This window comes from Cryptomeria japonica, chromosome 10, assembly GCF_030272615.1.
Source record: "Cryptomeria japonica chromosome 10, Sugi_1.0, whole genome shotgun sequence".
Classification (NCBI taxonomy): domain Eukaryota; kingdom Viridiplantae; phylum Streptophyta; class Pinopsida; order Cupressales; family Cupressaceae; genus Cryptomeria; species Cryptomeria japonica.
Window position 1 is genome coordinate 549,988,810 of NC_081414.1, and position 144,179 is coordinate 550,132,988.

General features: G+C 37.0%; 1 protein-coding gene and 1 long non-coding RNA gene across 9 annotated transcripts; both read left to right on the top strand.

Annotated features, from left to right (window-relative positions):
* The first annotated feature begins 14,874 nt into the window (after positions 1-14,874).
* Positions 14,875-75,442, top strand: LOC131060754 (uncharacterized). 2 transcript variants are annotated; one of them, XR_009110432.2, is made up of 4 exons: positions 14,875-15,354; positions 17,983-18,137; positions 18,268-18,418; positions 75,306-75,442. It is a non-coding gene; the product is annotated as an uncharacterized LOC131060754 (long non-coding RNA). The 2 variants fall into 2 exon arrangements; XR_009110433.2 differs by having other exon boundaries at positions 14,881-15,354; positions 18,272-18,418.
* A 551-nt stretch (positions 75,443-75,993) lies between these two features.
* Positions 75,994-99,171, top strand: LOC131060753 (uncharacterized). 7 transcript variants are annotated; one of them, XR_009110428.2, is made up of 6 exons: positions 75,994-76,351; positions 77,083-78,953; positions 79,278-79,357; positions 97,912-98,092; positions 98,176-98,309; positions 98,465-99,171. XR_009110428.2 is itself a non-coding variant. In XM_057994128.2 (5 exons), exons 3-5 carry the CDS (start codon positions 97,931-97,933, stop codon positions 98,745-98,747), a joined length of 579 nt encoding a protein of 192 aa, XP_057850111.1. In that variant the 5' UTR covers positions 75,994-78,953; positions 79,278-79,357; positions 97,912-97,930; the 3' UTR covers positions 98,748-99,171. The 7 variants fall into 7 exon arrangements, 4 of the variants coding, with proteins under 4 accessions (XP_057850111.1, XP_057850112.1, XP_057850110.1 ...); XR_009110431.2 differs by having other exon boundaries at positions 75,994-76,340; positions 77,074-78,953; XR_009110429.2 differs by having other exon boundaries at positions 75,994-76,340.
* Positions 99,172-144,179: the final 45,008 nt, after the last annotated feature.

The following is a 144,179-nucleotide window of genomic DNA, read 5'->3' on the forward strand; positions in this document are numbered from 1 at the left end:
CTTCAATCTCAATGTCACCTCTATCAATGAGATCTTGTATGATGTTCTTCAGTCGATGGCAATTTCCCATCTTATGACCCTTGCTCTTGTGAAATTCGCAATACTCATCATCATTCCACCAATTTGGTTTGACCTTTGGTTCATATGGAGGAAAATCTGGAATAGTGATTACTTTGTTTGCCACTAGCTTCTTGAAAACTAACTCTAGTGGTTCTCCCAATGGAGTGTACTTCCTTCGTGACTTGGAAGTTGTTTGAGTATTCACCTGATTGTTTGTAGAGCTTGATCCAAAAAAAATGATTTTGGGTCATACTGTATTGGCATCCACAACGCCATCATTGATTGTGTTCTTGTTTTTATTCCAAAATCTTGGCATATCTTTTCCTTTAAAGTCATCTTTGTTTTCTTTGAATATCTTAATGACTCCTTGTTCAATTAGGACCTTCTCTGTTGCTAAGCCTTTTTCAATGACGTCCTTGAAGGCGGACAAACAAGCTTTTCTTAGGTCATAACCAATGTCTTTGTTAACATTTTGGGTGAACATCTCTACCATTTTTTTTTGTGGAATTTCACAAGAGCATCTGCTGGCTAGATTCCTCCATCTTTGTAAAAATGATGAAAAAGATTCTCCATCCTTTTGCTTGGTGTTGTACAAAGTAGTGACTGATATGTCTGTCTCTATGGTGTATGAGAAATGTTGGATAAATGCCTCTGCTAAGTCACCCCATGACTTAATTCCAGGTGGAAGTTGGGAGAACCATTCCATAGCTTGATCACCTAAGCTTTGTGGGAATAATCTCATCAAATATGTCTCTTCTGCTGCTACCTCAATGCAAGCTGTGAAAAATTGTCTTATGTGTGCCTTAGGATCTCCTTTGCCTCTATACTTATCAAACTTAGGCGTCACAAAGTGTTTAGGAAATGGAGGCATTGTAATTCTTTTATCAAATGGATAAGGACATATGTCTCTCATTGTGTAAGTTGGCTTTGGTGTATTTATGTCCTCCATTTTCTTTTGTAAATCCTTGATTTGTTGTTCCAAATTGTTCTTAGGTGGAGATCGACTTCTTGGACCATGCCCCATGCCTGAAGCACCAATTGGAGGAGGAGCATGTTGCATATATGGATGATATTGATCATACACATGTTCATATGGAGGAGGTCTATAATGATGATGCGTATAAGGACCACTTGGTATAGAGTCATTATGAGGAACAAAATATATGTTTTGTCCATGTATACCATACTCTATAGGAATGTCATGAGTTTGTTCTAGTGTGTTGCCCCCAAATTTGACGCGGGGTTTCCTTGTGTCCAAATTTTGAGCATGCCTTTGAATATCCAATTGCTTTGGTGGTTGATCCTTAGCATTGGTATGTGATTGAGTATATTTTTCTGCATAAGACTTCCATAATGGTCTGCGAAGGTGAGTATCATATGCTTGATCATGTGTGTAAGGGACCTCTAGTTTTTGAAACAAAGATGATGGTGATTCAAGCACTATATGTGGTCCTCTATAGCCTCCACTATTAGGCCTCCTTTGATCCATGTTGAGGTGAGGTTGTTGCAAAGGTTGATTTTCCATTATTTGAGACATGTCAAAATCATGAGGAATCTTGGCTCCACTTTGTGCCATCACTTGTAGAAAGTATTGTCTATCTCTCCTCATTATTTCCTCGACCAATCGATTGAAATGGGGATTCATAATGGTGTCTTCCACTTCTGGTGAATGTACGGAAAAGTTGTCCATATTGTCTTGTGTATATCATTGTTGTTTGTAGTGTCCATGTTCTCAACATTTGGAATGTTTCTATAGGCATCCATGTCAGGTAATGTAGTATGATCAGAATTGAAAAAGATATCATTGCCATACTCATAGGAACTCATGTTTGCGGACTCTTGAGCCTCTTTAGCTTCTCTCCTAGATTTTTGGGAATGGGTTTCAACCATGAACTAGGTATTGACCAAGATGTGTGAGACTAGATGAAAATGGAAAAGAGTATGGAAGACCAAGAGTTGGATGGAATGTAAATGATACTGAGGTTTACTTGCAATGTCCAAAGTGTAAGACCAAGTATGTATGTAGTAGAGTAGGTGTGACTTCCAAAGAGATGATAGTTTCTCTTGATGAGGTAAGTTGACCTTGACTCTAAGTAAGACCAAATGAGACCCAAAGGTGATATACCTTGATGAGGGACCACTCAGCAAAATGTTGTTGTATGTAGTGTGTTGACAAAGTATGATGAGGACAAGCAAGTGACCTTTTGACTCAAGTTTAGACAAATGTGAATGTAATGCAAGATGTAAAGCAATGATGGACTTTGTAAGACCCAAAGACAGGTTGAATGCTAGATGAAAACTCCAAAGAGATAACCTAGGAAGCTCAATAAGTCTGAAACTGATTGTTCTTGTTTGCTGAATTATGAAAGTTTTCAATCTTGAACACAAACGTGCCTATATACTTCACAGATGTGCTTAAAGGACACAAATGCTATTCTGTCAGACATAGATGCATTTATGAGATGCTGCAATGTTGCTTAAAAGACACAGATGCGTTTCTGCCCTTCACAGACGCATTTTGATGACACAGACGCAGGTCTGTCAGACAAAGACACATTTCTACAAACTTTGTGTAATTTTTCCAATCTGTAAAGTTGCTTGTTGTGACCAAATCTGAATGTTTGACTATTTTTTGTGACAAGAGGACATAGTGTTGATGAGGACTCAATGTTTGCAAGTGTTTAGACTCCAAAATGACTCAAAGACAAGTGTGTTGTTTGATGTAAAATTGTTTTGCATACACTTGAAGACACAAAAGACACAATGTTTTGATGTTTGGTCTTGAATGTTTGATTGTTCAAAATAAGTCAAGCACAATTCTTATGGCTGGCCAAGACAATAGTTGTTGATCCCACATGGAGTTTCCCCCAAGGCTACGCTATTCAGAGCGGATACTTAGATGCTTGACCCCACTGGCTCCACCATCGACACTCACTTCTTGGGGTAGCCAAGCATCAGTCCCCATGAAAACTCCTCGTGGTGAACTTTGTATCTCTACTAAGAACTGTATGTGTGTGGGCCACTACCAGAGGTTCGACCTCTTGCCCCAACAACTAGAAGGATTTTGGCTTCTAAAACAAAAAGGTGCTAGTAAGGGCATCCGCTCATGTGGCCATACATGCGACACTTTTAGCTCTGTAAATACAGAAGGCTCCCAACCGATAGGGGTTACGCCCTACAACTGATCAAATAAATTTGATCAAACGAGTTTATGGGGAGACATAGTGTCGGTATGAACTAATCAACACACGTTATCCATAGTTTTCACCATGGATACAGTTATTTATAGTGGTTTGGAAGAAGATGGCTTTTCTTTTGCTACCACTTGGGTCGTTCTCTCCTCACTAGTAGTCCTAATGACCACACAGAGAGACAGGCCCTCTAAAGATTAAATAAAAAGAGCCTATTGCTCAAGACACAAAAGACAATGGTTTAATTTTAGTGCACCAATTAAAGTGTTTGCTAATCTATGAAAACAAGGCACACAATAAATATCAAAAACCCTTGCCAAGGTCCTGCAACAAAGATCTATTAGTAGTTTGGATTGTTTGAAACAATGACCCCTTCCTGCAAGCACACAAGTTAGGTAAATTTTAAATCCAAAAGACTTTGTGAAATAGGGGCCTTCAAAAAAATGATTTTGCTTTCAAGACAAGCTGCACCAATTTCGTTAGCTAGATCTGAAAATGTTAGCTCAAAATAAACCAGACCTGAAATCCGAATGACGAAAAACTGAATCAATGAAACAAAAAATGCAACAACCGAACACAAACGCAGTTGTCACAGACACAGACGCTGCGAGAACACACAGACGTGCCTAGATCTGACACAAACGCGGCTCCTGAATGCAGATGCATTTCCCTAACGCAGACGCGCCTGAAGACTTCACAGACGCGATTACGGAACACAAACGCATTTCCCGAAATCTACAAAAAATAAAATATTGTCGAAGACGCAGACACGGTTCCAGATGTCAAAGACGTGGCAGAAAATCAAAAACGTGATCCGAAAGTGCGCAAACGCGAAAATATCAAAATGTTGTCGGAAATGTCAGATCTGCAACTTCAAAACAAAATCTGCAACAAAAGATGTTAAATGCAAAAGGGACAAGGGTCCCACCGGGCGTGCCAAAATGCATACAGTGAAAATGGATAACAACAATGATGAAAGACTAAATGAATTCAACCACAAAACTCTAGCCTAACAACAACAAAGATCCACCATAACATATGAAGATTACCTAAGACAATGCAAATCAAATGAAATCACAAAGATTATACTATCACATGTCCAATAGGGTTTGGATCTTCATTCTTCCTATCTCCATTGATCTTGCTTGATATATTTTCTCTTAGATTTTATATGTGCACAAGAGCTCAACAAATAACGAAAATGTGGTTGCAAGTAGGATCGCATATGAAAGTGCAAAAGCGTAGTGTAGTCGAGTTGTAAGCGAGGGCATATTTAGGGTTTGATAATGAAGGAAGCATCTCCTTATATAGAAGACACCATAATAAATGGACGAATAAGATTGAGAGGTGTAAAAGATAAATGGTCGGCTATGATTAAAGGGTAGGTAAAAGAAATAATAAAATAATGAGAGGGTAGGTAGTGTAGGAATTAAGAGATGAATGACATGTGTCATAAGTAGAAAATGTTAATGAATTAATTAAATAAATAAAGATTTATTTAATTAATAGAGGAAGTGGGATCAATTAAATAAATAAGATGTTTATTTAATTTAGGAAAAGGACAATTTAAATCAATAAAGGTATTTATTTAAATAAGAAATAAGGCTAGAAGAGGATAAATGAACTAATTAAATAAATAAAGATTTATTCAATTAATAGAAGAGTTAGGCTAAAATAATTAAATAAATAAAAATATTTATTTAATTAAACTGGACAATTTTAGGTGTCTACACATAGTTATAGGATGCTTTGGTATAGTTGGTTTGGTCATCTGTGGCTTTAGCTTTTCCCTTCTCATGTTTTGGAAATGGTTCTTTAATCATTTCATGTTCTTGATTGGATGAGTGTCCTTCGATCTCAATGTCACCTCTATCAGTAATATCTTGTATGATGTTCTTCAGTCGATGACAATTTCCTATTTTATGACCTTTGCTCTTATGAAATTCACAATACTCATCATCATTCCACCAATTTGGTTTAACCTTTGGCTCATATGGAGGAAAATTTGGAATTGTTATTATTTTGTTTGCCACTAGCTTCTTGAAAACTGATTCTAGTGGTTCTCCCAATGGGGTGTACTTCCTTCGTGACTTTGAAGTTGTTTGAGTATTCACCTGATTGTTTGTAGAGCTTGATCTGGAAAAAACGATTTTAGGCTGCACTGTATTGGCATCCACGACACCATCATTGACTGTGTTCTTGTTTTTATTCCAAAATCTTGGCTTGTCTTTTCCTTTATAGTCCTCTTTGTTTTCTTTCAATATTTTGATGACTCCTTGTTCAATTAGGACCTTCTCTATTGCTAAGCCTTTTTCAATGATGTCTTTGAAGGTGGACAAACAAGCTTTTCTTAAGTCATAACCAATGTCTTTGTTAATATTTTGGGTGAACATCTCTACCATTTGTTTTTGTGGAATTTCACAAGAGCATTTGTTGGCTACATTTCTCCATCTTTGTAAAAATGATGAAAAAGATTCTCCATCCTTTTGTTTGGTGTTACACAGAGTAGTGACTGATATGTCTGTCTCTATGTTTTATGAGAAATGTCGGATAAATGCCTTTGCTAGATCACCCCAAGAATTAATTCCAAGTGGGAGTTGGGAGAACCACTCCATAGCTTGATCACCTAAGCTCTGTGGGAATAATCTCATCAAATATGTCTCTTCTGCTACTACCTCAATGCAAGCTGTGAAAAACTATCTTATATGTGCCTTAGGATCCCTTTTCCTCTGTACTTATCAAACTTAGGTGTCACGAAATGTGTAGGAAAAGGAGGCATTGGAATGCTTTTGTCAAATGGATAGGGACATATGTCTCTCATTGTGTAAGCTGGCTTCAGTGTATTTATGTCCTCCATTTTCTTTTGTAAGTCCTTAATTTGTTGTTCCAAATTGTTCTTAGGTGGAGATCGACTTCTTGGACCATACCCCATGCTTAAACCACCGGGTGGAGGAGGAGCATATTGCATATATGGATGGTATTGATCATACACATGTTCATATGGAGGAGGTCTATAATGATGATGTGTATAAGGACCACTTGGTATAGAGTCATGATGAGGAATAAAATATCTGTTTTGTCCATTTATACCATACTCTATAGGCATGTCGTGAGTTTGTTCTAATGTGTTGCCCCCAAATTTGACACGGGGTTTCCTTGTGTCCAAATTTTGATCATGCCTTTGGATATCCAGTTGCTTTGGTGGTTGGTCCTTAGCATTGGTATGTGATTGAGTATATTTTTCTGCATAAGACTTCCATAAAGGTCTACGTAGATGAGTATCATATGCTTGACTGTGTGTGTATGGGACCTCTGGTTTTTGAAACAAAGATGATGGTGATTCAGGCACTATATGTGGTCCTCTATTGCATCCACTATTAGGCCTCCTTTGATCCATGTTGAGGTGAGGTTGTTGCAAAGGTTGAATTTCCATTAGTCGAGACATATCAAAATCATGAGGAATCTTGGCTCCACTTTGTGCCATCACTTGTAAGAAGTATTGTCTATCTCTCCTCATTATTTCCTCAACCAGTTGTTTGAAACGAGGATCCATAATGGAGTCTTCCACTTCTACTAAATGTACATAAAAGTTGTCCATATTGTCATTGTGTGTATCATTGTTGTTTGTAGTGTCCATGTTCTCAACATTTGGAATGTTTCTATAGGCATCCATGCCAGGTAATGTGGTATGATCAGAATTGAAAAAGACATCATTGTCATACTCATAGGCACTCATGTTTGCGGACTCTTGAGCCTCTTTATCTTCTCTCCTAGATTTTTGGGAACGGGTTTCACCCATGAACTAGGTCTTGACCAAGATGTGTGAGACTAGATGAAAATGAAAAGAGTATGGAAGACCAAGAGTTGGATGGAATGTAAATGAATCCGAGGTGTACTTGCAATGTCCAAAGTGTAAGACCAAGTATGTATGTAGTAGAGTAGGTGTGGCTTACAAAGAGATGGTAGTTTCTCTTTATGAGGTAAGTTGACCTTGACTCTAAGTAAGACCAAATGAGACCCAAAGGTGATAGACCTTGACAAGGGACCACTTAGCAAAATTTTGTTGTATGTAGTGTGTTGACAAAGTAAGATGAGGACAAGCAAGTGACCTTTTGACTCAAGTTTAGACACATGTGAATGTAATGCAAGGTGTAAAGAAATGATAGACTTTGTGAGACCCAAAGATAGGTTGAATGCTAGATGAAAACCCAGAGATAACCTAGGAAGCTCAATAAGTTTGAAACTGATTGTTCTTGTTTGTTGGACTGTAAATTTTTCCAATTTGTGAAGTTGCTTGTTGTGACCAAATCTAAATTTTTGACTATTTTTCGTGACAAGAGGACACAATGTTGATGAGGACTCAATGTTTGCAAGTGTTTAGACTCAAAAGTGACTCAAAAAGAAGTATGTTGTTTGATGTAAAATTGTTTTGCATACACTTAAAGACATAAAACACACAATGTTTTGATGTTTGATCTTGAATGTTTGATTGTTCAAAAGAAGACAAACACAATTCTTATGGCTGGCCAGGACAATAGTTGTTGATCCCATATGGGGTTTCCCCCGAGGCTACGCTATTCAGAGCGGATACTTAGATTCTTGACCCCACTGGCTCCACCCTCGACACTTACTTCTCCGGGGCAGCCAAGCATCAGTCTCCACGAAAACTTCCCGTGGCGAACTTTGTATCTTTACTAAGAATCGTATGTGTGTGGGCTGCTCCAAAGGTCTGACCTCCTGCCCCAACAACTAGAAGGATTTTGACTTTCTAAAACAAAAAGGTGCTAGTAAGGGCATCCGCTCGTGTGGCCATACATGCGGCACTTTCAGCTCTATGAATACAGAAGGCTCCCAGCCAGTAGGGGTTACACCCTACAAATGATCAAATAAATTTGATCAAACGGGTTTACGGGGAGACATAGTGTCAGTATGAACTAATCAACACACATTATCCATGGTTTTCACCATGAATACAATTGTTTATAGTGGTTCGGAAGAGGATGGCTTTTCCTCACTACCACTTGGGTCGTTCTCTCCTCACTAGTAGTCCTAATGACCACACGGGGAGACAAACCCTCTAAAGATGAAACAAAAAGAGCCTATTGCCCAAAACACAAAAGACATTGGTTCAATTTTAGTGCACCAATTGAAGTGTTTGATAATCTATGAAAAAAAAAGGCACACAATAAAGATCAAAAACCCTTTCCAAAATTTTGCAACAAAGATTTGTTAGTAGTTTTGCAATAATACCCCTCCTGCAAGCACACAAGTTAGGTAAATTTTAGATCCAAAAGACTTTGTGAAATAGGGGCCTTCAACAATGCATTTTTTTGACCAATTCAAAGATCTGATTCATCATAAAAAAAAGACCACCTGTTAAATTTCAAGAAATTTCTAGAAATGTAAGAAAATCCAAAAAAATTGCTAATTTGCTCCAAAAATTATTTTTTTATGAAAAATCATAAAAAATCATATAAAATGCAAAATTGATCCAAAAAATATGAAATTTTTACTGGACACTCCTAATGGTCTTCCAAACTTGGATAAAAAATGTCTGCAAAAAATCCAAGCAGTTTGTGAGATATGAGCAAAATAATGCAAAACCCTAATTTTCAAAGATCTGATTTTTTAGGAATTATTTTGCATCAAATTTAAAATCACAAAGAAAAGATCCTATTTATAATTTTGAAAGATTTCAAAAAATGTAAGAAAATTCGAAAAATTCGCTAATTTTCTCTCAAAATTAATTTTTTATGAAAATACATAACAAATTCATAAAATCTTCAAATATGCTCCAAAAAATCTGAAATTTTTACTGAGCATCTCTGATAATGTTCTTGACCTGCAAAAAAAATTTGATGCCACAATTCAAAGCCGTTTGTGAGATCTGATCAAAATAATGAAAAACCCTAATTTTTAAAGATCTGATGTTTTAGGATATATTTTGCATCAAAATTAAAATCACAAAGAACAGATCCTGTGTATAATTATGAGAGATTTCTAAAAATGTAAGAAAATTCAAAAAATTCGCTCATTTGCTCTCAAAATTATTTTTTTAAGAAAAATCATAAAAAATGAAAATGTGCTTCAAAAATTCTGAATTTTGGATTGAGAGCTCTTGATACTATCTTCAACCTGCCAACAAAATTCTATGCAAAAATTCCAATCCGTTTGTGAGATCGGATCAAATCTCTTCAAGATCTTGATTTTGTGTCCAAAACCCTAGCTGCACAAGGCTATTCTCCAAATTGTTTTACGAAAAAACAATATAGGGTTAGAAAAACCTGCAAAAAAACACAGATCTAACAAAAATCCATGTTCCACCGAGCGTGCCAAAATGTATATGGTGAAAATGGATAAACAATATTAAAAGACTAAATGAATTCAACCACAAAACCCTAGCCTAATAACAACAAAGATCCACCATAACATATGAAGATTACCTAAGACAATCCAAATCAAATGAAACCACAAAGATTATACCATCACATGTCTAATAGGGTTTGAATCTCCATTTTTCCTATCTCCATTGATCTTGCTTGATATATTTGCTCTCAGATTTTATATGTGTACAAGAGCTCAACAAAGAACAAAAATGTGGTTGCAAGTAGGCTTGATCGCATATGAAAGTTCGAATGCTAATGTAGTCGGGTAGTCAACTGATCAGAGTTGATAATGAAGGAAGCATCTCCTTATATAGAAACCACTATAAGAAATGGAAGGATAAGATTGAGAGGTGTAAAAGATAAATGGTCGGCTATGATTAGAGGGTAGGTAGAGAAAATAATAAAATAATGAGAGGGTAGGTAGTGAATGAATTAAGAGATGAATGACATGTGTCATGGGTAGTAAAGGATAATGAATTAATTAAATAAATAAAGATTCATTTAATTAATAGAAGAAGTGGGATCAATTAAATAAATTAAATATTTATTTATTTAGGAAAATGATAATTTAAATAAATAAATGTATTTATTTAAATGAGAAATAAGGCTAGAAGAAGATAAACGAATTAATTAAATAAATAAAGATTTATTTAATTAATAGAAGAGTTAGGCTAAAATAATTAAATAAATAAAATATTTATTTAATTAGACATGACAATTTTAGGTGTCTACAACTATTATCAAAGAGAGGCTAAAAATGCTTGATGAAATGAGACTATAAATTAGATGCATGAAGACTTGGATTAATTAATAATGAAGGAATGAAACCTATTTATAGAAATGGGGAAATGAAGGGTTAAGATTGAGTAATCTTAACAAGGGTTAGGATTGAATGATCTTCAATCCTTGTGATATTTTCAACCCAATCTGAGGCTGATAAGTGTCACCATGAGGAGGCTTGAGAGGAGACGTAAGAGGCATTAAATGCCTGAGAAGACATGGTGGTTACCTTAGGAGGTAAGGTTAGGGTTGAGTTATTGGATAATTCTTTTACCCAAAGGATAAACTCTTGTGCAAGAGTTAGTGGATAGCCATGGTCAAAGCAATGAATACTTGAAGAGACCCATGGGTTAAATGATGGTTAAGTTAGAAGGAAATTCTCTAACCAAGGGTTGAGGTTGAGTTAACCATTAATAGTTATTGAATACTTTGGAGGTTAACTTGTTGGAGACACAAAGCCTTTAATGGCTTATGAAGACTTTGAGGGTTTGAGAAGTGACTTGTTTTTGCTTAGGAATGTGACAATATTTAAGATAGGATTAGATTTAATTAAGTGGGATTTAGGAGGTTCTAGAAGAATGATTAGGATGCAAGTGGATCTTGTAGGAGGATGCAAGTGGGAGAAAATAGGATTTTAATTAAAATAAAATATTTTATTTCAACTAAAATGGATACAACTTGCATTTGTAGGAAAATGCAAATGGGGGGGGGGTTATAAATAAATATTGATTTATTTATATTAGAAGATGAATTTAATTAAATGTAGAAAGAAGATTTAATCAAATAAATTGATTTTATTCAATTAATAGAAGAAAGGGGAATTAATAAAATGTTGAATTTGATTAATGGCTGGATAGAAGGAAAGGGGATATTAATTAAACTTTAATTTAATTAAATAGGTGGATAAATGATAATTAAACAAATAAAATTCATTTAATTAAGTGTGTAGATTAGGTGTCTACAAAAGTGATTTGAAATTTTCCCGTAGGATTTTGAGAAGTGCGAAGTTAGGATGCTCAACTATTGGGTCCTATCCCCTAGTGTTGCAATAGTTGTTAGAATGGGCCATTAATCAATGTGAGTGCACTTTTAGAGCAATAATAAAGAGTTGCTTGTATTCATACAATTGAAGAGTTGATTATCAAGGCTAATTCGTGTAATTATATCCTTCACAAAATTGCAATGTAGTGGATAGAAGTTGTGGACATGTATTTAGAAGAAGTAAAACCTTCACCAAACATGGCAGGAAAAAAATGTTAAATATGGTGTCATTAACAATGAATCCAATGTAGTCTTCTATCATTTGATGTAAATGAATTCAAAAGTTAATTGAGTATCAAGATTATGTAAAATTTGAGTGAATAATAACATAAAAGGATAAAGAAGGTAGCTTCAAATGTTTGAATTTTTTTAGAAGGTTATAATATTTGATTTTATTTACTTAGTCTAGCTATGATGGTGTAGGTAATTTAGATATCAAATCATCAAGAATTAGAAATATATTAACTAGATTATATAATGAAATTAATACTTAAAAAATCACACATCACTAATAATCAAATAGTTGACAATCAAAATCTTATGCTTTGTGAATATTCTAGAGAAAAAAACATGAAAAATTATGAAAGATATTGTGCTATGCTCAAATTCATCATTGCTAAATAGGAAATAAGGAAAATCACGAATCCCTTAGCTATCTAAGCAATCCAAACATAAAACCAATGAAATAGACGCAAAACAGAATGAAATTAAACAATATAAAACTCCCTATTGTGCATCATGGCTTCCATTGCTCTTCTCCTCTTTGTGGTATGGTGGCTCTCAGATATCACGCTGACAACCTGCAATTGACACAAAGATTCAAAGTTCGTGATTGTTAAAAATGGAGATTGAATGCTCAATTTATATATTTTTGGAGAAGATTGATTGAAAGGTGGAATAGATTAATCAAGAGGTGGAACTTAGGTGAGCTCACATGAAAATTGATAGTTGAACTGCTGATTTAGAGGTGAAACTGAATAGATTGAATAGATTAATTGAGTCAACTGATTGAGAAAAAGCTAACTAAAGGAAGAAAAAGAATGATTGGAGGAAATTAAGAAGATGACAAAGCTAACTAGAAGATGTAAATAGAGATTGGAGAGATAAATGATTTAATTAATTAATTTATCATGTGCTTGCACTTTAACTTAGATTTTCAATTTAATCTTTGCATGAGATTTATTCAAATAATTGAATTTATTTTAAACTCAATTTAGTTTTTGAATATATTTAGAACTTGACTTTGAATTTCAATTTGATTTTTGAAATCATGCACATGTATTTGAATTTAGAAGAAATTGAAATTGAATCAAATTAGAATTTGGGGATTTATTATTTAATTAAACAATTTAAATAAACTATTTAATTATTTTGAAATGGACTTTAATTAAATAATAAAGAATATTTAAATTAAAGGATTAAATCACAATTAATTAAATAATAAATATTTAATTAATATTTAGAAAAGGGTTGAATGATTAGAGATAGAAATAGAAAATAGAAGTAATTTATTTAAATAATAAAGATGATTTAAATTGGGGAATTAATTAGAATTAATTAAATAATAAATATTTATCTAATATTAGAGAATGGTTAAAATGATTAAACAATGATAGAATAGGAAATATAATAATTAGTAAGATTATGAGGAAATATGAAATTAGAAGAATAAGATTAATTAACTTAATCAAATAATTAATTAATTATTTAATCAATTAGACGAATAATTAGCACATGATCAATGAGACATTTTTAGGTGTCTATAGATATCACCATATATATTGCACAAATGATCTTTCACATGTGTTGATAGAGCATGGAGAAGTTTCCATCAAGTTCAAAATGTCTTCTAGAATAGCCTATATAATAATGATTAGTGTGACCTAACTTGCTTTGATACCATGTTAGAAATTAGGATCTTAGGATACTACTCATTATACACAACATATACGATAAATAAGATGAGAATCATACAACCATAAATTTACACATTTACACAAGATATACATGAGGAATATCCTTTTAGGTTAAAACCTCATAAAACATCATTTTATTAAAACACTTACAAAATATAGTCTATCATAAATAGACTAAACTTGGGGATACTTCTCCTTATTCCACATGACCCATAACACCTTCTGTGCAAAGTGATATAACTCACTATAAAACTCCAAATTCACACTCTCTCAAATGAGGGAGAACCTCCTTAAATATAGGAGTAAGGATGACAACATTAGTCACACCTTTTCAATAATCCCCATTCATAAATAATTAATAATTTAATAGTTATATTAGATTATAATTATTTCAAATGGGATATGCTTAATAAATCTTATACTATATGAGGTTTTATAACCTTATATTACAACAATATATAAATTTTATAAAGGTATATGACCCCTAATAACATTATGTTCTAAGAAAAATGACAAGGAAAAATAGTTAAAAAATGATGAACATATAAGATCCATTCAATCGTCTCGCCTTAATACAAATGCCAAGATAGTTGTATATATGTTTTGATAGCTTGTCCACTTCAAATAAAGAAACACCTTTGAAGTAATTAACATTATTTATCCAACATGAAATACATTTGTAAAATTAGATTTTAATATTTTTGGACCATGTTAATCCTACAAGATCATCATTTATTGATTTTTTAAAAACAATCAATTAAAAATTAATAATAAAATATATAACGATCTTAACATAATTAAAAAATTAGGTGTAACACTTTATTGTATCCTCTACATATACATTAAAAAGTATGACAAAACACCTTCTTTTGATTTTTATAAGTTTCAATGAGTAAACTCTCTTTTTCTTTATAAATTTCAAAATATTGTTACAATACTTGACACTATTTAGAAACAAAAATGACACTCCCACACAAATATTAGATAAGATTATTGAACACTTTTAATGAATTGTATAACTAAGTTATACTTTGACAATACCTAATACTTAAAACTTAAAAATATTATAGTCAAATATTAGATAAGATGATTGAATACTATTGATAAATGCACAAATAAATTATTAATAACATTGTACATATTAATTTTCATTCATGTACACTTATTTGATACAAATGCTATAATAAACAACATAATTTTTAAACTATAAATTTTTCAATTGATTGAACATAATAGAAAATGCTCATAAAAAAATGATATTACTTCTTATGATTATATACTTTGAACAAAACTTTCAATTGCATGAACATAATAGAAAATGCTTAAAAAAAAAATGATATCACTTCTTATGATTATCTACTTTGAAGAGAAATTTCTCTAATATATAGGTCAACGAGTTATTTAAGAACAACTTCTCCATAGAAAGAGAACAAATATTACTCTAATATATAGGTCAATGAGTTATTTAAGAACAACTTCTCAATCGAAAGAGAACAAATATTACTCTTATAATCCTTGTGTTTAAAATACTGAAAATGGATTTCTAATTAATAGGGCGCTTTTAATAGGTCAGTCATATGGAGGCTGGTTAAATTACTGAATATGCCATTTGGGCAGCCTACAATTCTTGGCTCATGCTTTCTTTACAAGCGAAAAAACATGCAACCCTGGAAGAATTCAAACACAAACACTGAAAAACCAAACCTGAAAAGATGTAAATGAAGCATCCTCCCTCTCTACAGAATTCCTGCCCAATTAATTAGAAATCCTTGTGTTTAAAATACTGAAAATGGAAGGAGTTAATAGTTATAGAGAAATGGTACAAGAGTTTAAGCCAATATTTAACAGGGCCAAAGGCGTGCTGGAGGCATCCTCGCCTCATGCTCGCAATGCTGCTCTGCTTCCGTTCCTTGTTCACATTCATCCTTCCGACTCAGGTCATCTGCATGTGCTTACGTCGGATTTCCATTTCAATACATGGTATGCCCTCTTCAACTGCGATCAGCTTAATCAACTGGTCAACTTCCATTTTCCTTTGTTTTTTTCTAAGTTTCCAATTTTTTTCCAAAAGGTAATTCACTACTATCATGTTTTTCTTTTAAACTTATCCATCGATTGCACAAAACACATTTATCCTGCTTTTTTAATTTAGAATGTTGGGAACTAAAAATTCGTAGCAACGATTGTGTAGTAACTGTTAAAATTGGATTTCTACCATGCTGTTATTTTCCTTGGACAGCTAGAAAAGACTCAGGGCTTCTCACTAGCTTGCTAGGGTGTTCTACCACTTGGCTACTGAACTCTTCGTGGTCCGGAGTGTGGATTGTTCTGATAGGGGTAGTTATGCAGTTTACTGCTCAGTGACATACAAATAGTCCCCTTTTGGAAGCTCCGAAGAGATTGTTGTTCCATTTAGTTTTTTGATTATTTAATTTTGTACTCCTCGTCTTTGACCCAAAGATATGGTTCAGAAGTAAACTCAAACTTACCAATCAATATCCAGTCAAATAAAAAACTGAAAAAACCACTAATAAAGGATTGAACCCATTTCTTGTCCATTTGAAAATGAAAGACAAACACCAAACATTCATTCTGAGATGTTTTATAGTATGTCAATGTCAGCTAGGGCTTATATGAAAGCTAGTGCAGAAACATCTCAGATGGTGAAATAATTCCATATGTGAAGCGAAGAAACTAAATAATTCCATATGCTGAAGCGAAGAAACTAACTTTAGGGACATACATTTTACAATATATCAATTCAGCTAGGGCTTATATGAAAGCAAGTTTAGAAGCACCTCATTTGGTGAAATAATTCCGTATGCCAAAGCGAAGAAACTAACTTTAGGGACATATGTTTTGCAAGATCTAGGGCTTATATGAGAGCTAGAGTAGAAACATCTCACATGGTGAAATAATTCCATATGCCGAAGCAAAGAAACTATCTTTAGGGACATTTTAACTGTCATTTGTGAGGAATAAATCTCTGATTTGAGCCAATATGTACATGGGTAACATAGACCCTTTAGAGGCTATAGGGCTTTTACCATTTGAAGGGCGGGTTTGATTCCTCTTGCATTCAGATGTAATCTTTAAAACACTGAGATTACACAGCCTCGGGCTGTTGGTGCAGAAACACTCTTGGATAATTTGATTTTCTCTGAAGCAGAGCTTTGAAATCAACATCTAGATAAGTGTGGGTTTTAAGCCCTGAGCCAATAGTCTCTGGGAAACTCAGGTTTAGTGATGTGATTCTTCTTCCTGCACCTGTATCGATAGTTTTAAGTTTTCACTCTAATATTGGTATACACTTATTCATATAGTTAATTTTTCAATTCCAGAATTACATCTTAAATTCTTCATACCTGTATCTCACATCTCCTGATGACTATGCCTGAGCCTTAGAGCTCAAAATAAGAAATTCAGAATGCACAAAACTTGGTAGATGCTATTTAAATAAGTTCAATACCAAGATATCTCATATTTAACCTAACAATCTTGATCTCAAATTTGAGAGAAAACATTTCTTAATAAATGATCATTGGTAACAATCAACTATTTGAAGACAGGAGATGGAGTGAAGATTGTGCTCTTCTTTAGGTATGCTATCTGGTGCCTCTCAATAAGGAAGAAGGGTGCTGTTGGCTATTTGAAAATAACCCATAGAAGCTTAACAGAGAGGTTCTGTGTATGAAGCTTTAGACCATGGGCTTCAATCCATTCGTGGAATTGTCTTCAACTGCTATGGTATGGGTACACCTTCCAGCCTGACCACTAGAGTTTTGGCATGTTGATTTAAGCTCAAATCAACATGGGAGTCATTAGGCACCCATTCCACGATCCTCGAGAGACATCCAGTTATGTATAACTTCTAGTTAATTGGTTTCATACACAAGTATATGGAATCATGAAATATCACAATCTGGTATGATATTTGGCAACAACCATTGAGAATGGTGAACAAAATTTAAATATAGCAAAAAAAATGTTTCTCTTTATGATGCTCTCATTTTAGTTCTCTTTTTAAATATCACTGCGTATGATGCCAAGTTGATTATATCTATTTTCTTAGACATAGTTCCCATGTAGACATGTCGGCAGATTGCCAGCTTTATGTCCAGGGACATTGATACCTCTTTTTACTAGTTACTTTGTATGAAGATCTCGGGTCTTGTGTGTAGGCGAGTCCCATAATTTGTTCATTTATTCCACCAACGGTCATAAGCAGTTTCATTTGTTTCTATTTTTCTTAAGTTTGTGTTTATTCCGTTCTGGTAAAGGATCAAAATTACATCCTGCTTGTATATGCTAGTTTTATTAAACTATTGACGGTTTTTTGAAAGACAGCTTATTACTCCTCTATTAACTTTTCTTGGGAATTGTATACCTTGTAGCTTTACAATTCTTTCCTCCGTTTGATTAAAATTCAAAACTAAAGGCTCAGTTTTTTTCACAAAGAAATTCATTTCAAGGTCTTGGAAGTTTGATGTTATCTAGCTTTCGTTAATTGAGGTTCTCAGCATGGACTCTCCTTATGCTTCAACTTTTCAATTCATTTCCTTCAATGCAATATTGAGATATCGTTTGTCTTTCTCATGAATTATGAAGAGGCTTACATCCAGCAGCCTGTTGAAATGGGCAGAAAGAAACACTGGGGTTCAATGAAAACTTATCCACATTCCTCCAAGTCTTGTATAAGGCCTTTACGTCAGACAATGTAAAGACTGAACTCGGGGGTCCTGCAAGTGCAATCGGTGGAAAAGGTTTGGTTTTAATCATCTTCAGTGTTGGTATTCATATTCGTTTCAATTTGTATATGATGAGAATTTTTTTTTTCGGTTTGATTTTCAATATTTGTTCACCTGATGTTTGAAGTCTTGCCTGGTCTGCAAGGCAGGTGCAACATCTGCTAAGATTAAAGGAAATGCTACTTTTCTAGGAGCTTCAAGAAATGTATGCCTTCATCTGGAGTAGTTCAAAGGTCGAAGTGCAAATGATGCAGTAGGTGCCTTGGCATTGGATCTTTATGAGGCCTTTTACACAGGTAAGCTGCCTGATTATCTCTTAGTTCCTTGAGAATCAAATGCGATGCAAGGACTACCCATTGTGCTTGAATAGTTTAATATTTATTCAGTAAAATATGGAATCTTGTACCAGTCAGTTGAGAAATACTTTCTTTTCTCTACATATCTGAGGCTATTGTTCTGATGCAAACTTGTTGTTGGTCTTAAGAAATTCAATGTTCTTGACAATCATCTTGTGCTAATTGTTGTTTCTGCAGCACATCAATATGTCATGCATGTTTTTGACAATCATCTTATGTTAATAAGAATCAATCTTCATGACCCATCTCTTCATGAGTAGTGGTTCACAAGAATCCATTCTCATGAGACTGTCCTCTCTATTTGCACCCAGGTGATGCTTGTAGAGGTGAAGTACAAGAATTTAGCTTAAACACACTTAAACTACAGAGTTTCCCCCACTACAAGGTTTGCTTGGTGTGCTACACCATTCACAAAAGGTCCTGCAAGTGTTGTGCCTTATGAACCATTTCATGTGGGCCTTCCAAGCTCTTTAATTTTGATATAATTGATAGTTCTACACAATGTGTAAATTATGTAATAGCATTTTTTGGGAGTCATCTGCATGTTAATATCGAATCAATCTTCTTTACTCATCTTAAATCTTTGATAAGTTCAAAATATTTTTGTACCGCTTTAATCTTCAAAATTTCAAAGTGCTTTTCTGTGGTTTTAATCTAGGGATTCTTGTGGACTGATATGCTTTAACAACTTTTGAAAGAGTTTGTATGCAATTTGATCCCAGACAAAGGTTAATGATTTTATAATCATGAGACAATCTCAAAAGCTGTTTGTGATCTTATTAGAAGCAGACAAGGCTATACTAAAATCCTCATATATGAGTCTTATTTTGTATGCCCTTAATTGTAACTACTAATTAGTAAATCCTGCTGCTGAGAACACAATATTGGACTGCCAAAAAATATATCTGATATGCTGGTGTTGGTGTTGGAAATAAGCCACACCCGGACCGACGATGGACTGGTCCAAGAGGGGCCAGTAGCTCAGTGGTAGAGCACTCCAGCAGCGTATGGAAGGTCCTAGGTTCGAGTCCTAGCTGGTCCATGTCTCAACGTGGTATCAGAGCCAGGTCCAGGCTAGGAGCCCCAAGCACACGAGAGGTGTGGCTTAAGGGGGGGTGTTGGTGTTGGAAATAAGCCACACCCGGACTGACGATGAACTGGTCCAAGAGGGGCCAGTAGCTCAGTGGTAGAGCACTCCAGCAGCGTATGGAAGGTCCTAGGTTCGAGTCCTAGCTGGTCCATGTCTCAACAGCTGGAAAAGAATGAATGCTAAAAATAAATTAAAGGGTCCATGCAAGGTAAATTTTCTGAGAGGATATGGATGCCGACTCGAAATGAACCCAGGATGATATGGATACTTCCTTGAACAAAACGTACTCTCAAACCTGTGCATAAAGCGCTTCTTTCCCAAAAAATATTTCCTTCTCGTTACTACAGCCAACTTGTAACTAATTTCCCACACTAGCACTCTTTTTTGTTTGCATTGGATAAGTTTCTAGATTTCTTACACAAATTACATCTAATGAACCAAAAGCCAAGTGGACCAACAATATGAGAACCTATGGACCAACAAAAACAAATTGAAAAAATACTTAAGAAACCCATACAATTGGTCCTGTTGGACCCACGAGGTGCTAATGACTAGTGCCCAAGCTTATCATTATTAAGCACTATACCACACAGTCAAATTCACGCAGAGGGACTGATATGCTTTAACAACTTCATCAACGGAGAGTTGGCTGCTTGTCTAAACTGTTTTATTCATTTATATTCAGTTTCAGATCATGATTGGTGATGGAGGAACAATCAGTTGTTCAAGGAACTGCCATAGTATTAAACTTGCCATGGAAGAATATTGGATCAACTGCCCTATGTTTGTTATTCCCATGGGCGGACCAGCCATTGTTTTGGGAGTCCAATGGATTACTACCTTGGGAACGATTGAGATAAACTTCCAAGACTTTTTTTTGCATTTTCATTTAGAGGGTAGGACATGTGAACTAAGAGGGTTGTGTGCAAAGTCTCCACAAATGATTAGTTCCGACTGTTGATGTGTTTTTCAGGCACCTCTAACACAAAATAAAATATCAAAGTATTTTACCCTCTCTTGAACAAAATCATCTCAGATGCTAAATATCTGATCAACTAAGATGATTCCAAGGTTTCTAATATCAGTTCTTGATGTGTGGGTAACTCAATGGCGAATGTGATTTTGCTGTATGCACAAAGGGACTTACATAATTGTTCTTGAAGACTTGAACTTATCATGAATGGAGCAGGTTTGCTGTCATGTCCCCTCCTTGATCGTTATATATATCTTAAATGAAGTAATTATTATTAATTAATATAATAATTACCAATGAATGATTATTTGAAATTTATTTATTTATTAAATATTGTTATTTAATTAATATTTATTACTAATAATATTCTTGAAATATTCAACTAAAAATAAATTAATATTATATTATAAACATAATTTATATATATTATAAATTATAAACATAATTTACATATTCTTGATTGTAAACACAATTTATATATTTAAAATAATAAATATATAATTTATATATTTAAATATTGCTAACTGATGTTATACTACCTTATCGGGAGTTTTTATTACTCTTTGCCCTCTATTTTAAAAGAAGATCAATTAAGATTACTAAGCTAGTGAATCGCCTACAAAGGACACCGATGAATATGAGGATTATCTACCGTTCATAACAACAGTAATTCATAAGTAGCAGCGATTATATAAATATGAAGGCAGTGATCATTTGTATGAAGCAATAGCAGTTAAGAGGATTTGTTGGCAACAATGCAACAAACTGAGGGGGGGTGGTGAATCAGTTTGCTCACAAACTCTACACATCTTAACCTTAAATACAGATCTGATAATAAACAATGAAAGCATAAATCAACACCACATCAATGACACACAGAACACCAAGATTTTTGATGTGGAAAACCCGGTTAAGGGAAAAATCATGGTGGGAACCTACCCTCAATGAGATAATACCCTGTTTGGAGTAAGTGTAAATATTACAATGGGGAATGCACATGCATTCAGGCACATTGCCTAGAGCTCACTGCGGAAATCACAAGAAGGGCAACAACCCTGAGGAAGACTCATTGTCTTACAAGATTCAGACAACAATCCGGATTACATGAACTGATGAAATAGCATTTCTCAATGCCTGATTACAGTTCCAGTTAAGCATTGATACTCAAACTCTGCTCTTTCCACTTCTTCACACTCTTTCTCACTTTTTCACACTTCTCCTCTGCTACTGAAAGATCAATTCAATGTTCGCACATTTAGATACATCTCACAAATGAATATTACATATATTTATACAAATCATCAACCTATATTTCAAGGTTGGCTAAACCCTCAACAAAGATTACAAAATAATAACCTTACATGCTACAACAACACATGCAGACCAAAGCAATGTCTGCTAAGACATAGTCTAGACCCAAATCAATACTGCAACCAAGAAATGTTGAGACATGGACCAGCTAGGACTCGAACCTAGGACCTTCCAACGCTGCTGGAGTGCTCTACCACTGAGCTACTGGCCCCTCTTAGACCAGTCCATCGTCGGTCCGGGTGTGGCTTATTTCCAACACCCCCCCTTAAGCCACAGCTCTTGTGTGCTTGGGGCTCCTAGCCTGGACCTGGCTCTGATACCATGTTGAGACATGGACCAGCTAGGACTCGAACCTAGGACCTTCCAACGCTGCTGGAGTGCTCTACCACTGAGCTACTGGCCCCTCTTGGACTAGTCCATCGTCGGTCTGGGTGTGGCTTATTTCCAACACCCCCCCTTAAGCCACACCTCTCGTGTGCTTGGGGCTCCTAGCCTGGACCTGGCTCTGATACCATGTTGAGACATGGACCAGCTAGGACTCGAACCTAGGACCTTCCAACGCTGCTGGAGTGCTCTACCACTGAGCTACTGGCCCCTCTTGGACCAGTCCATCGTCGGTCCGGGTGTGGCTTATTTCCAACAAGAAACACCTCCCACAATTATACTTCGAACATCCGCAACATGCTATAATCACCAAGGATGTCGCATAACATGAAGAACACCACCGGATCAAGAAAATGATCAATAACGCACACAATGATCAATGCGGACCATCAACACGGATAGGACCCAATCTAGAAACATCCACAAGCAACGTGAATCACACCAGAAACAACTGCAACATCACCACTTACTAGAATTTGTTAATGTTTGCGTATGCTTTCGGAGATCTTATTTATTTATCCGATGGTTGTCTTTCCGTTTTGCTGTTCCTTATTTCTTGTTTGGCGATTAGCTGGAAGTATTACCATCTCTGTCTCGTGTATGTGTTGGCAGCAGTTATTACATCGCAGATTTCATCCGTTGAAGTTCTTTGGCTCTTTATGTATGTCGGTTGTGTAACTGACATCTTCTTTTGGTTTTTGGCCTTCCGTCTTTCTTCTTCGTGAGCCATATCGGGTCATGTCATGTGTTATATATATGCCGAGAGATGTGAAGTTTAAGGTGATCGATATTCTGATGTATTTGATGATTATCGGTGAAAAGCTCAGGTTTTTGCTGCTGCAACCTGTTGTGCGAATCGCACACCCATCCCCGTCTTGGACAGGGACCCCAAGTTTGTGCCTTTCTGTCCTTATGGAAGAGGAAGGGGATATGAAGGGTCAAGTGCCGCTAAAACCAAATTTGGCCTCTAGGGCCATATTGCAAACTTAAAACTCCCCAATTCTCACAAAGTCGCCTAAATGTGAAGAAAGAGTTAAAGCCTGCAATGACGTTGAAATGCCGATTTTCGCCAAATGGGGGTTAAAAATTAAAAAATGTCAGTGTCAAAACTTTTCAAAAGGCTCTAAGACTGCGAAGTTCATGAAGTTGGCAAAAGTGCCCAAAATCCCGAAGTTCGCCATAATGGGGCGTAAATGTCAAAAGTTTTTAAACCTTTCAAAGTGCCCAAAATCTTTGAAGTTTGCAAAAAGTCTAAAATCTCCGAAGTTTGCAAAAAGTCTAAAATCTTCTAAGTTTGCAAAAAGTCTAAAATCGCCGAAGTTTGAGCTAAGGAAATTGCGATTTTTGGTAAAGTTTAAAAAACCTCTATACCCCCCGAAGTTCGCGACTGAAGGGTAAATCACGAAATGTTTTAAGTTTGCATGAAATACGAAAATCGCGAGGTTAAAGTTTTCAAAACCCCCTCATTCTCCGAAATTCGCCATAAAGCGTAAGTGTTAAAATTTTAAAGTTTTCAAAAGCTCTCAAAAGCCTGATGTTTCAACTAAGGGGAAAGTCGCGATTTTTATGAAGTTGAAAAAGGCCATCCAAACCTCGAAATCGCGATCCAAAGCCGATTGCAAAGATTTTGAGTTTGAAAAGGGCCTCTAATTGCCGAAGTCCGCGACTAAGGCGAATTGCGACATGTTATAAAGTCTTCAAAAGCCCCTTAACCCCCGAAATCGCGATCCAAAGGTAAATCACGCCACAGTTGAAAACTTTGCAATCGCCTCCCAATCTGCCGAAGTTCGTGTGAAGGCAAAATCACGGAGGTTGAATAGTGTGCAGACCATCCTATTTTCGCCGAAGTTCGCTTATAGTGTGGAAGTTGCGAAGTTAAGAGTTTTAAAAGCATCCCCCCCCCCCATTTTCAACGTCATAGGTAAATGGCGCAGAAGTTTGAAGTTTAAGGAGAGAGCTATATCGCCCAAGATAGACGTCATAGGTAAAATCGCAGAAGTTAAAGTTTGAAGAACCATCCGAAACCCCCGAACTTTGCCAGGTAAAACGAAAAAGTATTTTAAAGGCGTTCACAATTTGGCTAAAGAGTCGAGCCTTGCCTAAAGGTCCTGAATTTCCAGAGGAGAAAGCAAAAACATTCAAAAGATACATCTCAAAAAGAGCTTCTCGAGCCAGGTGTTAAATTTAATGTTTGTTAAATTAAATTGTTTAATTTTCAAATTAATTTATTAAAATGGGATTAATGGTTTGCAGGTCGCAGGATGCCATCACAGAGAACTAGGCGAAGGCCCGAAAATGCAAATCGAAGAAGGATCGCAACCAAGGCCAGGTGCTGGAAGGTGGAGAAGAAAAGATGCAGTGCAGGATCAAAGCGACGAAGCATTGGGAAGTGTGCCACCTGGGCAGCAAGTTAAAGTCCACCACTGGGACCAAAGACCAAAGAACACTCCGAATGCGACAAGTCTATGCATTCTCAGGAAAAGTGCACAGCTGGATTTAATTCCGAGAATTCAATTTTAAACTGAAACTGTTTTATTGTAAAACTGCCTATGGGTCCCGTGCAAGATATTTTTGTGGATAGTTATGTCCAACTACCAAATTGACTGAATTAAAGCCAAATAGTGGCAGGTAGTTGGAATTGTGGTTGGTTGGATAATTGAGAATTGATTGGCATAGGTTAAAGCTGCCAGCTTCTGGAAGGCAGATCAGGACCCTTGGATGCAGTCCATCCTAGCCTTTGATTCAATATTGTAAATTCTATAAAAGGCAGAGGCCTTTCTTTTGTAAAGGGTTAGAGATTTTTGTTAGATAGTCAGACAGTTGGTTAGAATTTTGTAGTTAGATTTTAGAAGTTAGAATAGATTAGATTTTAAGCATAGCATAGAGATGTTGTAGAAATTGTTGTAACGACAGCTGAAGCAAATATATGAACATTGAAATATGGTGTTTGTTGTCTTTGTTTTAGTTTGTTTGCATGGTTTCTTTCAGCTGGTTAATTTTAGAGTTCAGGGATTTTAATGGTGAAGTGTGGAGGGGTATTTGATGCATTTCTGGTTCATACCATTGGGGGTCTGCTGATTGTAGGTCACCGTGCATGGTTAGTTTGAACCCAAACTGTGCTTAGTTCAACTGCAGGTGTTTGTCTTAGGCTGCGCCAGAATTGGGTGCCTAAAACGAGTGTTTCTGGCCTAAAAATCCTTCATCCCTTGGAGCTTGCACTGTTTTTGTCTAGTTGTGAGGGTATCTCTGGCGAAACAAGAACTGGTTTATCGAAATCTGTCTACCCACTACATCAACTGTTATCATCCTTGTCCTTAGGCTTCCTGAACCCTTCCCTTTTGATTTTATTTCGTAGTTTGAGAATCGCAGCAGACTAGCTTGTTGCAAATCATAAGTCCCCTTGTGCTCCCGGCAAATCACATCGACTATTGAGCTATCCTGTAGTCAAGACCTGACAATCGAAAGCTTGAGGTTGTCCCCATTGATCAAATTGAAATAGCATTAGGGATTTCCTTATCTCAAGAGAGGATAGGATACTTAGCGAGTACATTCTATTATGCGTTGGCCAGATGGAGTCGTAGCAATGCGATTTTAGACACGTCAACAGAATTGGCGCTAGAAGGAAGGCCTTTGGAAGGTACCTTGCAGCAAGTTGAGTCTAATCGACCTTTCAAATGCTATATTCGGGATATGCAAGATCCCTATTAAACCAGAAAAGCCAAAAAATCAGAAAATCTGAAAATACAAAAAAAAATATTTCTGAGTCAGTATGTATGGTCAGTCTCTTCATGAAGACTGTCTGCAGTTCGAAATTTTCCAAACCCAGCAAGAGCTAAGTCTGCAGTTCTATCCAAGGCAGCTGTCCGAATTTGCCCCTGCAGCTCACTGCAGAATTCATGACATCACAGTGCACGAAGAATTGAATTGCTTGACATTTTTGTCAAGGGTCAAGTTAGCACTGCAGGGACAAATATTTTTCTGGGATATTTCCAAATTGGAGGCAATCGTACAACTGGATATCCCCATTCCTCTGTCCAGCGTCGAGGAATTTACAAGATTCAAGAATTTGATTGAGAACTGGTTTGGTCTTGATGAGGAATTACGCTTGGAGAGCGTGTTGTCACCTTGGTGGTGCAGAATTCACCGCACCCCACACTTAGAATTCACCTGCTCATTATGCATAGAAGCAATCAATCAAGTCAAAGCCCAATTTGGACTGCTGGAAGAACTAGAGGAGAGCATCGCCAGCAAAGTGTGGAGTGCCTACCTCGCTGCAGATGAATACAGAAGATCGCAAAATCAATCCAGCGTCGCACCCCCTGATGATGTTAGGATGGAGCTATCAAGTGTTGAGCAAGATGAACCAGTCAATCAGACCAAGGCAGCAGATGAATTTATTATCCTTGCAACTGATGAGGACAGTGTTCAAGAGGATGATCAAGTGAGATTTGTGGATCAGCCACGAATTGAGGGGCAGTTTGCAGCAGCCTCACCAATAGACGATGCAGTCCAGGAGTCCGTCGAGGTCGTTTTTGAGGATCAATCAATCAAAGAGTCCCTGTTGTTTGGAGACGTGTTGACAGAAGTGCATAAGGTTGCACTGTTCATTCAATCCGAAGATGCACTGCCAGACGATGCACGCCTCTTTCCTGAGTTTGAGTTCGGTTTCAAGACTGATTTTCAGCCTGTGCAACCCAATGTGGAATTCGATGCTGATTTACACACATCGGACGCTATCGAGAAAGTCCACCACCAATGGTGACCTTCTGATACAACTGTTGAGGCCTTCCCGCCGCATAACCCACCGTACAATACTCTGTATGACTCAGAAACTTGCCAGGTTGTTTCTTTCCCTCCTGTTGTTGATTCTGAAAATTTTCCGTTTAATTTTGAATATTCTGGGAAAACAACTTGTAAATGGATTAACCACGGACCTATGAACTTTCCCAGCTGATAATTTTGCCTGAGGTCTTGGTTAAACCTGAGAGTGGCCAACTGAAAATTTTCTTTTCAGAGTATAAAGACAAACAAGCCAGACTGAGAACTGTTCCCACTCCCCTATTACTGCTGCATATACTAAGAAATCACCCTGGATTGGGAACGCTTTCGTATAGTCCACCTTTGTACAGTCGGTCTTTTCTTGTATATATTTAGTTTAGGTTTTGTTTCTGTTTTAGAGTAGTTCGTTTTCTGTTTTTTGTTAAGTTTCCCCATATTTTTTGCTTTAGTTTGTTTGCTTTTTGTAGTGTAGGTGTCCCTTCGAGTTGCCGCCTCCCTGTCAGTTTTTGTAGGGGTATGTTTGCTTTTCCCAGCATTGGTGTACGAGGTTAGGAATTTTTTCCGGCTGATTTCTTGGAAGCCGACTTTGGTGGAGCACCTAATTGACGGTTGCCCCCGTAGTCAGCTCATTTGGTTTAAGTCTTAGTCATTCTAAAAATTTAGTTGCTTACTGCGTTTTGTCACCAACGTTATGATCACTGCACTTTTTAACGCTTAAAATCGCTTAAGGCTGTCGTTTTATCAAAGGGAGGTCATTGCAAGTGAAAATTTTGAAGCTCTGCTTCAGCGACCACTGTAACGCTCAATCCCACGTAGGCTTCACTGCTTACTAGCCAAGGTGGAAAAGTGAAAAGTAAAAGAAAAATCAAAAGAAAGAAATTGAAAAGCAAAGAAATATTAAACTACTTGGCTCTGGGAGTATAGACACCTCTGCCAGTATTCAAAAGAAAATTTATCGGAAATAGAGCAATCTTTGTGAGCTTACAGGCGATAACTCCTTCGGGGTTATAGATGCTTGCTGGTAGCGGGGCTCTATCTAGGTTGCTTTTGGAGTATGAGTTGCTCTACGTAACTTGCATTAACTAAACAATGATATCTCAACCTTCTTTAAGCTAGAATGAATTTCACTGCACACACTTGATTTCTCAAGGTTGGTGACTTGATTCAGTTTGCGACCTCATTTTTACTTTGAATCTGTCTTCTGTCATTTGGGTTGTTTTGTGGGGTATATACTGGAGATTCTGGGGTTCAATCCGGATAGTCATCCTTGAAATGTTCAGGAACATTTCCCAACCGAGTCGCCATTTGTTGTGCGAATCGCACACCCATCCCCATCTTGGACAGGGACCCCCAGTTTGTGCCTTTTTGTCCTTATGGAAGAGGAAGGAGATATGAAGGGTCAAGTGCCGCTAAAACCAAATTTGGCCTCTAGGGCCATATTGCGAACTTAAAACTCCCCAATTCTCGCAAAGTTGCCTAAATGTGAAGAAAGAGTTAAAGTCTGCAATGATGTTGAAATGCCGATTTTCGCCAAATGGGGGTTAAAAGTTAAAAAATGTCAAAGTGTCAAAACTTTTCAAAAGGCTCTAAGATCGTGAAGTTCATGAAGTTGGCAAAAGTGCCCAAAATCCTGAAGTTCACCATAATGGGGCGTAAATGTCAAAAGTTTTTAAACCTTTCAAAGTGCCCAAAATCTCCGAAGTTTGCAAAAAGTCTAAAATCTCCGAAGTTTGCAAAAAGTCTAAAATCTTCGAAGTTTGCAAAAAGTCTAAAATCGCCGAAGTTTGAGCTAAGGAAATCGCGATTTTTGGTAAAGTTTAAAAAACCTCTATACCCCCCGAAGTTCGTGACTGAAGGGTAAATCGCGAAATGTTTCAAGTTTACATGAAATATGAAAATCGCGAGGTTAAAGTTTTCAAAACCCCCTCATTCTCCAAAATTCGCCATAAAGGGTGTAAGTGTTAAAATTTTAAAGTTTTCAAAAGCTCTCAAAAGCCCGAAGTTTCAACTAAGGGGAAAGTCGCGATTTTTATGAAGTTGAAAAAGGCCATCCAAACCCCGAAATCGCGATCCAAAGCTGATTGCAAAGTTTTTGAGTTTGAAAAGGGCCTCTAATTCTCGAAGTCCGCGACTAAGGCGAATTGCGAGATGTTATAAAGTCTTCAAAAGCCCCTTAACCCTCGAAATCGCGATCCAAAGGTAAATCACGCCATAGTTAAAAACTTTGCAATCGCCTCCCAATCCGCCGAAGTTCGCGTGAAGGCAAAATTGCGGAGGTTGAATAGTGTGCAGACCATCCTATTTTCGCCGAAGTCCGCTTATAGTGTGGAAGTTGCGAAGTTAAGAGTTTTAAAACCACCCCCCCCCCCCCCCCCCCCCCCAATTTTCAATGTCATAGGTAAATCGTGCAGAAGTTTGAAGTTTAAGGAGAGAGCTATATCGCCCAAGATAGACGTCATAGGTAAAATCGCAGAAGTTAAAGTTTGAAGAACCATCCGAAACCCCCGAACTTTGCTAGGTAAAACAAAAAAGTATTTTAAAGGCATTCGCAATTTGGCTAAAGAGTCGAGCCTTGCCTAAAGGTCCTGAATTTCCAGAGGAGAAAGCGAAAACATTCAAAAGATACATCTCAAAAAGAGCTTCTCGAGCCAGGCGTTAAATTTAATGTTTGTTAAATTAAATTGTTTAATTTTCAAATTAATTTATTAAAATGGGATTAATGGTTTGCAGGTCGCAGGACGCCATCACAGAGAACTAGGCGAAGGCCTGAAAATGCAAATCGAAGAAGGATCGCAACCAAGGCCAGGTGCTGGAAGGTGGAGAAGAAAAGATGCAGCGCAGGATCAAAGCGACGAAGCATTGGGAAGCATGCCACCCGGGCAACAAGTTAAAGTCCACCACCGGGACCAAAGACCAAAGACCAAAGAACACTCCGAATGCGGCAAGTCTATGCATTCTCAGGAAAAGTGCACAGCTGGACCTAATTCCGAGAATTCAGTTTTAAACTGAAACTGTTTTATTGTAAAACTGCCTATGGGTCCCGTGCAAGATATTTTTGTGGACAGTTATGTCCAATTGCCAAATTGACTGAATTAAAGCCAAATAGTGGCAGGTAGTTGGAATTGTGGTTGGTTGGATAACTGAGAATTGATTGGCATAGGTTAAAGCTGCCAGCTTCTAGAAGGCAGATCAGGACCCTTGGATGCAGTCCATCCTAGCCTTCGATTCAATATTGTAAATTCTATAAAAGGCAGAGGCTTTTCTTTTGTAAAGGGTTAGAGATTTTTGTTAGATAGTCAGACAGTTGGTTAGAATTTTGTAGTTAGATTTTAGAAGTTAGAATAGATTAGATTTTAAGCATAGCATAGAGATGCTGCAGAAATTGTTGTAACGGCAGCTGAAGCAAATATATGAACATTGAAATATGGTGTTTGTTGTCTTTGTTTTAGTCTGTTTGCATGGTTTCTTTCAGCTGGTTAATTTTAGAGTTCAGGGATTTTAATGGTGAAGTGTGGAGGGGTATTTGATGCATTTCTGGTTCATACCATTGGGGGTCTGCTGATTGTAGGTCACCGTGCATGGTTAGTCTGAACCCAAACTGTGCTTAGTTTAACTGTAGGTGTTCATCTTAGGCTGCGCCAGAATTGGGTGCCTAAAACGAGTGTCTCCGGCCTGAAAATCCTTCATCCCTTGGAGCTTGCACCGTTTTTGTCTAGTTGTGAGGGTATCTCTCGCAAAACAAGAACTGGTTTATCGAAATCTGTCTACCCACTACATCAACTGTTATCATCCTTGTCCTTAGGCTTCCTGAACCCTTCCCTTTTGATTTTATTCAGTAGTCTGAGAATCGCAGCAGACTAGCTTGTTGCAAATCATAAGTCCCCTTGTGGTCCTAGCAAATCACATTGACCGTTGAGCTATCTTGTAGTCAAGACTTGACAATCGAAAGCTTGAGATCGTCCCCATTGATCAAATTGAAACAGCATTAGGGATTTCCTTATCTCAAAAGAGGATAGGATATTTAGCGAGTACATTCTATTCTGCGTTGGCCGGATGGAGTTGTAGCAATGCGATTTTAGACACGTCAACACAACCTTGCATCATCTTCAGTCTTCTGATATAATTATTTATGTTCAGCTGCGATCATCTGTGTGTGAAGATTTGATCTCTTATCATCTTCTTCAACTTTATTTGTAAGCAGTATTCTGGTAGTCTTCTTCTAATTTTAAGTATTATCAATCATTGTTAGATGATTGACTATTAAGTGCGAGAGTTCTGTACTCAATTTGAGCATTCAATAAAATTCGACTTTGTGTGGTTGGGTTTTTCACCCTCAGGTAGAGGGTTTTCCCAGGATAAATTCTGTGTATCTTGATCTTGTGAGATTTTCTAAGTTTCAGATTTCTGTCTTATGTTTCTGGTTCTAACATTAACAAAATTTCCATCATCATTATACCGAACCTCAAGAACATACGCTAAACTGATTGACAAACTGAAAGATTCACTTGCGGACTTCCAAATCACGAACCATCTGAATTGAGGACACATATGAAATTCACAAAGACTCTGCCAAATCCGCAAACCAAGATAATGCAATTCCAGAGCAATGCGGAGCACAAACCAGAATACCGAATAACACAAGCAATTGAAAACCAACAATAATACTGGACCTCATAACTCGATCAAATCATCATGCGGATCATTGAAACTTCTGCTGAGTCAACTAAACATGCATATCTCAAAACCCATTAAGCCGCAACACCTAAACCAACTCATTTAATCTGACTGCAACACTGGAATACATAGAAGAATATGTTGACATCAATGACAACACATCATTCCAGCAAACTTCTCAACAATATCCAACAATCTCCCCCTTTGGCATTGATGGCAACATATGAATGTGAAAAACAATCAATGCAAAGAAGAAAACAACCAACAATCTCCCCTAAGATTATGCACATAGCTCTCTCCCCCTTTGACATCAATGCAAAAGGTACATACAACACAAATCTTGATTCACTCCTCTTTGACACACACTAACAATTTTGAACATCTGAAACACATACTGACTACTCCCCTTGAGTAGCAGCCTCACTCATCAATCCGGATCACAAGATATCTCTGTGAAATCCACCAGACTGATGCAACTCCATGCATCTTAGTTCTCATCAGGAGGGGCAATTACCCCTAGCTTTTTTCTGAGATACTCAAATGTATCTTTAGGCAAAGGCTTCGTGAAGATATCTGCAATCTCTTCCTTTGTAGAAACATACTCCAATCTGACTTCCTTTTCATTCACCTTCTCACTTAAGAAATGAAACTTGATTGATATATGCTTGGTCTTAGAATGCAACACCGGATTCTTAGAAATATTAATAGCACTTGAATTGTCATAGTATATAGCAGTAGGCTCATAAAAAATAACTCTGATATCCTTCAACATCTGTTTCATCCAAATCACCTGAGTACATATATTCAACTTCTGCAGTAGACAAAGATATAGCATTCTACTTCTTACTCATCCATGAAACCAATCTCTTACCTAAGAAAAATGCACCACCACTAGTACTCTTTCTGTCATCAACATCACCTACCCAATTAGCATCAGTAAAAGCACTCAAAGTAAAATCATCATCTCTAGGATACCACAAACCAAAATCAACCGTTCCTTTCAAATATCTAAAAATTCTCTTTATAGCAACAACATGAGATTCCTTAGGATCAACTTGAAATCTAGCAACACGACATACAACATTCATAATATCAGGTCTAGTCTGAGTCAAATACAACAAACCACCAATCATAGATCTGTATCTAGTTTGATTTGCTTTCGGAGAATCATCGTCCTTTGTCAACTTACATTCGGTCACCATAGGTGTACCAACAGGCTTTGCATCATCTAAACCAAACTTCTTCAACAATTCCTTCACATACTTAGATTGAGATATAAAGATACCTTTATCCAACCGAGTAATTTGCAATCCCAAAAAGAATTTCATCTCACCAATTATAGGCATTTCAAACTCATTCTGCATATCATCAGCAAACTTTTTGCACAAACCATTATTTCCACCAAAAATAATATCATCAACAAAAACTTCAACAATCAAGATGTTATCGTTATCAATCTTGAAGTACAGATTGTTGTCAGCAGTACCTTTATTGAATTCAAGTTTCACCAAATACTTATCCAATCTGGCATACCAAGCTCTTGGAGTTTGCTTCAATCCATATAATTCTTTCTTCAACCTGCAAACCATATCTTTCTAATCTGTCAACTGAAAACCATCCGGTTGCTCAATATAGACTTCTTCTTCCAGCTCACCATTAAGAAAGGCTGACTTGACATCCATCAGATAAACTTTGAAATCTTTGTAAGCAACATAAGCAAGAAATAATCTAACAGCTTCAATTCTAGCTACCGGAGCTAAAGTCTCCTCTAAGTCAATACCTTCCATCTTAGAATAACCCTTACAAACAAGCCTTGCTTTATTCCTAACAACTTCACCTTGCTCATTCAATTTATTTTGAAACACCCATTTAGTTCCAATTACATTCTTATCCTTGGGTCTGGGAACTAAAGTCCATGTATTATTCTTCTCAATCTGATTCAACTCTTCTTCCATAGCTTTAACCCAATTTTCATCTTTACATGCTTCATCAACATCTTTAGGTTCAATTTTAGAAATCAAGCAATACTCTTCATCAACTCTTCTCCTAGTCATCACACCTCTATTCTTGTCACCTATGATTTGATTCTCTGAATGATTTAACCTTACATACTTGAGAGTCTTAGGATTTTCATGATTTTCAGGCTCTTGAACTCTTTCTTCTGCACTAGCTTCTACTCTATTCTTAGGCTTTTCCGAAGCAATCTGCACTTAATTCTAGGTCTGCACTTGCTTTCTTTATCTGCACTGACAATCTGATCATCTCAATCATATCCGGAGTATCTGGGCTGATACTCATTTCCTTCATCCACTTTCACATTAGCACTTTCAACGATCTTTCTCAATCTCTTATTATAACACTGGTAGGCTTTGCTCTTAGTAGAATAACCAAGAAAGATTCTTTCATCACATTTAGCATCAAACTTCCCTAGATTTTCATCTCTTCTGATATAGCATTTACTACCAAAAATTCTGAAATATTTAACTGTAGGAGCATGACCAAACTATAATTCATAAGGAGTCTTACCGGTATCACCTTTAATATGCACCCGGTTGAGAGTGTATACAACAGTACCCTCAGCTTCTCTCCAATAGATATGCGGAACATTTCCTTCAATCATCATGGTTCTAGCAGCTTCCAGAACTGTCCCGTTCTTCCTTTCCACAATACCATTCTGTTGAGGGGTCCGCAGAGCATATAACTGTCTCTTCACCCCATGCTCTTCACAAAAAGAATTGAACTCATCGAAGGTAAACTCACCACCTCTGTCAGATCTCAGACACTTCAGCTTCAAACCGGTCTTAGTCTCAACCATAGCTTTGAAAATCTTGAACTTCTCCAATGCTTCAGACTTCTCCCTTAAGAAGGTAACCCATATCATCCTTGAATAGTCATCAATCAACAACTTGAAATACCTGTCACCCTGCAAGCTTCTCACTCTAGAGGGACCACACAAATCAGTATGCACAAGATCCAATATCCCATTTGAAGTATACTGTTTGCTTTTGAAAGAAACTCTTGTCTGCTTCCCTAATTGACATTCCTTACATACCGAGTTAGAAGGCTTAACAATCTTAGGCAGATCTCTTACAGCTTGAGTGGAACTTATTTTAACTATGCAGTCAAAATATACATGACACATCCTTCCATGCCATAACCAACTTGCATCAACCTGAGCAATCAAACAACTTTTACCACCAGCATTCAAGTGAAAGATATTACCTTTAGTCTTTGTACCTGATGCAATCTCAGTTTCGGAGCTACTCAAGATCTTACATCTACCATCCTTGAATTGTAAATAATATCCCTTATCAACCATCTGTCAAACACTCAAAAGATTATGTTTTAGACCTTCAACATACAAGACATCATCAGTGTTATGCTTACCATCAAGAGAAATAGCACCTCTGCCACGGATTATACCAGCTTTGTCATCTCCAAATCTTACTACACCACCATTTTACTTTTCCATACTCACGAACTTACTCTTATCACCTGTCATATGATGAGAGCAACCACTGTCAATAACCCATTCATCTTTCTCTTCAACTTTAGCAGCCAAGGCTTTCTCTTCAATAATGCAACTAGTAGAATCAACAGTCACCGAATCATCTTCCTTGATAGCAATGAACACCCACTCATCTCCTGAATATCTTTTCTCGGACTCATCATCTGTCACACCTTCATCAACAACAAAGTAACACTTCTTCGAATATTTAGACTTATAAGGCTTAAATGGCTTCTTAGAGACTCTTTCTGGACATCTTGAGGCAAAATGTTCTATCTTATTGTATGAAAAACATTTAAGGGGCAACTTTTCTTCATACTTTCCAGCACCTTTAGGCAATCTTTTGGCAATCAGGGCTTCAAGCACTTCAAGCTCTCTCATCTCTTTCTCATATCTAGATACTCTTGTTGAACTTTCTCCTGGATCATATTTCTGCTTCTTGGATACAGTAGCTTTAAATGTAGATTCAGATTTAGGAGGGGCTTCACCAAACTCGCTCAACTTAAAAGCAGCAAGCTTACCAATCAGCATGTCTCTAGTCACATCTGTCACAGTCCGAATCTCTTCAATAGCAGCAGCCTTATGCTTGTAAGCAGGAGGCAAGGATCTCAACACTTTAGCCACAATCTCAGATTCTTCCAATACTCCACCGACACATCTGATGTTCAACACAAGCTCATTCACTTTCTGCATAAAGGAGGTAATGTTCTCATCTTCACCCATCTTCAGCATTTCATACTTTCCTTTCAAGCTCTGTAACATAGCAACTTTCACATGGCTGTCACCTTCATACAAAGTCTCTAGCTTTTTCCATATCTCATGAGTAGTATGCAAATCCATCACATTTGTCATCTCAGAATTAGACAAGGCACTCAACAATGCTTCCTTAGCTCTAATATTGAATTCAACTTCCTTTATCTCATCCGGAGTGGTAGGACCATTCTAAGGAGCATTATACACATTCTTAGTAATCTTCCAATAGTCTTCACTGATGCATCGCAAATGACATTCCATCCGGTTTTTCTAGAGAGTGTAATTCGTTCCATCAAACCTCAGACTATCCTTTTTAAAAGCAAAGGTTGCCATCTCGGATCTCCTCAAGCAGTCAAGCTTCTTCCGGAGGATCTAGCTCTGATACCAATTGTTGGCAACAATGCAACAAACTGAGAGGGGGGGGTGGGGGGGGCGGTAAATCAGCTTGCTCACAAACTCTACACAACTTAACCTTAAATATAAATTTGATAATAAACAATAAAAGCATAAATCAACACCACATCAATGACACACATAACACCAAGATTTTGACGTGGAAAACCTAGTTAAGGGAAAAACCACGGTGGGAACCTACTCACAATGAGACAATACTCTGTTAGGAGTAAGTGTAAATATTACAATGGGGAATGCACATGCTTTCAGTCACACTGCCTAGAGCTCACTGCTCAAATCACAAGAAGGGCAACAACCCCGAGGAAGACTCACCGTCTTACAAGATTCAGACAACAATCCGGATTACATGAACTGATGAAATAGCATCTCCCAATGCCTGATTACAGTTTCAGTTAAGCACAAATACTCAAACTCTGCTCTTTCCACTTCTTCACACTCTTTCTCACTTTTTTGCTCTTCTCTGCTACTGAAAGATCAATTTAATGTTCGCACATGCAGATACATCTCACAAATGAATATTACACATATTTATACAAATCATCAACCTATATTTTAAGGTCAGCTAAACCCTCAACATAGATTACAAAATAATAACCTTACACGCTGCAACAACACATGCGGACCAAAACATTGTTGGCTAAGACATAGTGTGGACCCAAATCAATACCGCAACCAAGAAACACCTCCAACAATTACGCTTTAAACATCTGCAACACGCTATAATCACCAAGAATGTTGCATAACACGAAGAACACCACCGGATCAAGAAATGATCAATAACGCGCACAACGATCAATGCAGACCATCAACACAAATAGGACCCGATCTAGAAACATCCACAAGCAACATGAATCGCACCAGAAACAACCACAACATCACCACTTACTAGAATTTCCATCATCATTATACCGAACCTCAAGAACACACGCTGAACTGACTGACAAACTGAAAGATTCACTTGCGGACTTCCAAATCACGAACCATTTGAATTGAGGACACATATGAACGTCCCAAACACTCTTCCAAATCTGTAAACTAAGATAATGCAATTCTAGAGCAATGCAGAGCACAAACCAGAATACCGAATAACACGAACAACTGAAAACCAACCATAATACTGGACCTCATAACTCGATCAAATCATCATGCAGATCACTAAAACTTTTGTTGAGTCAACTAAACATGCATATCTCAAAACCTATTAAGCCGCAATAGGTAAACCAACTTATTTTATCTGAGTGCAACACTGGAATGCATAGAAGAATATGTTGACATCAATGCCAACACATCATTCCAACAAACTTCTCAACATTATCCAACAGGATTTAAATTAGTTTAAAAGGCAGCGATTAAGGTATGATTTAAGGTTTGTTAACAAAGGTGATGACCTTTCAAAGGGCTATTTCTATTCAAAGGGATGCCTCTCTCAATAGACGGAGGAAGATATATAAAGAGAAAGAATTGTGGAGATCAAAGGGAATTAAGTCTGGTCCAAAAAAACCTGCCTCCTAATAGGGAAGAAAAAAGATTGAAATGAATTAACTATTTGAGTGGAAACAATAATAAATATTAGTAAAGGAAATCAAATGGGTAGTCTGAATTAAGAATTAAGAATTAAAAAAAACAGTCTATAATATAAAGCTACATTACCAGCCAAGGTACGGTAGGAAGAAAAGAAAATTAAGGAAATAAGAAAAGAAAAAGAAGTCAGTAGTCACATTTGCTTGGGAAACATTACGGTGTGAACATGAGGGATTGCTAGTAATATCGTATGACACAATTTAATGTTATTAATACAACTTAATATTATTAATATAATTTATTATTATTACTATTTTAATATTGTTAATACAATAGGATGCTGACAATATAATATAATATTGTTAATATAATATGATGCTGATAATATAATATGAAATTTTTAATTCAATACAATTAATATGATATAATAGGGGACATTACCAAAATATCCACTCTTGGGCCTAGGGTAGAGGATCTCTAGGGCACCCTATCAAGTCACCTTATTCTAGTTTCCCTATGGTTGAAATTCTCCAATAAATTAGAGATATCTTATGATTAAGTTAATGTTCCTCTATTCCATTTCTTGTTTTACTTGGGATTGTGATTTTTGGGCAAAAACTAGAGCATTTGTAAATAGGGGACATTACATTTGCCAATAGTTTCAAATGACTTAAGATATTGCAATATGAGCTCTCGATCTACTTCTAACAAAGATTTCCAAATAAAATGCAAAAGAGAAAGGGCTTAGAAGTTCTATTCTAATCCTATCTTAAACCTAGAATACAAGAGATAGCGAATGATTCAATGAAATTCAACTAGGCTAGGCTTTGTCATCAAAGAACAACTCAACACAAGCTTAGTGTAATCATCTAAGGTAATTAATAGATGTTCAAATTCATACTAACAACACCAACACCATCAATGTGCATATCAATGAGCAAGCACAAATTGAAGTTAAGTTCAAATTTGATTCTAGTTGATCACACAAGGCAAACTTACAAATAACAAGAAGCTAGTGGTATGGATAAAATGAATTTCATATGAATGCACAAACAATTTCTTTCATTCAACTCAAAAAATACTCGAAACAAATTCTAATCTAAATTTGGAGGTATGGGAACCACACAATGCTTCAAAATCTCAATAAAATCACCAAGTTTCAAAGATCAAATTCAATTTTAGCAGGATATAGGCGACAATTCTAAAAAATCTCTCTTGCAAATGAGAGGCAAAGGGGTTTATATAGTCTCCAACTGAAATGAATGGCCAAGATTCATTTAGAATCAAGGGTTGAGATCATGCCAACATTGCCCTAATTAGGGTTTACATCAAAAAGTGGAATAAAAAATGGGGTCCAATGGGATGACGCCTAGTCATCAAGTAGGGAATCTTCTAGAAGATTTCGTCTTGCATCCCTCTCTCTAGCTGCATACTCAACGAATCTAGCCAAGATTGAGTTGAGTTCCTCCATTGTAACATTTGGTAGATCGTCCTGTTGCAAATCGATCACATCCAAGGCATTTGAGCAAGCATTGAAAATGCTTTCCCAATCTGGCATAAGCTTCTACAAGTTGTTGATGTGAATCATGAGAGAAACCAAGTCATTCAACTGATTCTTCCTTATGGATTCCAACTGTTTGAAGTAAATAAATTTCATCTTCTCCTTCAACTCTTCCAAATTCAAACTGTTGGAAGCATGGACATCTTATTCGAATAACTCTTCAATAGATGCGAGGATCATGCATTGTATCTCTTGAATTGATCCCTTCATCTCCATGCACTCCTGCTTTGCGTGATCAAACATTGACTTCTTCATGGGCAAAGAACACTATCATCCATGGAAATCATACACATTACCTTGTTGAACAACTCCCTCCTAGGTCAATGTAGAAGTAGGAATTTGCTTCAACACCCTGAGGCGAGGAATAGTGTTTTCTTGCATTGGTTGGAAATCTTCCCACACTCCCTCCAAGTATTGCATCCTGAATATGAGCATCGTAGTCTTATCATATGCTTGAACAAATGGAGCTAGGAAATCATCTGCTTGCCTCGAAACATCTTCTATCCATTTACCAACCTCTTGATATGTATTCCTCATTGCCTCGTGATCAAAGGGTGATCCATGAGCAATAGCAATAGGTGAGACAAAGGTAGGATTCTCACACCTTAGGGAATTCAACCTTTCAATATACTCCTTGAGTCTCCAGTTCTCAATTTCTAGCATCTCTTTCTTTTCTACAACTCTATCCATCTGTGCCTCAATTGCCTTGGCGGTATCATTCAACTCTTGAAACTCTTGCTGCTCGTAGTAGGTCCAAGGTCAATTGTGGCAACCTAATAATCCATAGGAGTGATCACATCTCTAGTCTTATCACCTATTGGGACAGCCACTTGCGTGCTCTTGTATCATCTCTAATGATCTTAGAGAACTTCTTTGCCTTCTTCTCATTATCCTTGCCAATCCGGGCTAGGAAGTCATCAATATCTTCAGTGGGCTGGGCTTCTATCACCTTCTTCTTCTCCATGCTACTCAACAACCAATCTGGAATAGTAGAGAATTCCATCTCATCTTCGAGTTGATGATCTTCATCAAGTCCTCTCAACGCTGAAATGACCTCATCATCTACTTTCTCCTTAGTCAAATCCACCATATCATTGCCCAAATGGACCCAAAGCTGAATTGTGGGAGATCATCTTCATGTGGTGCTGATTGTGCTGATGCATGTACATCCTGATCATTCTCCGGTAGTAGGATTTCCGTGTCGGAACCCTATTTGGACTCACTGTTCTTCTCTGTCATATCATTTTTCTTCATGGAAGAGGAACTCATGGTAGATTGAGGAGTGTTAGACTTATGCTTCTTGTGTCTTGATTCTTGACTAACAATCTCCTTGCCTTTTGTTTGTGATCCTCCAGGCATACCTTTCCTTCTTTTAGGAGTCTGACTCTCCTCATCATTATGTGTCCTTACATTGCTTATCGTCCTTTCATCATCATTGAGAGAGGACTCCTCACTTCTCATCTTCTCATAGGTTAGGGTGACCTTTTGTTTTCTCAACTCATTAATTTGCTTCTCCACCCATTCTCTGGAGCAATCACTCACATCTCTCACCAAAATGACCAAATCTACCAACTCAAGCTGTGACCAATTAGGGAATGGGATAGGCTTGTCTTTCTCCTTTGCATATTGCGGATGAATATGATCCCCATCATCTTTCACCTGGTCTGGAATAGAGAAGAAGTTACACTTCCTCATGAAATCCACTAACATCTGAGACCACATCTTCCTTCTAACTCTGAGCTCTTCCATAAGATTAGCCCGATAATCCTCGATGTCAATTCTGTGTGTAATCTTTCCTCCCTTAGTTGATAAAATTATCTGAAATGGATCAAATCAATCCTTGGCTCTATAAATTCCAAGATGAAAGAACTCCAATTCTTCATTTATTGTCTCTGCTGCTATTGCGGTGGGGCATATCTCCATCATTTTTAAGCGTGATAGGAAAAGTGATCCCTTGCCTGTGATTCGCCTTCTGGATGCAATTAAACTCTGAGAGCTGCCTCACTATCTCAAGTAACCCCATCTTATCTATCGGATACCTAGGAAGCTTGTATGGATCTAAAGTGAATCCTGAATCCTTAGGTATGTGAAGGTAGTAAACTGAATATATCATGATCCGTTCTTCTCAATGAGCGACATTGCCTCCTTGGACAATCATTTATGTATTCCACCTTGCAGCAACCTTGTGATGTACATGGTGAAAACATTGTTCACCCTTCTATATTGATCTATCTCATGTAGGTGGAGTTGTGGATAGCACTCGTACTCCTTGTATTGTCCAGGCTTGTTTCCAACTTCACCCTTGCATATCAATCCTTTGTAAGCTATTTGCCTTGCTAGCATGTAGACTAGGTAGGAAGTCATGTAGAAAGTCCTAGTCCTTTCCAAACTTCTCAATTGGATGTCTAGGTTGTCACTTATAATCTTCGCCCAGTTGATCATCACAGTTCCTTCCGCTATCTCTTCAATAAAGTAATACATCCATGTCTCAAATAGAACCCCCTGAGGTGCTCCCATGACTCGGTTGAGTAGAAATATCAAATTGTTGTACTCCTCCTTGAAGTCTGAACATAGGAGTCTCTTGGGTGACTTAGAGTGGTGACGCCTTGTCTTAAGGACCCATTTGTTATTGATAACTGTCAAACATGACTCCAATCTCTTTTCAAATTTAGCTTGGGTGTCCTCCTTTGTTCTCTCTTGCATGTCTTGATAGAAGGGATTCCAAATGCCTCCCCAATTGACCCTTCAGCTAGGTATGCAAGCACCAACCCCTTAGGTGTTTTGATTGTCCGGGTTTGTGGATCATAGTGCCTTGCACACTCAACCATGAGCTCATTGCACTTTATAGATGGTGGAAAACCAGCTGCGTGGTAAATTCTACTCTTCATGATATTGACTGCCAAGGGAGATGGTAGATGATTCTTTGTTCCGTACAATCTCCGCTTCATCCTCTTTCTATCCAGGTACTCTATGTTTGTATCTCCAATCTTCTTCCATCTGGAAAATATTTGCGACTCCAGATAGTATCCTTCTTTTACATTCTTCAATTGAGTCTTCCTTGCAGCTATCCCCGCTTTAGACATAACACCTGTACAAAGCCGGAAGTCAAAAACATGTAAAATAACTCAAATAATTAATTTTCAGAATTACCCTAAGCTCTGGTTTTCTAATGATTTTCAGACTTGTGAGTTCACTAAAATCAGAAATTAAACAATATGTGATACGAATTCTGAAAATGTCGGAATTTCAATCAACATAAGGCATTTCGCCGTACAATAACCTGAAGAATGAGTCCGATTTTGATTACTTAAGTCTGAATACACCTCCTTGAACTCAGAAAATGGGGAAATTTGATATCCAAAATGTTGTCTCAGGTCTGATTTTCTGAGTTAAAAGTCTGAAAACACCTCTGCAAACTGAATTTCAATAGCTGGAAACCCTCATATTCATGGCGCCACACCTATACCTGAAGCAATTTCAGCCAATCAGCTGAAAGTCTCCATGTTTTTGGCTAAATCAATGGCTGGTAATGATGTCTGGCATGTGAATGAGAGCTGGAAACAATATCATGCAAGGGAAAGGTGGCTGGAAATGTGTTTCAGATCTTTAATCAGCCATGGTGCCCCTTGTGACCTCCGATGGAGAGGCAATTGATGCCTCGAACAAAATCGCACCCTTCACTTGGCAATGGTGCACTTCACACTAGCTCTTCCAGCTGCCCAAACATCAAATCAGTCACTTAATAATAATAAAATAGTTGCTGGACTGAGTCATTTATTCACATTTTCACCTTGAAAAGACACCACACAACGAATGTGGGATAAAATTTGCAGTTATCAGCCACATAGGAAAATCGATATGCGTTGGGATGTCAACACTAACCTTATTTTCTCCTTGTTTATCCATCAAATGCAAATGGTGGAAAATCGATTTCCATTGGGACACACTTGTAATCAAAATTGTGTTCATTTTACCTCAAAAATTTCACTTAAATCTGATTTCCAGCCCCTTGGGGAAAATCAATTAAATTAGTTCCATTTTGATAATTATGCCTTAAGTGGAAAATCGACCCCGATCTGGACATTAAAATTTGATCAATTCCGTGTAAAGTACCCCCAAGTGGAGATTCACCCTTCATCGAGACTCAATTTCCCATTAAAAATCATCAAAATCCATTATAATACCCTCCAAGGGAAAATCGAACCTCATCAGGACACATTAACTTCATCATCTCTTCATATTTTTTCCCAAGTGGAGAATTGACCTCCATCTGGACACATAAATTCATCATCATTTCAATCATTTTCCCCTCAAGTGGAAAATTGAACCGCATGAGGACACTCAATTTGCACTCAAACTGGTCGTTTACCTTTGAGTGGAAAAACATGGGTCATCGGGACACACATTCTTCATGCATTTTGCTCTTGTAGGCTTGGTAGAAAAACAACCTCCATCGGGACACTTCCATTGCCTTGAGTGGAAATTCCCGTTTCATCGGGACTTTCCACAAAATCATTTTCAAATTAAGTCCAGGAGTGGAAAAACGTACTTCATTGGGACTATGTCCATTTTCATCATTAAATCAACTCTTTCTTGCTCAAGATGGAGTGAAAATTCATGCTCCATCGAGACTTTCATCATTTTGTCAAGATTTGAGGGGTGGAAAGTAGACGTCCATCGGGACTTTGTGCATTATTAACTTATTCTACCTTGTAGGAGTGGAAAAACAACTCCTATAGGGACATTTGACACTAAAGCACAAAAATCACACCAATTTGCAACATTTTTAACATTTTTCGTTCACATTTTAAAGGCTAGTTGCAACCTCAACACTTAGAAAAACTTAGGATCATTTTGACATTTTAAAATCTTTTCAACACTTCGATCCTAAAGACTTCAAAACTCAAAATTTGACATTGCTTGCACATTGAAGACTTCTAGACATGATCTTATCAAAATGAGACTCAGGCATTGAAAGATCAAAAATTGCCACCTGACTGCCAAAAACCCTAAACTAACAAAAGCGGAAATCAGGAAAGAGGGGTCCTGTTGATGTGTATTTTGTACATGACCAAACACAGAATAAAATACCCAGAGGTACCTTATCCTCTCTTGAGTAAAGCTCCCGAATGCTGAAGATATCGCAGAAGGATCAATCGGAGAAGCTTCAAGGTTCTTGTATGTAGGTTCTCTTCTCGTGGATAAGCTCTTTGTGGTATGATGTGATTTTGCTGGAATCACAAGGGGACTTACACTTGATGACCTGAATGTCTAATTTGCTGGAATCACAAGTCCTATTCACTAACTGGAAGACAAACAAATGGCAAAAGATGCAGGGTTCAGGAAGTCTACTCTACTATCTAGGATGCAAGAAGATGGATGAATGACTAGGTGGAGTCCTACTGGGCTGGGTCTCACCATCAGGTTGAACAATTCAACACCAACTCAGTGCGATCTTCTAAGGGATGCTTCCAATACGTTCAAATCGTACACCATCTGACAATGATCACCATTCAAGATAATGCATGAACAATAGACGTGTAACGACTTAAGATTAAGCTCATTTTATGCCAGTTGACCACGCAGGGCGCACTTACCATCAGTAAGAGGCTAGTGGTATGGACTAGACAGATTCCACACAGGTGCATTCAACAATTTTCTTCACTCAATTTAATCATCTATCATAAAAAATGAAGATTCAACAAGAGACCATGCACATTGCAAAGAAACAACATATTCCACCATATCTTCAATGAAAAGAAGTCTTTACAATTAAGGCAACAATGTCTTGCCTTCTCTTCTTAATCTACTCTAATTGCTATTCTACTATTCTGGCCTCTATTACTAACTATTAACTATTAGCTATTATTGACTAACTATTAGCCTTTACAAATGAGGAGCCAAGGCTTATATAGTGCCCACAAAACAATTCAATGGCTAAGATCAATTTGAGATCAATGGCCAAGATTCTACAATGAAACCCGAATTAGGGTTTGTTACAACAAACTTAATTCTGACCAATGAAATAATTGCATTATTTGGACACATGTCTTCTCTGGAATATTCGACCAATGGATAGTCGGGGTAGGTACATCGAAGTTTGTGCCATCTTTAATGAGCCAGGTACATTGAATCTGGACATGCTGAGGTGGACCATTCCGAATGGAGGAGTGATGACTGGGATGCCACCTTGTCAAACACTTGGTTGATGCCAATTTGGTGATGCCTTCCTTCAAATGTTGGACTGGAAGATAGATGGAGAAGGTCGTCCTTAATGATGCTGGACTGGAGGAGATCGTCCTTGTCCTGACTTGATCTTCTTTGATGAGGGTCTGCCAAGTAGTTGATCCTCTGGCTTTGGGGGTCGTCATTTGATGCCTACACAAAAGATTAAAGTTAGTCTTTGAGTATAATATCTTATAGCATAGGATCTAAGACCTTTCAAGGGAACATATTAGACATTAATTTGAAAATGACAAAATAAATTCAAGAATTCTAAATTTTCAAATTAATTATGAATAGAAATTAGATTTTTCAAGACTTAGACTTTAAAAGATTGCTATGAAATCAAAACAAGTCTTGAATAAGAACTTCAAAAAGGATTCTTCATACCTTCTCCTTTGAAAGCCAAACTATGAACCTTGAAAAATGAAGAAAGAAGATCAGATTTTGCTGGATAAGGATTGAATTGTGGTCTTCCTTTGGATGAATTACGCCTCAATTAGCCTTCAAAAAACTTCGCCTTCCACTAGCTTCTCAAAATCTGGAAATTCGCCTTCAGACACCTTCCAAAATCTGGAAATTATCCTCCAACTTGCTCAATTTCGCACCTCCAAATATGCTCTTCAAGTTCGCATGAGAGATAATGAAAGAATGATTTGAATATGCTACAATACACCTCCCTTATATAGGGCGCTCACCTTGATTTCCTTCAAGGCTGACTTGGCAAATAGGGAATAAAATAAAATAAAACTCCTCTCAAAAGATGGCCGACTTGTTTGTAAAGGCACAATAATGATTTTTGAGCACTTAAGCATAATTTTTTAATTTTTAAATTAATTCCAAAGCTCAAAGGTGGATTTTTTTTCAATTATTTCAAGGCCTAGAAATTAATTAATTAAATTGCAAATGCCTTAATTTATGTGAACTTGATTTAGACTCCCCAAATGTCTTGAATTTGGCTAATTTAGTGAAAATTGAGGAATATCAAGGTTTGATCAAGGCTTAATGAAGGCTCTTTGCTTCTTAGGCACTGAAATATCCAAAGTGATGAAGGCCTAAATTATTTCAAGACTTGTTTGAATTCTCATCTAGGCTAGTTTGCTTCATGAATCAAAATCTTCACAACCTAGGTTTGCCATCACAATTTTGCATTTTGCCTTTAACTTAGCCTAAATAAGGTGAATAATAGGTGTTTTCAAGAATTTCGCCCTGGACCCTTTGGAAGGGTCAGGAGTGATTTTTCAAATTAGGTCCTGAATACCTTGTTTTTTGACTCCAAAATCTCTCGGAAGGCGAGCTTATGTTTGTTTTGACCTAATCAAAGTCTTGCATTTCAAACTTTTATCATTTCACATGAGGAAATTAGGTGAAAATGTAAATTTCGCTCTGGACCTTTTGGAAGGGTCAGGAGCGATTTTTGCTTATTAGGTCAAAATTCACCTTAGTTTGATCGTTGACCTCCTCCAAGGCAATCTCCGGGGTTCATTTATCTCCATTACTGGGTTAGCTCATCAAAACTTTGAAGGATATTGCATTTTTGGGAATTTCGCTCTGGACCCTCTGGAAGGGTCAGGAGTGAAATTCTCTCCTGAGCTCAAAATTCTCATTTTGTGAAAGTCTAAATTTCTTCAAGGCATTCCAAATGGCATCTTTTACTGTAGCCCAGGCCTAGTTTCACTTGAATTTTGGAGGAAAAGGTGACTTTGATGTTTTTCGCTCTGGACCCTTTGGAAGGGTCAAGAGCGATTTTCCTTGCTTAGGCTTACTCCTCCATCATTCTGTCTTCAATCCACCTCCCAAGGCTAGACAATGGTCTTCTTCATTCACTCAATCCAAGCTTGGTTCGTTCCTGCAAGGCAAAATAGGGGATTTTGAGATTTTCGCCCTGGACCCTTTGGAAGGGTCAGGAGCGAAAATCCTTCTCTGACCTAGAATCATCATTTTTTGGAACAAACATCCACTCAAAGGTGGTCTCAAGGGCAATTTCCAGCTTGGTTTAGCCTTGTCTTAGCACAAACTTGAAAGGAATGCACTGGTTTTGGATTTTTCGCTCTGGACCCTTTGGAAGGGTCAGAAGCGATTTTTAGGAGGGTCAGGAGCGAAAATCCTTCTCTGACCTAGAATCATCATTTTTTGGAACAAACATCCACTCAAAGGTGGTCTCAAGGGCAATTTCCAGCTTGGTTTAGCCTTGTCTTAGCACAAACTTGAAAGGAATGCACTGGTTTTGGATCTTTCGCTCTGGACCCTTTGGAAGGGTCAGGAGCGATTTTTAGGTTTTAGGGCAATTCCTTCATCCTTTCATCTTCAAATCACTTCCAAGGCATAAAACATCTTGCCTCACTCCTCTCCAAGTCATGAAAAGCAAAATCTTGTCTTAAATTTTCAAGGAAAAAGGAGAATTTGGAAATTTCGCTTTGGACCCTTTGGAAGGGTCAGGAGCGAATTTCTCTCCTGGCTTCAAAACTGGCATTCTTAGCAATCCAATTCCACTTCAAGGCAATTCAAAAGTCCTCTCAAACCCATGTCTAAGCTTGGTCTAGTCCAATCTTTGGAAGAAAAGATAGGTTTTAGGATTTTCGCCCTGGACCCTCTAGAAGGGTCAGGAGCGAAATTCACCATTTGGCTCAATTCCTTCACTTTTCAATGATTTCTTGCAACCTCAAGTTACTCCCAGGGGCAATTCCTTCTATTTTTCACCATATCCCATACTTGTCTTCGCAAAACTTGATAGCAAAGGGTGATTTCGAGAAAATTCGCTCTGGACCCTTTGGAAGGGTCAGGAGCGAAATTCTCAATCTTGACCAAAAATCTTCATTTTTCACCTTGAAACTTCTTTGCTTAGTGGGATTTCACCTTTCATCATGCTAGGAATAGAATTTCATGTCCAGGAAAGGCTAAAAAATGTGTTTATAAGGAATTTCGCTCTGGACCCTTTGGAAGGGTCAGGAGCGAAATTGCCTTTCCTGGCCATAGTCCTTCATTTTCATGACTTCTAAACATGCCTAAGGGTTTGAATATGCTCATTCTTCCTTTCATGATGCCTTAGACTCCTCCATTTGACCAAACAAGGCAAGAAATATCCCTCGTAGAGATTTTCGCTCTGGACCCTTTGGAAGGGTTAGGAGCGAAAATTAGGTTTTAAGCAAAATCCCTCATTCTTCAAAGTTGAAACTTCTTCAGGAGGCAAAAACAAGCTATTCTTGTTTCATTCATGCCAAAGACTTGACCATCTTCACTGCATAATAAGAGCATTTGGGAATTTCGCTCTAGACCCTTTGGAAGGGTCAGGAGCGAAATTCACCATTTTGTCCAAAATTCTTCATTTTTACATGCTTCCAAATCCACAAAGGTATCAAATAAAGTCCAATCTTCATTCCAAGAGACCCTGCACATCAAAACTTGGCCAAAGTTAGGAAGAAATAAGCTCTAATAAGATTTTCGCTCTGGACCCTCTGGAAGGGTCAGGAGCGAAATTTTCATTCCAGGCCAAATTGCTCAGTTTTCAAGTTTCAAACCACCTCACAAGGCAAAAACATACCTACTCATCTCCCATCAAGCCAACGCCTAGCCAAAATAAGGAGGAAAACAAGAGTTATAAAGATTTTCGCTCTGGACCCTTTGGAAGGGTCAGGAGCGAAATTCCTAATCTTGGCCAAGATCCTGACTTCATTTTCACATTTCTCCATCCAAACAAGTGTTTTGCCCTCAAAAATGCCTGGGAACGTGTTGGTTCTAAGTTTGGGTCAAACTAGAATGTCCTATGGAGAATTTCGCTCTGGACCCTTTGGAAGGGTCAGGAGCGAAATTTGACTTTTTGAATTCTCTGTCAGGATCATTTCATGGAATATAACATTTAAGTATATTATACTTTAAGTTATATTCCATATATACTTTCAGGATGTTTGAGAGTGGTTTCGGACCTCCAGGAGTTATATTGCAAAATCTAGTTTTTGGAGGATTCTTCAGTTTTCCAGACTTAGTCAAATTTCAGGATCAAGACATTCCAGACTTAGCCAAATTTCAGGGCATTTGAAGATTAGGATGACATTCCAGACTTTATCACTCACCAGCTTGACCTAGCTCGGACCTCCAAGAATGATACTCGCTCACCAAGCAAGACACAATTAACAACAAGAGCAAAACTAGGCCCTAAGGAAGACTCTCAAGGAAACCCTAATTCTGGGACCCTGCAAACTCACCTTGGCTCAAGTAGAGCCTGCCATTCAATAATCCCCTCGACAACACTTATCCTCCAAAGGCTAACAGACAAAACCCTAAAAGACCTAGAAAGCAAACCCTAGAAAGCAAAAAGCAGGGGTCCCCATTTGCAATGGGGCGATGTGTGAATACGTCACAACAGGTCCCCATTTGCAATGGGGTGATGTGTGAAAAGGTCACAACATTGACCTAATACAAAAGACGTCTAAAAAGGGTGTGGATGGATTTGTGGCTCAATTGTTTTCATATTTTTTTTAAATTTTAAGTAAAATATAGGGGAATCTATATATGGCCCAACTACAAATAGAAACACCTATCAAAAAGGAAACATATGGAACTACCAATCCATTGTGTCAGTGGACACTACACTTTCCTTTCTTGCTTTTCAATTTGGTTACTTTGTGGCATGTTGATTGAAACTTAACATATTTCTTTCTTGGCTTAACCTCTTTTGTAATGTCCCCTAATCGGATTTGGTCTAATTTAACCATAATCAATCTATTTTCAAAATACTAATGACTTAAACTAACTTGATAAAGAATCAAGTCTATCTTACATGAGTCAAATCTGTGATATTTGATCTTTCTTTAGTCTATCAAGTACTGGCTAACTTACCATATTAAATAACCAATCTTATTCTGATTCATATAAATCCTTTACGCATCTATTAATTATTATTTGTATAAATTATTGCATGATATAAAGTAATTTCTAAAGTATTATGTAACCTTAACTATTTTATTAATATCTATTATTATCAATATCTATATTTACACATCATTATATTACTCTTATTCTGATTTGAGTATATATATGAACTAAATAGTATTATCAATTATTTATGGATTACTAGTATCCTTTTATATTATTACTATACAACTAAATAGTATTACCAATTATTTATGGATTTACTAGTATCCTTTTATATTATTACTGTACTATTACCACATAAACAATCCTAATTAGTAATGTGTTTAGGGGCTGCTATTGGCAGACAGATCTGACGCATGTCAGATCTGGTCTGCCACTGACTTGATATCCTTATTAAATATATTGCACTCTATGTTAATATTTTCATTAATATTAACCTCTGTATGGAAACATTATTTCATACAGTAAAAGTATATCCCCACGCATACCATCAAGGTCAATACTATTCTGATGTGTTCTGATCGGTGGTTCCCCATCATATGTATCCCCTTTGTAAATCTGTCTTTGAATTATTTATTCTCTTTATAATTTATATACACATTGGCTGGTGTATGTACGTTAGAGCCTCCTCTCCCATACCATAAATAAGAGTACAGAATTTATTTACATATTAAGTTTGGTTATTTATGGTTTGATTAAATTGTAAGAATTCGTTGCCGATTTTTGTTTGGGGAATTGAGTCATGATTGGGTTGCCTAGCCAACCCATGCTAAGCCCTCTTGGCCTACTTACATGGCGTGGGTCTTATTCTTCTGATCATACTCTTACCCTTATAAGTTATTAAGGTGGAAACTGTATGGTTAGCATAGTGGAGCTCTCAGTTCCACCAATCTAAGCCCAGGAGCGAATCTCAGCCCTCCTGGCTTATTGCAGACTTTGTCATCAATAAGTGGTCTACTAAGACGGTGAACCTTAACCCTCTTACCTATCTACCATCCTTCCTTCCAAATTTACAGATTATTACATTTGTTCAGATGTTATTTATACGATAATTTCACCAATTGCTGTATTGCAATTTATTAATTATTTATTCCAGTGTTCATTATATTGCTGGGACTATTGTGTATTTTAACAGGTTGTATTAACAGTGTGCCAGAAGTATTTATTAACAGATCATAATTTCATTATAATTGTATGTCATGTATGATTGTCTACCAGGTATCCAGAATGTGAATCTAATTGAATCATATACCAAGTTCTGTTACCACTGTTCGTGGCATTATTATTATTATGCGTACCATTAGATTTAGTCACGCTGGGGTATTCTGTATTGCCCTTCTTCGGAATTATTCCAGACTCCTTTTGCTGGTGACCCTCCCCCTTTTCCTACCTTTTTCCCCCCTTGATTGATTGAGTTCGAACTCATTTAAGTATTATGCACAATAGAAAGGGTGGCATTCTAAGAGACATGTCCCTTCTTAATTATGCCTTTCCATAAACAAGTCACATCTATTCGTAGCAACCAGTTTTGTCTCATCGTATTCGTTGTTTAGTATTAATCACCCCAATCACTATCTTAACAGCAGATTATCTTATGAGTTTTAATGTTACATAGTATGAAAATTGTATTCTTTATATACATAACATTAGAAGCAAGAGGGAGACACCTTAAATAACAACACCATTGAATGAAGAGTTATTTGTAGACTTCCATCAAATTATACACCATACATGAACATTAAATTTTTTAAGGCACCACCAATCAATCTTCATTTAGTCCATTTCACATAGATAACATCATATTTCTTGTAAACTTTAATAAATAAAAAATTGAACAAGATTGCATGGGTTCATGTATGGTGTGCAAGTTTTTGAATTCATTTACACAAATGCAAACAAAAAATAATCTTTGTGGTTCTTTTAACAAGACTTCTACTTAGGAAAATCCAGTTAATAAAGCAATCTATCAATAAAGGCTTGAATGGTATTGTCAAAAAGTTCTAGATTAAAGGTTTATTAGCTTAAGAAAAGAGACAAATTGATGCCATTCTCAAATATTGTAATATCCCAGATAATTTTTTTTAGTTTTTAAGTGCAATAAGAACTACCAACCAACACATAACCCGTTAAGGTTAGAGAACATAATCTCAAAGCTTGCTGAAAAAGCAACCCTTCCACTTTTTGATCACCAAGTGCCCAATGTGGGAAGGTGAGAGCATACGGTGATAAGGGGTTCGTTAGCTCACAAATCTGCTGGAAATGATAAAGCAAATACAATACTGGGCAGCAAGCCAGCCCCTTCCGCTTATCCAGAGGGAAAGCAAGGAACTTGGTGGTGAACCAGCCAACAAAACAATATTGCAGACACAAATCACTCTACTGCAATATTACAACGGGAGGATTGATTTACAAATTACTCAACTCAACCGCTTATGCATCGGGAGGACCATTACAACCAACATCACTCGATTGCTTATGCAGCGGGAGGACTGAATTACAATTTATCAGATGGAGGCGGCAAGCCAGCCACTTCCATTTTTTAGCGGGATAAGAGATTACAATCCAGAGTGGGTTAGTAGTAGTACTACTTAACCTTACAATAAAAGGGGAAGTGAGAGTAGAAGAATAATGCTGAACATAAGAGATAATGATCATGAAACTTTTTCAACATCAAAAACAACAGGCTGGAAATGCATAACCAACAACCCATAAACCCACTAAATTACTCATCTCTCTCAAATCTCACTCAATTCACCCCAAATCACTCCCAAACCAACACTAGACCAGCAACAACTAAGACAAACCAAAAGGAAGCTACCAAAACACCCCAAATTACTTTGCAGTTTGCACGCATCCCATTGCACCCTCTAAAACCCAAGCCTAGCTAGATATTTTCGATTTGCATTATTAAATTCAATATTCAGTGAAAAGTGCCACAAACTTACAATATGAATCGCCAACAGCAAGAAGGATGATTAAACCAGTACCCAGAACGACCAGTCACTCAGGCAGAGAGTTTATCAAAAACGTGCTTCAGTTGTAGGGAAACAGCAACTCCGGAAGTCACTCCAAACTCCAAAAACACCGAAATATGCAATGAAAGTATCATAGATTACAACACGCAACTAGGTACTATATCTCAAGTACGAAACTGGAAAACACTACGGAGCTGCACTCCGAAGCTTCAAAGTTCAGATGCCAATCCGGCAGCATAACGATGCAAATTTTCAAGATAGCAAAATGAGAGCCCAAGGCTCATATTTATAACTTCACGCCTCCCCAAATGCAAATGCAAATGGCGCCCAAACTCCATTCAAATTCACTTTCATTTCGCCTTATGTCTCCCACCAACATGGAGCCCACTTACCTTTCCTAGGCAAGTTCGAACTTTGCCTTATGGTGGCGCCTTTTTGCAATATTAAACATTAAACAAAATATGTTTAATCCTCTTAAATTGCCACCAACAAATTCGCCCTTTGACTTAGGAAATAACACATGAATATCAAATAATTATTTTTCCCTAAGATCCTCAACAATTAATTAGTAACTGCAAATATATAAATATTAAACCTTTGACAAGGAAATAATATTTAATTAAATTACTTATGACTCCCATACTGATCATTAACAGAAACCAGGATGAAGCGGAGTAAAGAAGACCAAAGAACTGCTGCAGGACCATGACCCTGTCCATTGCCAAAAATAGAAATACTCCATACTGCCACTTACTAAAAATAGTAAGTCATGAATTACTGCTCCGAAAAGCATGATCTTCGCACCCAGTGACATAGCATGGAAAGCTCAGTAGGGCAACATCATCCAAACAACCAACCCCTAACTTACTAAAAATAGTAAGTTCTCGCCTCACCAACGTTTGAAACCCTAATTCTTCATTCCACATAGCCTACGAGTCTCAAGAATAGGCCAATAGACCACTGAAAGCACATCATCGAGAAGGGGACATTACAGTCCACCCTCCCCAAAATTGCTTGTCCTCAAGCAATTGTAAGGCTGGATGCAGTAAAATCTACTCATTTTCCCATGTAGCATCCTCTGTTGGCAAATTTTTCCATTTGATCAAGTATTCCTTGATCACCCATCTCCTCAAGGAACGTTCCCTGAAATCAAGGATAGCTTCAGGAACCAAAACTAGCTCTCCCTCCTCATCAAGCGGGGGTAACTCAGCTGAAGCAACAACATTGTGTCCCAGAGCCTTCTTGAGGCGAGACACATGAAATACTTTATGAATCCTGTTGCTTGCTGGTAATTTCAACTCATACGCCTTTTATCCAATTCTCTTGTTGACTCTGAAAGGCCCATAGAATCGTGGCTTGAATTTCACAACTCCACTCTTCTTGAGAGTAGATTGTCTGTAGGGTTGGAGCCTCAAGTAAACCATGTCGCCCACCTCAAAGGTGCGCTCTATTCGCTTCTGATCAGCATACAACTTTTGCTAATTCTATGCATGCTGGAGATTGTCCTTCAGAATCCTTATAATATCTTTACTCTGTTGCATCATATCCTTCGCCTGAGGGGTTTTGCTATCACCAAATACTAAGTTAGCGAAGCTAGGAGGTTCATAACCATATAGTGCCATGAATGGTGACATCCGGATGGACATGTCATAGGAGGAATTGTAGCAATACTCTCCTAGGTGAAGCCATCTCACCCATGTATTCTGCTGCTCTGAGACATAGTTTCTAAGATATCCTTCCAACCACTTATTCACTATCTCGGTTTGCCCATCAGTTTGTGGGTGATAACTTGTGCTTGGAGTGAGCACAGTACCACATAATCTGAAAATCTCCTGCCAAAAAGCACTTAGGAACTTGCTGCCCCTATCACTCACAATGTTCTTCGGTAACCCATGTAACCTGAACACCTCCCAAAAGAACACTTCAGTAACCTGAGCTGCTGTAAAAGAGCTGGTGATGGCGAAAAAATGAGCAAACTTAGTTAGTCTGTCCACCACCACATAAATACTATCCTTCCCTTGAGTTCGTGGCAACCCAGTGATGAAGTCCATGGATATGTTTTCCCATTTTTTATTGGGAATGGGCAAGGGTTGTAACAAACCAGCTGGCAGAGTGTGCTCATCTTTGTTTCTCTGGCATGTGTGACAATCCTTGATGTACTTCAAGACATCATTTTTAAGTCCCTTCCAAGAAAATCTCTCTTGGATCTGCCTGTATGTTTTGAAGTAACTTTGGTGACCAGCAAGGGGAATATCATGGAAAGTCTTCAAAATCTTCTCCTTCAGCTTAGATTCAGCCACAATGAAGATCCTCCCTTTGCATATAATCAACCCCTCAACCAATTTGTACCTTTCATCATGAAAAGTACCTTCTATAATGTTGGTTGCAAACTGATTTTTGACATAATCAGCAAGCAACAACTCCCTCCAATAAGCAGTAAGCTCGCACAGTGAGCTCAAATGGGGCCTTCTGGACAAGGCATCAGCCACAATGTTGTTCTTTCCCTTGACATACTCAATATTGAAGTCATAAGCCGGTAGCTTACTCACCCACTTTTGCTGCCTTTCATTCAAATCCTTCTGATGCATGAAGTGTTTAAGACTATTATGATTAGTCTTAACAATGAACTTACTCCCCACAAGGTACTGCCTGAACTTTGCAAGGGCATGCATTATGGCAAGCATTTCCTTGTCATATATTGAATATAGCCTTTCAGGCCCTCTCAGCTTCCCACTCTTGAAGACTATAGGATGCTTATCCTGCATGAGGACCGCATCAACACCTTCTCCAGATGCATCACACTACAGTTCAAAAGGTTTGGTGAAATAAGGTAAAGCCAAAACGGGGCAGGAACTCATAATCCCCTTAAACTGATCAAAAACTGTCTGTGCCTTTTCGGACCATTCAAAAGCTCCTTTCCTTGTAAGATCTGTGAGGGGGGCAGCCAACTGAGAGTATCCCTTCACGAACCTCCAATAAAAACCACACAGACCCAAGAATCCCTTCAAGTGTGTTATGTTTTCAGGAGGAGGCCAATCAATGATGGTTCTAATCTTTTCAGGGTCTACCTTCACACCACCTGCGCTGATGATGTGACCAAGGTAGAGCAATTCTTCCATTCCAAATTCACATTTGGACTCCTTTGCAAACAGGGATCGGATTCCAGTATGCTTAACACTTCTTCCAAGTGCTGTAAGTGCTCCTTCCAAGATTTGCTGAATATGAGTATGTCATCAAAGAATATCAGTACGAACTTCCTTAGTTGTTTCTGGAAGATCTTGTTCATGCATGAGTGAAATGTGGTAGGTGCATTAGTCAAGCCAAAGGGCATGACTAGGAACGCAAAATGCCCAAAGTGGCATCTAAAAGCAGTCTTCTCCACATCTGAAGCTCTCATCCTAATTTGATGATACCCCGACTTGAGGTCAATCTTAGAAAAAAACACTGCACCATGTAGCTCATCAATTCTCGGAATAGGATACCGATTCTTAATAGTTTTCTGATTCAGGGCCCGTTAATCCACGCACATGCGCATGGTCCCATCCTTCTTTTTCACCAAAACAATAGCCGAAGCAAAGGGGCCTTTGCCTGGCCGTATGTAATCCATGTCAAGCAACTCCTGAATTGTTTTCTCAATCTCATCCTTCTACTTCTTGGGATATCGGTAAGGAGTAGTCATAACCGGTTTAGCTCCTTCTTCAAGCTCAATGATGTGTTCTGCACCTCTCTTAGGAGGTCTGCTAGGAGGTGGGTTCTCAAACACCTTACTCCTCTTGGTTAGCAAGGCCTGAATATCTTTAGGATAGCTCCGATTCTCTTTTAGTGGTTCGGAGGGCATAACCATGACCTTACTTCTGTCCGTGATCAATGCTTGAATGTCTGCGGAATAGCTTCCCTTGTCTACCAATGGATTTGATGGCATTATCAAATACTCTGCTGCCCACTCCACCTGGTTATGGTGGATCAGCCTCTCCATCCTTTTCAAAGATACAATTCTAAGTCCACCATGCGACATTCCTCTCAATACTACCTTCTTCCCTTCAGACATGAATTTCAGCTCCATGGTTTTTAAGTTTAATGTAATCTCACCAAGAGATCTCAGCCATTGAATCCCGAGGACTGCATCATTAGTCCCACCAATGCTAACCACAAAGAAATCATCTCTAATTTCATGATTTCCCAACTTTAGAGACATGTTGGAAATCATCCGGTTGCAGGATATAGTGGAGCCATCTGCTACCATGACTTTGAAGCCTTCTACTTCCTCTGCCACTAGCCCCCTCTTTGCAACAATCCTCTCATAAATGAAATTATAAGTCGCTCCTGTGTCAATGAGAGCAATGACACGATGCTCTCCAATCACACCCCAAACTCTAAAGGACTCATTCTTGTGAATCGCGAGAGTTGAGCAACCACTCCTCTGTCTTCTGACCCAATTTCAAGCCCTTCAGGAGCCTCCTCATATTCGCTGTCCTCAATTTCAGTTTGCTGCTATGAAATTTCAGAATCTGATCCATTCGCAGAATAGCACTCCATTGGATGCAAATTGCCCTTTCCATGACACTTATGTCTTGGGGCCCAAGGTTCTCTGCAAGAATAGCAAAGATTCTTCCTCCGAAGCTCTTGATGGAGCTCATCATCCATTCGCGAAGGAAACCTCTTGGTTTGATTTGTAAATTTCTTCTTATCCTTTCAGAAAGGAAAAAACTTGGATTGAATTTTGTTCCTTGGGGCAGCCAACTCCATGCTTCGAGATTTCTTAATATCTTCTGCCAAGGTGGGCAGATCAAATGCTTTAACCCAACCTTTCAAAGGTTCCTCAGGTCCTTCAGTGAAAAGGACAACTAACCGCTTCTCAGAGATGCTACTTACCATAACTGATAGATTTTGGAATTCAGTTACTTAAGTGTCCAACGAACATTGCTGTTTGAGTTGAGCAAGTTCTCTAAATTTCACCTCTGGATCCTTGGTGTCAAATCTCTCAATTAGCTTGTTGGTGAAATCAACATAGGCGGTGATCAAGTTATAACCAAGGGTGACCAACCCATGGTACCACCATTTGTGGGCCACTCCATCCAAGTGCAAGGTAGCGAACTTGATGGCGTCTTCTTCCGGCATAGGCCTCAAGGACAAGTAATTGTCCAACTTTTGCACCCATGCTCTAGCTGTGCTCTTAGTGCTCCCATTAAAATGTGCCAAAGTCACTCTTCCAAGAGCTTGTTGATAATCTCTTGGGGTAGCAAATCTGTTGTCATTCCTCCTTCCTCGCTTCATTTTCTGATTCATGAATTGATCCAAAGTGAGGATATCTCGGATCTCTCCAGGAAGAGAAGCATACTCTATATAGTTGATCCTTATTTCATCAGTTGTAGGTATCTCCATTTCAGCTTGCTGTGCTTCTCTTGGCAGGAACATAGGTTGTAGAGGTCTTGGGGCTGAACCTCCACTGTTACTCCCGTTGTTACTCCCATTTCCATTTCCTATAGGAGCATTAGAAGTGCTGGCTTCCGGTCCATTGTTGGGTTGGTTAGGGGTCCCAATAACATTCTGGTTAAGTTTGGCTAGCAATTGAGACATCATGTCCATCATGGCATTGAATTGTCTCTCAGCCTTATTATCAGGTGCCTCATTCTGTTTTGTAGCCTTGTTTGCCATTGAATCCACTAAATCTGCATAATCCAATTCCTTCCCTCTGTTTCTCAATACCTCTGAAAATGTATCCTCTTCCGGCACTACAGGAATCTGAAATTGTTGTCTCTTCTGTTCTCTATTGTAGTAATGGATGTCTCTGTCACTCATGGAGAATTCTGAGCCCTCTGAAACTCATAGGCTGACAGGAAAACCAGCTCTGATACCACTGTAATATCCCGGATAATTTTTTTTGGTTTTTTAAGTGCAATAAGAATTACCAATCAACACATAACCCGTTAAGGTTAGAAAACATAATCTCAAAGCTTGCTGAAAAAGCAACCCTTCCACTTTCTGATCACCAAGTGCCCAATGTGGGAAGGTGAGAGCAAAGTTCAAAAACTCGGACTCGCCACGGACTCGGCAAACCAAAAATTTGGACTCGGACTCGGACTCGCGAAAGATTTGCGAAAGACTTGACAAAATAAAAACCCGTAGTTTTACAAAAAAACATAAAGAAATTAATGCATTTAGAGAACATAAGAGCCATAATTGAAACATTACACATGTCATATGATCAACAAACGCGCAATATTTGAAATTTCATCATTCATACTCATAGTTTCAAACTTTCAACTCTAAAATGTATAATACTAAGATTTCTTCAATGCTAATTATGTTGTTATATGGAGCCTAATCAGACTCGGAGGTTAAATTTTCCCTACTTCCATCAATGCAGTTTCCCCCTATATTTTTTGACGGGGGTTTGGGGGCAGCGCCCCCAAGTTGGGGTCAAGGGGCAACGCCCCTTGCGCGCTCCCTGTCGCGATTACAGGGCGGGGTCGAGGGGCAGTGCTCCGCGAGACCAAAAATACTTTTCTTATTTTATAAAGGTGTCGGGTGTTATTTTTCTATTGGCCCACGTCCAATTAGGGTTACCCCTTAACCCCCAAAAAAGTCAAAAAGGGGGGGAGTTACGCCAAATGAAGGCAAAAAAAACAAAAAAAAACTCATTTTTAAAGCTTGCCTGATGGTTTTTCTGGGTCGCAAGAGTCCATCTGAAAGACTCGCGAGTCCATGCAAAAGACTCGCGCGAGTCCTTGCAAAAGACTCACGAGTCTTTCAAATGGACTCGCTAGGACTTGCCTTGCGAGTCTTTGGCGAGTCGACTCGTGGCTCCCATAGACTCGCGAGTTCGTGGCGAGTCCACGAGTTTTTAAACTATGGGTGAGAGCATACGGTGATAAGGGGTTCGTTAGCTCACAAATCTGTTGGAAATGATAAAGCAAATACAATACTAGGCGGCAAGCTAGCCCCTTCCGCTTATCCAGCGGGAAAGCAAGGAACTTGGCGGTGAACCAGCCAAGAGAACAATACTGCAGACACAAATCACTCTACCGCAATATTTCAGCGGGAGGACTGAACTACAAATTACTCAACTCAACCGCTTATGCAGCGGAAGGACTATTAGAACCAACATCACTCGACCGCTTATGCAGCGGGAGGACTGAATTACAATTTATCAAATGTAGGCGGCAAGCCAGCCTCTTCCACTTTTTAGCGGGATAAGAGATTACAATCCAGAATGGGTTAGTAGTACTACTACTTAACCTTACAATAAAAGGGGAAGTGAGAGTAGAAGAATAATATTGAACATAAGAGATAATGATCATGAAACTCTTTCAACATAAAAAACAATAGGCTGGAAATGCATAACCAGCAACCCATAAACCCACTAAATTACTCATATCTCTCTCAAATCTCACTCAATTCACCCCAAATCACTCCAAAACCAACACTAGACCAACAACAACTAAGACAAACCAAAGGAAGCTACCAAAACACCCCAAATTAATTTGCACGCATCCCAATGCACCCTCTAAAACCCACGCCTAGCTAGATATTTTCGATTAGCATTATTAAATTAAATACTTAGTGAAAAGTGCCATAATTTTACAATATGAATTGCCAACAACAAGAAGGATGATTGAATCAGTACTCAGAATGACTAGTCACTCAGGTAGAGAGGTGTGATAAAAAACGTGCTTCAGTCGCAGGGAAACCAACAACTCCAGAAATCACTCGAAACTCCAAAAACATTGAAATATGCAATGAAAGTATCATAGATTACAACATGCAGCTCGGTACTATATCTCAAGTACGAAACTGGAAAACACTAGGGAGCCGCACACTGAAGCTTCAAAGTTCAAACGCCAATCCGGCAGCATAACGATGCAAATTTTCAAGATAGCAAAATGAGAGCCCAAGGCTCATATTTATAACTTCACGCCTCCCCAAATGCAAATGCAAATGGCACCCAAACTCCATTCAAATTCACTTTCATTTCGCCTTATGTCTCCCACCAACATGGTGCCCACTTACCTTTCCTAGGCAAGTTCGAACTTTGCCTTATGGTGGTGTCTTTTTGCAATATTAAACATTAAACAAAATATGTTTAATCCTCCTAAATTGCCACCAACAAATTCGCCCTTTCACTGAGGAAATAACACATGAATATCAATTAATTATTTTTCTCTAAGTCATCCTCAACAATTAATCAGTAACTGCAAATATTTAAATATTAAACCTTTGACAAGGAAATAATATTTAATTAAATTACTTATGACTCCCATACTGATCATTAACAGAAACCAGGATGAAGCGGAGTAAAGAAGACCAAAGAACTGCTGCAGGACAAGGACCCTATCCACTGCCAAAAATAGAAATACTCCATACTACCACTTACTCAAAATAGTAAGTCATGAATTACTGCTCCGAAAAGCATGATCTTCGCACCTAGTGACAGAGCATGGAAAGCTCAGTAGGACAACATCATCCAAACAACCAACCCCTAACTTACTAAAAATAGTAAGTTGTCGCCTCACCAATGTTTGAAACCCTAATTCTTCATTTCACATAGCCTACGGGTTTGAGGAATAGGCCAATGGACCATTGAAAGCACTGTTGGCAAATGCACACTCCCATGAGATATTGTAGGTGATTGAAGGTTTTGTCATTGATGGCAACCTTACAATCCTATGACACGGGCAAGACAATTTACCGGCACCAGCAACGGCAGACCCTACACCGGCACATAGAACACCGACAGTGAAAGGAAGTATATTGGCACCCAAGCCGATAAGAATTTTGTCTATTATATATTTTGTAATTATTAGTAAAATCATTGTAAGCCGACTTGGCAAGTTGTAAAATGACTCATATATGTATGAGATCATTATAGAACATTTTGTAAGAGAGTGATAGGCGAAATAAGGCAGATCTATTTATGCAAATTATAGGTTAAGGGTTTATGTATGAAGCAGAGCTAAAACCGGTACTGGATCTGACATAGTAGATACTATTTTGAATCAGTACAAGACATTGGATTTGCATAATCCATTTTGTAAGTCAGTGAGACTTCCCATTTTGTAATTGAGCAGTGAGCTCTAGGCACTTGGCCTTTCTGCATGTGCAGGCCCCTATTGTAACAGTAATATTCTCTTATTGGTTAGTAAGTGAATATTGTGGGTCACAAATCCCACCGATGTTTTTCCCACACCGGGTTCCTCGTTAAACTATTGTGTTATGGTGTGCTTTTTATGTGGTTGAGGTTATCTCTGTCTATTGCATTACTTTTTGTTTACCGGTATATAGTGCTGATATGCTTTACATGTTTTAAGTTAAGAAAAAGCTCAAACGGGTTAGATACTGATTCACCCCCCCCCTCTTAGTATCTTTGGGAATCCTAACAATTGGTATCAGAGCCTGGTCCTCTATTTACAGAAGCCTAGCAGCTTGAGGAAGATCTTGACACCGGTAGAGATGGAAAACTTGATGAAGCAATTAGAAGCAGCTCTCTCAGACTATGATACAGAAAAGTTGAAAAATATCAAACTTGAAGATGATCTAAAAGCTGCACAGGACATTATTCAAGCACTTTAAGAAAATCTTACCATTACAAGAAACAAGAGAAGAGAACTTTGTGAAAAGATGCAAAATGAGAATGATGAAAAGGAAACTCTTAGTGATCTGATGAATAAGTTGAAACAAGAAAACATGACAACAAAGAATGAGATGCAGGATATGACTATGAGATTTTGTAAAGAAATTGAAGATAGAAAGAAGAATGAAGAAGATTTGACTAGAAGACTGAATGATGTTGCAAATGAAAACACAAGACTTAGTTATGAAAATGATATATTGAAGATAGATTTGATGCATGCGCAAAATGACTCAAATGAACTTATGAGACAGAAAGGTATCTTGGAAAGAGAACTGGATACTGCAAATCAACACAAGGAAAAATTCAAGAAAAGCTCAGAAGAACTTGGTTACTTGTTGAAGAATCAGAAACCTAATGGTGACACTAATGGCCTTGGCTTTGAAGCTGGTGAAAGCTCCGGTACTGCAAACACACATGATCATAGCAAACCGGTAAGACAACCTACTGCTTATAAATTTAATGGCAAATGCTTTAACTGTAATAAGTATGGTCATAGAGCAAATCAGTGTAGATCTAAAAATTATCAGAGCACTAATACACCCACCGGTCAATGCTCCAAATGCAACAAAATTGGTCATAACTCAGAAAATTGCATAATGAATGTAAGATGTTATGTTTGTGGAAGATTTGGACACTTATCTAATTAGTGTAGAACACAAACTGGCATAGGATATGGGAAAGCTATTCAGAAAAACAATGTGACCTGTTATGCGTGCAATAAGATTGGACATATTGCAAAATTTTGCGGAAGTAAGGCATCACCGTCAAGTAATAATGGTGCTAGTTTGAAAGGTAAAGAAAAGGTTGAAGAGGTAAAGCAAGAATTCTCAAAACAATGGATCAGAAAGTCAGATATAAATATTGATAGGACTAACACTCCACTGGCAGAACAGAGTAACACTCCATCGGCAGGAGACTCCTCATCTAACTGAAAAAAATTCCTTTGAGGGTTTGGCAATCAAATGTGAAACATGCTATTATTCCCTCGGTTGATGGTGAGAAGTTGAAATTACTTCTATACCGGCAGATAGAGTTAAGTCATTACTTAACCGGCAAGCATTAAATGTGGTGGTTGGCGAAATTAACATTATAAAACAAGTGTTTTGGCTCCATTTTCATTTCACCAGGCATTCAAATCTTCAAAAGCGCGAAAATTCCGAGCGAAGGCATTCCAAGCAAAAAAGTGAAGCAATTCATCAAGCAATCATTCCTTAAGGCAGTTAAAGGTATTTATAACCATGGCTTCTTCATCTGTTCCTGAATTCATTGCAAACCCAACTGTTGTCGAAATTATTAAACGCCCTAGACCCGTATTCCATTTAGTTCCTAAAATTGCCAAGAAAGATGATAATATTGGTGCATTTTCCCAAATCCCTAAGGGAGTAGTTTTTGCTGAGGACCCTAGAATGTATATACATTGTCATATAGAGGAATTAGGTGATGAAGAAATTAAGAATATGTATAAATTTGTAATTTGTGATGATTCCGGAAATATCAAACCTGAACACAAGATAGTTGAAACCCTAGGATTCACTAAAATTCTCAGTATCCCGGATTTTCCCAAGGATGTTATAAGGATAGTACTAAGCAGGGTACATGGTGCATTCTTCTTGTTGGACTCAGTTCACAAAATCACAAAAGAAGCAGTAAAGGCTGTGACAGGGTTACCTTTCATCGGTAACAGATCTGATAAAACAAAGGAGGTCTCAAATGACCTAGTGATTAACCTAACTAGTGCAACATCTGATAAGAGATCTTTAAGGGTAAATGATGTAACGGATATCAATGTCAGATTCATCAGTATGATCTTAGGCTACAAAACCACACATGCAAATAGGTTAAACTCAGTCTCTAGCCTATGCATAAAAAGTGCCTATGACATGGTTAATGATAATGCAAAAATAGATGTGTGCGAATGGCTTAACGATGAACTAATTGACAATTTGGGAAAGATAAAGAAAGACAAAAAGGGGACATTCAGATTTGGAAACCTACTCGTCTGTCTAATGCTACACATAACCAAACAAGTACCCGGTATCGGTAACAGAAATCTTGGTTTTGATATACCGGTAGGCAAACAGTTGTCAAATTTACTAAACAACATGGGAGAGAACAGAGAAAAGAACATAAATGAGTATTTTCAGGCACTGAAGGCCCGGATGAAGACCAGAGTCAGATTGTCACAAGCAATTGTGAACAAGTATAAGGATGAAATCTGTTTTGTTATCAAGAAGGATGAAATTTGGATGGAGGCAGTTATCCCAAGAACCATCTAGGTTACTGAAATGGGGTATGAAACTGATGACCACATAATAGAAACATATGCAAAAGCCCTCCTAGAAGCACCTAAGGAACCCAAAGAAGAGGTATTTGGCAGTGCTGAGACTATTGAACAACAAATTCAATCCAAGAAAAATGTTAAAAAGGTTGAAGCAACAGTTAGAAAAGGATCCAGGCAAGCAAAAGCTATTAAGGAAGATGTACTTAAACAAACCAGTATTACTGAAGATGAGTTAGAAGCACTTCAACTAGAAATTCACCTTTCACCGGTTGGAACTTCTTCAGAAAGTGACATACCAGCTGCATTCAAAAGAGTTGTGAGAAAAAGGAAATCTTCACCGGTATCCTCACCTTCTCCAAGAAGAACAAGACAGAAACAACAGGCAGTAAGGCCCCCAACAAAGAAATTAACTCCGAAGAAGAAAAAGGTGACTCCTAAGAAGAAGTATATAGCTCCTATTGATAAATTACTAGATGAAATTACTGAGGATGGTAAATTGAAAAATATCAGCAAAATATATAACACACTATCAGATGATGACAAAAATAAGGTAGAGAATAGTGTAATATTGCACTTAGATATTTTAAAGAAATTTTTGATGCAAGTTGTTGATGAAATACTGACAGATATCTACAACAGATTTGAAGCTAGGAGAGTAGGTATTATTGAACTTGATAAGAAAATAAAAATTGAAAAATTACTTTCTGTACATCCTGTAAACTCACCTGATGAGATAGATAAATTAATCTCAGAGGCTAACCGGTCAGCATTTTCAATTGCTCACCGACATATAGCACTAATGGCAGGGAGAATATATGAGGTAACAGAAGAAACAGCTAATGCATGAGACAGTTTGACACTCTTTTACCGGCACTATGTAATACACTAAAAGAATTTAAAACTTTGTACAGAGATACATGTAAAATAAACTTCTTGACAGTAGATATAGACAAGAAGATCAGCAAGGTACAGGAAGAAATAAATCAACTAGTTGATAATTTCATTAATTCATCTGAACCATTATCAGTTTTTGAGCAGAAAATAATAGGTTTTGAGGAGGAACTTCTGAAGTTGGAAAGAGAAAAGGAAAGAATAAAAGGAAAGGCAAAAGATCTAAAATGGAGACAATCCAAAATTGGACTACCTCGCCTCCTTAAGAAAAGAGATATCTGAGGCTTTAATTCAAGGACAGAAAACACCGAAACAACAAATGCAACACCTCACCGGTAAAATTCAGAGGACAGAGGCTGCATTAAAGGACAGTGAACGGTTCACTCAGAGCTTGAATCTGGTATTGGCAGACCTTTTTCAAATTGTAACCAACCGGTTACAAGGATGAAGCTGGAAACCACACTCAATTGACACTTTGACAACCTTTGTCATTGATGCCAAAGGGGGAGTAGTGGAAATGAGAAAAATAATCAGCAAATGGATCATCAGCTCAGGGGGAGCACATATTTTTTTGGTACACAATTTTTGGCAAGACAATTCTGGCAGATTCTTTTTGATGACACTTTTTGGATTTTTCTCATGAGTGTTGCCATTAATGCCAAAGGGGGAGATTGTTGGCAAATGCACACTCCAATGAGATATTGTAGGTGATTGAAGGTTTTGTCATTGATGGCAACCTTACAATCCTATGACACCGGCAAGACAATTTACCGGCACCAGCAACGACAGACTCTACACCGGCACATAGAACATCGGCAGCGAAAGGAAGTATACCGGCACCCAGGCCGACAAGAATTTTGTTTATTATATATTTTGTAATTATTTGTAAAATCATTGTAAGCCGACTTGGCAAGTTGTAAAATGACTCATATATGTATGAGATCATTATAGAACATTTTGTAAGAGAGTGATAGGCGAAATAAGGCAGACCTATTTATGCGAATTATAGGTTAAGGGTTTATGTATGAAGCAGAGCTAAAACCGGTATTGGATCTGGTATAGTAGATGCTATTTTGAAGCAGTACAAGACATTGGATTTGCATAATCCATTTTGTAAGTCAGTGAGACTTCCCATTTTGTAATTGAGCAGTGAGCTCTAGGCACTTGGCCTTCCTGCATGTGCAGGCCCCTATTGTAGCAGTAATATTCTCTTATTGGCCAGTAAGTGAATATTGAGGGTCACAAATCCCACCGAGGTTTCCGGGTTTCCTCGTTAAACTATTGTGTTATGGTGTGCTTTGTATGTGGTTGAGGTTATCTCTGTTTATTGCATTACTTTTTTTTTACCGGTATACAGTGCTGATATGCTTTACATGTTTTAAGTTAAGAAATAGCTCAAACCGGTTAGATACTGATTCACCCCCCCCTCTCAGTATCTTTGCGAATCCTAACAAGCACATCATCGAGAAGGGGATATTACAAATATTGACAAATTTTGTACATGGCTGCTCAGAAAATCTTATAGTTTCATTAAGGTTGAAGACAATGAGCAGCACATGGCATTGCTTTTAGTCAATAGGATTTTTATACTAATATGCAACAAAGGATCCTAATGCTTGAGTTACCATTTTGAATAATTTCTCTAATTCCATGGCCAGTGAATTAGCAAACCCTTCAGTTGTCCCTTTTTAAACATTCATAAAATTGGAAAATTCTTGAATAACATGCCCGCCATTTGAAGACCTTCTCGATCTTCGTCCAACTAGACGTCACTATCACCCCAACATCCATCTAGCTCCTCCTTGATCTCCGATTTGACTCTAAAATGTTAGCATAAGAGATTTTCACCATCCATTGGATACTCAATCTACCAACTTCTGCCTTAAAAGCATGGTAGGGCACCATTGAGAAGCCGTAAACTAAAGATCTAGTGCAGGAGAAAAGAAGCGTTGTGGCCATATCCAAATAATACGAACTTTGTAACATGGCTCCTCCACAAGCAAATAATGTTAAGAGCCTCATTAAGGTAGAAGACAAGGGAATCCACACTAGTATTTTTTCCTTTAGCCAATAGGATTTTCATTCCAACAATCAGGATGAACTCCTAGTCCCTTGTTGGCATTTTGAAAAATACTCTCATACCATGGCCTGCAAATCTATCCCATTGCCCTTATTTACACTGTTAGATAATTCAAGAATTCCTCAATCGAATGTCCTCCATTTGAAGCCCCTCTCCTTGTTTTTTCTAACTAGACACTACGGTCACCCCCAATATCCATCCAGCTGCTTTTGATCTTGAGTTTGACCCAAAATTCTTAGCATTTAACTCCTTTCTCATTCATTGGACAGTTGTTTTATCAACTTTCTGTCTTGGAAGCACACCAACATGGTTCCCAAAACACCCAAGCCAAGTCCTCACAACAAATTCCTGATTTCACAATGTAAGATATCACTACCAATTCTAACTGGCAGTCAATTGAAACCAATACAAAGCCTCTCTGCAATGTATTAGGAGGCCACACCTTTTCATGACATGTTGTTGGAGGTCTCCTACTCACAAGTGGTCCTGCTGCAGCAACAAAACACACTGGATTAGCATTATTGAAAACATTATTTCTAAAGGAACTAATCTCAAATGGCTAGGTACTGCAATGGCATCTGTCCCCACTTCCAAGGCATATCACCCGCTTTGATAAAAAGCATGCTCGGCCAAGCCAGAAAAAGCTCTTGCAATGCATTTAGCTACATAAACATGAGAAATGGAACCCCGTTTCTATCACTAAAACCCTAAATAACGATCACAACCAATTGGCTAACCTAGAGAAATACTCTAGATTCAGTAGGTACATCAACTTAAAGCTTCAAGCTTTTGTCCTTGGGGGTAATTTAAATGCTATCTGCAAGATATGTTGATTTTGGCAAGAAGGAATTGTAGCTTGACTTTGGACCAAGATTCAAGCAACTCTGCAAAACCATCTATGACCAAACACTCTATGTGAGGTAAAATCTATAAAAGAATTGAGAAAAATGCATGAAAACAAGCTCCTACTCTAGATCAAGCCAAAAAAAGCTCCAATAGGGTAAAGAAGGTAAACAATGCAACAAATACTCAAAGAAACTTAAGAATTATACCTCCTTGCTGCTTGAACGAGCTCTTGGATGTGGATGAAAGGTTGATAGGTATGAAAAGTAGGTTGCTCATGGAGAGATTTCCAATTTTGCAGTACGTACCTATGATCTTTGAATCACTTTGATATATGGTAAGTGTCTTTGAAACGAGTGTTTATATAGACTTTTAGCTCTTGATATGGATGATTGAGATCATGTCTTTGATTGGATGGCTAGGATTTGTTTGCATGTGAGGAGGGATGAGAAGGATGCAAGAGGAGGGATAGGATTAAATCAAGTTGATGGAAGGCTAGGATTACTTATGTTTTCATGGGTAATTGAGATGCAAACAAGTGGAGGCTTGAGGAGAATTCAAGTAGATGGGGGAGATCAAATACTGAGATAAAGGATTATGTGATCACCCCTTCCTAAATTCATTTAGGAAAAGGAGCTCATCCTTTATACAAAATGACTTTTCTTATTTTTGCCAACCCTAGCTAATATTGTGCATACCTATCAGTTATTTACTTATGTCAATAATGAAATGTTAAGATTCTTTCAATTAAGATGAACAGATCTTAAATTTGTTGTAGGGTTTACTTCCTATAGATTGCATGAGACTCCTCTTCCCTATTCTGCTAAACCTTACAAGATGGAAGATTTACTGTGCCAAGGGCACATGACACAGTCTACATGCAGCTCCCTCAAGGTTATCTTCCTGTCTTGGGACATTTTCGCCATGTGACCGATTTACTCTGCCTTTCCCCCACACACTCCCTATCTTTGCAAGTATTAGAGAAAGACGAAGAAACAGATCACTACAATCTATAGGTTAAGAATTAAATTTGATATGGCATTACTCGAATTATTTACTTAGTCTTATATGTGAATTGTCCACATTTTATTGTTATTATTACAGTTGTAAATTACATTGATAATATATTACTATATTAGCAATATTATGTCAGATTTGATTAACATCATTATGTTATTTGTCATCTTTATATTATATTAGATTAACAATATTACTATGTTAATATGTGACCGAATTAACATATTATATTACATTAAGAGTGTGACATTTATATTATATTAGTAGTGTTAATATTGAATTGTATTAACAAATTAGATTTTATTAGTAGTGTTAACTGTATTATCAATACTGAACTGTACTAATAAAACAGCATCCTACGAAACCATTACCAATCCTCATATTCATACCATAGAGATTTTCCAGCCAATATGACTGCTGGTATTTTCTTCTGTATTCTTTCTTCCTTCTATTCGTGTGTGAGTGTCTCCTATGCCATTCTCTTATCCCCCTCCCAAGTGAGGGTATGCTATGCTACGTAGGAGAGGGAAGGTCAATGGTTTAGGACTCTCCCGAAGACCCGTTTCATAATACGTGCCTCACCAAGATTATGCGTCACGTCTATTCCCTAAATGCAGATCGGTGCTTTCAAAGCATTGATTATGCTAGTCAGTAAATTAGTAATAATAATAAACATTCATCGATGTGGGGAAGGGACGAATAATATAATAATAAACTTTAATAAATTGAGGATATTCACTCACATACTTTAATAATAAATATGAATAATAATAATAATGAACATTAATAAACATGAAAATAATAAGCATTAATAATTAATGATATTAATAATAAATATGAGTAATCAATGATATTAGTAATAAACAAGGGTGTTAATAAAACAAGGATATTAATAATAAATATTAATAAACAAGGATATTAATAATAATAAAAATGAACAATTTTATTTAATTGTAAGTAATATTTAGATAATTGTAAATTGTGGATAATTCTTTGATAGTAATTTGGGAATAATAATAATCCTTTTAATAATAAGAATATATTCAAATGATTAAAGTAATAATATATTTATAAGGGTCATTACACTTAGTTAAATCCTATTTTAAAATGGGGACATTACAGATTAAGATCAACTTGTCTTGCATGGAGAGATAGGATGCACACGTGGATGCTTGTGGTGAGGGCAAGTGGAGGAGAGAGGTTGAGTTGTGATGGAGGACCAAGATTATCTTGATTTGAAAGGAGGGTGGAGATGAAAAAGGTTCCTTTTTGGCCTCTTGTGGTTAGGTGGAAATGGTTTATTTCTTTATTTTTAAATGAGGTGAGAGAGGACTGCACATTAGCCTAATTAATTAAATAAGTTTGATTTGTTTAATTAATTAGTGGAAAAAGGTTAGCACTAATTAATTTAATAGATATATATTTTTTTAATTAATTAGTGAAGGATAGTTAGTTTGATTTATTAAATAAATGTGATTTATTAAATAAATGTGATTTATTTATTTATGATTAGAGGAAAGATGACCTAATTAACTAAATAAATTATATTATTAATTAGTGGAGGAATGATGCAGGTTGGTGATGAAAGACAGAGATGTGAAAATGTTAGGTTAAAATGTGGAAGTGGATTTCAAGTGTCTACACACTCAAAAGGAGATTTTTCAACAAGCAATAGAAATAATATCAATAACTAAATGCAATGTATGGTTCAATAGGTCTTCTAGTTTTGTGAAAATTTTCAGGAATATGATAGTAAATATAATATTCTTTCATATATGAAGTTGCTTTATCTGTAGGTGTTATGAATCAAGGAAATGATTTGCAAGCACAGACTCGATTCTGATGTAATTACCCCTGTCTAAATATGTAAGGAACTTTTGACATAAAGACAATTAAAGGTTCGTGTATTTGAATGATCCAGTCGGGACTCCTAGCACCAGGGAGTAATCTTGATGCCATAATAAATAGATAACAAGATGAAAGCGGGACAAAAAATCTGCATACCTCATATTGATCTCTAATAATTTCACATATAGCATATTCAATGATTTTTTTTATAGAAATGTCTAGTATAAGGTACACTAAATATATGGATAACATAATTTTTAAATTTCATTCATTAGCAAACCCATTAGAATCTTTAAATGTTATAGGGTTTCTTGTAAACTAATTTTTTCCTTGAGGATATATATTAGCAGTACATTGAATTCATGTGAATTTACTCCATAGCTTCTTAGCATCAAGTTGGTTTTTTTATGTGACTATTTCTAATGGACAGTAGATGGCACTGTCTTTCGCCACGACTACTCTAGCATCATCTAGCACATTTCGTTAGGATTGGCCAACTGAAGGTGTGATCCGACTAGTTATACATTGAGATTGATCACCGTATCTCATGAGGTTATAGGATTTGCAGTCTCTGTTTCCTTTGGGAGGTTGAGATTGAGGAGCAATCTATTTAAATTGTCCTATGAACTATGAGTTTTGGGGGAGATACCATTGTCTATACAGTGACTTGACCAACTCTTTATCCACCTTTTGAGATTCTGATCAAAGGTGCCTTGTCCTTTTTGTTTAAGTCTATTAGTATTAGAGACAGATCCTTACAAGTGACTGCTAGGATTAGGCTGATTACTTCCTTTGTTTAGCCTACTACAGGCATGAAAGGCATCAAATTATCTGTGGATGTAATCAATTCACTCCCAGATGAAGACAAATCAGTAGGATGGTGTTTCTTTTTCAGAGTTACTACCAAAGTGCCCCAACCTCCTTGGTATTTTCTTCGTTTTTGCATCGAGGCCTTTCTCCCTCCATTACTGGGATCTCTTTCCAATCCCATACCCGGTTTGAAATTAGTTCTAATTCTAGGTTGAGTTTGCCCTAGAAATGCCCCTGATTCGCCTTGGGCATGAGGCCCTTCTTAGGTATGGTTTGCATTCATCAGTGACAAACTCAAGGGGTATCTTAGTAGGTTACTTCATACCTGGGGTAAAATCACATTAAAACACCCATAAAAAGTAAATTTTAATGAGAGAAAAAGAAAAGAAAAGAAAATTAGAACATCAAAACACAAATCAGAAACCCTAAAACCTAAAAGGACTCTAAGGGACAACACAAAAAGGGAAAAATCCTATATGAACTCTCAAATCACCCTGACCGTTCATGAATGCCTGGGGATGAAACCTTATCAACAGCAACTAGTGGGATTGATTGGCACTGCTGCTGTTTGTGGTTCAAATGAACCAAATAATGCCTTTGAAGTTATCAAGGGAGATCAATATGATGATTCATTTTGAGTTTTCTTGTGCTCTATGTAGTTTGTGCATTGATCGTTAGCTTATTTAGTGTTATCCAATTTTTAACAAATAATTCATACCAAATTGATTAATCATTTTACATTTGGCATTGTATTATCAACTATTAGTAGCATTTTGTTGTTAATTTGTTTATTTTATGCATATTATTATTAATTTTCTTTATTTGGCAATAATTTTATATATATATTTTTTCTATCTTTTCTATGTGATTGTGCCAAATTTGGAGCCAAAACATAATCGGCAAACTCTTATATTGAACCGGCACATTTATCAGCAACTTCACTTTTTCCCTGCCCCTAGCACGGGCCATAAATAAAAAACTCAAATTAGTAATTTTTCTTTGCTAACAGAGTTTTACAGGCCCTGGGCTTTTGAAGAGGTTCTAGAGCGATTACTTGGCATTCTCCTAGGATTGTTCAATCTAGTCCCCTTAGCCTTGGTCATTCCCATATGAGCATTCTCAAATTCTGCCCGGTTGCTTTTGCAGTGATAGATGATGCTGTTGGTTCTTCTGGTCTAAGCCTTACCACAGATATATAACAATGTGAGTCCTCTTTAATGGTCTCCTGCTTGATTTTTAATTTTCTCAGTGTTTCTTTGAAGGGTCCTTCACTCTTACTATTTCTTCTACTTGGGGTTTAACAATGTTAGACTTATCCCCTCTCATTTGTCCATCTTTCTTGTGTCTGGTTTTAGTTACTTTTCACTCTTCATAGCTTAGGGTGTTTGTGCTCCAGTTCTTCTCATTTATGAGATTTTGAACTTCTGAAGTCCCATTGACCTCTTTTGGTTATTTGTGAACATCAGTATAAGTTCAATCTTCCATTCTTTCTTTGGCTTTCCACGGTGGTCAAATTCCTATAGCAATGCTTATGCTCAAAAGAGTTATTCACATGTATTTCTTAGCTATCATGGGTTAGGAGGTTTGTAGGAATCTATATCAATTGTATATGGAGGTAAATAATTACAATGAATTGATTTCATGTCTTGACATGCATTAGCTGCTGCATGATTGATAATTTCTAGATATGATTGATGTTGTAGATTGTATCACATTGACAAGTTAGCTTTCAGTCATGAAGTTTGACTTTTAGAAAGTAGATGTTAGAAATTAAGGAAAATGCAAGCCCTAATAAGATACCTGTAAGTTGGATTATTGAAGCTTAAAGGCTATAAACTGAATTTTTTCTGTGGATTCTTATTAATGGTGATCCAGAAGAAAAATTCCAAAATACTAGATGCAGTTGTGCAAGGCAAGGTAAATGGCATACACTTCCGGCCACATGCTATTCTCAACGATTCTATGGTGGTCTGGAACAAAGACCACGATTCTGAGTCACTGCCTCCTGAACACCCTTCAGTGGCAATGCCAGAAAGCTCTGTTTTTCAAATATCCCTTCCTGCACCTATGCCGCCTCAAATAGAGCCTTTTCCTTCACACTCTCCAATATCTGCACCCAAACATTTGAAGCATTCATCTAGCAAGAGGCGGCAAATTGGTAGTTCCCATGGTTCATCTCTAAAATTGGCAGTGCAAAATAGCTATGCAAGGATTGGTAAACAAACAAGTAAAGGTAGTCTTTTGATGCGAAAACTTTTATTTCATTAGTTTTGTTTGTTTCAGCATTTTAATAGTTCTAAGCTTCAAAACTAATTTCATAGATGTCCTGTATAAAGTTTCAAGATGAATATTTTACAAGTACAAATGTTAAGGAGTGTCATTGTTGTAGGTACATTGAAGGATTGCAATTCTACTGTCTGCAGTTCTGAGTGCGAAACAGTTCCTGAAATTATTGAATCAGCTGGCAACAAGAGCAAGTATCGTGATATAGATATGGGTATACCAGCAAAAATAGAAGAAGGTGGAGAAAATAGGAGCTTGAAGACTGATCTATGGGCTAGGTAATCATAGAAGTTTTACTCTGGGCTTCTTGCAATTCTTGTTGAGGGCATGTGAATTTACCATATGTTTTTAACTTTTTTCTCGTGTTCTTTTAACAGCGAGTAATGGTTTGTACATTTTAACGTGTAAAATATAGTTTTTCTGTGAATTGCATTTGTGTAGAAGATGGATTTTAGAAGTTATAATTGTTTATACTGATTTAATGGGTGTTTGAACACTTCCTTTGAAATCTTCAGGCGACATTATTTAGAATGGAGGAAATTTCAGGGCTTACCAGAGATAGATATTGAGGAACTTCCTTTGCCTGAATTTGCTGAAAGCTTGGTCAAATTTTTTTGCATGGTTAAAAAGCGTAATGGTGATCTTTTCCCTTCAGAGAGGTACATAGATTATATGGTAGAATTGTCCATGATGCATAATCATTTTTAAGAATGTCATATCTATATAAATATGCTGAACTGATCCTCTTTCGACATGTAGTCTAAAAGCAATGTTTAGGGCCTTTGTATGAATTCTGCAGTTCCATCATAAAAGATTAGCTGTGCTTGGGAGCTACAATGGTCCAATTGTGGATGCAAGCAAAGATGCTCTTTTTGAGAAGGCTCGTTTAGCATGCATAGAGGCAATGAAACACAGCTTGGCCAATGGTGCTAATCAAAATAAAAGGAGGAGGACTGATGAAGACCATTGCTTGTCAGAGGAAGAGATACTACAGCATCGAGATAATCAGCCATCAACACCACAAGGACTATCTAGACGAATTTGTTATTATGTTATTCATAAATTCAACATATACGGAGATATGGAGCTCTATAATACCACATATGTCGAATTTCAGCGAATTCTTAATGAGAAGGGCGAGGTATTTTGGCAGTAAGTTCATCTTGCAATAAGTTTTCAGATGCAATATCTAATTTATATATGCATAGTTGATCATATAAAGATCATTGGTTGCCTGGAGGAAGTACTTTAAGGACCAGCATGAAAATTGATTATCATACATAAATGTGAAATTACATATAAATCAGAAGATGCAAAGGGTTTTTGTCTAAAAAGAAAGCTGTCAACAGTTCTGCATGTCCTACATATAAATCAGAAGATGCAAAAGAATTTTGTCAAAAAAGCAAGCTGGTCCACAATTTCTGCATGTCTTACATATAAATCGGACGATGCAAAAGAATTTTGTCAAAGAGCAAGCTGGGCAATGATTTCTTCATGTCTTTCTTCTTCAGTACTGCTTGTATTTTACCGACTACCATATGTCTTGTGAAAGTCTCTATATTTGTCACATCCCCTCCTATATACTCTTATTTTGATACTTAGTTGTGTTGGTGCCTTAGATGGATATTGGTTACTGAAACAATGATTTTGATGCCCTACAAGGTTTTGGTTTTGGTAACAGTGGTATTCGGTTTTACAATGATGCCCTAGTTGAAAATGGCTTTATTTCTTATTTTTTGAATATTATAAATATATGAAATGTTGTGATGTTCATTTACGTAAAGTAATGTTATAACTCATCTTTTGATTTAACGAATATAAACATTAAGGTTGAATTATCGAGATGATGGACTAACTACTCTGGTTTGGACAAGTGGATGTAGGAATGACTTGGCCTCCAAAAAGAAGGGGAAAAAGATATCACCGGGAAAGAGGGAAGTGAATTGGTTATGGTTAATGATTGAATGGAATATAAGACTGGTATGTACTACCTAATGTCAGCTAGTGTGACCTTGTCAACCTAGTTTTCCCTATTAGGACCATGGAAATTATGTCCGTTAGTGTCTCCGACTTGCTCCAACTCGTTTGTCGAACCTTTGTTCTTGCGTTGCGAAATCATTATTATGTATCTTCTATTATTGTGTTAATTAATACCTTAATTAGACATGTTTTTGAGTTGCGAAAGTCGACTCCGTATATATTTACGATAAAATATATACTTTGATCAATTGTAAAATAATCCTAATAAAGATATATTGTTATTAAATTTTAAATTGTTTTTTTTAAAAGAAGATAAATATTTATTAACTTTATTAGTTAATTTAATGTTATTATAAAAAAAAAAATATTCTAAGACTTATTCTTTTAATCTCTCCTGGACCTTATACGTTCTTTTAAAATCTAATTTTATTAAATGTTGAACCTTCTCGATTAAATGCTATATCCTCTACCTTATCGGGCTACTTTTATATTTTCGAATAGTAGTATAGGGGCTATGAAGTTTTTAAAGAAATTTTTAATTTCCATCGGACGTAATTCTGCCTTCTAGAGCCACGACGGAGGAATGGCGGAATCATAGTAACTTTCCCTCCCGTAAAACATTAGGGTGGTGGGGCATATTTAGGGAAACGAATTTCGGTTTGAGGGGCATTCTTTTCTTCTTTGGCAGCTTTGGTATTTTATTGATATTTCTCTATGATGGACGAAAGAACTAAGAGAATGGAATGAAAGCTCCGCAATTCCTAAATTCATCTGCAGTATGAGGAAGTGCAGCCAGCCACTGTAGTTGCCAAGACTTCTCTGCTAGCCACGTTGTTCATTACTCTTGCTGTTCAAAACTCTTCGCATTCCAAGCACGTGGACTCTCTGATATCTTTCTTTCTCTCAGTAGAGAGTATATATATACTGTTGCAAGAAACATTAGCTTAAGACTACGAAGAGGTCTTAAGTTTTAAGTATAGTTTCCTCCTGGGAAAAACTAGCTAGATGATTTTCCTTAGTAACTCAACAAGCTTCTTCATTTGTTCTTTCTTTCCTATTTCTTGTGTTGTTGTTCCTGAAGGGGTCCTTCGTAAATACAAGTACTGGCTTTCTTTATGTAATCATTTACTGTTCGGTAGGAACCTCTGCCACAACAAGAAATTAATGAGAATTTAATTAATGAATGGTAATATAATCATTTACTGTTCAGTAGGAACCTCTGCCACAACAAGAAAATAACGAGAATTTAATTAATGAATGGTAAATTTAAAATAAGGGTTTACACCTAGCCAGGAGAAGATTAACTTGTAAGCGCGAGATAAAAGTATTAACCTCACAAGTACCATGAGAAAATACTGGTGGAATTCTTGTTTCTTATTTTTGCTAATAAATTAAAAGTGCAAGTCGAATAGGGTGGAACTGAGCCTCACAAAAACATGTAGACAAATCCTTGGCCAAGGTGCACTAGTTGCATGTAGTGTTTGTCAGTTCTAAGAATCCAGATATAGTCCTAGTCAGGAAATTATACCAGTTAGCAGACAACTATAGGGTGTAATTGATTATGACTGTAGGGTCTTACACCAGTTCCAACATGACTTGACGTAACCATTCTCTTAACCCTTACGGAGGGCCGGGCCACTTCAGTTAGAAGTGAGCAAGGGGGATCGGAAACGATCTAAGGATGGGTGGATAAACGCCCTGGTGATATCTTTTTCCCCTCTATGATTCAGAGAGAATTTAAAGATGAGCAAGTTTGCCAGATAACAAATGAAAAGTACATTCTAAACCCTTCATCTTTTTCTTTATATAGAAAATAGTTGCAAATGTATTTTCTGTTCATGTTTCCAAAGAACTGATGTTTATTTTGTTCAATAAAGAATATTTTGCATCCTGCTCTGTCATTTTGTTTTACCATAAAAATGCATATGATAATGGCATTAGTTTTCATGTTCACTATTTTCTTTTTCAAAAAAAAACTAGCCGTTACTTGCTTTTCTTGTTATTTAATGTATAAAACTAGCTGTTATATGCTTGAGAGATTTATGTATGTTACAATATTGCACAGCTTATGATTGTGGAGGTAATTTTTCTTCTGCAGAGTTTTCAGCGCCTCCCCACTTGCCTGCTGTGCACCCCCCTGCTGTTCCATGCCCCCTGCCATACATCATACATCTATTAGTGAGTAGAACCAGTGGCAATGGAAATCATGAAAAATAGAACAAATGATTCGTTTGTATGATTTTCTGGCATGATATATTAAGGCATTATTTTTATTTTTTCTGACCTTTCAAACAGAAATACTAGTGCATTTGAGCAGATACAACTAAACAACCTGTGTGTAGACACTCCTGTTCTGAGGCAAAAGAAAAAAAATCCAAAACCTTATTGCTTGCCAGAAGAGTAATCTGTGGTCACCATAAAATGCAACAAAATAAAGTCAAAAAATGCCAAACCAAACTGATTGAATGTTTGCCCGATCATTCCTTGATCTCCTCATGTAGAATAAATACTCAGTACTCTCATAACAACCAACTGTTTTATGTTTTGGATGTTTTGATATCACCTGCAGAAATTTAGCACTTATACGTTGTAGAGAAAAACATAGGCTATAATATTTTTTACGATAAATATGCTTGGATGTCTTTTCCAATAGATTACAATGGTTTTAAATAATCCTTAAATTTCCCATGCAACAATCACTCAATACTTTTCAAACTAACCAAACCACTTACTAACGACTTACAATTAGTAGAGAGTAGAAAAAGTGAGTGCATAAGAATTGAATTGGAAACAAAAACAAGCTTTGTGCAAACCTAATAAAGGGAATTGCATACAAAGCTAAACTAACTGCTTCAACAAAAACTGCAATACAAACATAATCGTAAAAGCAAACTACTGAAGTACGTAGCTGATAATAGAATGCTTGCACTTAAAGAAAGCTCTAAATACAAAATTGTCTGAAATAAAATCTCTAAAACAAGGAAATATTCAAGTACATTTCATCCGAATATATAAAGTCTTAAGAGAAACCTTCTAGAAGGTCATCTAAGAATAGCCATTCTTCGAAAAATGATAATACCTAAAGTTAGCCATTCTGAAAACCTCAACCTGCAACTTTGGCACAACATCCTGGGTACTCTGTACCACCTGATATCTGTCCACCAACCTTTTAACTTATGAAATCTTAGGCAATGTGAGATTGCTTATTGTAGTACATATGGACCACCTGGACCTTCAAGATGTACTTACTCTAAGTCACACATTTGTCAACCTGAATCTGCCCCTTTTCTACTTTCCGGATGTGCCTGGAGATGCCCACCCTATCCATGTTCTCTTTACTTAGAGTTTGAGGTCCTTTAAGCTTCTCCTTCACCAACCTATGAAAGTTGGTCCTCCCCTCAACATGTTTAATTTATTGCATGTTCTCATCATTGAAGGCACATGGAATAGTAGAGATGAAGAGATTTCCTGCTTAGCATCATCTAGCATTTTTGCTCCATGGATGCTTTTATAATTTTCTTCTGAACACTCCCTCTGAATCTAAGGAGTGGGATCCTCTTCTAGGTCTGAAGATGGAGCATAGATTTCTGACTCAATAGAGTATTTAGCCCTTTTGAAGGCTATGTCTTCTTCAAATATTACATCTCTACTAAGTTCAATATTGCTATGTCCAGGCACAAATATTCTGTAGGCTTTAGAGGTTTCACTATATCCAACAAAGATTCCTTTTCTTCCAGAGGGTTCTAGTTTTGTTCTTTTCTCTTTAGGTACATGAAAGTAAACAAGGCATCCAAATATCCTAAAGTGGGTGATATCGGGCTTTATCCTGGTGAAAACTTCTTCAAGAGTTGTCTTCAATGTGGGAGTGAGGACATCTATTTTGTATGTATACAGCAGTGTTGGAGGCTTCTGCCCAAAGATGAGTTTCTAAGTTTTGATCAAGAAGCATGGCTTTGGCTGCTTCTACAATGGTTCTATTTTTCCTCTCAGCAACCCCATTTTGTTGGGGGTTGTAAGGAACAGTGAACTCCCTCTTAATCCCAACTTCTTTACAAAATTCCTTAAAAATGTCTGAGGTATATTCCCTCCCATTATCAGTCCTTAGGATTTTTATTTTCTTTCCGGAAGAGTTTTCAGAGAGAGATTTGAATTCCTTAAATCTCTTGAAGATCTCTTCAGATTCTTTACGTTTAAGAAAGTAGATCCAGGTCTTCCTGGAGAAGTCATCAATGAATATTACATAATAAAGGAACCCTCCTAATGATGGTACAAACATTGGCCCACATAGGTCAGAGTGAACTAGTTCTAAAACATTGCTTGTTTTCCTAGAACTTTTCTGAAAGGAACTCTTAGTATTTTTGCCTAGGGCACACCCCTTACATGTACTAGAATGGTATTGTTTTAACTTAGGCAGACCAATTACTAATTTTTCCATTGAACATAAAGCACGAAAGTTTAAATGACCTAATCTTCTATGCCAAATTTCATTAGAATCTGCAATCTCATGAAGTAGGGTTAGGTTAGATTCAATACATACCTCGTACAAATAGCCTTTTCTATGCCCTATGGTTTTAGCCTTCTTGATGGAAGAGTTTTGTGGCCATGCTAGAACTTTACCATTCATGAAGGTTATTCTGTACCCATTATCTTCAAGTGCAGATACAGAGATTAAGTTACTCTTGATGTTGGGAACGAATAGGACTCCGGTGAGTTGGAGGGACATGCCTGTCTTCAGCTTAATGGTGCAGGTACCGACGCCTTTCACTGGATGTGCAGAGTCATCACCAATGGTTACTTCTTCATCAAATTCTTCTAACATGGAATCCAATAATTCTCTATACCCAGTGATGTGTCTTGAAGACCCACTATCAATGATCCAGGTGTTAGATTTATTGGATACTTGGCTAGAGAGGGTAGAGTAAAATACATGCCCATATTGATCCAATAATTCTTCCCTTTTCACTTTTGCAAATGTAGCTTGTTGTTTGATTCTATCCGGACATTTTGCTGCATAGTGCCCATATTGGTCACACCTAAAGCACTGAATGTGGGAGATGTCTTTCTTAGATGACCCTTTCTCACGTCGGTTCTTTCTCTTCTTGAAATGTTTCTTCTTGCTTTTCTTGTTGGAGTTTGTGTTTAGAACATGGAGATCTTCATCTATGTTCTTTTGCTTGATCCCCTTCTTATTTAACTTTGACTCCTCTTGAAGACATCTGCTCTTAGCCTTTCAAATTTCGGATATTTAGCCCTTGCACTAATGCCTTGGACGAAAGTTTCCCGTGTACTAGGCAACCCATCTAGAGCAATGAGCGTTAGCTCTTTGCTTTGGATCTCATATCCAAGCGTTGCCAGTTCATCCCTTAGGGCTGATATCCGCATAAAGTATGCATTGATTGACTCTCCTTTGTTCATACTTATATGATTTATTTCCCTTTTTAGAGCCAAGGTTCTACTTGCATTGGTTATCTCGAATGCACTTTCAAGTGCTTTGAACATATGGTAGGTAGTCTCATGCTTTGTTAATATTGGCATAATATGATTTCTCACTCCCTTGACTATGATCTTCATGGCTTTTTCATTTCCCTCAATCCATGTCGATTTGTCAGGTTCATTCTCTGGTTCTTTAGATTCAACTCTTACAAATGATTCAACTTTATTCTCTTTTAAAAGCATCTTAATTTTGAATTTCCATGCTGAGAAATTATCGCCTCCTTCAAGTCTATCCTCAAATTTGATAGCATTAGCCATGGGAAATGTGATGTTTATATCCTCGATTTGAACTTCTCAATTTTGAATGCCTTAGGTTCGATCAACCTCGCTCTGATACCTGTTGGGACGTTTTCACACATCGCCCCATTGCAAATGGGGACCCCCTTCTTTTTAGGCCCTCCCGGTTTTTTGGCTTGCGTTTTTGTGGTCTTTTCGCAACAGTCTTGTCAATCTCTCTGCTTTGCAAGTGTTTGGGGGTCATATTGATTAAATTTGCTTTTTGTTTGAGCGAATTCGACTAAGTCTAGGACTCGTTTTGTGAATTTTAGGGTTTTTGCCTTCTGTCCTAGATTTTAGGGGTTTTTGTTAGGGTTTTGGAAAAACTGAACATACAACTGGAATTAGGACCCTTTAAGGAACCTCCCAGTAAAATTTGAGCCAAAATGGAGCAACTTTTTATTTTTAGAAAGTTCCTATTATTTGGGGATTTTACTGAGTCCCGGATTGGTCTAATTTTGCCAAAATTAAACTTACTATTTTTAGTAAGTTTCTATTTTTAGTAAGTGCTTTTCTGACCTATTTTGCCCAAACCTTGACATTTTGAAACACTTACTATTTGGGAAAATCTATTTTTGGCAGGATCTTCACAGGAAAACACTGAAAGCTGAATATCTCTGAAGACGCTGAAGACTGAATGTTCCTGAAGACCATTTCTAAATCCGGAAGAGTCAGAAGGCAGACAATTTGGGTCAAAAAATGGTTAGGTTTGGAACTCCTATTCCAGAAGAGGAAAGCATGCAAAATCATCCAAGTCCAAAAATTCACATCAATCCACCAATGTCATCCTGATCCGAAAATGGCCTGAAATTTGACTAAGTCTGGAAATTTGGAAGATCTTCCAAATTCCAGAATTTGCATTATGATTCCTATGGACCTGAAACCACTCTCAAACATCCTGACAATAATATGAAATATAACTTAAAGTATAAGAAAGGAAAAAGACATATTGAAGATGAAAGGAAAAAGACATATTGAAGATGCCACTTATACTTAAATGTTATATTTCATATCTATATCCTGACGAAGAGCCGGGAACTTGTGAAAAAAAAATCCATGTATCCATGGACAAAGCCAAAATGCGCCCAAGGTTGGACTAGGGCGCCAAAACCAAGAAGGCATTCACAGGTGGAAAAATCTGTTAGTCCATGGACAAAGTGAAAATGCGCCCAAGGCTGGACTGGGGCGCCAAAACCAAGATGCCATTCACAAGTGGAAAAATCTATCAGTCCATGGACAAAGCCAAAATGTGCCCAAGGTCGGGTTGGGGCGCTGAATTCAAGAAGGCATTCACAAGTGGAAAAATACATGAATCCATGGACATGATGAAAATTCCGGCCAAGCTAAAAAATTGAAATTTTGCCTAAGGCATGGAATCCAAGGAGTCAAGGAGGAATAAAAAAAAAAAATTTCCCCTCGAGCAAATTTTTGAATTTGCTATTTTTAGATACCGAATCTCGACTGAGTGTGGAAAATTTTATAGATTCAGAATCGTGGCAGAATTCTCCATCCAATGAACTGACTCCTAAATTTTAGGAGGATCCCTAAAAATAGGGATTTTGAAAAGGAGACAAGGACAATTCACAAAGTAATGGAAATTCCTTCCTTCAGGACATAATTCTAGGAAAGGTGAAAAATTGACTAAGTGTTGGAAATTCCTTCCTTCATGACAGAGTTCCTGAAAAAGATGAAAATTTGGCTAAGTATTGGAAATTCCTTCCTTCGGGACAAAATTCCAAGCAAGGAAGAAATACACCCAAGGATGAATTGAACATAAAATTTCTAAGGCAAGGAAGGAATCAGGGATGAACTGAACAAGAAATTTCCCCTCCAGGGAAAAATTTGAAAAATCCATTCTCAGGCATCAAATCACATCCAAATTTCAAAAGTTTTACAGATTTGGATTCGTAGGAGATTTTTCTCTCTCCTAGACCGCGGAACCCTAATTTGGAAATTTTCCTAAAAAATAGGAAATGTGCAGAATTGATGAAAAACCTTCTTCAAGCAAGGAAAGTTGAGGAGACTTCAAGAAAATTCTTCCTGAATCGAATTTTCCCTCTCCAACAATTCCAGATGTGCAAGAACGGATATACGACGGCAAAGTCCATTTGCATGGCGAGGATCTATTGAATGCATGGTAGTATGGTGGCGCATTCATTGCCGGAATATTTGACCAAATGGCAACCTGGTCATTGCATGTTGAATTAAATTCCTTTTGCATGCAGCCGCCGCTTGTGGAAATGATGGAGCATTTATGACATAATGGGGTGATTTTTGCATGGATGAATATTCAACGCATGTTGGGCGAATTTGAAGGAGGTGGTGCATTTAATGTGCTAGTGGGCGCTATTTTAGGCTCTTTTAAATTAATTGTACATGGGCATAATGGGTTATTAATTGTCGACTCCCACCTTGTTGCACCTTGAGTGGGGAATCTTTAGGGCAAACCCTAATTAGGGTTTTTACATGTAATCATGGCTTGAGGCCTATGTAAGGGGGTGACCCCCTCATTTGTAAGGGGGAGGGAGCCTTGTATGAAATTGTTGCGATAAGTTTTGAGATAATAATAGTGAAACATTGTTCTCTGATGGTGTCCACTTAAATTATTTTTTTCAAAGCTTGCTTGGTTTCACCTTCCTCACTTAGAGTAGAAGTAGTATAGTGCTCTGATTTCAATGGAGAATGTAATGGTGTTTGATGAATTTCCATGGTTCATACTTTTTGCATCTTGCTAATTGTAAGTTGCAGTGTAAAGTTAGCCTGAACCCCTTAAATTTGCGCTAAGTTTGATTGTGGATGGTCGTTTGGATTGCGCCGTTTTTGGGTATTCAAATGTACTTTCCCGATTTGAAAATCCTCTAGCATCCCCAGAAGATTGCACCGGTTCTTGCAGAGTTGTAGTTGATCTTGGCGAAGCAGAGCTTGGTTTATTTGGAATTTGTCCACCAGAGCACTATTCATTGTTATCACTGCCCTTAGGAGTAGATTTAGATCCTTTTGAACCCTTTCCCTTTTCTTTCAGTTCATTTTAGTCTGTTCGAAGCAGCAGCATCGCAGAATTGTCATATCCGATGATGGATTTCCAGCCACAGCAAAGAAGTGAAAGAATGATGCACATGTAAGGCCCCTTGGATTACCAGCAATCACATCAGCCAACTGAGTCACGTCCGTAGCATAAAGGAACCTTGGAGTCGATTGTTTGATGACTCTGATCTTCCTACAATCTTAGCAGACAATCGCACTTTGATCAAGAGAGAGAGTGAAGTGAACGCTAGGCAACTTTATTCTATGTTTGACGCTGTCATAAAAAACACTTCAACAATACCATGTAAATGTAATTCAAATTTATGTTCAAAATCTGAAGTTGTAAGAATTTAGATATTCTTTTACTTTCTTATTGAATTACTTCAATGCTTAAGGAATATATTTAATCTTTTATTGTTTTATTGACCGTTCCTTCTTATATTGCAGATTACTGTAGATAACATTTTGTTGACGTGTATTTTGTACACAATCATACACAGAATAAAATACCCAAGGGTACCTTATCCTCTCTTGAATAAAGCCTCTGATTGCTGAAGATGTCGCAAAAAAGGATCAATCAGGGTGACTCCAATGTTCTTTTATGTAGGGTCTCTACGTGTGGATAAGCACTAGTGGTCGTTGTGAATGCTGTTTCATCAAGGGGCCTTACGTCCTCCGAGCTGTAGGAACAAGATTTCTCTAAACTAACAAGTTCTCAAAAAGATCAAAGGTAGGGTTTGCAAGGGGTAAATTCTAATCTAATCCTAAGAATGACCCAATGTAGGCTAGACTTGGCAAGATTCTACCAATTTCAATATTGCCATGAAATAACAACCTAACTGAAATTGATGCGATCTTCTAAGGTAACAAATGATTTTTCAATTCATCAAGGATCATGGACACTACCACAAAGGCACATATCCAAAGCTCAATGACGATTGAAGGTTTAAACAATTCAAGTCTCTCCAGTTGACCACACAAGGCGTTCCTACAATCAGTGAGAAGCTAGTGGTTTGGAACGTGAATCTCACCAAAATCAAGCCCAACACTTAGTCCTTCAAACTTAAATACTACTTCGACTGAGAATGATTCAAGAAAACAAACAACCATGAAGATAGCCACAAGAATTGCAATAAAACACCATAACTTCAATATTTTATTGATCTCAAAGCCAAAATAGGCAACAATTGCTTGAAACTCTTTCTTCAAAACTCAATCTTGCTACAAAATAACTTTCTTCTCTCCAAAAAAACTCTAAACTTCTAACTATTTCTTATTGCTCACTATTTCTAATTACAAAATGAAAATAAATGAGGGTATATATAGCATCCTCAATTACAATGAACGGCCCAGATCAAAAGAAGATCAACGGCTGAGATTCTGACACCTAAACCCTAATTAGGGTTTTATTACAAAAGTTCCCTTTTTATTGAACAATATTAAATGCATAGCCAATTATTTAATCTGACACAAAAATCTAGGAAACATAGACCAATGATAATTAAGGTGCCATGTCATCTATAACAACCTCTCTTCTAGAACCTTATTCCCTTTCCAATGCTCCTTTTTAGCATATGCAATGAATCTGGACACGATTCCCTCAATCTCAGCAATAGGAATCTCGGGAAGATTCCTCATTCGTTCCTCCAAGTGAATAATCTGATCAAAGGCCTTGAGAAGAGCTGCGTCCCATTCAGGTTCGAGTTCCTTGATTTTCTCAATCAGGAGCATAGTAGCAAACATTTGATCTCTTTGCTCATCTGAAATAACATTCTCATCTTTGCAAAAGATGACTTTGACCCTTTCTTCCAACTCTTGAAGATCCACATCTGTCTCAACTTCGATCCTTCTGCTAAGAATAGTACATAAAACCCCAAACACCTTGTCCTGGATTGGATGGATGACCTCCTCCACTTGATTGCATTTGGCGTTGGTGTCCTCGAAAAGAACTTCCTTCATCTGGAGTAAAGTAGACCACTGGAGTAAATTATGAGCTCCTCCATCCATTATCTTTTCTTGTGCTAAGGTCTTCCTTGGTGTTTGCCTGATTACTTGAAGAACAGGAATGATAACATCCTTAGTATGAGCAAAGGCGGCTACTGTTATCATTAGGTTGTGGATGATCTCAAGGACCTGGATAGCTCGATGAATGGTCTGCATCATTCTTGTCTTCATGTAGCTCATTGACCTGGGGAGATTGACTTGATGAACGTTGAGATGCCTGTCCTTCTTCATGTTTATCATTCTGAACCATTGATTCCATAGATTCCTCCACTTCAAGTGTCCTCTTCTCTTGTCGAGAAGATGTGCCGGATGAGCGATCTCAATTGGCTTCTTGCTTCTTCTTGGAAGATTCTCTTTTCTCAGGTCTTTCCTTCCTCTTCGCACCTCTAGGATGAGGATTGCCTTCACTTACGCTTCTGGGGTGAGGATTGCCTTCGCTTGTGCTTCTAGGATGAGGATGGCCCTCACTTGCGCTTGCTCCTCCCTCTGCTGACCTTTCCTCCAAAGTAAAAGTCATAGGTATGTTTTGCTCTCTCAACTTTTGATGTTGCACATCAACCCATCTGCGAGTACAGGACAAAACTGGAGCCATCAAAGTCTTCAAGTCCACAATCTCAGGTTCATTCCAATCTATCTTTACTGCCTTGTCCTCTCTATCATAAGAGGACTGGAGGTGCCTGCCACTGTCCTGAGCTTGATCGGCCACTCTGTAAACTTTGCATTTCCTGATGAAATCCAAAGGCAATCTGGAATGCATTTTTCTTTTTACTTCTAAATCATCTGAGAGATTCATCCAAAAGTCTTCTACCTGACATTCATGCTTGTATTTTCTACCAACTGTCTCTTTTATATACCCATAAGGATCAAAATTCTCCCTTAATGAAAAGAATGAAAATGAATATAAGGCCAACTCTCTTTCTGCATCATCTAAAGCTGGAGCATTAGGACATACCTCAACTGAATTCCCTAGTATGATAGGTACAGGAATCCCATTTCCATGCCTGTGTCTGAATGCCTTCGCATAAGCTGCCAACTGCCTAGTCACCTCAAGTAGTACTATCCTGTCTGTCGGATATCTTGGCAACATATATGGAGGTGAAGGACACCCATGAACTCTAATATATGTAAACTTCTGGAATTGGATAAACCAAGCACCATACCTCTTTACAAGTTCTTGTGCCTCTTGAGATAGCCGATTGTGAATCCCGCCTTGCAGTGTCCTGGTGATGTTCATTGTGAAGGTATCATTGACTAACTTGTAATTACTCCCAGGTGGATGATGCAAATGAACATAAGAGTCACAAACTCTGACTTCTCCAGGTCCTCTTCCAATCGCTCCTCTGTGAGGTAGTCCTGCATACTCAAAACTCTTGATCAAGGCATATATGATGTATGAGCTCATGTGGAATGACTTGGTAGCCTTCAGTCTTCTCAACTGCACGTCCAAGCAATGGCTAATAATTCTAGCCCAATGAATTGTTCCTTTTCCTTGAACTATCACTTGGATGAAGAAGAACATCCACTTCTCAAAATAGAAGGCTTGAGGAGCCCCTGTAACTCGATTGAGTAAGGTTATCAAATCTCTGTACTCCTCCTGGAAGTCGATCCTATGTGGTGTGTTGGGAATCTTGCTCAGGCGAGGACGACTTTTGAGTAACCAATTCTTGTTGATGATGCTCAAGCAAGTGTCTGGATCATCCTCGTACATGGATCTAGCTCCTTCCAAGCTTTTGTAAATCATATCTTTATGTTCCGGCAAATGGAGAGCTTCACTGATAGCCTCATCTGAAAGATAAGCCAAAGTGTTTCCTTCCTTGGACACGATCGATCTGGACTGTGGGTCATAATGGCGGGCACACTCGATCATCAGCTCATGGCACTGGACTGCTGGAGGGAAGCCGGCCGCCTTGATAATGCCACTTTCAATTATTCTCCTTGCGACAGGTGATGGCTTTCCAATGTAAGGGACCTCTCGAAACTTCTTCACACTGAAGTTTCCCAAGTTGGTATCTCCAATGTTGCTCCACTTTGACACGATCTTGGTCTCCATTTCTTCATTCCTTTGATCTTCCTTCATGAGGGCTGGACGACTGGTGGATGCTCTCGCCTTTGGGGTCGCCATCTTGACACCTACACAACATTTCATAATGAGCAATATACCTTGGAATGTAGAAATATAGATTGGATTTAAGCTTTAAATTTAGGAAACTTCATGATAAATCTTTGAATTATCATTTCCTAAATATGACTACGCAATTGGAAATTCAAAATTTCAAAATTTGAAAATTGGGCTAGGAAGATCTTCACCATACCTCTCTTTGAGAACTAGCTCTAAAAAACGATGCAAAAATTAAGAAATTCGCTAGGCAAAATGAAGATCGAAGTCTTCTAGCAAAGGCGCCTCCTTCATCAACTTCACCACCCTTTGGGTCTTCAATGCCTTGAGGAAAACTCGCTCCACCTCCAACCTCCAACAAAGTTCGCACTCCTTCTTGGTTCAAAATTCGCACTTCTTCTTGGATCAAAATTCGCACTTCTCCTTGGATGAGATTTCGCTCCTTCTATTGCTTCTCCAAATCGCATGTAAACAATGATTGAATGATGGATCAAAATGTTTCAAAGTACCTTTCTTATATAGGCGCTCATGCATTGCAATTGCCCATAGGCCGACTTGGAAAATAAGCCTAAAAGAAACAAAAATTAAATAAAAGAGGAGGCCGACCTTTATAAAAATAATATCCCAAGCGCTCTCCCTTTTTTATTTAATCTAATAATAATTAATATAAATGCCTTTGCAATTAAAATTTCGATTTTTTAAAAAGCTAAATTAATTATTAAATGCCTTATGCGAACTCATTAAATGCCCATTTTAATTAAAAAATATTCCAAAGTTTTAGCAGATTTAGCATTTAATGCAATTCAAAAAATTTGGCGTCTAAGCATGGGAGATATTTGGGACATCAACAACATCGCTCTGGTCCCTGGGAGAGGGACAGGAGCGCCCATGCATTTTAGCCTTGTATTTCTCGCTTTTCACGTTCAAAGTCTTATCCTGGACGTCCAAAATGGCCTTTTCGCTTGGAACCTTGAGTTTGATTTATTCCATCTTTGGAGGATTATATCTTAAAACATTTTCGCCCTAGTCCCTTGGTGAGGGACAGGAGCGATCCACCTTTTGCCCTTGGTCCTTGTCTTTTCCAATCGCCAATTCATGTTGCAGGGCAATCGATGATCTTCCTTGTTTGTTTTATGCATGCCAAACTCGTTTCTCCAATACCAAATGAGCTCTTCCAAGGATATTCGCCCTGGTCCTTCAGTGAAGGACAGGAGCGATTTTTTGCTTTTGAGCTTAAAATTGTTGATTTTGAGGTTAATTCCTCGTTCATTATCTTCTTAAAGATATTTTTGACTTTGCATGACCTCGCCTTGACGTGGTTTTGGAAAGGAATGATTGATTCTATAGAAATTGCCCTGGTCCTCCAGTGAAGGACAGTAGCGATTTTTAATCCATGGCACAAATCCTTAATCATATCAATATCTAATTATCTTCAAGGCGTAAAACATTGTTCCTTAATGCATCTCGAGTCTTGCAAACGAAAGTAGCACTCCAAAATGTTAGGCAACTAGGCAAATTTGAAGATTTCGCTCTGGTCCCTTGGTGAGGGACAGGAGCGCTCTACCTTTTATCTTTGGACTTCATTTTCCAAATCACCAATTCATGATGTGAGGTAGGCAATGATCATCATCTCTCGTTCTATGCATGTTTTGCTTGTTTTCTCAAGGCAAAATTGATCCTTTTAGGATTTTCGCCCTGGTCCTCCAGTGAAGGACAGGAGCGATTTTGCATTTGTGCTTAAGTTAGTCAATTTTTTAGGGTTGGTTCCTTGTTCATCGCCCTCCGAAAGACATTTTTGACTTTGTACAACCTTGCTTTGGCGTGGCTTTGGAAGGGAATGATTGTTTTTATGAAAATCGTCTTGGTCCTTGAGTGAAGGGCAAGAGCGCCATTTAGTTCTTGGTACAAACCCTTGATCGTGTCAACTTCCAATTGCCTTCAAGGCGAAAAACGTCATTGCTTACTCCATCTTGAATGTTGGAAACGAAAGTGGCATTATAAAATTAGGCATACTTGAGTATTTCGCTCTGGTCCCTTGGTGAGGGACAGGAGCGCCTTGGCCATTATTCGTCCAGTTTTGCGGTCTTTGCAACTTTGTTTTCCCTTGAAGCCTTTTCAAATATCATCGCCACCTTGTGCCTTGGTCTGGATTCGACCAAATTTGGAAGGGAAGACTTGATAATGCATTTTTCGCCCTGGTCCCTGGGAGAGGGACAGGAGCGCCTTGGCCATTATAGGCTCCCCTTGTGTTTTGCAAACTTTCAAAATTATCTTCAATGGATCGATTATGCCTTCCTTTACTCATCTCAAACGAAAAACTTGCTTTTCCTTTGCCAAAAACTTGTCTTTTGAGAAAATCGCTCTGGTCCCTGGGAGAGGGACAGGAGCTACCTTTGAAATTCGCCTTGGTCCCTGAGAGAGGGACAGGAGCGCCTAAGCTAATTTGGATCGATTTTCTCCATTGCGGTCGATTCAAGTTATATTCAACGAATAAAACACACTTTCCTTGTCCTTCTCAAATCCCGAAATCATTTAAATCTTGCAAGGACAAGGCAAACTTGGAATTCAAGCTCCGGTCCTTCAGTGAGGGACAGGAGCGATTTTGGTCCTTAAGGTCAAGTCTTTACAATTTTCAACTCAAATTTCCTTTGCTGGGGAAGATACCATCATTTCGCAAGTTATGAACAAAAGTCCAAATCCAAAAAAAAATGTCCAAGAAGGTGTGTTTGAGGAAAATCGCTCTGGTCCCTGGGTGAGGGACAGGAGCGAACTTGTCTTGCTAGGCCCAAAGTTCAATCTTTCGTTGCCAACGACGAAGTCTGGATACTCCTTTATGCTCATTTCATCCTTCATTGCGTCCTTGATGCTTCAGTTCGATCAACCAAGGCCCAAAATGATCTAAGAAAACCATTTCGCCCTGGTCCTTCAGTGAGGGACAGGAGCGATTTGGTCTCTAACCTTTAAAAACTTGTCATTTTGAGTCTTCAAAATCTTCAAAATCTTCAATTCACTTTCGATTATATCCCCTGGCGACCCTGCACAAAACAATTAAAACAAGTCAATAACCAAGATGCATAAAATATCACTTTCGCCCTGGTCCCTGAGAGAGGGACAGGAGCGATTTTGCCCTTATAAGCCAAAATACCCAAAAATTAGGTCTTGAAATCACTTCATCATGCAGGGTTAGGTCGTCTTTAAGTCCAGGAATCGGTTACCTTGCTTCCAAAATTTTGGTTAGAGTTTGCCCAGACAAAATGTATAATTCCATCATTAAAATGCTAACCCCTAGACCTAACTTGAATTTGCCTTCAAAATCTTGACTGGACCCATCCTGAGACATACTCAACTTCCTGACAGACTCAGGTTATTTCAAAATTGCAATCTCAGCTAGGATGCTTAATAATCTTTCAAAATTAGATTGGACTCGGCTTGAAAATATCAAAAGGCAACTCCTAAGGCTTAACCTTAGTCCAGAGGACTCACTCACTTACTCAAAATCCTAAAAGCAGAGAGAAGAACAGGCAAAACGAAAGCAAAAAAGAGGGGGTCCCCATTTTAATGGGGCTATGTGTGAAATGGTCACAACACATTTATTGATTTCGATGTTTACTATAACATCCTTCATGGCAAATATATAGGCATAGCCTTGAAAGATCAAGGCATGCCTTGACTGGACATGTCTCTTGACATGTCCGATCAAGACATGTCTTGATCAATCCAAGAGAGGTGCCTTTTCATTAAGAAAAAACGATAACTATCGGTTTACATAAATGCTGATACATAAAGAATAATTATTAATAACCGATCCCAATCGGTTTATGTCTAATGCTGTTTCAATCATAATCATAATTGATAACAAATTGGTTTATTTCCAATGCAATTTAATTATCATTTTAACCGATAACCAATCGGTTTATTCTTAATGCTAATAATGATAATTGATACCAAACATGATAAGTGTAATTCGATTATGTAAATCAAATAGAGGATCGGTATAAGAGCAAAAGCAAGTTTATAAGATAACTTATTATAGTTATCATATGACGACACTAATTAGCGTTTTCATATGACAACTATAATAGATATACAGACCCGATCACATTCACAGCATAAGAAATATAACTGAAATCTCTGCATAAGAAATACGATCATATCTCGATCGCTAATAGATTAGAAATACTTGAAACATGAAATGCATATAAAGATGATTATAACAAGTTCAATCAATCATGATGTCTACCATTAGCTTGTAGTCTTATCGATAGAATAGATGATTGAATGAGAGATGAATGAAGTCTCTCATTCAATCATTTATCTTACCGAAGCTACATAGTCTCAACACTATCCTTAATATGAAAATCATAAGCCCAACCTTTGAAGATTGCACCCACTTTGTCTAGTTTCTTTTGGTGAACCTAAGTGTGATTTGATTTCACCCAATTTTTCACCATCTCTTGAATTCTTAGGAGTAGAATAGAATCCTTAACCCAATCCTTTTTCCATTTTTTTTGAATTTCGTGATCCAAAATCCAAAATGAGAACCTTCATAGCTATATCTTTCGTAGCATACATTCCTAGAGAGTGCATCATTCCAAATCCTCATTGTGATCGAAGAACAACAAAAGCGTAAGCCCCCCTTGGATTACCAACATACATCATACCAAACGAGCTATATCCATCATAAAGTCGCAAGTTTGCGTAGGAACCTTGGAATCACTTTTATGAACTTTTGCAATCTTAGCATAAAAGGTGATTTTGCTCAAGAGAGGATAAAGTGTCTTTGGCATTTTTATTTTGTGTTGGTGTGGTCATTAAACACCCATCAACAGGTCCCCTTAGTGATGAAATATAGTAGATGTTGTTGCTAGGGTAGGGTTCAAAGCCCCTAATGTTGAGATTAAGGACACGATTTTTAGTGAAAAAGTTCCATTTTCAATGAACAGTGTGATATATAGAGGAAGGGTTGTACCATCATGTTTGATGGTTGGATAAATAGGAGAAACATGATGCTACTGAATTTCCATGTTTCTTCCTCAAGGGATACTAATTTCCTTGACTACAATGATGCTTCGGGGAAAGTTAAAAATATAGATTTTAGAGGAAATTGTGGCTGAGGTGGGTGAGGCAAATGTTGTGCATGTCATCATAGACAATGTAGCAAATTGTGTTGCTATAGGGAGACATTTCATAGAGAAGCACCTATCTATATTTTGGACTTCATGTTTAGCTTATTACATTGAATTTATGTTGGAGGATTTTGGCAAACTCCCATGGATCAAAGCATTTGTGGAGTAGAAACATTTGCAAAAATACATATAACCATGCTTGGGCTTTCAACTTAATTAGGCAATACACAAACAAGCTTTATCAAATCACAATCTTTGCTTTGTTCAAAGGCTGCCTTAGAACACATGTTTATTAGTGAAGATTGGTCTCAATCTTAATAAGATATGACCACTATTAGAATCAAAATGGTTGAGTGGGGTTTAAATGAACAAAATTTATAGCTTGCGATGAAAGAGATCATAGATGTAAGTCCTTATATCATCTTATTTTCTCATTTTACTAGTTTATCATGTATGGTATTTATATTTGTTTATTACTTGATGTTCCTTTCTTAAATCCATTATCTAGCTATGTATTTATGTTATTGTTTAATTGTAGCTCACAAAGCCTTCAGTTGTCCTCCTTTGTGTTGCTAACGGGGAGAAGCTTTCAATGAGCTATGTATGAGGACGTGGATAGGGCCAAGGAGGCCATAGATCCACCAATGGTGGGTTGAGGAGAAATATCTCCCATATGAGATATCATTGATTTATGATAGGACCATCAACTTCATAGGCCCTTATTTGAAACTGATTATTTAGTATTTTGTCAGTCTAGTGTTCTGATTCTGCTCAAATTTTAAGGCCAATGACAAGGTTTTGAGTGGGCTTTAAATGGTCATAGAGAAAATGGAAGCAAATTCCCAGCTTAGAGCAAATATCATCTTTGAGATCAAGATCTTTATTGTTGCGCAAGGGGACCTCTGTGTGTGAAATATATTAAGGGAACTCAAACAATATTGTAGCTGGGTAAAGGTTGATTACGGTCATGCTATAAGTTAAAATTTTTTACATTTTTTTATGTTAATGACATGCCCTTACATGTAACTGATTAGTTTTGAATCTAATGTTCCAATTTTGCTCGAATTTCAAGGTCAATAACAAGATTTTGAATGAACTTTACATAGTCAGAGTAGATGGAAGTAGATTCTCACTTTAGAGCAAGGATCATTTTTGAGATTGAGATCTTTAGATTTGTGCCAGGGGATCTCTGTAAGGCAATTCAAACAACATTGCAGCTGGCCAAAATATGATTAAGGTTACTTAAAGTTTAAATTCTTTACATTTTTTATGTTTTTGTTGGACAAGAAATTGAGTTCCTTTTCTTTTTTTCCTTTTATCTGTATTGTGGAAGATACTCGGTGCGAAGGTGCCAAATCTTTAGAGGATTGTCATGTGTGTCTTGAGCTAACCAGCAATGCTCAAGATGTGAATGTAATTGGAGTATGTTTGAGCACATACACTCTAAGCAGCATGATAAGATTGTTGGTGCAAATGTTGAATGATCTTGTCTATGTTCAATGCAACTTTCTTTTTTGTTGCAAAAAAATCCTAAAACTCTGATTTATACTACATTTTATTAGAGGAGGTTGATTGATAACATCCTAAGGTTGACTTTGTGTAGGTTGATCTGGTTGATCTTGAGGTAGAGGTGATAACCATGGCATAGGAGAGCGTAATTAAAACCCTTGGATGTTGATGTTGTTAATACACATGCAAATATCAGGGATGCATCAGCATCGAGGACCTATCTCCAATGTGAGCATGTGACCCACCATAGAGCTATAGATGTTAGGTTGAGTGGTTCAAGCTCATTTCAACCATAGTTATACTTTTGATTATTGTTTTGATGCTATGGGTATTATAATCCCTGAGTTTTGTACACCTTAAAACACACACAATATTTATAATCTTATATATTTAACAATATTGTTTCATCACCAAATCTGTGCCAATTTTAAGTCTTGTAGCTATGGTTTATTTTGCTTCTTTTCATTTCAGCACTTCGTTTCTTTGTGAATAGCTCTGTAATTCATCCATATCAATAGTCATTTGGATCTCCAAGTAGAATAGTAAATTATTTGCATTATTCCTTAGTTTCTATCTTGTTTTGATGGAAAGTATGGATCAATGATCATGATATACTTAAGAATGATATTGTTCCTAAGGAGGAATCTTCACCATTGAGTTTGAGGGCGCCACCATCGAGGAGCTTTAGTTGGAGGAAAAAAATATAAAGTATTTTATAGATTTGTAAGTTTATATGATGATGATAGATGATCAATCATCATATCATATATGACACCATGATATGCACTGTACTCCTTGTTTGGTCTAAAACTGCTAGAAAGATACCTACGAGTTCTCTGAAGTCAGTATTTTGCATATCATTTGAGTTTATATTATGAATTATGTAAGTTTAGTGCCCAGTTATCTGTGGGGAGCCTAATTCAAAATTTTGGCTTGCCTAGTTTTTCCTGATTCCAAGGTTTTTTTTACCATGTATAGAATTATGTGCTTAGTTATTGTTTCTTTTTTCTTGAGTGAATTGTTTTGTATTCAACATGTTAAGCATTTAGATGCTAGAACTATTAATTTTTAAAGTGGTTATCTCATTATAGATTTCCCCTTGAATTTGAAAATTCAATTCTATTTCTTTTTCCCCTTTCCTATTTAGTCCATGTAAATTTGTATAAACGTTCATGTATGTGCAGATATGATGAGAGTCGATCAATGAAATACAAGAATAGGACTTCATTTCAAGAAATGAAATGCTGTGGAGAAAAAGATCTAGTGAACTGTTTTGATAAATATTTCATGAGTCTTCCACCAAAGCCTCTTGAGAGTGAGCCGGGCCGACTTTTCCTTGCTCCAATTAAAAGTCGAACATCAAATGTGAGTTTACCTTCATTTATCTGTTTACTTTAAAATGAAAACTTTTGAACGTTGTATGTCATAGCTCTGTTTCTCTTCAACAGGTATGGTTCCGCCATCAAAATATTGGTGTGAGAACATTGCTAAAATGGTACAAGCAAATGTATTGTACTGACTGTCATGCTGAATTGAATGTGGCAAACTGCTCTCCAGACCAACAGTCAGAATTATTGATAAGGTTAGCTTCAATGGTTTTTCCTGAGAACAAACTTTAGATACTTTTAATCATTGTCTAGAACATTTGTTGGACGCTTTTTCTGTAATGTTGTTTAACTGGTCAGATTCTATGCAACTATCTAAAGATACCTTATAAGTTTGTTCTTATCTTGTCAGAACATCTTGTTCCAGTGGTGGTAATATTAATGAATCGACATCTTGTACAAACTTGAACACACCATCTGTAGATAAATCTGCAGTGGATCCAATCAGCATGGCTGATAAAAACTCCACAGAATTTGATGACAGCATAGACATTTCAAGTGATTCAGATGCGGACAATCTCGACTCTGAAGATGATAATGAGATTGAGATGTGTGTTCTGAATTCTCATGCAGAGAGCAGCTCAAAGGACTTAAGAATTCATGCTTCATCAGAAATAGATGAAATAAATTTGTAATATAATAATTGATCTTTGTTCTATAATCTTTGAAGGATTCCTTTTGTCAGGTTTCATTTTGTTTCATTGATTGAGCTTTCATCTTTGGCTTCCTGCAGTCACTGCTTTATATTGGATGATATGTTCACTGGAATGCCTAAGCCTCTCTTTATAATCTCTTATAATTCTTGTTTGTAAGGATAAGTGTTTTGGATGACAAAGTGATAGCTTCACCATCTTGTTAAAAGTGTATTGGTTAGTTCGTAGGGGGTAGGGATGCAATAAACGGTGGAATATTTTTGAAGAGGCAGGTCCTTGAAGACATTATCACAAATGAAAATTCCTAAGTCATTATCAGATGTTTATTTTTCCTTTTTACCCTTGGAGATGGTAAGTATTTCGGCATTAATACCCACAATAATCTAAAGTGCAAGTTATACTTTCAGCATGTATTTTGAAAATCTTATGAAATAAACATTGCTATCTACCATCTTGAATAATTTTCATGTTCTTGCCTGTTGAAGTTAATGTTTTGACTTCCCCTCTATGTTGTTTTGATGGGTATCTTTCTTTTTCGTTCTAATTTTAAGTGCTCTCTGTGACTAAAGGCCAAGTGGGTGGAATAAAGCCGTGTTTTGGAAAATTGGGAGGTGCCAGAATTTATGGTTAATTGATGGCCTTTATGCAAACTAATTAATACGATTTAGGGAAGTTAGGGCTCTTCCATAGATTTTCTTCTTTCTAATGGGGTTATGATTTTGGCCAATAAATTTTATATTATTATCCAATGACTTGGGGGATAAAGTTTGAAAAGAAAAACAACAAATTTCTAGTAATTGAACACTGAAAAATATGAGCTATAATGACATGTTTTTTTGTGTTATTTGTTGCATGTTAGTTTTGAAAATTTTCAAAATTATATTCTGAATTCTTAGAATTGTAACATATATATTTTATACTTATGGTATTTCTTAATATACTAATAATGGAGTTTTGGCATTATTGGTTGATTTTATGTTTATTTAGTTCATAAAAGGTTGTAACATATTATGCCATCATAAGTATCATGATCTCCTCGATGTCTTCAACATTTAGAGTTTTGTTTATTATGCCGAGAGGCATCTACAATGACATACAAATATCTGTAAACAAAAAATGGATTTTGAATAAATTTGACGTGTAGATGACAGGTAAACGCATGCATGTTTTAGTTTCTCTATAAGTATTATTTTATTACTTTGAATAAAATAGAATCATTGCCACTTGTCTCGTATATGAAATTGTTACGTCTTTAATGAGAGTGAAATAGTGCAACATTATTCAGCTCCATGTCCTTCTTGATCACTAATAAACATGCAAGACAATTATGTGATATCTCTCGGGATTATTTTACGTATATATTTTTTAGAATATAGGTATACTAATGTTTTAATCAGACAAGGGGAACATTGAACCATCCAATTAAATCTACAAAATCAACTACGGTCTTTACTCAATCATGGCAACATAAGCACCCAATTCAAATTAGAAAATATACTTTTATTTGGCTTCAATTAGTGAATATAGAGTCTAGCAAAGTTTATGAAATAGTGGAAAGCATTGTAACAGGATTTTAAAGTCTTAATGATACCGAACTGTTTGCAACACGAAAGGAGATTACCAGGCACAAAAGAAGGCTTCCCAACTTGAGTGGCCACAAAAAAAGGGAGTGAAAAGAGCCAAATGTGGTTGCTAACGGGCCTAATCATCCCTCCAGGCTAGCTGCAAACCAAGCATGTCATAGATATAAGGTGCTACGTATGACCCAACAAAGATACACTCTTCTAGTCAGAAGTCGCACTTAAAGCAATAACCGAGCCCAGTTTCCTAACCCTGCTTCACCCTCCACCTCTTAATTGGAAACAACTACTAGATGTGCTTCTCATAGAGTTGCTCATCTCACAGTACCTGTCCAAACTAGATTCATAATCTATCATAATAACATATGTTTTTGGGTCAACCTTCATCTTAGGCATGGATGACAGCTAACAGCTTGCATTGAACCGCAACTTTCTTTGCTCAAGCCTCTTGTAGTTACCACATCCAACATAAACATGACATCAAATTCTGAATCTTGCATTTCCTCTTGAATAGCAAGTGTATACTCACCCCAATAATAGCGTTTGTAACGTGACGTATATTTTCATGGTACTTAAGACAAGTTCTAGATTGTCCAATGATCTCACGTTTATTGCAGCGTAAAATCCACAAAAGACATCTCACCCAATCTTTCAGATTTGGGCTATGAAGAGATTAATGGTGGTCAATTTTAACAAATTTTCTTTTCCTTTTTAAAAGCTTTTTAACAAAAGCATGTTTTCACTAGCCTATCATATGTTCAAGATTGACATGTATGCTCTCATCAATCATAACCCACTATTTATAAATTACTTTAGTTTCAAATAATCAACTAAATTCGTATAAGATAAGTGAACATCACACAAATAATATGTTTTTGATATTAAAAGAACCATAACAAGGGTGTTGTCCCTATAACATCCACAAACTGAAGGTGTCTAAAGACAACAAAATCATAACAACCAACTAGTAATGGTTATAGTCACAACAAAATTATAGCAACCAACTAGTAACAACTATAAACACAATATTTTGAAAGCATTAAACATAACCAACCAGAGAATAACCAGAGTCCAAAACATCAGCTAGCATAAAACATATTGTAATAACCTAATAAGTTTATCAAAAGAGCCAAGCTCCAATAAACAAAAACAACAAAAAGGAAGGCCCTTATGACACGAAGCATTACTAGACTTCTTGACACCTTGGCCTGCTTGCGGCAAGGCATCGTTTCAATCCTCGGTTAGGAACTTAAAAAGCTCCTTGTGAATGCCATCCTCGCTCGCAACATCACCAAGCACCTTGTCTTGCATTAAGCAAAGTGAAGTTGCCGAACTGTGCATAACTCGAAGGTTGAATCTACATATGTTGCTCATCTTCATTTTGAACTCAAGGATTTTGTCCTTCAGCCTATGTAGTTCCTCCTCCATTTCCTTGAGCTCTTTGTCAGTTCTCTAACATCTCGTGCAACTCTCACTCGCAACATTCATCTTCACATCCTCCTCCATGCAACCTCTTCCAATCTTTCATCCCCAATTGGGTTCCCCTATTTAGCCCAGTTATTAACCGACTTCTTTAAGTTCTCATCCAAATTCTTCCCACCACCATCAACATTTCTCTCATCTTCTTTTTCATCACTCCTTCCTTTATTCTCCTTCCTCTTCTTCCAATCCATAATCAAAAAGCTTTAATCTTTTACCCTTCCCACAATCACGAGAGTTCCGTCTATTTGACCTTTTACCTTCATTCCTATTGCTCTCCCTTTCATCCTCTTCCTCCTTACTCAACTCTTCTAAATGGTAATCTTCTTATGGCTCGTGTCCTTTCCTTTCTTCTTTCTTGTTGAGGGCTTTTGGGTTTTGGGCACATCAATTTTAGTAATTATCACTAGGTGTAGGGAGTTCTGGGGGAAGCAATGAATGCAGCCTCAGGGTGTCGAATTCAGTGTTTGGTCCAAGTACTTGGTGCACCAATTAGCAAGGAGGAAACACTTGAGGCAGGGGCTTCCATAACTACGATATTCCTAGGCGAACACAGGGCTAAATGGAATGAATATAGTCTATAAATCAAGCCTTGATGCAAGGGCACATACTTTTTGTCTTGGTTTTTAGGGTCTAGGGCTTCTTTGACAAAGTGTTCCAAGGAGTGAAACAGATAGAAGGGGAAAGAGATGGTGTCATGGTTCCTAAAATAATTCAAGAGCAACATTGTTGCAAGTTTGGGCAGAATGAGCTATTGATGTGTTCTCATTGATGTCAACATGCTTTGGTTGTCATTAGTGATTGGTTGGTATAGTTGTTGATTGAGTTTCCTGTGCAGTTGTGTTGAGAGATTTGCTCCACATTTCTTCTATATTGTACATCTATTCATGTAGTTTGGATATGTTGTTAAGCAGTGTTTAGAGATACTATATTCGAGATTTGGTGCCCCGAATTGCTATGCTAAGGAAGTTGTGTTCATCGGAGTGAGATGTTTAATAGTGTTTCTGTGTGAAATGCATGCTTCACATTTCTCCGCTTTATGGCTTTTGGTGTTGTGGTTTTGGAGATAACTGATAATGTCCTTAGCTTCATTATATTCAGTTGGCACGAGTTCTTGGGCTTTAGAAGCATGGTCTCAAAGTTCGATGGTGTTTACTCTAGGTTTGGCTGACCTCGAGTGTTTACTCTTCTCATTATTGCTCCGATGATTATGGATCATTGAATAATGTGTATGATGTTTATTTTGGTCTTAGTTAAGACGTGTTGTGGTCCACTTTACATTCTTTTCCAACGCATGAATGTTTAGTTTCTAACCTAGTTTGAATTGTGTTCAAGTAAGACACTTAGCTGATCTTGAGAGATTTTGCATGTGTGAGGATGATATAAATAAAAGATACTTTGTTGATGATGGTGTGTGTGAAATGTGATATGGAAAGGAAGTGAGTTGTGGCATATGCATATGTGATGAAGGCGTATGAAAGAGGATCTATCTCCTTGATTGTTTGAGTTGGCGATAAGTGTTGTTTGAGTTGGTGAAAAGTGTTGAGCAATGTGAACTTTCATGTGTAAGCTACTGAAAACAGTGAGTCGAAGGTATCTATAGATCTTACGGCTGCATAGGTTTATTAATGGTGGATTCTTTCTCTTTTATTCTTCTTCATTTGGGTAGTGAGCCCTCCGACAGTTAGCCTTTCTTTCTTTCCTTCTTTTAGGCAGTGAGTCCTTTGGTAGTGAGCCTTTCTTTGTAAAAATCACCTTAACTAGTGTCACCCTAATAGGTGTTCATATATTGAGAATAACATTCTCTGTGTTTTTTCTCCTAAAAGATTTTCCACGTCAAATCTAGTGTATATGATGTGTTATGATTTTCATGTTCTTTAATGCTCATATCTTTTCCTAGATTTGATTTAAGGAAAAGATTTTAGTGTTGTATGTACAACCGATTCACCCCCCTCTCTCAGTTGTCTTGTGCGTAAGAACATTCAACAAGCATATGGTAAAAGTAGTAAACTTTATGACGACCTTCCAAAGTAAAATATTTCATAATCATCAAGCATACTATTTTCTAGTGGTCGGGCAACTCTTCTCTCGCATATCCACTTTGCAGCTTCACAAGGGATTCATTCCCACAAAAGAACTGGTTAAGACTTTCACTATTCGCCACATGACTAGTTCTTTTCCACTTCCTGCCTTCCATGGAGAGGCTACTCGCTTGCACAATCACTTCTTCGCTAACTTCAAACGAAATTCCTCAGATGATGACCCTCCTATTAACCTAGGAGGTAGAAAATTGCATCTACAGTTCTTCATCAAACCCTTGCATTAGTTCAAGGTACTCATCAACCCTGCCTTCCCTACAAATGTGTGATACAATTTTTTATATTCTTGAACTCATCCATCTTATCGGGCTCAGTCCGCACACGGTCTCCCCCCATTTTGTGAGTAGTATGAGAGTTTTGTAGAAAAACCAGAGAAACACTAGAAATATTTCTAGAAATGTTGTAGTAAATTTGAAGGCAAGTCTTGTGTAGGCCGTTAGAATCATAAATGCGCCTATATCTTTTCGTTATCCCTCGTGTGTGCTAGCAACACAACATGCAATAAGACTTGTGATAACATAATTGAAGTTCACATGCTTTCTTTCTCAAGGGATTAACTTGTTATCATTGCTCCAACTCCCACATGAATCGCTATAATGATGCCTAAACATCATATCGTAGCAAAATAAAAGACAAAAGACACAAAATGTGGGCCCCACTCCACATCAATGTATATGGGTTGCCAATTCCAGCATGACTGTACCACCTTCACCAAGAAGTCCACCTCAGCTGATTCCACATCATCCAAAGCCCACCCCTCTTCATATTCAAATTTTTCTGCCATCTATATGCAAACTTGCAACCCCCATCCCAAATTGATAGGTGTTGCAAAAGTCGGTTCCCCAAGAGATGGATGTTACCCATTAGACTCTACTACCAAGGACTCTCCATACAGGAGCATCTGAACATTATTGGGGAGGGTATCCTTCCTCCTTCAACATCTCCATCCTTTAGTTTGGAAGCCAAGCGTCGTCAAGACATCCACAACCATATTTATCGCCCTATAGACATGACCAATATCAAAGTGTTCTAACCCCAACAAAAAGTTGTAGATGTCTCTGTTTATCGCTTGAATGAGACAATTAGTCTTACTCAATCCCTTAACTGCATAAATTATGAGTTTGCATTCACCTTCGATGACTAAGGTCTTCAATCCAATTGAAAGAGCAGCTTTGAGTCCCCAAAACAAGGCCATCCCTTCAACTTGGTTATTAGTACAACCCTTCAAATTCCCAGAATAAGCTACTACCAATTCCTGTTGAGCCCAAGCCAAGACTGAGAGGGGGGGTGAATCAGTCAAAACCAAAATTAATGCAGTAACTCACAACACATAAACAACATATCAACACCAAATTTTGTACGTGGAAAACCCAAAATAGGGAAAAACTACGATGAGCACTTGCCCACAAAATATATCCACTATGTATATCAGATTACAATGAAAGAGCTCACGGCTCCAAACTTGTAGACCAAGGCTAACTGCTCTTGGGGCAAGATACAAAAATTACTTGCAAACTTGATGCTGACTACAACAGGACAATATACAATAAATTGATTTGAAAAGAAGGGTCTCTTGATCATGAAGTTGTCCTTGACCTCCGCATCAAGCAACCAACATCAACACACACAACCCAAACCTCATCTATCAACTCATTGTCTCATATTTCTGCTACAATCTCAAACAACTTGCATATCATTCAAACACAACTCTTTTTTTCTGCTCTTCACTGAATTTTGCTAATCATCACCACATCACACTCTCTTTCACACACATCGTGATCCTTACATCAATTCTTTATATACAAGATAGATTATCAATACCTGAACCAAGTCAGCCTGAAAACAAAATACACCTTCCAGACCAAAAGCACACACGTTGATCCACTCTAGGAGAAAGAGGAGACTGAAACACATCTTCCTAAGTTCAATCCACTAATCCGCAAACACCAAAACATAACCCACAACATTCCAACACGTAATGTGTCCATATAGACAATTAACGAGCCAAAAACATAGTCTAATGCAAATTACCCTTATCGGGATCTCCACATGCTACGATAAGACTCGTATGAAATCAAATTACCTTCCACAAATCATATCTGGACCAAAAGGTAGGATTAACACAAAATATCACAACTGGCTATGAAATATACAACAACTTCCAAGGAACACAATGATATTTCTGGACCACAAAACTAACATATCCACAATGCCAAAAACATAACCAAAGAAGATAACAACATCAACAACACTTCCTGGACCCGAACACTTCTGGACCAGCCAATAGAATAACTGCAACATCAATATAGTAAGATATCTCTGCACCACAAACTTTTCAAACCAACAACTATCCGGAACAACAAGTTTGACATCAATTACAACCAAAGCAACACATACTTCCAACAATCTCCCCCTTTGTCATTGATGACAACACTTGACTAATCTAAACACTCAACCAATCTGCAAAACATACTGCTCTATTAGAAATTGTATTATCTTTCTCTTCCCCTTTGGTATCAAAGACAAAGGCCATAGAACCAGCACACACTCCACTACTCCCCCTGAGAGAAGCCACAAAATCAATCCAAGAAAAAAATAGTTATGAGGACTCCTCGAAAGATGCACCCTCATAATGCACCTAGTCAGAAGAAGGAGAGGCAATAACCCCGAGCTTCTCCCAAAGAAACTCAAGTGTATCCTTTTCCAATGCATTAGTGAAAATATATGCAACCTTTTCTTTTGTAGAAATATATTCCAATCAAACTTCCTTCTCAACAACCTTCTCCCTTAAGAAATGGCATCTTAGTGAAATATGTTTTGCTCTTGAATGCATAACCGAATTTTTTGAAATGTTTATTGCACTTGTATTGTCACACATAATAGGAATTTCTTCGTCATATGTTACCTTGATATCTTTAAGTGTCTATCTCATCCACATTACCTGAGTACAACAAGATGCTGCTGCAATGTATTCTGCTTCAACGGTAGATAGAGAAACTGAATCATTTTTCTTACTTAACTAGGAGACCAATTTGTCTCCTAAAAAGAAAGCACCACCACTAGTACTCTTCCGGTCATCAACACTTCCAGCCCAATTTGTATTAGTATAAGCCTTCAACATGAAATATCCACCCTTTTTGTCTCAAAGTCCAAAATCCATAATACCTTTAAAATATCTAAAAATTCTCTTCACAACTTGCTCATGTGTCACCTTCGGATTAGCCTGAAATCTAGCCTTGAAACAAATAGATTGCATAATATCAGGTCTAGACGTTGTCAAATACAATAATCCACCAACCATCGATATGTACTTCTTTTGATCAACCTCCAGAGACTCATCACCTTTTTTCAGCTTGCATCCAATAGTAAAGGAGTTGTAACAGATTTACAACCATCAAACTCAAATTTCTTCAGCATTTCTTTCACATATTTGCTTTGTGAGATAAAAATTCCATTTTAAGATTGAATAACTTGTAACCCAAGAAAGAAAGATAGCTCACCAATAATTGACATTTCAAATTCTTTTTGTATTTCTTTAGCAAACTCTTTACATAAATCATCATTTCCTCATACAATGTCATCAACATAGACTATGACAATCAGTAACTTATCTCCACCAATCTTGAAATAAAGATTACTATCTGTTATACCTTTCCTAAAATTTTGTCGTAGCAAATAACTACATCTAATCTTGCATACCAGGCCTTGGGTGCCAATTTGAGCCCATACAATTATTTCTTCAGTCTGCACACCATATCCAAATCTTCTGACAGACTGAACCCATCTGATTGCTCAATGTATACTTCTTCTTCTAGGTCTCCATTCAAAAATGATGACTTGACATCCATCTGATAAACTTTAAAGTTTTTGTAAGCAAAAAATGCAAGAAACATACGTATAGCTTCCGTCCTTGCTACTAGAGAAAAAGTTTCTTTAAAATCTATGCCTTCCACTTGAGAATATCCTTTACATACCAGTCTTGCATTATTTCTTATGACTTGTCCTTGCTCATTTTGTTCCTATCACATTCTTGTTCACCAATCTAGGTACTAGCTCCCAAGTCTTATTCTTCTATATTTGATTTAGTTCTTCTATTTCTTTTACCCAACTTTCATCTTTACTTTCTTCCTCATAGGTCTTTGGCCCAGTCATTGATAGAAAACAATAGTTGGCTTGTTCTCGTGCTTTTGCAATTTTCCTTCTTGTTTGAACACCTTTTGTCTGATCTCTAATTATCCAATTTTCTGAATGATGCTTCTAGACATACTTAGTGGGAGTTTTTGTTGTGTCTTCCTCTTCTTCTTCTTCATTTGTTTACTTCTCCTCATTCTCTTCTAGATCACCTGTCTTCTATGTATGTTAGGATTCCCACAGATACTGAGAGGGGGGGGTGAATCAGTATCTAACCGGTGATTTGAATTTCTTAACTTAAAACATGTAGAACATATTACAACAGTATACCGGTATGCAAGAAATAATGCAATAAATAGAATTAAAAGCATCCACATGAAAGACACACCATGACACAAGGATTTAATGAGGAAACCCGGTGTAGGAAAAACCTTGGTGGGATTTGTGACCCATAATATTCACTTACTGGCCAATAAGAGAATATGTAATGCCCCGCCAGGAAACCCCTAAGGGTTTAAGTTAAAAACACTCAATTAGAGTGTAAATTTTTTTTTTTTATAATAATACTAAGAGTAGTTAATTATAAGTTACAACATTAAGATAATTTGGAGTTATCTGAAACTTAGATAACACAGCGGAAGGCTAAATGATCCTAAGAGGTTTCCCAACGTGATTACATAACCTTACACCTAACTCAACTTGCGTCAATTGATCCAATAAACTGGATGACTTAATTACGAGATAATGCTTAAGACTTGATTATACATATGTTCAATGCTTTGACATCTTATAATAATCTTATAATAGTTAGGAAGCATTCATTTACTTTGGGTTTTAAGATAACCACCCACATTTGATGTTCTTCTTAAATATTAAAAGCATGGTTAATAAGATGAGATACATTCATTAAGGATTAAACTACAATTAATAGAGTGAGGTCCCTTCATTTGATTTCATGCATAGCCAACTAATGAGTTGTAGTTCTTTTATGAAGAATAAAATGTGAGTAGCCATAGAATTCATTGAAGATTTAATAATACTAATAGATGGCTAAATTCATTAAGGTGAAAATGTATTAGGACACATGAGTTCATCCTTTAAATTAAAATATAGTTAGCAAGATGATATTCATTATTACAGGATTAAAATATAAGTTCATAGTGTCGTTCTTCCATTAGGATTAATATATAATTATCTTATTGCATGTCACTCCTTTTAATCACATAAGGTTAATATGAAGAGATACATTTGGCTATGATTAAGATACAACAACTATACAAATACTTTCCCCTTTTTTTTTTTAGTTTCATTCTTAGTAATCATAAGGGATTCTTTTATTAAGGATTACAATTATGGATAAATAGTTGAGTCCACCCAATTATCAGGTTAATTTTGGGTAAGGATTATTGTTAAGATTAAAACGTAAATTAATTGAACAAATTCATCCAATATAGTGTAACATAACTAACATGGCGTTACTCATTTAAGAAGATAAAAGTAAATAGCTATATGACGTTCATCCTTTAGATTTCAACTTAGAAATTATAGCATTAATTCTAACTTTGTTTCCCATACTCTTTTGCTCAATTTACATGCTTAATAACAAGTTAATCCAATGATGTAACCTAGCAAGAATTCTTTCCACTATTACTGCTTTTAATTCACATTATCAAAATACTTTTCCCATAATCTTAATTACAATCTTCCATGAACCTGATTACTACGTTTGCCAAGATGAATAATTTTATGCACTTAGATTTAAATTCGTTAATTTCCATCGTACACTTTGCAAGATAACAACCATACATGATAACTTAAAGCATGAAACAAGGAAGCTAAAAACATCGCATAACACAGATATGATCTCGGAGTTCACTCCTAAAGGGCTACATCTCCGGGTCTGCTCAACTGCAAGACCCCTTTGGCATTAATATTGTTAGGAATACATAATTTATAAGTCTTGTACATCCTTGCCACTTAGGCATATACAACCAATATACAACAGCCACCTCGGACGTTAATTACATAATGATCCCTTTTGAAACGGATCCTACCAAATACATCAAAGCAAAAAAAAGACAAGGATTTCTTAACTGGTGGTACCCTAAATGGAGACTTGACCGACGTTGGCCAGACAAAAGCAATCAGATGACGGGGACCCAACATACCTATCTAGGCTGTGCTATTATAACAGACGCATCAAATTTCCCAAAAATAATAAGCCATGCTTAAGCGTTAACGGGTAATTACAACACTTTCTCAAGTTGACATAAACGTCTAAATCGATTAATTAACCCTTAGATAAACACTAATGACAAGTCGGTTTACAACAATAGTCTAGCCCCTTCTCTAACGACACAAAACGAAATTACCCTTTCACCATAAGGAACAAATTACATTAAGAGTAAATGAAGAAATGGAGAAATCATTACCGAACTAAATCAAGCTTCTTTTGCACACATTTAAAAATTAAAGACCATTACCTCCATTCGATTTACTCATTATCATATAATTAATTATCATTCGATTTAAAAATACAATGAAAGTCATTGCTACATTAAAGCCCAAAAATCTGTATATATAATTAATAATATATGCTAAATAGATGTGTACCTATATTAGCATATATTTTAAATATATACATTTATACCCCTTTTTTTTTTCTTAAACATTATTTACTAAAATAAAATCTCAACTCATTTTTAAAATCCAAATATTACTTAAAATAAATTTACATCAATATGCATCTCATTTTTTTTTATACTATGAAAACCCCCAAAAATCGAGTTTTAACCATACTTGAAATACTAAGTGAAAACTTAAAAAAAAAAAACATTTAAAAAATAAAATAAAGGGCGGCCAAACCCTAGGCGGCGAAACCCTAGGGCGGCCGTGCCTTAGCCGAAGAGGTTGCGGCCTCCATGGAGGACGCAGGCCCCTCGGCCTCCACTTACAGTGGAGTCAGGGGTTCTGCGCCCGCCGTGGGGGTCGCAGGCCCTTCGGCTCCCCACTGTGCATGGCACTGAACAAAAACTGCGGCGGCGCAAACAGAGACTGCGGCGGCGCAAACAGAGGGACGGGTTGAGCTTCGAGGGACGGGTTGAGCTTCGGCTCCCCCCCCAAAACCCCAAAACATATTTTTTTTTTTCATTTATTTATTTTATCTTTTTTTTTTTTAAGTTAAATATATGATCTGACTTACAGTCCGGATTTAATAAAAAAAAAAACTTCAAAAAAAAAAAAAAAAAAAAAATATATATATATATATATATATATAACAAAAAAAAATGAAACCTCCCATCATTTTATTTATTTATCCCTTTTTTTTTCAGATCCATTCATTTTCCAGATTCTACCAAATTCTTCATTGTGGGAAAAATATTTCCTCATCAAGTTTAAAACCACACAATCTATTAAGAAACAAGAATTTGATCCAAGAACTACCCATGTTTTCAAAACTGAATCCTATGTTTAAACAACAATCATGGGGGTTTTGGAGCAAGAAATTGTCAAGACAAATTTCGGAGATATACCCACAATTTTAAAAGGAACAAAAATAGTGCATTCAAATCCTACCTCCAAACGCATTCCGAGAAGAGTTTTGATGAAGAGCTCCACCTGCAACTCCAAGCAAATCCCCCATTTTTCCAAAAATTTTCCCATCTCCATTTTTTTTCTTTTCCAAAAAGATGACCGAAAAAAAAAGAACCCCCAAAAACATTTCCAAACTAGGTTAAAATGAGAAACCCTATTTTTGACCTAATTTTCAGTTTCGAATTTAGGCATTTATTTTTAAAATAAAATAAAATAAATGAAAATAAAAATGGAAGTCATTCCTTTCCATTATTTATTACATCTTATTTGTTTTCCTTATTAAAATTAAAATGCTTCTATTTCTTATTGAGTTTTAAATTTTAATTTCTCAATATTAATTTTAGGCCTACTTCATATTTCGAAACTATTGACCAGGGTAAGGCGTTTTGATTAATTTTATTTTCTAAAAAAAACAATCTTTTATACTATATCAACTTTACAAGTAAAAAGGAAATAATTTCTTTTAAATAATAAAATTTACCCTTTTTCTTCCAAAATGCGAAAATGAGTAATTTATTTCTATCCCCCAAATGACTTTTAATCTATCCTTTCTAAAACGCATAACTCATTAAATTCGTTATTATTAAAATTAACTATTAAATTAACTCGCTATAACATAATATGGCGACCTTTTTAATAAATGATTATTCTCATGAAGGAGATCTATTTATTCTAATTTTCTCAACTACAAATGCGTAAATGAGCACATTAATCCAAGTTAAATACTTTAAGCTTGCTACAATAATGATTAAAGCGATCTCTTTAAATTAACGATTAATCGTATAAAAGAAAACCACTTATTTTAAATTTCTAATTTACAAATGCGTACATCCACACATTAAATTGAACTAAATACTTAGGATAACAAACTTCACTTACCTCGCGCAAGGCATGCAAATCGAAGAAGTCCACCAAATCACATGACACGCAACCCAATGCAAGGAAAGCCCCACGAATCCACACACGATGCTCACCTGACCATGGCTAAGGCAAGACGAGAGTTTAATGACCCCCAAATCCAAATTCTAAGGATGGAAGAGGTTTACTCAAACCTGCGAACCCTGAAGGAGATGAACCTCGCCTTAGGCGGTGTCGTACCTGCAATCTCCTGCACTCATGAATCACGCAAGCATACATATACATATACATATACATATTCAATGAAGGCATTAGCTCGAGATTTATCACAAGAGTTAGGAAACAATTACATATACACAAGAATCGATGCAAAAGCACAATAATAGGTATGCACGATTATTTATATTATCTAAACTAGACATAGCACCACGGTTAACCTACCATTCAAGAATGCCACATAGGAAGTCAACCAAGGTCAAACGGGTTTTACAAGTCCAACTAGGGTAGGGGCATTACAGAATATTACTTACTAGAGGGGCCTGCACATGTAGGAAGGCCAACTGCCTAGAGCTCACTGCTCAATGGGAAGTCTCATTGACTTACAATGTGGATTATACAAATCCAATATCTTGTACTGCTTTACAATAGCATCTATAATGCCTGATCCAGTACCGGTTTCTGCTATGTTCTTTACATAAAACCTTTAACCTATATTTCACATAATAGGTCTGCCTAATATCTTCTTTTTTTCTTCGCTTACAAAATGTCTACAATGATCTCTCTTATATATAAGAGTCATTTTACAACTTGCCAAGTCAGCTTACAAAGTTTTTACAATAATAAACAAAATATAATATATCAAAAATCCTGTCGACCTCTGTGCTGGTATGCTTCCTTTCTCTGTGCCGGTGCCGGTGTAGAGTGTGATCTGTTGATGCCAGTGAACTATCTTGCCAGTGTAATGCCTTGCCGGTGTAATGCCTTGCCGGTGCCATAGGATTGTAAGGTTGCCATCAATGACAAAACCTTCAATCACCTACAATGTCTCATTGGAGTGTGCATATGCCAACAATCTCCCCCTTGGCATTGATGACAACACTCATGAGAAAATTCAAAAGTGTATCCAAAAATTTAATCCAAAAATGTTTCCAAAACTATGTTACCAAAAATATAAGAACTCCCCTTGAGTAAATAAGTCTTTTGCTGGTTATTTTCTCATACTACGACTCCCCCTTTGGCATCAATGACAAAGGTTGTCAATGTGTCAATAGAGTTGTAGTCTCAACCTTGTAACTGGGTAGTTACAATTTGAAATAGATCCACCAAAATCAAGTTTATACTCTCCATAAACTTTTTACTGTCTCTTATTGTTGTCTCTGTTCTTTTAACTGTACCGGTGAGGTGCTACATATGCTTTGCCAGTGTTTTCTGTCCCTGTATCAGTGCCTCAGATATTTCCTTCCGCAATGATGCTAGATAGTCCAATCTTGGACTTAGTTTTAATCTTAAATTCTTTGCCTTATCCACTATTCTCTCCTTTTCTCTTTCTAACTTAAGTAACTCTTCCTCAAAATTTGTTATCCTTTGCTCAAAAATTGATAATGTATCAGGTGAGTTAACAAAATTATCAACAAGTTTATTGATTTCATCCTGTACCTTGCTTATTTTCTTATCTATGTCTACTGTCAAAAAGTTTGTCTTGCAGGCGTCTTTGTACAGAGTTTTGTATTCCTTTAATAAGTTACACAGTTCCGGTAGAAGTGTGTCAAATTCCCTAGTACACTTCTTTATCTGATTTTCAAAGAATTTCTGCTTTTCAATTTCTACCTTGTCCTTCAATGTCTCTTCCTTTATTTTCTCAATAGTCACTGTGTTCTCAGTGATGTATTTACACAAAGTATCAAGTTGTCCTAAAGAATCTTTATTGTCTATGTTACAGTTAGGAGCAATTACCTTCAAAATTGGGATTGTGTCATCTATAGCTTTATAAGCCTGTGAACTACAATCTGTTATTCTTTTGATTGAATCTAAGAGTACTTCAGTTACATTTGTTGATTTGTGGCTTGCTGAGGAGGAACCAACATTCTGAATTCCGCTGGTGGAGGAAGTAACCAAGCTTGTTGTCACCTCTGGTAGGTCTGTTTGTGTTTGCATTTCCTTATTCAATGGTTTGTGTACTTCTCCTGTTGCGGGTTGTATTGTTTCCTCATGACTTTGTTCTTGTACCTGTTCCTATTCCGGAGCCTTTTTCTCTTCTTGTTTCTCTATTTGTTCTCGTGTGTTATCATCTGCCAGTTTCTCTTGTTTTTGATCGGTTTGCTCAGTTACCAGTGGCTCACTAGCCATGTCTGTCTTACCAGTTGTATCTTTGTCTACCACAATGTTGATCTTTTGTGTATCAACATCTACTGTGTATAAGATTTCAGGATTAGGATTGACATCCTCTACATCCATACTTTCAACTGCCGGTTGATCTTCTGTAGTTGTTGTTACCAGTGATGTAATCAAAGGAGGTGGGGGTAAGTTGTCTTTTACTTTGATACTCGGAGGTCCACCAACCTTTCATTTTCCTTGGTCTTTCTCCTTCTGATATACCTTTATTGGTTTGGGGTTCCTGTATTCTTCTTGTTTTTCTTTCTCAACAAGAAATATGTCCCATGCATTTTCTGTTTCTTCAGTTATCTCATTAACTCTTCCAACCATTAAAGAAATATGCCAGTGTGTAGTAGAGAATACTGACTGGTTGGCTTTAGCAATTAAGTCATCTATCTCCTTAGGTGAGTTTACTGGATAAATAGCTAGTAAATTTTCAATTTTGATTTTCTTATCAAGCTCTATAACAACTTGTCTTCTTGCTTCCAGTCTTTTGAACAGTTCATCTGGTACTTCATCTACAACTTCCATAAAAAATTTCTTATACATGTCCATGTGCAGAATAACACTATTTTCTACTTGTTCTTTTTCATCTGCTGTCAAAGTGTCATAGACCTTTCCTATGTTTTTGAGTTTCTCTTCCTCTGTAATTTCATTTAGCAATATGTCAAGAGGAGCCAAGTTTTGTTTTGTTCTCTTCTTCTTCTTGGGTGTTAGTTTCTTCTTTGGTGTAGTCTTTTTAACCGGAGATCTTACTGCTTGTTGTTTTTGTCTAGTTATCCTAGGTGAGGGTGTGGTTGCCAGTGAAGGATCTCTTTTCCTTACAACTCTTTTGAAAGCTGCAGGCATGTCACTCTCCGAAGAAGTGCCTATCGGTGATAGGTGAGTCTCAGGCTATAGAGTTCCTAACTCATCCTCAGTGATACCGGTTTGCTTTAATACATCTTCTTTAATAGCCTTTGCCTGTCTAGAACCTCTTCTCACAACTGCCTCAACCTTTTTCACTCTCTTCTTAGATTGTATTTGTTTTTCTATGGTCTCAAAACTACCAAATACTTCTTCCTTTGGTTCGTTTGGTGCTTCCAGAAGTGCTTTAGCATAAGTCTCAATTATATGATCATCTATCTCATAGCCCATCTCTGTTACCTAGATTGTTCTTGGGATGACTACTTCCATCCAGATCTCATCCTTTTTTATTACAAAACATATATCATCCTTGTACTTGTCAACAATCTTCTGTGATAATCTGATTCTCTTCTTCATTTTGGCCTTAAGTGTTTGAAAATATTCATGGATATTCTTTTCCTTGTCTTCACCCATGTTGTTGAATAGTTCAGTGAATTGTTTTCCTATTGGTATATCAAATCCAAGTACTTTATAGCCTATACCGGGAACCTATTTGGTTATGTGTAGCATTAAGCATACAAGCAGATTACCAAATCTAAAAGTTCCTTTCTTATCTTTCTTTATCTTGCCTAAGTTGTCAATTAACTCATCTTTTAGCCATTCACATATGTCAGTTTTCACATTGTCTGTAATCATGTCATAAGCACTCTTAATGCATAAACTTGAAACTGAGTTGAGTCTATTTGCATGAGTAGCTTTATACCCTAAAATCATGCTAACAAATCTCACATTTATATCTGTTACATCATTTACCCTCAAGGACCTTCTGTCGGATGTTGCACCAGTTAGTTTAGTTACTAGGTCATTTGAGACCTTTTTAGTCTTGTTTGGTCTTTTACCGGTGGATGGTAACCCTGTGACAACTTTCATAGCTTCCTTGGTGATTTTGTGAATTGCATCTAACCAGAAAAATTCACCATGTACCCTGCTCAAGACTATCCTAATCACATCCTTGGGAAATTCAGGAATGCAGAAGATCTCAGTAAATCCTAGGGTTTCAATGATTTTATGTTCCGGTTTCACATTTCTGGAATTATCACATATGATAGATTTATACATTGTTTTGATCTCTTTATCTCCCAATTCCTCTATGTTACAGTGAATGTAAATTCTGGGGTCTTCAACATAAACAACTCCTTTTGGTATTTCAGAGAAAGCACCTATATTGTCATCTTTCTTTGCTACTTCAGGAACTAGTTGAAATATGGGCCTATGGCATTTTATAACCTCGACTATAGTAGGGTTTTCTATATATTCAAGTGCAGAGGTGGATGCCATGATGATAAATACCTTTTTCTATCTTGGATGGATTGATTGCTTGAAGTGCTTCGCCTCTTTGCTTGGAATTCCTTAGCTTTGCAAATTTTGCGCTCTACGAATGTTTGAAATCACAGTGAAATGAAATGGAGCCAAAACCACAAATTTATAGTGTTTATTTGCCATCTACCACATTTAATGCATGCCGGTTAAGTATTCACTTAACATTGTCTGCCGGTAATGAAGTAATTTCCAACTTCTCATCTCTAACCGAGGGAATAATAGCAGATGTGTCATTAGATTGCCAAACCCTCAAGGAAACTTTCTTCAATTTGATGAAGAACTTCCTACTGGTGGAGCACTACTCTGTCCTGCCGGTGAAGCATTGATTGGTTCTACCGGTGGAGGAGTATTCCCAACATTTAGATCATCTTTTCTAATCCATTGTTTTGAGAATTCTTGCTTAACCTCTTCAACCTTTTCTTTACCTTTCAAGCTAGAACTTTTGTTGTCTTCCAGTGATCCTTTACTTCTACAAAATTTTGCAATATGCCCAATCTTGTTACATGCATAACAAGTCACATTATTCTTCTGAATAGCTTTCCCATAACCTATGCCGGTTTGTGTTTTGCATTGATTAGATAAATGTCCAAATCTTCCACAAACATAACATCTCACATTCATTCTGCAATTTTTCAGAGTTGGGACCAACTTTGTTGCATTTTGAACATTTACCGGTGGGTGTGTTGATATTCTGATAATTTCTAGATCTACATTCATTTGCTCTATGACCATACTTATTACAATTAAAGCATTTTCCATTGAATTTATAAGCATTAGGTTGCCTTACCAGTTTGCTGTGATCCTGTGTGTTTGCAGCACCAAAGCTTTCACCAACTTCAAATCCAATTCCAGAAGTGTCACCTTTAGGTTTTTGATTCTTCAGCAAGTTACCAAGTTCCTTTGAGCTTTTCTTGAATTTTTCTTTATGTTGATTTGCAGTTTCTAGTTCTCTTTCTAAGACTCCTTTCTACCTCATCAGTTCATTGGAGTCATTCTGAGTGTGCATCAGATCTGTCTTCAATAAATCATTTTCATAGCTAAGTCTTGTGTTCTCATTTGCTGCATCACTTAGTCTTTTGGTCAATTCTTCTTCATTCTTCTTCCTATCTTCAATTTCTTTACGAAATCTCATATTCATATCCTGCATCTCATTCTTTGTTGTCATGTTCTCCAATTTCAGCTTGCTTATCATATCATTAAGTGATTCCTTTTCATCATTCTCATTTTGCATCTTTTCACAAAGTTCTCTTCTCTTATTTCTTGCAATAGTAAGATTCTCTTGAAGTGCTTGAATGATATCCTGAGTTACTTTTAGATCATCTTCTAGTTTGATATTTTTCAATTTTTCTATATCATAGTTTGAGAGAGCTGCTTCAAGTTGCTTCATCAGATTTTCCATCTCTACCGGTGTCAAGATCTTTCTCAAGCTGTTAGGCTTCTGAAAATAGAGGACCAGGCTCTGATACCAATTGTTAGGATTCCCACGGATACTGAGAGGGGGGGATGAATCAGTATCTAACCGGTGATTTGAATTTCTTAACTTAAAACATGTAGAACATATTATAACAGTATACCAATATGCAAGAAATAATGCAATAAATAGAATTAAAAGCATCCACATGAAAAGAACACCATGACACAAGGATTTAACGAGGAAACCCGGTGTGGGAAAAAACTCAGTGAGATTTGTGACCCACAATATTCATTGGCCAATAAGAGAATATTACTTACAAGAGGGGCCTGCACATGCAGGAAGGTCAACTGCCTAGAGCTCACTGCTCAATGGGAAGTCTCATTGACTTACAATGTGGATTATACAAATCCAATATCTTGTACTGCTTTACAATAGCATCTATAATGCCTGATCTAGTACCGGTTTCTGCTCTATTCTTTACATAAAACCTTTAACCTATATTTCGCATAATAGGTCTGCCTAATATCTTCTTTTTTTCTTCGCTTACAAAATGTCTACAATGATCTCTCTTATATATAAGAGTCATTTTACAACTTGCCAAGTCGGCTTACAAAGTTTTTACAATAATAAACAAAATATAATATATCAAAAATCTCGTCGGCCTCTGTGCCGGTGCTGGTGGTCTGAGTGCTGGTGTAGAGTGTGATCTGTTGATGCCGGTGAACTATCTTGCCGGTGTAATGCCTTGCCGGTGCCATAGGATTGTAAGGTTTCCATCAATGACAAAACCTTCAATCACCTACAATGTCTCATTAGAGTGTGCATATGCCAACAATGTAATTGCTAGAATAATCTCCACCTCAATTTTAGTACCAGGTTCAATCTGATTCCATTCTTCGCATACTCTCACATTTTTACTTTCTATTATTTTGTTCAACCTTTTGTTGAAACACCAGTAAGCTTTTCTATTTGTAGCATATCCCAGAAAGATCCCTTCACCTGCACTAGTGTCAAACTTCCCAAGATTATCCTCATCTCTTTCGATATAACATTTGCTTCCAAATTTTTTGAAGTATTTCATAGTAGATGGTCTTCCATTCCACAATTCATATGGCATTTTAGTATGATTTATCCTAATCTGCATCTTGTTAAGAAGATATATAGTAGTATGTACTTCCTCATTCTAATTAGCATCCTTTAACAAAGTCCTAGCCATCTCTATAATTGTCCTATTCTTTCTTTCCACCACTCCATTTTGCTGAGGAGTCCTCAGAGCCCTCAGAGCAGAAAAGTACCTTCTAATCCCATGAATTTCACAAAAAATATCAAACTCCCATGAAGTGGATTCTCCCCCTCTATCTAATCTTAAGCACTTAATCTTAGCATTTACTTCATTTTCAACTATAGATTTGAAAACTTTGTATCTATCGAAAGCCTCAGATTTATCTTTTAGAAATGTAACCCAAGTCACTCTAGAGTAATCATCAATAGGCAACATGAAATACCTCTCTTATTTTAAAAGGAATACTCCTTATTCTTGAATCTTCTCTTTGTTTTCTTCTCCAATTGACATTCTTTGCACATTGTATTAGTAGGCTTCACAAGTCTAGGTAAGTCTCTAACTGCTTCAAATCTACAAATCTTAATCATATTATCAAAATTGACATGTCCCATCCTTTTGTGCCACAACCAATATTCATTGCTTTATGTTAGAAAACATTTGCTTTCTCTTTTATCCTTGATGTAGTATATATTTCCACTTGTTCTAGCCCCTTTTGCAACCTTTTTACTAGTCTTTTCTTTTCTGATCACACATTTGGTACTATTGAACAAAACTTCATAGCATTTTCTATGCATTTGACTAACACTTAACAAACTATGTCTTAAAACTTCAACATAATAAATATCATTAGTTTTATGGTTACCATCAATAGAAACACTTCCAATACCTTGAATAGCTGCACCATCTTCTCTAGAAAATTTCACTAATCCACCATCATATCTCTCGATATTAATAAGCCTTTCTTCATCACCAATCATATGGTTTGAACATCCGAAGTCAATGATTCATGTATTTGGTTTAATTTTTGCATGCAATGCGGTCTTGATAGTTTTCTCCCTTTCTAGCTTCTCTAATGCATTCTTCTTTTATTCAATTACCAAAAAAAAGGTTTATTCATTTGAATCATCATCAAGTTTATCTTCAGATGAGTGTTCCTCTATAGAACATAAGCCCTTTTCTCTCTTCTATTAAAGTTGTGTCTTCTATTTTTTATTTTTCTTCTCATCATCATCTAGTCTCTTATAATCTTCCCTGTAAGTGTAGTGAGAAGCATAATGTCCAATTGTACCACAAGAAAAGCATTTAAGAGGTAACTTACCTTTGTATTATCTCATGCCTTGCTGCAATCTTCTCACAAAGTTTGCCTCAACTTCATCCATATCTCTACTATATTTCAGATCATCATGTCTTGAAACATTAAATGTTGCCTCTTTCTTTTCTCTTTTATCTTTTCTCTTCCTCCATTTCTAAAATTTCAAAGGCTGCCAAGGTGCTGGTAAGCTGATCAATGATATATTTTCTTAAATCATTTCTTTCCTATATGGTTTACCTCATTGCTTTGTAGGATTTTGGTAGGGTCAGCAAGATCTTTTGAACAACATCACCTTCATCGAGATATACACTAACAACTCTAATACCATCAACAAGTTTAGTCACTCTATGTATATAGTTCTCAACACCTTCATCTTCAAGAATTCTCAGATATTCATACTTCTGCTTTAGATTCATTAGGCTAGTCTTTTTTTTCTAGATCTCCTTCAAATACCAAACACAACTTATTCCATACAAATTTAGCTTCTTTTAATCCTCTTACTCTTCCAAACACTGAATGACTTATACAATTGTAAATTGAAGCTCTAGATTTTGCATTAGTCTCTTGTACCTTTAACTCATCTGGAGTATGAGGACCACCCTATGGGGGTGTGTATCTAGTTTGGATGATGTCCCATATTCCATTCCCTCCTTCCAATACGAAAAGTTTGTGTCATCAAATATCAGAACTTTGTAATGCACGTCCTACTCCATACCAGACCTCAAGAGGAACCCTGCTCTGGTACCAATCGTTGAACCCAAGGTAGGACTGAGAGGGGGGGCTACATTAGTCTAAACCAAAATTAATTCAATAACTAACAACACACAAACAACACATAATCAACACATCAACACCAAATTTTGTACGTGGAAAACCCAAAACAAGGAAAAACCACAATGATTACTTTCCCACAAAATATATCCACTATGTATATTAGATTACAATGAAAGAGCTCACTACTCTGGACTTGTAGACCCAGGTTAACTTCTCTTGAGGAAAGATAAAAAAATGACTTGCAAACCTGATGCTAACTAGAACAGGGCAAGATATAATAAATTCATTTCAAAATTTCAAAAGAAGGATCTCCTGATCGTGAAGTTGTCCTTGAACTTTGCATCAAGTGACCAACATCAACACACACAACCCTGACCTCATCTGTCAACTCACTGTCTCATATTTCTGCTACAGTCTCAAACAACTTGAATATCATTAAAACGCAACTCTTCTTCTTTGTTCTTCACTGAATTTTGCTGACTATCACTTGATCACACTCTCTTTCACACACATTCCCATCCTTACATCAATTCTTTATATACAAAATAGATCATCAATAACTTAACCAATTTGGCTTGAAAACAAAATACACCTTCCAAACCAAAATCACACACATTGTTCCACTCTAGGAGGAAGAGGGGACCAAAACACATCTTCCTAAGTTCAATCCATGGATCCACAAACATCAGAACATAAACTCACAACATTCCAACACGTAACATATCCATATGACAATTAATGAGCCAAAAACATACTCTAATGGAAATTACTCTTATCCGAATTTTCACACGCTACGGTGAGACTCATATCACATTGAATTACCTTCCACACATCATATCCAAACCAAAAGGTAGGATTAACACAAAATATCATAACTGGCTATGAAATATACAACAATATCCCATAACACAAAGATATTTTTGGACCACAAAACTAACATATCCACAATGCCAAAAACATAACCAAAGAAGATAACAACACCAAGCAACATCAGTAACACTTCTTGAATTTGAACACTTCTATAACAACCAATAGAATAACTACAACACCAATACAACAAGATATCTCTGCACCATAGACTTTTCAGACCAAAAAACTATCCAAAATAACAAGTTTGACATCAATGAAAGCCACAACAACACATACTTCCAACAATTCCACCATATGCATTCTCAAAACTCCTCTTCTAGCCACCTCCTCCATAGACTGTCTCATAGAATCATCAAAATTCAACTTAAACTCTAACTTAGGTGGACACCATCTATTGTTCCTTCTCAACATCCTTTTTGAATTGTCAAATTTGGCATAAGAGGAAGGTAAGACCCAACTCCTAGCAATTTTTTCATCAAACAATGAGGGAGGAAAGGATGGGCAAGGGCAAGAGATGATAGAGAGGTTTTTCAAGAGGACTATCTTGGAAAAGGTTTTGAAAACCACCTTAATAGGATTTTCAAGATCACATAATATCCTATTTCTTCTCTTTCCAGATGATCCAACCAAAATGGGATAGGATCAATCTCTATAGTTGTCTAATTAGGGAGTTGTGAGAGGGCCTACACCAGTCCGTTACAAATTGTTGAAGGTCCCTATTTATAACCCAAGGAAAATCCAGCTTTTGCAACACCAAGTACCAAAGAGTTTTAAGAAGGTGCAATAGAGTAATAGGTGGGAAGGGATTTTATCATCTCGTTTGCATAAAATAGAATGGTTTGGGAATTGAATTCCTCTCTTAGATAGATTATCTTGGATAAGGATTTTGTTGTGTAGGACATTCCACTAGAAGAAGTTGATCTTAGGATTTAGCTACTGGTTCCAGACCTTCCCCCAACACCTTGAAGAATTGTTTTCCCTTAGGAGAGAGAGTTAAACAAACGTAACAGTAAACTCACCCCCAGGGTTCAACCTCCAAATGAATTTGTCTTCTCTTTGGAAGAGAGTGATTCTAGTTTGTTTTAGTAGGTTCTATACCTCCTAAATTATATGCAACAAAAGGGGTTGAAAATGACAACATTTTGATATATCCCTCCAAGATTTAGATAGGGAGATATAATCCAAGACCCAATGTTAAAAGAATGCCTTAGCGTCATCACAAATGCTCTTGAAGGAATGGTGCAATTCTAATGGTTTATCTCCCAGCTAAGTATTCTCCTAGAAAGGGATATTGTCCCGATTCCCAATCAAGCACAACAAACCTAAAATTGGATTATGTTCCTACATTTGAGAACATTATGCCTTATCTTAGAGCTGTTAGCATTTGGCATTATAATAGACAATGGGAGATTGTTGGCATTTCAATAAGGATATTGAGAAGGTTGTTGATGATTATGGATATAACTGATTAAGGATGTTTATTGTCTTGATATTATTATTTTGTCATTGATGTCAAGAAATTGATTTTCTAATTCAGTATGATGTTGCCATATCTTGAGAAGTATGATTTGAAGAGTATAAAGATGTCGGTAAAAGACACAGGAAAGATTATGATGAATAAGGTATTCAAAGGGCAACTATTACTGAGTCAGACAATGATGAGATCATGATGTTTAGATTGTTTTAACATCATACATATGTTGTAAATTGTAAGGTTAATACTATACTATGTTACCAAGCAAAGAACCTAGTCGGTAAACCCTAAGGAACCTAGTCAATAAACCATAAGGAACCTAGTCGGTAAACCCTAAGGTTATCGCTATTGGTTAATGAAGGTAGAATGTCTACCGAGTGAAGTTTAGTATTTACTGAGTTGTAACCGAGCTATAACAGAATACATTAAATGGTTACATGCATTATTTAATGAAGGAAGTTGATGAGCTAGAACTGATTAAATGATTGGTATGCTGTAAATAAAGTTTGTTAAGAATCTATGGCAATGGAAGATCAGCAGGAAGATCTAAAGCTCAGATTGAACTGCAAAACCCTAGCACAAGTTTCAAGAAATATATGCAAGTTCCAAGGTGGGGTAAAATATTTTTCAGATCGAAGGATACATTGAACCTGGAAAAGCATGAAGATCTGAAGGCTATGATTGATCATGGGAAATGTGATCAAGGAGATTAAGCGGTTAGCTAATTGTTTATAAATAGGAAACTGTTGATAAACAATGTATGCGGGCAAATGTATGCACAGGGATGCTACATAGTGATTATCGAGCACAGAAGCTTGAAGACCTATTTGAATAACAGAGTATAGAAGCCCAACAATTGGACAAGATTAGTTCTATGTCTAGATTGTATTGAACAAATAAGAATCTGCTTTAGCATTTTAGATGTGAAGTTGCAGATAGATTTTTATTACTGTTATTTTGTGAAAGTGACAGAAAATCTCTTAACTGAGTGGACTTAACAGTCTTATTTGTAAAACCCTCTAGCAAGGTGACATTCTTTTTGAGTGTTTGAAATCCTTTAACAAGGTCACTTCTAATAAGGTGAAGATCCTAACTGATCTGAGGGAAATCCCTTAACTAGGTCACATCTAGCAATGTGTTTGTAATCTTTAACAAGATTTTCTTTTAACCGAGCATACTCTAGAAGAGTATATTTCTTAGTGGGTCTGAAATCACACAGTGGTTTTTCCCTATTTGGGTTTCCACGTTAAATCTAGTGTTATGAGGTTTTTTAATGTTTATATGCTTTTGAGTTTGCATGTTTAGCAGTTTTTGTTATATTATTGAAGTATATGTTACCGAGGTTGAATCTGATGTTTTTATGGAAGATTAAGTTTGTATGATTCACCCCCCCCTCTCATCTTGTTGGCTATTGGATATGTACTTATATTAAGTATCATAATCATCAATTGGTATCAGAGCTTTGGATTCCAGAAGAAAAGTTTAAAGGCACTTGAGTTAAAGATCCAAAGATGTATAAGAGGGATGCACCGAAGCTGAACAAGTCAAGTTTCTCTACATGGCAGAAAAGGATGAAGCTGCACCTATCAGAAGTTTGAGAATATGTTGTATATTATCTAGAGAATGATTTCATCACACCAAGCACCTATCCATTGACAATGGAAGAGATAAAGGCAAAGCAAGAACATATCCAAGCAATGATTGAAATAACATCTGCATTGACTGATTCAGAGTTCAATGATCTAGAAGGTTGCAATGATGCAAAGGCAATGTGGGATAAGCTCATATCAGTATATGGAGGAGATGAACATGTTTAAAGAGCAAAAGTAGATAGTCTAAGAGGACAACTTGAATCCATGAGGATGAATGAAGGTGAAAATATAACTCAGTACAGTACAAGACTAAAGGAGATTATCAATCAAATCAAAGGAGTAGGTGGAACTATTGAAGAAAAGGATATAACAAGTAAGTTGTTAAGAACCCTTCTACTAGCTTATGCAATCTGAGTCTCTGCAATCAATGAATTGAGGTCTGTACCTAATATGCCAGTTTCTTTAGATGCCACTATTGGTAAGCTACATGCATTTGAGTTAAGTAACTTTGATAACAGTGGATCTTCGGTAAATAAAGTTGAATCTGCATTTAGTTCTTTTCATCTTGATGTATCTAATTATTACAATGAGAGAAAGTATAAGTACTCTGAAGGAGATCATAGTGGAGCAAGTGAAAGATTTCGTAAGAACATGGAAGAAGTACACAAACTGTATGAGGAAATCAGAAAGCAAGAAGAGTTTGAAGCACTATTAGCCAAAGGGTTACCGAGAGGCAAAGGTAAGTATAAAGGAAAACTACCTTTGAAATGTTTCAATTGTGATAAAATAGGACATATGGCTTCTATCTGTCCTGAAAAAGATTCTACTAAAAAGAGAGATTACTGAGATGACAGACAGAAATATAATCATTACAGAGGACACCGAGACTTCAGAAGAAGAGATAGAAAGACATGCTTAATAGCTGATGAGGAATCCAATGATGATAAATCAGATGAAACTGATACAAAGGAAGTAGTTTATGTGGCTATCAAAGATGGATTACATGAAGAAAGGTATGAAGAAAAAGCCCTAGTATCTCACATAAATACTAATGATTCTTGGATCATAGATAGTGGATGCTCACATCATATGAAAGGAGATAAACACAAGTTTGTTATATTAGAAGATTATGATGGAGGCTATGTTAGATTTGGTAATGATGCACCATGTTCGATGAAAGGTAAAGGATCTATAACACTTCTTGACAATGTGAGATGCAATGATGTTTATTGGGGTGAAGGTTTGAAATACAATTTGTTGAGTGTAGCACAACTAAACAACATAGGTTACCGAATAGAATTTCAGAAAGGAATTGTCAAATTTCATGACAAGAATGGAAAGTTAGCTGCTACTGGGACACAAACAAAAGGTAACACATTTCACCTTGACTCAACTTGGGACAAGTGTTTGTATGCAAAGATAGATGATACCTGGTTATGGCATAAAAGGTTTTGTCATATAAATTTTGATAATCTGATCAAAATAAGTAAGAAGCACCAAGTAAGAGGTCTACCGAGTCTTGAAAAACCTAAGAATGCTATGTGCCAAGGATGCCAGATGGATAAGATGACAAGATCAAGCTTTACAAGTAAGTCTTACACTTCTAAGGGAATTTTAGATCTTGTGCACACTGATCTTTGTGGTCCTATGAAAGTTCAAAGTTATTATGGTGATAAATATTTCATATTATTTGTGGATGACTATTCAAGGATGATGTCGGTAATGTTTTTAAAAGATAAATCAAAAGCTTTTCAAATGTTTAAATGGTACAAGGCAAGAGTTGAAAATGAAACAGGAAGACAACTAAAATGTCTTAGATCAGATAGAGGAGGAGAGTTCACATCTGATGAATTCAACTTATTCTGCAATGATCAGGGTATTAAAAGACAAGTCTCTGCACCGAGAACTCCACAACATAATGGAATAGCTGAGAGAAGAAATAGATCTATTGTGGATTGTGCTAGAACACTGATGATTGAAAAGAAAGTGCCACAAACATTTTGGAGAGAAGCAATAAGCACAACAGTTTACACCCTTAACTGAGTACAATTGAAGAAAGGTACTTTGAAGACACCATATGAAATCTGGTATGATAAGAAACCTAATGTAAGTTATTTTAAAATCTTTGGAAGTAGATGCTATGTTCACAAAGATGATAGAAATGACAAGTTTGATCAGAAAATTGAAGAAGGAACATTTCTAGGTTATTCTTCTAGAAGCAAAGCATTTAAATGTCTGATCAAATCATCTAACAAATAGTAGAAAGTGCAAATGTGAAAATTGATGAATTTGCAGAAAGAAATGATGAAGAAAATTCCAAGGAACCAGAAGACTATGATGAATTTGTCTATGTTCAACCGACAAGTCTTACCGAGAAGACTGTTGAAGAAAATGAAGAGAATATCCAGTTACCGAGTGATGAAGAAGATCATACAGAGCCTACCGAGCCTGTATTAGCCAAGTATGTTAGAAGACATCATGCACCAAGTCAGATTATAGGAGATAAGGATGATCCAGTGATGACAAGGAACAAAGTGAGACATAACACATGTTTGATATCTAAATTTGAACCGAGAATAGTGAAAGAGGCATTTAATAGTGAAGATTGGATAAATGCTATGATAGAAGAGATTGATCAAATCAAGAAGAATGACACATGGACACTAATCCCAAGACCGAAGGACAAAAATGTAATAGGTACAAAGTGGATTTTCAGAAACAAGCTAAATGAAAAAGGAGAGGTCATTCAAAACAAAGCAAGACTAGTTTGCAAAGGTTATGCTCAAGAAGAAGGAATTGATTATGGTGAAACTTTTGCACCTGTTGCTAGACTTGAAGGAGTAAGAACATTGTTGGCATATGCTGCTTTCAAAAACTTCAAGGTATATCAAATGGATGTCAAATCTGCATTTTTGAATGGAATATTAGAAGAAGAAGTTTTTATTGAACAACCTGAAGGATTTGTTGAAGACAATAATAAAGATCAAGTATGTAAATTGAACAAAGCTTTATATGGTTTGAAACAAGCACCTAGAGCATGGTATGAAAGATTGCACTCTTATTTGACTAAAATTGGTTTTATAAGGACAAGTGAGAACAACAATATGTACATGAAGAATGATGAAAATGGAATACTGATCTCAACCATATTTGTTGATGGTATTATATTTTGTGGAAATGACTCTCTATGTAAGAACTTTGGAAATGAAATGAGCAAAGAATTTGAGATGTCATTAATTGGTGAGATAAAGTATTTTATAGGTTTACAGATACTGCAAATGAAAAATGAGATTTTCATTACTCAATCCAAGTACATAAAGGAAATCTTGAAGAAATTTGGAATGGAGGATTCAAAACCAGTAAGTACTCCTATGACTACCAGCTGTAAATTATCAAAGAATGATGAATCTGCATCTATTGATGAGACACTTTACCGATCCATGATTGGAAAGCTACAATATGTTGTTCACAGCAGACCAGACATAGCACATGCAGTAGGTATAGTTGCAAGATTCTCTGCAGATCCTAAGGAAACACACATGACAACAATCAAAAGAATTTTTAGATACTTGAAAGGTAATGAGGATTATGGCTTAGTATATCAGAAAGGAAATGATTTTGATTTAAAAGTTTATACTAATGCTGATTGGGCAGGAAACATTGATGATAGAAAAAACACAAGTGGAGGAGCTTTCTTTTTAGGAGAAAGACTAGTGAGTTGGCTTAGCAAGAAACAAGGATGTGTTTCACAGTCAACAACAGAAGTTGAATATGTTGTTGCAACATTAAATTGTACCAACATTGCATGGATCAAACAACTATTGGAAGGTATAAACGAGAAAGTTACCGAGCCAGTAACTATATTCTGTGACAATACTAGTGCCATTAACATTTCAAAGAATCCTGTTATGCACTCTAAGACAAAGCACATCTCTATCAAATATCATTATCTTAGAGAAGAAGCTCAAGAGAAGAAAGTGGTGTTGGAGTATATTAGCACAAAGGAACAAATAGTAGATATCTTCACCAAGCCACTACCAAGGGACATTTTTGAATATCTCAGAAGTAATTTAGGGGTCCTACCCCTATCTTCTACTCACTGACTGAGTTCGGTGAAAGCATCAATCTAATGACTCTATCGAATATCTTTTAGGAGTTGATGCTGATTTACACACTTTAGGAGGTTTTCTAAAGGTGTAAAGGAAATATTATACGAAATAATCTAGGAAACAATACAGGGAACAAGAATTGAAGACAAAATGCTCTGACCGAGATTGAATTGACACATCACAGCAGGAATTCACTTCATACAGGAAGAAATTATGTTTTAGTTCTTTACTTTTTGGCATTGTTGTCAAAGGGGGAGAAAATTGAGAAAGGGGAGAAAGACTGAAGATTGGAAAGAAGACTAAAAAAAGAGAAGTCTAAATGTATGGGGGAGAAATCTGTTGACAGCAAGAGAGCATTTCAGCATTTCAGAATCACAGCAATCTGAATCTTTTAAGGTCAAACCAATTGGTTTTGCCATCAATGCCAAAGGGGGAGATTGTTAGCATTTGGCATTATAACAGACAATGGGAGATTGTTGGCATTTCAATAAGGATATTGAGAAGGTTGTGGATGATTATGGATATAACTGATTAAGGATGTTTACTGTCTTGATATTATTATTTTGTCATTGATGTCAAGAAATTGATTTTCTAATTCATTATGATGTTTCCATATCTTGAGAAGTATGATTCGAAGAGTATAAAGATGTCAGTAAAAGACACAGGAAAGATTATGATGAATAAGAGGATGAATAAGGTATTCAAAGGGCAACTATTACCGAGTCAGACAATGATGAGATCATGATGTTTAGATTGTTTTAACATCATACATATGTTGTAAATTGTAAGGTTAATACTATACTATGTTACCAAGCAAAGAACCTAGTCAGTAAACCCTAAGGAACCTAATCGGTAAACCCTAAGGTTATCGCTATCGGTTAATGAAGGCGGAATGTCTACCGAGTGAAGTTTAGTATTTACTGAGTTGTAACTGAGTTGTAACCGAGCTATAACAAAATACATTAAATGGTTACACACATTATTTAATGAGGAAGTTGATGAGCTAGAATTGATTAAATGATTGGTATGAGGTAAATAAAGTTTGTTAAGAATCTATGGCAATGGAAGATCGACAGGAAGATCTACAACTCAGATTGAACCACAAAACCCTAGCACAAGTTCCAAGAAATATATGCAAGTTCCAAGGTGGGGTAAAATGTTTTTCAGATCGAAGGATACATTGAACCTGGACAAGCATGAAGATCTGATGGCTATGATTGATCATGGGAAATATGATCAAGGAGATTAAGCGGTTAGCTAATTGTTTATAAATAGGAAACTGTTGATAAACAATGTATGCAGGCAAATGTATGCATAGGGATGATACATAGTGATTACTGAGCACAAAAGCTTGAAGACCTGTTTGAATAACAGAGTATAGAAGCCCAACAGATGGACAAGATTAGTTCTATGTCCAGATTGTATTGAACAAATAAGAATATGCTTTAGCATTTTAGATGTGAAGTTGCAGATAGATTTTTATTACTATTATTTTGTGAAAGTGACAAAAAATATCTTAACCGAGTGGACTAAATCTCTTAACCGAGGGGACTTAACAGTCTTATTTGTAAAACCCTCTAGCAAGGTGACATTCTGATTGAGTGTTTGAAATCCTTTAACAAGGTCACTTCTAACAAGGTGAAGATCCTAACAGATATGAGGGAAATCCCTTAACTGGGTCACATCTAGCAATGTGCTTGTAATCTTTAATAGGATTTGCTTTTAGCCGAGAATACTCTAGAAGAGTATATTTCTTAGTGGGTCCGAAATCCCATAGTGGATTTTCCCTATTTGGGTTTCCATGTTAAATCTGGTGTTATGAGGTTTATGATGTTTATATGCTTTTGAGTTTGCATGTTTAGCAGTTTTGGTTATATTACTGAAGTATATGTTACCGAGGTTGAATCTAATGTTTTTATGGAAGATTAAATTTGTATGATTCACCCCCCCTTCTCATCTTGTTGGCTATTGGATCTGTACTTATATTAAGTATCAGAACTATCAAGAGCCATTAGTGAGCCCTTGAGTTGGAAGAACTCTATAAAGCTTCTCCTGGTTGAGATACATAGAAGACATTATTATGCACCAATTTGTTTTATGTAGGACCAACTTCGATCCAATTTTTTCCATGAGTGCCCTGTTAAGCAAAAGAATTTTCTTTATTCCCCATCCCCCCATAGATTTAAGACAACATACCTTGTCCCAACTGACCAGGGCCATTCTTTTCTTTTCCTCCATGTTTATCCATAAGAAAGTCTTTTGAATCCCTTCAAGTTTTTCTGCCATGGAACCCAAAATATTAAACAGAGAGAGGAAGTAGATTGGGATGCCTTGTAAGGAGGCAGCAGGGAGTTGAAGTTTTCCGGCACTACTTAGAAGCTTTCCCTTCCAACCAACCAACTTTCTTTGGATTCTTTCTATGATTGTGTTCTAGAAGTTATTTGAGATCTCTTTAACCATGAGGGGCAACCCCAAGTAGACCCCCAAAAGAACAACACTCTGACAACCTAGAATAGCCCTAATTTTATCTTACAGTTTCATCGAAGTGTTGAAAAAATAAATATTACTTTTATTGTAGTTAAAATGCTACCCCGAGGATTCCACATATTGGTTAAGAAATTTCTTCCACTCTCTTGCTTCCACTACAAAAGCCACACCAAACAAGATGGTATCATCAGCAAACTGTTGTAGAACAATCGGCGGTAGAGAGGAAGCAGACTTAACCCCTTGAAGTTTTCCTTTGCTAATGAGATTTAAAAAATTTCTCCTCAAAACCTTCGGTAGGATGATGAACAAGGAGATAAGGGGTCCCCTTATCGAATACCTCTCATTGCTCCAAAAGTTCCCCTAGGAACTCCATTAATCAACACTGTATATCTTATAGTAGTAACACACTCCCTGATTAAGCCAATTAATTTGTTTCCAAAGCCAAGTTTCATGAAGAATTTAAAAGGAAAGTCCCAATTAACTCTATCATAAGCCTTAGATGTCAAGCTTGAGGACCATCCGTAATTGGCATCTCCTATCCATAGAATGAATAATTTCATGTGTGGTAACCACAACATCATGAATCTGTCTCCCTAGAACAAATCCCTTTTTGTTGAAATTAATGAAACCATCTAGGAAAGGCTTGATTATATTCACTAAAATTTTAGAAAAAATCTTATAGTGTTGCACAGACTAATAGGCCTAAAGTTTGTAAGCCTTAGGGGTTCTTGAATTTTAAGGACTAGAGAAATATAAGAGTTCTTTAGTCTTTTCAGTAATTTACCACTTCTAAAGAAATCCTTAGCAACCATGGTCACATCGAAGCCCACAATATTCCAAAACTCTTGAAAAAAAGCCAGAGGGAAACCATTAGGTCCTGGGGCTTTGTAGACCCCCATAGAGAAAACAACACTTCTAACCTCCTCATCAGTGTTTGGTTCCATTAATTGTTAGCCTCATCCAAAGCCTTGGGAAGGCAGTGGAGAAGTTGGTCCTCCAAAATAATATTCTTGGCCCTACTCTCATCTCTAAAAGTATCACAAAATTAATTAGATTCCATGATACCCAACTAGGTATCATCCTTAATTTATTGATCAAACTCATCCCTAAGGCATAGGATCATATTCCTCTTCTTATGTTTACTTGCTAATCTATGAAATAAGGTCGAATTCTATCAGCCTCTCTCAACCACTAAATTCTGGACTTTTGTTTCCACTAGATTATTCTTGCTTCAGGTTTTCCTTCTACTTTTTCCTCAGTTTCTCCTTATCCTATGGGTAGATTCCGAGAGGTCCCCCTGTACCATTCTCTCCTGAATAGTAATCAATCTTGCATTAATCTATTTCTTCTTAGTAAAAATATTACCAAATATGAATCTATTCCATCCCTTCACATTTCTCCTTATCAAATCAAGTTTTTGAGCAATTATATACATAAGAGTTCCCTGAATTGGGGTGCTCCACCATTCACTAATACAATCTCTTAAATTTGGATGCGTAGTCCACATAATTTCATAATGGAAACGAATTATTCCACTGATAGGTCTATCAAACCATTCCAGAAGAATGGGGTTATGATTTGAAACCGTCCGGGGGAGAGCATGAAAAAATGCATTGTATCTAATAGACCAATTAGTTGAGACCATAAACTTATCCATCCTAACTTGGATAAGGTGATTCCCCTTAATATGACTAGACCAGATGAATGACTACCCCCTAAAATCAACATCCAACAAACCATTTTTATTGATAAAGTCTGTCAGGTCAGCCATACTATTTGAGTAATCTATCAAGCCTCCACATTTCTTGGAAGGAAACATGGGAGAGTTGAAGTCACTTGCCACCATCCAATGGGAATCCCGATCTTGACTTAGTAAATTGGAGATCTCATCCCAAATAATGAAATGCCCAGTCCAAGTATTGGGTGCATAAACAAAAAAACAAGATGCCAAGAGTTAGATTGAGAAGTAAAATTAACGGACAAGGAACTAGCAAAAGAAGAAATAAAAGAGCCATCTAGTTTCATGGGGTCCCACATGGTGACCACACCCCTCGAGGCACCATTCACATTACTAATAAAGAAAGAGGAACCAGGCAAAATATTTCTAGCAATATTACTAAAAGAGTTGGTTGTCATCTTAACTCCTTGAAGTAGCACAATATCAATCCTTTTTTCAAGAATGCAATCCAAGAGGGCCAACTATTTTTGGAAGCTATTTAAGCCCCTCATATTCCATGATAAAAATTTAATTTTTTAATTCTAGTTGAAGAGTCAAGGGTCCTCTGCCTTCCATTGGGAATTTCCCTTACTACTTATTTATGTCTAGAGACTCTTTGTGAAGGGAATCTCCTCTTCACTTCCGGCCCCACATCTATCTCCTTATTCCTTGTGTAGCATCCTAAAATTGCAACACTTGCAATTTCGACTGCATTTCGGTCTTCACGATGGCGACGCAACACGCAACTTGAATGGAGACCCTGAAACTTGCTCACGACACTGAAAACTGCATTTTTCAAGCACCCTGGCTTGAACCTCCTTGCACCCTGCTGTCCCGAGAGGTGGGACCAGAGCGCCCAGCGCCTTGGTCCCCAGGACCATGGCGCCCTGGTCCCTGGTCCCTGGGTCCTATTTTGGGCCCAGTCTCCTAAGGGGCTCGGGTCTTTTTGTTTGCAATTTGGAAATTAACTTTCCTAGTCGGCCTAAGGTCGGGAAAATCAGTCTATCAGCCCTAAATGACAAGTATATAAACTACATTTTCCTCTTTCATTCGATATGATGGAAAAGGCATGGAAACTATACTCAAGCATTCAAGCATTCAAGCATTCCTTCAAGCAATTGATCATTTCAAGTCTCCATTCAAGGCTAAGTGTTGCATTCAAGACAAGGATTCAACCATTGAAGAGGAGATCACATACTACATATTACATGCTACATACAACATACAACATACAACATCTAAACCTTCGCACATAAGGATACAAACATCCTTAGAACAAGGTATTAGTACTTGTTTTACATACATTTACATTTACAGCTCTTGCTCATTTCTTGGTTAATTCCAAAATTGGGGTTTGACCTAAAGGCAAACCCCTAATCCCTAACCCCCCAATCATCTTCGCTTTTCTGTGTGTAGGTTGCAGGTACGCGGCTGAAATTGAAGATCTGGAATCCTTGTGCAGAGACGAACAGATCCCCCTTCGTTGCGCGGATTTTTCGGAGGACCGTGGCGCCGGGCGCCATCGTCCCGACAACTTTTGCTCAAATTTGCAGGACAGCGCCGTATCGACATTTTACTGCTAATTCCAGGTCCGCAGCTTCATCCTATAATCCGAACTCAGTTTATAAGCAAATCTTTGTCACTTTCTATGCATGCTTAGTTTAATTCTTCTATCAACATTCTTTACAAAAGAGGGTAGCCTTGCTGTCTTAACCCTTGAAACACATTCAGCATCCAATCTTGCATTGCGTGGGATTGGATCTAGTGGGTTTCAACCCCTCTTTTGAATGTAAAGTCTCTCCCCTAAGTGAAAACCATCGAATCCTAGCGAACCTCCCTTCTCTCTCCTCGGAGTTGGAAGAGGGGAGAACAACTAGGGTCCGATCGCGATTTTCCGCTTTACACCTTGTTTTCCTTTTCTGAGTCAGCCAACCATCATGACCATCTTGGGCACATCCACTAGAGAAAGCACCAAGTGAGGAGAAGGTTCACACTAAATTTGAGTGGGGGGGGGGGAGAACCAACATGGGGGGTAGCTGAGGTCATGTTCTCACTCGATTTACATGTACCAAGAGGTCTGATTCATCTTGACTATTTTTCTCTTATCTTCACCTTCTTGGGAAGTATGTTGCGCCTTAGGGTTTGATTGCTTGTTCTTCATGAAAAGGCCACTAGGTCTTCCTTGATTGAGTAGGGCACTGCTTTCTCTTAGGTTGTAATCGCTTTTGACTTTAGCAATTGTAGCCATAGTTAATTCACTAGTTTCTTCCTCTGAGGTCTCCTCAGGCTTATTTCATCATAGTGGTCATTAGCTACATTCACCCTATACTCATCCACATTTTAATCATCTAAAAAATATTTCTTGATGTTGTCCCATACTCCACTTTCTCTGGTTATCAACATCAAGATCTGCCTCATCTTTCTCAGAAGAAGCATACCCAATATTATCATTGCACATCCCAAGGGAAAGCATGTTGACCATATGATCAGGTTCAAAATCATCCTCCCCACAAATAGCATATACCTCATCTAATTCTTCCATTTCTTTAGCAATAGCATATTAAGCTTGGGCATGAGGCAAGTTGTATATAACACCATGGATTATCTTCCAAAGTTTTCCCCTGGCTTTTTCAGAGGCTTAGGATTTTTCTTACTATTTGAGTACTTCTAATTGTTGTTTAGAGGTTTTCCATCCTTCCAATTCAAGTGCTATATGGCATGTCATGCAATCTTGGCTTATCATTTCTATGATAATTAGGTCTATCTTGTGACAACCCCTTCTCATTTCTTACAATTTTTTTAGTTCAAGTCCTTTATAGAATTCATGACTTTATCTATCTTGTCTTCTTCCTTGGACTATTTACCATGACACCCTTTAGGATTTTGCAAAATTCTAACATCATCTCTTCTTGTTTCCTTAAAAATATTTTCTGTTATTTTCTATGGTGAGGGCAGGTTTGAATGCTTCAATTAGAGTTGGGGTTTTTTTAGATCTTAGTTCATAACCAACCTTGGGATCAAATGCATCATAGTAGAAAACAAAACACATGTGGTCAGTTGGTTTCAACAAAGGGGGTATCTTATTGTACAACTTGATGAACATATTGTTGAAACTTGACACTTCTTCATTATGCCCCTTCTTAATATTAGTCAATTCACGCAAGGAAAAATTTGGATTAGAATGGTCACCATATTGATCTCTGAAAATCCTCTTGAAGTCATGGGAACATCTTTTTGACATACCAAACAAACTTCTATACCACTCTCTAGCATCATTAGTAAGTGATTGAATAAACATCTTCATGAACACATCTTCATATTCCACCTAAAAATTGTCCATCACATTTTAAATCCTCTAATATGGTCTTCACTAGTGACTGCATTATATCCTGAGAAATTAGGTATTGCATTCCTCAACTCATTACTGATTGTATTTGGATAACCTTAAATCCCCATAAAGTCAATTTTCCCATATCTATCCAACTAGATAGGTTTTCTAGAAAATGGATTGTGAGGTGGATTAGGGATTTGTTGTTGTTGTTGCATATTTCCTTGATTGTATTGGTATTGTAGCATTTGATTGTATTGGTGGTACTAGTTTACAATCTGTCGTTGATACTGCAGATACTACAAGTACTACTGATAAGCATTATTCCCTCCCATAGGGTTGTTTGGAGGATACTACGGAGGGGGGGATATTGAGGAGGAGGTGGATTGTAGCCATACCTAGGTATATTTAACTGATCTTGTACATTATATCATTGTTTGTTGGGTATTTTGATGCCGAATAGACCCGACTTGACCAAAAACAATGTATTGAACACTCACAGGAGGTGGATTCAAATTTGCAGGGACATAAGATACATTAAGCATTCTAGTGGTCTGGGGAATGAACATACACAGTACTAATTGCGGCAATGGATACATTCATTTGGGTGCTTGCCTAGACATGACTAGTAGAGGGTAATGAAATAACACTTACCATAGAAGCTTGTGTACAAACATTAGTAGTAGAAGTAGTAGACATACTAGCAATATTTGACGCAGAGGGCAGTGGAAAAGAGGATATTGAAGGATTATTTGATGTTATGGGTATCTGACTCATTCCACTAATACTATATCCACTAGAAAAGAGGGAAAAGACATTGTTGAGTGGGAAGCTAGGTTTAGTATCTCTTGTTCCATTGTCTCCCTTTCTCTCATGAGCTGCAACCTATCCTTTTGAGCTTTCATTTGGTCCAATTTTTGTTGCAACTCTTCTACTGATTCCTCGAACGTATTACCAGAAGTAGAGAATACATTAGAGTCAGTGAACTAAGCTTGACATGGGACATACATAGAGGATTAATTCATTGATATAGGAGTATCCATAATCACCTCAGGATTGGACCTATTCTAGGCATTTGCTAAACCTATTCTAGGCATTTGCTAATTGTTCAACATATCTAGCTTCATATTCTTATTGCAATCTAGCCTTTTCAAATTCTTCATAAATCCTATCCTGAGTTGCCTTTGCCCGAATAGGGTCTTTACAGAAAGGGTTAGAAGGGTTACTTTCCATTAATGGGAAGGTATGAAAAGAAAATAAGTTCTCTCTAGGTGAAGAATCATGACTATTGGTATCTTCTACATCTTATACAGACCTATATGGATCACTGCAATAATTTTCTGAAACACCCTTTCTCTTCCAATGGTTTTGCAACTGATATGAACCTTATAAACTATCTAAGGGGATCCCAGAAATACTATTCACTAAATTTGCAACAAATAAAGTTTTAGGGTTACCTTTCTGCTTGACAGTTCACCTCTTGATTATGGTAGGTTTGCTCGACTGGTGGCTTCCTTGTTCTCTGCATTTAGCCTCTTTGTCTAAACTATGCTCTACCTCTGAAGCTCTTTGCCTGGCTATGGATTCACTCCTCCCTTTTGTAATTTTTTAAGCCTTCTCACTATTCATATGAACTCTTCAAGCTCTGAACGAGCCTGTGTTCTTCTCAGAGTTGCCACCCACGTATGGGATGTATTGTAATTTTTTGAGCCTCTTACAAAATGTATGGATATGACTCTAGACCTTTTGTACAAGATATTGGGTCAAATGTTTAACAATTTTTCCTAATTGACTCCCCAACAAAGTCGATAATGTATTGGCTCCCAAATAAACTGATCCTAAACCCCAGAGGATTAACCACTTACTCATCAACGGGCTCAAGATAAGACTTTTCCAATGAACAAGATTCATTCTTAGGACTCAAATATTCTACACTTTTGGCTCTGCAAGACCAAGGCAAGTATAGCTCCACAATATCTCAACAAACTATTCTAATGCATATACAAATATTGTTGTCACAACAAATTTCCCAATGAAAATATACCAAGGAAAACTTATGAACTCTAGACTTTGGCTGCAATCTTGGTCTCAAACATTCACTCAGCTATTGGGATTGTTTTCATGTTAATACTACTCCTACACCTACTCCTACAAATAAAAATGAAAATGATATATTTAGATATTGTGGTTCTAAGACATATTGAAAACAAAGGACTAGTTCCTATCCAACATAAAACAGATTCCAGATACAAATGAATAAGAAATAGGCATGAAATGTGTCACATTGGACACCCTTAACTCAACATTTGGTGTCTTTCATACAATTTTGTATGAAATTAACTTCAAATCATTCTTATAATCACATTAAATATGTACATCATAGCAACTTCAAACAAAATTTTTCTCTTTCATGAAAAGAGACCTATTTCATAGATTACACATTCCTCATTGAAGAAGATGAGCAATTGCATCATTAACACAAAAATTCACACAATTCTTGAAGGATATTTCATTTATTGTTTTCAAAAAACTCAGTACATTTCAATGCATTTTTTCAAAGTACACTTGCAAGCTGAAGCACAATTCTCTATTATCAAAAGCTAAGTACACTACAATTTCAAAAACTAAGAACCCTTTCCTATTGGCCTCAATTTCTCTTTTATAGCACAAGGGAGGAAAACAAGCTTCAGGCCGAACAAGACACTTGTCAACAAATAATTTTTAGATACAATGGAATATACGAAAAAGGCATCTTTCATAGGTACATTAAAAAAATCACCCTTGGGAGAGGGGCTGGAAGGCGGCTGTATTAACAACTTCTTGGAAATAGTGCAGTAGGCTTATAAGGAGTGGGGCTAACATGTCTTCATTCTTCATCTCCCGTTGTTGTCAAAATTCAAAATTTGGTGCTGAAGGTAGTATGGGACTCTGCTAGGTACATGTTGATTGTGCAATCATAAAGATACATACAAAATTAGAAACTTGCAAAAATAATGTGACAAACCAAAAAATGGAAAAGAAAGGGACTAATTCTCTTTTGGTTCCTCCTCTTCAAGCCACCAGTATTGATTATGCCAACTATCCATCTATCTGCTCTATAGTGGGCCAAGAAAAAGCTTTCAAGGTCTGCAATTTATCCATAGCCTCTTTTGTCATTTTTGTAGGTGTAGTTGCAAGCTCTACAATGGATGTGTGGTATAAAGAATCAATCTCAAGAATTCTGTTAATAATCAAATGGTAAATATCCTTTTGACTATGGTCTCCTTTCACCAATGAATTCCATACTACATTAATTACTTCTTCAAAATCAATCTTCCACTTGTCCAAATCTTTGATTTGGTTGTCCTCGATCAAAATATTGGGGGTATCCCACTTCTGTAGATATCTAAAGGATTCCATCTTCTCATTTAACAATCTGTCTTCACTTTACACTTGAAGAAGCTCCTTTATCATTGCATTATAATTTTTCCAAGTTGTCCTCACAATTTATGGTGCAAAGGGTGCATTCTTAACTACCAAAAGTATCTCCTTCAACATGGTGGCTTTTTGAAACCACATGGCCCTTGATGGTTGGAAGAATGAAAGAATATCACCCAATTGGGTGCACACCTAGAATACAGAAGAATAAGAGGAATGCACCTCATCTAATTTACTCATGATTTTATTAGTGATCTGCAAAATTGTTGCCTATCTAATTTCTAGGCACATACTCTTTGCATCTTCCCTCATTTTTTGCAAATCCTCCCTCTTTTTTTGCAGATCCTCAAGTTGTTTCCCTGTCATAGATGTAGAATCCCTTGTTACCAACTCTTTCTTTAATTTTAATTTTTTATATATAATTCATTATGGCCTGTAGAAAGAGAAACATGCTTATTTTTGAGCTCTTCATGTTTCCTTTCTTCTTCCTTAGCAACAACCTTTGCAAAATGTGAGGCATGGAATGCCAATGTGGCAACCTTTAAGCAAGTGGTATCCACAAGAGTTCTGACAATACCCTCTACTCTATCTTTTGCAACTCATTTGGCTTATTTGTATTGGGGCCTTTACCCAATGTGCAAATGTGTTAATGCTTGGATTGAATCCCAAGCCTTGTTTGCCAAATTCCTAGGCGTAGATTAGATCCTTTTGCCTCATTATAGACTCCTCAACCAAACTTGCCTTCTCCTTTAGACTGAAGGAAGTTGGAGGAACATAGGAAGGTCTTTCCTCCTCAACTCCTTCTGTTGGCTTCATCCCGCCTAGCCCGCGGGATGATCCTCATTTTCATTCCAACCACATAGGGTGGCAGGGTAGCCACCTACATTGTATCACATGTTCATCTTGCCAACCCACAAGACACATTTTCTTAACATGAAATCTATGCAAGGTGAGATTTCCTCCTCACCAATACATATCCTAATACCCCTCGGTGCTTCCGCTAGTGTCAAGTGGACCTTGAGGGCCGGTGACATAAGGAAGCATAAAAATTGAACCCCGCCATCTCACAACATCTTTATATTGCCTAAAATGGTCATCACTTAAGTGCACATAATTAGCACGTGGTTAATGTTGAGGGTAAAGGGGTCGTGAGACTCAGGAGCACTAGGGAACTAGGACTTAGGGACTTAGGTAAAATTTTGAAGCCCACCCCCCATACTAAAATGCAACCAACTTGTAATTAAAGACCTAGTGTTGGGACTTCAAAATTTTTGTCAATTTTGAAGTCCCAGGCTCAAAATTTTGAATTTTTGTACTCAGAATCCCCTTTGTAGAATAACACACAGGTTATCATACCACGGTAGGAAAGAATGTGTTGTATAGCATGAGGATTATATGAAGTGTTGATAACATGATATGTTATTGGCCCTGTGCCTAACATCAACATCTCATCTCAATAACACATCATTTTATTGATCACCTTGAGTATTTGTGCAACGTGTTATTGACCGCTGAGGCAAAAATAGGTGGCTAAATACTTTTCAGCATAGAAGGAAGTCTTTTCGGGCTCCAAAAAATTATTTTTGAGTTGACTGGTCCTGCTAGTTAGCTCATTTAAGCTTCATCGGTTGATGTGTTTCATCTCATTGGCAGGTGGGTCTCTAGGGTTCATCCTTACCGACTGGTGGTAACATCACTTGTTATCCCATGAGCCAACATGGCCAACCAAAGGGTCACACAGGATAAGGCAAGGCAACAAAGTGAAGGAAAGGTTTTCCTTATCCCTCAAAGCAGAAAGCAACAAGAAAGGGTCACATGGGACAAATTAACAAGGGAAAAGTAAAAGGTTTTCTTATCCTGCACGTCCCCATGGGGATAAGAAAAGGGTTGCGGGATAAGAAGGAACTAAGGTAAAGGGAAAATGGCTTATCTCACTTAGGTGTAGAACATGGTAGAGACATGATCAAGAAATGAAAAGACAAAAGGAATACGAGCAATGCGGGATAAGAAAATATCAAAGCAAGAGACGAAAAGACATCCCGCATGACAACAAAGATCAAGACTGCCGGTGTATGAAGAGGCAAGGAGTGAAGATGAAAATACAATGCATGATAAGAATGATCAAAAGATACTAAAGATATCCTTATCCCACATAGTTTCCCATCAGTTAGTTGAGGCTCATGAGATAAGAGAATGAAGGGACAAAAAGGTATATCCTTATCCCGCATGTCCCTGCGGGGATAAGGAAAGGGCAGCGGGATAAGAAGATGTTAAGTTGAAAGACAAAAGGGCTTATCCCTCATGGTCTTTAGACATCAAAGGCAAGCAAGGAAAGACAAGAAACATGGGATAAGGAAAGGTAAAGACCAAAGAAAGGGAGACTTGACAGGCTTATCCCACGGGGTTGAATAAGGATGTAAAAAGTCACGCGGGATAACGAAAAGTCATAGTTACAAAAGAAAAGCTTATCCCACATGACTACAAGGACCTTGATCGCCAAAAAATGATAAAGGGGAAAAGAGCATGAGATAAGAGAGGAGGAAGATGAACAAAGCAAAATCAAAGAAGGCTTATCCCGTGTAGTGTTCAAGAGGCGTAAAATGGCTCGTGGGATAAGAAAATATGAAGACAGAAGGAAAAAGGCTTGTCCCACACAGACAACAAGCAGTCAAAAGGAACTTGTGGGATAAGTAAAAACAAAAGGAAAGTTGGAGCCCGCTATCTCGCGATGTTGAAGACCAAATGATGGAATCACAGGAGCGCATGACACCCATGTTATGCGATTTGCAAAGCACAACCCATTGGTCAAATTGTCCACGTGGAGGGTTGACAAAGGTTGACCACAGGATAGGGGGGATATTCTAAGAATGTGGTGTATGATGATTGGTCAAATTACATCTATTGAGGGGAGAGACGATGCCGATAGAGATTGTTGTGTTGACATGCTGTAGGTAGATTTTTGCGACCAAATTTGATTGGATGGCGCCAAGGAGGAGGTGCATTTAATGAAGATTGGACAAAGGATTAGCTAAGTGTCTCTATGAGATCTGAGGATCTTCTATCTGTAATATTTCACAACCTCAAGCATGCTAGAGGGTCACCAACTGAGAAGATGAAAGGACACAGAGAAGGTATAGATTACTAAGTATAGTAATCTAGGTTCAAAGATCGGTCAGGATGCAGTAGAGGATGAACTTAAGACAAATTTATATGTGGGTCAAGACAACTACTCTTGAATTTCCTCGGTCTCATCGTCCCAGGTCCCAGAGGCTATCTTCATGCCCGCTTGCATTGATTGCTTCTAGATGGATTGCGTGCAGAGCGAGAGGAGGGACACCTCATTATGTATTTTCTCCCAAGCAATTAGATTGTGACAAGTGTGTTTCACCTAGCCTAAGGCTTGTTTTTCTCCCTTGTGCCTATAAAAGGGAATTCAAGGCCAGTGTGAAGGGGTTGGTTTTGAACAAGGGTTCTATTCCATGTACAGTCAAAGATTAGGAGTATGCTAGAGTTTATT

Bases quoted from the DNA above. Each gene is read 5' to 3' on its own strand.
- LOC131060753 (XM_057994127.2), top strand. From the start codon at position 78,901: ATGATTCAGAGAGAATTTAAAGATGAGCAAGTTTGCCAGATAACAAAT. The intron at 78,954-97,911 runs GTACATTCTAAA...ATGTATGTGCAG, and splicing joins TGCCAGATAACAAATGAAAA to ATATGATGAGAGTCGATCAA. The intron at 98,093-98,175 runs GTGAGTTTACCT...TCTCTTCAACAG, and splicing joins TTAAAAGTCGAACATCAAAT to GTATGGTTCCGCCATCAAAA.